Source organism: Cinclus cinclus, chromosome 1, assembly GCF_963662255.1.
Source record: "Cinclus cinclus chromosome 1, bCinCin1.1, whole genome shotgun sequence".
NCBI classification, from domain to species: Eukaryota; Metazoa; Chordata; class Aves; order Passeriformes; family Cinclidae; genus Cinclus; species Cinclus cinclus.
The window spans coordinates 44,913,480-45,057,337 of record NC_085046.1 but is presented as its reverse complement, the minus strand read 5'-3'; the positions used below and the strand labels follow the sequence as shown (position 1 = coordinate 45,057,337).

Below are 143,858 nucleotides of genomic sequence, written 5' to 3'. Positions count from 1 at the left end.
ACTTAGTGCCACATTGATTCCAATAATAAAAATACAAAAATGTAGTACATATAATAGTTATATAATAGTTATATATTATGTAAGTACACTGTTGCTCAATAGGTTTTCAGTAAGCAAGCATTTCTGTATGTCGAGAGGCATTTGGAAATTTGGGGCAGAATTGCCATACTAGGTTAAATGTAAGACTTGTTACTTATCCAGGGCTTAGTTCACCAGTGCTTTTGATGATTAATGCAACAGCAGAACTATTTGTACAGTGAATGTTAGTCAACATGAATAAAGGCTACTGAACCAGACCCTAAAAAAAAACCTAGTTAAAAGCTGTAGTTAGCTGAATAACATCAGATGTCATCATCATGACATCTGCTTGCTGAATAAAAGTATCTCCAGGGCTGACATTACATGATCCTAGGGGCCGAACAGAAGCCTAGTGAAATCAAATAGTTAATTGAAGCTTTGTAGGACTGGAGATTGAACGATTTATTTTGAAGATACAGATATATATATATATGTAAGGATAGGTAGGATGTTTTTGTTCCTCTTTGGTTTTTATACATGTAGCTTATAAATCCAAAACCAGGATTTGTCAGTCCAATGTGGGGCCTTGCCAGTTAGGAAGTTAGCTTCTTTCTGAAGCTCGTATGAAAATGTCAATTATTTTTCAAGGAATTTTACAGAAGAAATGTAATTTTTTTCCCCAGTCTATATCAGGGAGAGGCCTTGACTTTGCAAAAAAAAAATTTTGTAATGAGTCTGGGTCAACATGTAAATATCAAATTCCAAATGTATTCAGATTTCAAAGCATAAAAAAATCTTTTTAATCAGTCACTGATTTTTAAAAGCATATTTTTAAACAAAAAAATCAGTTTCCATTTTTCCCCTCAGAAGCTAAACATTTCAGTGAAGATCAGAAGGGCATTTGAATGTTTCACATTGTGATTTTGTAAGTGATTTTTTGTGTAAAAAAATTATCTTCCGTGATTTGGAACTGATAACAGCTTTTGACAGATAAATTACTGTATTTCTTGTCCCATTTTCATAATAGTTCTGGTTAACAAAGCTGTCAAAAGTAATTGTAAATACTACTACTAATAACAATATTTTAAAAGTAGTTTAGCTCATTTGTTGTGTTTCTGTTCTACTGTGCTGAGGAAGAAAGCAGTCTGGAATAAAATTTGGGATATTAAAGATGTTTATTGGAAATAACTGGATGGTGTTTAATTAGATCTGTGGATAGGCTTCAGTCTCACAATCACATCTCCAACTTTTTATAAAATTTGGGTTCATACCTGAGTGTAGCAGTTGAGCATTTATATGTCAATCAGAGTCCCTGGATCTGCATGTTGAGAAAACCAGGATCTAAAACATTATCTCTTATTTTCACTTTCATATTATCTCAGCAGGTTAACAATGTCAGAACAAAACAACAAAACTGGAAGATGCAAATGTCCTGTGAAATACTGTTTCTGCATGTTTGACTTGTTCTTAGCTGTCATAGAAAACATGGAATTAATGAGACATAAATAAGAGATCAGTGTCGTTCTGAGGATGTGAATTCACTGGAAGTATGAAGTAAAATGATATTTGTGCTCCTTGTAAGGTGAGACTTGTTAGAAATACCAGAATTATACCTGGTGTCATTCTGGGTGTTGCTAAGCAACATGAAGTGGTTTAAATGGAGATACAGAAGAAGATCGTGGAGGAATAATAAAAAAAAAAGAGACACAGAAAAAGCATAAAGGGGAGTAAATGTGCCAGCACATCCTGCAAAGTAGTTGCCATGTATGATCTGGGAAAAAGAAAGTGTTTAAAATCATAGAGAAAAAAGAAAACTGACACAAGGTGAATTAGGAACTTGATCATGTACTTCATATTCATTCTTCCCATATTCAAACTTTTCAGTTATTTGCTTGAACAACTGATAGCAGTTTTGGCCCCAAATGGCACAACTAGTGGCAAAAGAGAATAAAAGCTTGTAAAGAAGGCTTAAGAAAAATTAGAAAATGACACCACCATACAGTTAATAAAAGGAGAGCTCACTCTCTGTGTTGCTGGCCGCTAAACAATGAAATAGCAGGACACTTTCATGCATAAGTTTTCCACCCCAGGGAAGTGGTCATGGCACCAACCCTGCCAGAGTTCAAGAAGGGTTTGGGCAGTGCTCTCAGAGACATGATGTACTTTTGGGGTTGTCCTGTGCAGGGCCAGGAGCTAGACTTGATAGTCTTCCTGGGTCTCTTCTACCTCAGGATGTTCTGTGGTTCTGATTCTACTCTTATTTTGCTTCATATGTTCCTTGAGGCTGTAAGGAAAACATGCTAAAATACCATTTTTATGGAATGGGTATGGTCCTTCCATCAGATCTTGCACTGATCTGTGCCAAAGATATGCTTCTTATTGCCCAATGCAAGAATGTTCATCATAATTGTATTAAAGCTTTCCACCTGAACTGAAGCAGTGCTGGTGTGACTGCCTGTCCTAGGCTGGGTCAGGTCACTGCTGCAGACAAGACTACAAGCTGAAATACTGTGGATGGCATTCTGATTTATATTGCAAGTACTTTCTCATGCAAACATTTTAATGACTACCTACAGAATCTTCCCCTTTTTTGTGCCTATCTTCATTGTTTCCAAAGTTGCACTCCGTTTGTCTTCTATCATTGAAAACGAATCATTCTTAAAAATTATTCTTTTTCACTTGGTATGTCCCTCTTCCTTTCTCTCTTTCCATAGTATGCATTTGTCTTGACATTTTCTGCCTTTAGTTTTCCCACCTGTTCTTTCCCACAAATATATCTTTTGTTATCAAGCCCTAAAAAAGTACTTTGGGAAACTGTGCTGCCAATTTCTTCTGCTTTTCTACTCTGCTTCCCACCCATTCAGACTGTACCTCTCGTGCCTTTGGGCCATGACACTTCTAGGGCAAAGATGAACAGGAAATCTTGTGTTGAGGGCAAAACCCAAGTGCAAAGTTGTCTCTCCCACCAGTCCTGTCATCACAGGACTTCTTCAACACATCTGTCCCAGACACTGAGCAAGGGACCCAAGTTATTTTGTCTTCTGGTAAGTGAAAAGTAGACCCATTTGAAGAGTTCCTTCCTCCTTAATTTCTCAAAGTTCTGTGTCTGAATCACCCTTTATTCCTGCACCTGCCCAAAACCCATCTCATGCATCATGGAAGCCCTCACATGTTGGTTTTCCCGTGTATCCTTAATTGAAATGTTAGGATGCATCTCATCTGCCTTCTGCTCTAACCAAAGGTAGGTGTCTCACAGTCAGAGCAGAAACAATCTCACTTAGGAGTGGACCAGAACTGAAAGTTAAGCTTGGCTCAGGTATGCAGCCACAGGGCCAAAACCCACTACTTTTCAATTAAATCTTGGATTCTGCAGAGAGTGAACACTTTGCCCTGGATTATGGGCCATGGGAAGGTTGTATGAGCAACAGATCTGGCAGATTTTTCAAGTGTTGGTCTAGTGGCCTTTTGGCTTTACTAGTAAATGGCTGAGTGGCCAGGCTAACTCACCACAGCCCTCCTCTGATTAGATGAAAAATGTGAGCCCCAGCTCAGACAGGGGCTTGTGAGGTTCAGGCCTTATGAAAACTTGTCTGTGTCCCTTTAGGTGTGGACAAAATAGTATTTATACTTTTCATACTGGTAGTGAAAGGATTAATGAGGCAAATCCCATATGGCATTTTGAGCATGTGAAGCACAATAAAAATGCAAAACATGAACATGATTTTATTCCTTCTGTATTCATTCTTGCACTAAAGGCATGTATAGAGCCTTGTGTTGTTAAATTAAGGTATTCTGCACAGTTTTTGCCACAATTTAGCCAGGCAATCACTGTACTCTGAAAATGTTTTTTTTTTCCATTGATAGGTGTTGCTGTGAGCAGACATATTAAAACAAATCATTACTAAGTGATGAATGTTACTGGAAGAGATTCTAATTAATCCAAAAGAATATGAAAGAATCCCCCAAAACATAAGAAATATTTTTTTGGAGGTGAATATATTATAATTTCGTGTGGAGGTGGCTGGTGGAGATTTAATCGTAGGGCTATTTAGTTTCTTTTCTTGCACTTCGTGTTTCACTGCATTTTCTCTGGAGAATATGAGCTGTGCCTAATTATGCCAGAAAGGTAGTTGCTCCTGAATGGAAACTGGAAAGTACTTTCTTCAGGCAGTACTTTGTATGAATTCTTGAAATACTTTTCATTTCCTCCAGGACATGTAAAGCACTTAATGATGCAGGCACACATCATTTACTTAACACAGAGAGACCCACTTCTGAGCCATGATGCTTATATGCAGCATCTCATCCAGTCCCTAGAGATGAGCATTTCCCATGGCATCTAAATTCCTGCTATCTTTCTGTAGGATTGCTTAGGGGCTGAGAACATGAAGACTGATGTCTTATCCTTCTGTACTACACCCCAGCCACACATGGCCTTTCCTTCTTTCCTGGAAACACAGTTATGGTGGATATTACTGTGAATAAATTTACAGCAAGCCCATGCAAGCAGCGGTTTCTCACAAAAACTAAAATAGCAGTAGCTCTTCATGGAGAGGACCACCTCCATCAGACCTCTCATTCCTCTTGCTCAGCTGGTTGCATTCCATGCCTGTGGAGTGCTCCACAGCTCTGTGGCTGTGAAGCATCCTTATAGGCCCATGCAGGGCAGCTAAGGAAAAACATACCCACCATTTTGCAAATGAAATAAGGCTTGGCCTAGAAGTTATTTTGAGCAGAAAAGATCTTTAGCTGAGCTGTCCAGGAGCGTCTGTGCATTGCATGAGCCGTGTACAGAAGTCTTTATCCTATACTCAGAGTTCTGCAAGCTTTTTTGGCTTGCTTTATTATTATTTTCAGAGTTTGGCTTTTTTATTTTTTTCAGAAATGACTGGTGTTTTTTTGTTCATTTGTTTGTTTTTATTTTGTTTTACGTTTTTTTTAGAATTTGTAGATGCTACCTGGGTATACTTCTTTGCCCTGCATATAAAATGTAATTTCCTAAGCTTTGCTCTAGCTATCCTAATGTTAGAGTGGACTGCTTATGACAAAACCCATCCTCCAAAATGTCACTTACTTGTCTCCATTTCTGAAACGGAGACTCATCTCTGCTCCCAATGAGATCCCCATTGTAAAACTTAAAGGCATCAGCCCATGCTGGGTTAAGACAGAAGATAACTCTTATTTTCTTCCTACAGCTGGAATTTTTCATGCCTGTGACAATTCTGAGTTCCCTGAATGCAGCCAGTGAGATTGATAATGGTGATGCCCAATGCTAACTGAAGTGCCGTGGGTGGAATGGGTCAGAGAGATTTACTCTCCTCCCACACACGAAGTGCAGAAGGAAAACAACATTGGCTAATCTATTTTCCAACATGTGCAGAGCACAGTGAAGCAGAAATAAGAGACTTTGCCTGTGTAAAAAAACAAACGCCCTGAAGCACAAATGCTGAATGATCCAGTTATTAAAGAACAAAACAGGAGCCTTTTTCTGTGTATGTAACTCCTGTCAATTGCCATGAGAACAGCCCCCCTTAACTGCATAATCAGAAAGTCTTTTAACATAGTGACAGGAATAGGATCACTTTTCAAACATTTCCCAATTAATTTCTTCAAATTACCTGTGATTCATCTGATAACTGCACTGTCTTTAATATCTTTGTCTCAATCAACTGGTTTCTATTGTTATGTTTCTTTTGTTAAATATAAAATATAATGCCAAACCTACGAATATGAATAGTGTTAAGGACATTTCTGACCGAAAAACACTTAAAATCACAGTTAAATCCTTCTAACAATGATATTCAGAGAGCTCATAATCTGGAAAACACCAAAGAGTTAATAAATTTCTGTAATATATTTAGAAGACCAGAATCCTCAGTGTTGAGGGCTAGAGACTGACTGTAGCAATAGAAAGCATTCACAGCAAGTTCCCAAGCACGTGTTGTCTGCTATTGCTTGGCAATTAATCATTGTGCTTACTTGCTTCCTAATGTCTTTGAATCCTACAGTTACAGTAAAACCAGTTACTGGTGAAAATGCACCTGAAATATTTTCCAACTACTTCTCTGAGTTCCTCAGGTACAAGAATATTTCATCTACCTGTAAGACTGTCTTGAATAGTAGGGTTTATAAGGTACAAAACGTTCTTTTGCTTTGACCATCTTAATTTTCTTGCCTTTGTTTCCTACAGATGCTGTACTATCTAGTTTTATTCAGCATATTTATAGTTGTGGTTATTCAGGAAGCAGTGGAATATGTGGGCAATTCAGCAAAAACTTTCTTCAAGCAATACTAGGCTTGGTGTGAGCCCAGGAATAGAGTGTGCTGGATGTTTCCTTATGCTGCCTGTTGAAAAGAGTGGAGTGTGACTTCAGAGAAAAATGAAATCAATGTTTGCTGTGGTGATTTTAAGAAATTGATCTTTATTTGTCAGTTCAAAGCACTGAGCAGTCAATCTGGATAAAGCACAAGGCAAGGAGGATGTATCAGCTCCTCTGTTTTGAATTTGAGGGGTTTCCATACTACCATAGGTTTTTATGTTATTTCAGAAAACTGAAATGTAGAGGTTTGAGAAAGTATAGAATACATGAATATGTGCTGAAAAATTGATCTCATGAGAACATTACTGATGGAAAGTACCACACACAGCAGCCCATGCCTTTTGTTTTATTGACTCACCCCATGGGTTGCAGTTAACCACACTGAACTGACGCATCTGAATCTTCTCCTGGGTGAGAAGGAGGGTTAAACTTCTGAGAGGGGGCAGGCCAAGGGCTAGGGCTGCTGCAGGGTTATCTCTGTGCCACCTCTGAGGCAGTGGGCGCGTAGAGCAGATAGCTGGCATGGGTCTGAGGAGGTGCTTTCCTGGTGATAGCTGCTGTGGCTGTCAGTGTGAGTGATACTTCAGACAAAGCAGCACAATTGTCATGTGTTCAGGCTGGTCTAAAGAGGCACTTACAGCTGCTCTGACTAACTCTAGTTTCCATAAAATCATAGACTTGTTTAGGTTGGAAAAGACCCTTAGATCCTCAAGCCCAGCCATTAACCTTGCACATTCGCTAAACCATATCCGTAAGTGCCACATCTACATGCCTTTTAAATACCTCCAGGAACAGTGACTCAAACACTTCCCTAAGCTGCCTGTTCCAAAGCTTGACAACCCTTTCTGGGAAGAAATTTTAATTAACATTCAATCTAAACCTTACCTGGTTGAGGCCATTTCCTGTTGTCCTGTTGCTTGTTACTTGGGATGCAGACCTGTTTACAACCTCTTTTCAGGGTGCTCTAGAGGGTGATGGAGCCTCCGTTTTTCCAGGCTAAACAACCCCAGTTCCTGCAGCTGGCTTCCATAAGACTTGTGCTCCAGACCCTTCCCCAGCTTTGTTGCTTTTCTTTGGACCCACTCCAGCACCTCAATGTCTTTCTTATAGGGAGGGGCCCAAAACTAAACACGGGATTCAAGGTGTGGCCTCACCAGTGCTGAGTACAGGGGGGATAATCACTGTCTTAGTCCTGCCATGCTCAGTCGTGCTGTCATGTTATCGCTTTGTTGTAGGTACTCACGGGAGTCAGAATTTTTAAAAGGTGTTTCAAGTGAGCAAGATTTTCTGCAGTTGTTTGCACCTTAAGGTGCTGTGTAAGTGGAATCCAAATGTCATGGCTGAAAGACATTTGTGTTTACATTGCCTGTTTCAGTTCTCCAGGTTTCTTGCATTTTCAAGGTTTCACACTTCCTTCCCTAAGTTATTTTGCCCCATTGGTGATTTGGCTGCTAGACCTCACCGGACTTCGATGGTTTCCTGTTTTCCCTGACCCACATATCAGAATATTCCACATACAATGTTTTTGAGTAAAAGTATATTCTTGTAATGTATTTAATTGTATATCGGGAATTTTCTTTTCTATGAATGCCTTTTTGAGAACAATGGCAAAGTAAACCAACTACCACAGTTGTTCTCACAGAAGAATCCATTCTTGTCTCTAACTTTGTAAGGTGAGCATTGCTTGTGCCCAAAGGCTTGAGTGATTAGCAGTAACATGATTGGTATTTTAATTCAGGAGTACATCTGGTTATAGTCTCTGTTCACAGATATTTATGCCTCATGTCATAAATAACCAGTAATAGTCTCTAATAAGGTTACATTTATCTGTACATAATAGTGAGAATGGCATTTACAAAACAGGTTATGCCTTGTCTTAAAGGTCAAAGTTGTAATCAGATTACCTTCTGCATATTGAGAAATGGAAAAAAATTAACGTAGAAGATGGATAGCAAAAGCATGTGTTTGAATAATATTTGGAGGCTGTATTGATGAAAGCTGGGCCTCTGTGAGGAACTACCCAGTATATGAATGGTAATATGATTTACATGCAGTTGACCTGTGAGAAAATATAGACTGTGTATGACTTTACTACAGGCTTTCCAATCCTAGCATGAATACACCTTTGTGTAAACTTCAGCAAGCTTGTTTTGATGTGCTGCACACACAAGCCAATACCAAAGCTGTGTTCCAGCAGCAAACCCAGCCTGTGGCACCTTGATGCTTCCTCACAGGAGCCCCACTGAGTTTTCAGCTGTACGCTTCCAGCTTAGCACAGTGCAGCTTAAGAGGTGCAGTGCCATTGCTGCACTGCTCCGAAGAAGTTCTCTGACTACCCCACTTCTCCTCCTGTTCCAAAATGACAGTGGTATTCTGAGCCCAATTTGTGGGTCCCAGACAGTCGAGATGCAGTTGGTCACCAGCCCCTAGACTGTCCTTGGCAGGCTGTTGGGATGCCCTGACTTTGCTTAGCCCAGCTCTTGGCTGCTGTTATGCTCCACATTCTTGCTGTTGGTCATTGTTTTTGTCTCATGCTTTTTGGCTCTGCATGCTGCTTCTGCCTCTGAACATCTTAGCTCTGACCTGCTTCTCTGCTCTCAACCACTTCACCTGATCTAGCTTGATCCCTGACTGCATCCTTCACTACCTCCTCTGGCCATCCCATGCTTCTGACCTGACTCCTGGGATATGAGTTTTTCAAATAAGAGACTAGGAAAATGGAAGGACTGCAACTAAAATGAATGATTTCTCTAAAGTATATCAGAGAAAAATGGAACTGTATATATCTTGCTTTTTCGAGGAAGACAGAGACTCACAACAATACAGATATTCACAAGGCACATATTTGTTTGCTCTACAGGGATGGGTATTTGCTTTAACACAGGTGTGATTTATGATGTAATCACATTCTAATGATGCCATCAAATATGGGCCAGTGCAGTGAGCAAAAGTGACTCATTGGCAAGTTAAATAGCAGAAAAGGAATGAAAATGTGCACTCACTGCATTCACCACATTCACCAGTTGTCCCATTAATGCACAGTGGCATTGTGCAGAACCATGAGCACCTACCTCAGTGTATGCAGGCTCAACAGACTTAGCCAAATCAGTTTTATTACCTCAATATGTGTGTGCTTTAGCCTGCCTACCAAATCCCTGTGCTGGCTTCTCCCCACGAGGAGTGGAGCTATGTCCTGTCACACCCTGCTGTCTGCTTCTCTCTCCACACAGTCCAGCTGCCCATGGCAGCACCCACATGGCTGGGTGCCATCCACCCCACAGCTCCTGTGTACCTATGATTATCCTGTTTCCAAGACAGCAAGAATGGTTATGACAGTAACTGCGTCCAGAAAGTATCACCTCTTTGTCTTTAGAGACCTGCCTTTTAACTCTTTGTAGTGAATTAGGAAAGGATAGATGTTGTGTATTACAGTGCTATTTGCCTAGGAGGAAGGACGTTAAAAATTGCCATAAATCATTTGTTATGTAGTCCCTTAGCTCTTGAACAATTGCCACCAAACATTTATTTATTTAATGAAATGTCCTTTCTGCTCTGGTTGACTCTTTGTAACATAGGAAGAATTGAATCCTCTGTGTGATCAATAAACAACAAGGATTTATTCCCTTGTAACCAATCTGCTTCTAATGCTGCAACTCCAGTGGTTTCAGCATCATTTCTCCTGATTTGCATTAGAGAAGTTGAGGTCAGGACCTTTTTGTTCTTTAGCAAGTAAGAGCAAGCTCTTCCAAATGTAAAACAAAGTACTCCTGGCTGTCCCTAGCAATTGGTAAAATGTCATCATGGCTTGGCATCTTGGGTCTGGCCATGAAATCTAGAAGGGAGGAGGCAGGTGAGATTCCTGCAGCCAGCTATCCATTATCCTCCCACCACAGCAGCTGGCTGACCAGGAGATCTCCATCTACAGGCTGGAGAAGGATTGGTGGCAGTATGAAATTACTCCCGGGTGCAGGCAAACCAAGTGACTCCCCACGGCTGAGCTATAAATTAGTCTCTGCAGCCTGCCAGCATAACCTGCCTGCTGATAGCTTATAAATAAGTCAGCTGCAGAGCTGGGTTAATATTTACCTACATGTTTCAGACGGGTGGCATTCTGAAGATGAAAAGTGTTACAGAAATGTTAGAGTAAGTTATCATTAAGCCTCTGCACTGGCATATTTACTCACTTCTAATAGCTTACAGAGGTGCAGAAATACAATTAAACCAGAAGAAATCTATAGCTTCTTGCCTCCTGGTAGCACCTCATCTTCCCATGTATTGATTTAACGCCTGCACTGGTGGTGTAACATTTTTTTACTGTGTTTTACAAGTACCAGTGTGCTGACCTGATTTCTGTGTATTGCTTATGGCTGTTTCTTTGCTCCTTTGGGCAGTATTTATTAATTTGTTGTTACTGATAAAATATATGGAAGCTTACCAGAGAAAGGCAGGGTGGCTTACCTATAGCATAGATGCATATCTGGAACAGAACTCAATATATTGAAGGGAAGGTATTATTTTGAGAGTAATTTAATTTATTATCTTCTGACAACTTAAGATGTAATTCTTCTTTGATTATATAGAACCTGGTCATCAGACACTAATTCTCCACATCTCAAAAACTATGATACTGCACAGACATCTGTGCTGTGTCTTCAGCTTAGAGTGCAAGAGAAAATCTGTTCTTCACCAAGGTAACATTCACTCTTCCTTACTTCCCCTTGGTCCTTCTGAAAGGGTTCATGGAAAGAATGACTCAGGGTCAATTCCCAGCACATGACAAGACAAAACAGGGATATTAATATTCTTCATAAACATGTGGTCTTTCTAACATAGTCATTGGCACTCACAGTGATATACTGCAACTGCTAAGTATGATCCTGGTCACAGCACTAATTGGATCCAGGAGTTCAGCCTGTGCCAGGGTTTGCTCTTTGCCTTAGCAACGAGGATAAGAGGGGTTAGCAGACCCTGGCACCCCATCCCACATATGTAGTTCATTTGCAAACTTTAGTGTTTATGGCTGTGAAAGCAGGAGCCAGTTTGGAAGTGCTGGATGCAAGAAACAGGTTGCTTTGCTGTGGGTGAAAAGCACGAGGTGTTGTGAAAGCATGATTTTAGATGTCTATTTTAGGATGAGATGATCAGTGCTCTGTAAGTGACTCTTTCTTCCCATGCTTATGGCTGAAACCTAAATGGAGTATTTACGTGATAGGTCTGTACTTGCTTAGATGAATCCCACCCTTAAAGCCAAATCTTAATGTCACCTGGTGTAATATAATTATTCCTTGTCCTTCTCTACCACACTTCTTCCCCAACCAAACAATCCCTTTCTCTGTCACTCTTCAGTGCTCTTTTTGGCTAAAAAACCTACATACTTCCATTTCTAGACTTTCAAATTTGTGTCATTAGGGATCTCTTGTGCAGGCTAACCTTCCCAAGCCAGTCCATCCTGGGGAGTAATATGCTCTGTAGGCTTCCTAAGAGCTGTGCTTACCCTGCAGATGATCCTGCCACTCTACCTATTTCGTAGCCACTTCTGGTTTTGGAACACCTAAGCAAATCCCTTAACTTTGACTGGAATTATATCCTGTGAAGAGCAAATCGCCTCCTATAAGCTCTGAAAGGAATTCAGAAGCATGCTCCATGGAGATATATCTTTTGGAAATGACAGGATGTTCATCATCAGACACGTAAACATGCAGAATATTCTGTTTTCTCAACATCTAACTTCTGTTAGATGAACCCCATCTTGAAAGTCCAGATCACATCTGTTCTAAAACAATCTACAGCAAAACACTAGAAGAAAATAATTGATTTGGCAGGTCCATTTTCATGCCATACTCAGCTCTGGTATTTCCTGAAGGGTCTTCAACAAATAGTGTCTTAAATTTATACTGATTACTTAAAAGGGAAGGAGCTGGGAACAGTGGATATCCTATTTGTGTGAAGTCCCACAAACACCTAATTACTGGACTGGGGGTTTTCAGACACCTATTGTATGAAGACACTGAGAAGTCATTCCTTCCTCTGAAACTTCACTGGTAGAGACAGGAGCCTTGCTTGAACCTTGGCAACAGCACATGCAATACCACTGTTAAACTTGTTTCCATGGTAACAATTTCATGTCACTGAACATCATTAAAGACAATAAGAAATATGAACTATTCCATTTGCTTGTTAGAGTTCTATTGACCTCCCTTTCTGAATAGCAGTTCTCCTGGAAGAGAAGACTCAGGGCAAAACAACGGATGCTGGAGGTGTAGTTGCTTTGCTGTCACATTATTATCAAGAATTTATTTTGATTTTTCAGCTTGGGATTTGAGAAAAAAACGCTGTAAATATGAGTAGGCATGGAAACGTGGCACAGATATTTCTGTCTCTAATACAAAAATAAAGCAACTAAAGATGACTGCAGTTAAATGGCTTGTCCAGTGGAGAGTAAAAGAGAAGTATGAGGAGGCTGAGCCAGGAACTGCGTGCTGTGAAGATTTAACTCCCCCGTTTGGCCTCCTTGCCAGAACATGATGGTTCCACTTCATGTTAAAGCTGGATAAACCACTGTCAGGCTCCTTTGCCACCTGCCCCTCTGGCACAAATTTAAAAATGAAAACCCTGGCAAATCTCGACATATGTGAGCAGCTTAATTCTTCTTACAAAAAGCTCTAGCAATAAAATGGAGTGAGATGCACTTGTAGGAAAATTCAGCAGTTGTCTGTCATTTTCTCTGTGCACTGGGTGGATTTTCTTTTAGCTTACGTAATTGACATTTGTTTTCTTATCCAATGATTTTTTGTGTGCTACACTCTTCTCTCATGGGCAGCATTTGTTATTCCTTGTGCTAGGGCAGGATTGCAGCCCTGGCAATGTAAACAAACCATATCTTGACTCTGGCTCTAAAATCATACTGGCTTCTATGTAAGGCTTTTCCAGCAGCCTAAAGGTTTCCTGTGGCATATCACCTGCAGGGACTTGCACAGCACTGGGGAAAGACCCTTGAAAACTACTGCTGAGAAAAACAGTCCATGAGAAGGATTTGTGAATGCCTTCTCCTCTACATGACAGCTAGCTGTAGCAAGCTGGGAATGGTCTTTCAAAATGGGAGGACAATAGAACAACTGTATGTTTTTTGTATGAGAACCAAGCCCACAGATTCAAATATTTCACATTTTTATATTTGAAGATTTGATATTTGCAGATATGATGCTAGCAGCCCATATTACTCCAGTATGTTAGACTGGGGTGTGAACTATATCCGGAAGGTGCAGAGTGTAGATTTCAGAAGACAAATGGTTCACCAGCTGAGATGTGCATTCAGGATGCTGCCATCTTATGGCAAATAGCTAATTGTCTGCTATCACCAGCAGGATGCCTGAACAAAAATCAAAGGAATGATACGTGTTTCTTTTCTGCCTCATGGAAAGCTGTTTGAGAGGGGATGAAATAATGCACTGTGTAGCTACAGGATTATAATTCAATAAAGAACAATCCCTATTGGATGGACCCTAAAATCAAGCATGGTTTCCCCCAGCTAAACAAAGGGCTCAGAAACTTTCTGGTTAAATGAAAAAACTTATAAAACTTTCAGAGAAGCCTTCAGCAGCTTCTGCTGAAACCTGAGCAGCAGAAGGTGGAACACAGCTTCAAGGGAGCAAGAGGAAAGGTGACATACCTGTTTCTTAAAAACTCCAAAATTATTCATATTCAGGTACAGTCTCACACTTTTTGTTCTGGATACTGAAGACTGACTGTGCCATGATAATTCATCCCCCTTCCCAAAGCCTAGCATTTTGGGGCATACACCATAGAGGTGAGAGGACAAAGTTGGGCTTCCTGATCTCTGAGTTGAATGCTGTGTTTCCAAAATGCACTTTCTTAAATACACGTGAAAATATTTTACATTATACTTAGACAGCAACTCCCTAGCCTGGTGGTGACAGGCTAGATGGGTGAAAGTCAGGTGGGTTCCAACTCATAGAGTAGTAAGATGTGGATTTTCCTACAGCAGTGCCAAATGTAGTGAAGGATTTAAAGTGTTTTCTTCGGTTTCCTTTAGCTTTACAATGCTGCAGCGGAATGAAACACCAAAACATCAAAGTAAAATGATCTGACATTTTCAAAATATTTTTTTCTGCCTGAATTATTCAAAACATTGAACATGAAACTTCAATAAGCATAGAGACTCCTAAACTGTCTCTCACTGACAAAAACAATTATTTGTTACAAAAATCAAATTAGGTACCCACTAGGATTGAATGAGGCATGCAAAAGTTCCGTACATTAGTATTCTGATTTGTAATTTTTCAGGAAAAAAGCCCTAAAAATAATTTAGCATTGCAACTTAATTTTTTTAAAGTAACATACTCCCTACTGGAATGAAAGGAAATCCAGAGACTTTGAAATTAGGGAAACCTCAACCACAAACCCCAGCAGTGGAAAATAAGGGAAACCTCAACTGCAATGCTTCCAGCTTTTTTAGCTGAGCCCTGAATATTTTCCCAATCCCAGGGCAAGTAGTTCCCCAGGTTATAGAACTGTTTTGATGGGGCTGAGCAGAGCAGCTTTCAGCAGGGATCTCAGGATCCTGGATTTGAGATAGGCTCCTTTACAAGCTGCAGTGCTGCTTGCCCAGAAAATGGTTGCCTGAGCTGACAGAAACCCAGGATGAAATAACATGCACAAAACTTTGGATTTCAATTATCAAAATGTTCTTCATCTGACTTTTTTTTTTTCCAATGACCTTTTAAAATGAATTCAGCCTTCTTGGCACATTTATTATGAGTGAGAAAAACAGCCTTTACCTTTGAGCCTACACATGATATTTTCCTTCCTTTTTTTTGCTTTCTCTATTTCATTCTATCTTTTAAATCTTAGCAACCCTCCTATCTTTTTCCTCCTCTTGCAGCAAATCCCAAATCTGAGCAATAATATACCTCGTTTTGTTGGTACAGCTTGGGACCTTACCATTTACATGGGCATGAACTATGGTGTCATCTGACACTGGCACTCATTTCAGACGAAAAAGTGATGCAAAGGAGGAGGGGGTGGGCATTGCTATTTCAAAATATGTGCATTACATCAGATGACTTTTCTTTCTTTTTAAAAACTCAGTGGCCTTTCATAGTCCTAAAAAAATTGTTCAAACCTCCTTTCTACTTTAAGGAAATTAAAAGCTGCGACTAAGGCTTGTCTCTATTAACAGCTCAAATCATTCTTTAATGAAGAGAACAAGAATCTTGTCTCTTTGTTTTCACACAGACTTCAGTTCAGAGGAACTTGCTTGAGGATAGCATTTAATTGACCTCAGTGATGGAGCACTTGCGGGATGCCTCTTGCCTAGCAACAACCACCAGGTAGGAAAGCTTTAATAACTGCTGGGATTTAGACACCAGGGAATGCTGTTGCACAGCTGTGATGGTTTCTGAGCAGCCCAAAAGTGAGCCAGGCTGGCTCCCTGAAAACAACCTTAGACCAGGGAGGCTGGCTCATGGATTCTGAGACGAGCATCAGGAGGTTGCACCTGGATCTATAGGCGTGTCAAACCCTGCTCTGTCCTGCAAGCTGCAAGGGTTCACACAAGCACTCAGCACTCCCCCACTGCTGGGGCTCCCAGGCTCTCTGAGCCATGCAGGTCAGGTGTGGTGGCTTTCAGCTTTGCACATACAGCTTGGAGGTCAGGCTGGCTACTCCATGCAAATGGCTTGCAGAGAACTACATGGAAGCTTGAAATTTCAGATGGCAACCAGAACTGCACCTTTTTTTTAAATAAGCAACTGTTACCTGGCCAGGGTTCATTTTATGCAATAAAGTATGACAGACCAACCAATAAAGTGACAGACCAACCAAAGGAAAAAAAAAAAACCACAGAAAAAAAGGACATAGCACTCAAGTTTAACCAAATTATTTCAACAAATAACTTTTTTTCTGCAACTTCAGTTCCTAGAAAAAGAAAAAAATTCCAAAGCCAGCTAACAGACAGGGTCTTCCTTCTACTAAGCACATGTTTGAGTTCAAGTTCTTTGTCTTTTAAATATAAAATATATTAAATTTGGGGAATGAAGCTGGCAAAGAGAATTTAAGAGAACAATCAATATTTCCATTATCCTCATTCCAGGCGCAGTTTTTTTGGGGGGAGATATGTGAAGAATTGTGCTGAGAAATGTCTTTGTGTGTTTATAATGAAGCATTTCCTACATTTGTCTTACTGCCTTCAGAAGCGCCCTTCCGTTAATATTCATCAGTCTTTTTTACTCATTTTTTGGCTGCTTGAGGATTTAATATTATATGTGTTTGTATATATATTTGTGTGCTTGTGTTTGTATGTTTTTATGTATATATAGCTCATACACCATTCCAATGTACTTTGCAGTCTCATCCCCTTTCCACACTTTCTTCCCACAGATACATTGCTTTCTTTGGCGTAAATCCTCAAATCAGCCATGATACCTAACATCAGAACTAGAGACAAGAAAAAAGCCCTGATAGTTATTGTTGTACTCCTGGTCCTTCTCTCTTTTCTTCCTTCTCCTGTGCATCAGCATGCACAACCACACACGAGAGGTAAATACAGTCAAGCCTTGCCAGCTGCTGCTGTTGAGAGGAAGCACAGGGAGAATTACAGCCACAAGGGTTGAAATTATCTCTTTGGGATGGGCTAAATAGGGTAAAAGTGGATTGTTTGGACAAAGAGAAATAAAACCAGTGAGTTCCCCCCCAAGTGCTGAATTATCGTATTTGGACCGTATCATATCTGGTGGTCTGCACTCATTTGGTCAATGTCCTCTGGTGGAGCTATGCTTTGATGTTGGTAACAAAGAGAGAAGGCAGAGACAGTTGTTCACATCTTACCCTCCAGAGTGCAGAAGTTTCCCACCTTATGCTTTTCTTTCCTGTGCTTTTGCCCAAGAACGTATCTCTGTAGGCATTTGCATCCTGATGTGACTGAGCTCAGGGTACACTCTGAGAGTCAGCTCCAAGATGGAAGATGGAGAGCTGAAATCAGCATGGAGCTGAGAGTCAGGCACAGAAGCCCCATCCTACAATGGGCTGTAGCTTGTGCAGGTCCGACACTGGGTCTATTATTTCAGCCTGGCTCAGAGCACTACCAGGACAAGCTGAAAAAAACCCATGTCATCTCATCATCATGTCTTTTTAGTCCAAGCCTCTTATTGCAACATGATTTTCAGACATGTATGGGTAACATCTGGAGTAGCTGTCCATGAGATTTAAGAGGAAATTATATTATCTTGAAACTGTGCTCCTTTTGGCTTTATTCTGATGTAAAACTGAGGAGTAGATTTTGTTCTGTGCTGAATGAGAGAGTGTTTGCAGCAACATTATGGACAGCAGTTGAGTTAGTCTCCATTTATAACATCTGAGAGTTGAATCTGGCCTGCAGTTGAGCCAGCAAGTCTCATGGTATTTTATGTACACTGTTTTGAAAACCTATTTTTAAGGAAAACAAAGGCAGTTCCCTTAATTTGAAGCTCATAATGTTTGCAGTAATCAAGCTATACAGAACCAAATGCCCCAAAGTAAAAGTCCATTATGCAGCAAACAAGATATATTTTCCTAGTGCCTTGCTGCTCTGCAAGAAGGACCAGCCCTATTTTCTTCAGGAGAGAGCACAGAGGCTCCAGTGCATGTAGACCTCACCAAGCAGAGATGGCTGAAAGGAAAGTTGGAATTGATCTTGAGCAGATCCAAACCCTGCTCTCATGCAGGCTGCCTGGTTGAACTCGAGCATGGCTTTTCTTCTCTTCCCTTTCATCAGATGGGATTATTGCTCCACTCAGGCACTGCAGAGATGGGGGCCAGGCAAGAACCTGTATCAAGATGAAGACATTCTAATCTTGCAGCTCCTAACATCTGTGCTGGTAACAAAAACGGCCATTGGTGCAGGTGGCTTTATGATGAGGAAACTGCATTGAGACCTGAAACAAACAGAGACCACTGGCTTCTTTGTCTTAATGAAAGCCACTGAACAGAGAGTTATTTCCAACAGTTTTGATCTGTGAATAGGAATCCTGGTTCTCTGGGGTATTAGGGTTATCATTTCCCATTAGTGTTCATACTGCTCCCCAATAATACCTTCCCTTGTCTTTTGCTTGTCTCTTTTCTTCACCTTTCCCTTCAATTCCCTATTTCTATTTCACTGTTCCTGCTTTTATTTTGTTCCATCCATCAGTTCTCAGAAATTTTTCAAAGCCAGACTAACTGTTAAATCACAGCCTTTTTTCACATATTGTGACTCCTGATCTGTGCTTATATTTTGACCCAAAATGTACTTTTCCCATCCCACCTCTCAGTGGCTGAAATAAGCAAAATGCCTAAACACACTGAGGAGCACATTTCTATTTTGTAACGAAGGGAGATGAAGAAAAATCCATAGCGCTGAGACTACCAGGAGTACTGGGAACTGGTACCACTCATTTTGCCCAGTTTTGCAGGTACCAAACTGCTGTTTTCTAATCCAGCAACTTTAGACTGATGTGACAGTGTCTATATTCACACTGAAATCAACATCCACCTCCTGGCTGTATTGTAAATTAGATTAGGGTGTGAGTTTCCTTCTCATTTTACAATCAACATGAGCAAATGCTTTGTTTATCAAAGCAATCTGAGTGATGCATAATGGAAAGCATTAGATCTATCTGGAACAATTATAACCCTGGAATAGGTGCGTTACAGTAACGGGAAATCTATTCTGCTAAAAGCTTCCTTCAGGATCATTATCTAGAGACCTGCTAACCCTCCAATTCTTCCTGTAGCCCCAGTACCTTCTTCAAAAACAAAATAAAGACCACAGCTGCCTGCTTCTGAGTAGGAACAGCCCAGTTTGCTGGTGCTCAGATGAATGCAGCCCTCCATGTAGATGCAATGCTTCCCTCCCCAGATGATGAGAAAATGTAGACTGAGTGCTTTGAATTGAGCTTTCCCTATTAGTGCAAATCCTTCTTGTTTAAAGACCTTGTGGGAAAGAGTACCTCTGTGTCTGATAGCCTCCTTGATTTCTTTTTTACTAAACAAGACAGTTTTATATATAAAACAAAATGTATGCTTCCATTTCCAAAGAATGAGGGCTTGATGTATATGTATAAAACATCTTTACAAAGTAGGATATTTACAGTGATATTTTCATAAAAATAGTTTTAAAAAAATTGCTTGCTTTCTACTCAAGGTTATTTACTAATTTGATATATGGACAAGAATTCTCTCTGGTATTTTGTGTGACATTTTCCTGAGCTCAACAAATGATTCCCCTAAAATGACTTTAATAATTTCTATAATGTATTTTATTCATCCGACTAATCTTGATATTTATAAAATAATTCATGTCAACACACTTTATCCTCAAGCTTCTTCACACACTTGTTGCTGTGGCTGTTTTCATATACATGGTAATGCAGACCCACTCAGCCTAGGAGGGGACAGGGCTTGGTAGGAGCAGGGAAGGGACTGAGCCTTGGCCTTGTCTCCAGCTGGTTGGACACTCTCCCATGGGCTTAGCCCCTCTGGGTTATTATGGAGGCCACTTCTGGTCTATCTTGGCTACAAGTGGGCTGTTAAATTATTATCACAGAAACCTCCTTTAGTTTATCTATTTATAGCAGCATCAAGCCTCTCTCAACAGAGCTTTGGCACTCACAACTACAAATGCAAAAATAATGATGAGCCAAAATGCAAAAAAAATTGCACAAATAGCAGCAGGACACTCAGACTTGCAAAAGAGATGATGCCTTGAGAGGTCTGCTGATCTCCAATGATTAACCCCAGGGGGGACCTCAGTTAAATTGGATACCTTTGGAAAGGCAGTGCATGGTGAACAGCATTTGGAGAAGGTGAACAGAAGGGAAATGCTTTATCAAGCAGATATTTGAATGTGTTAACAATTGAAAGGAAAACAAAGGCAGGGCAGGTGAGTAATATCTTTGGAAAAGCAAAAATCTGTAGAGAATGAAAGATAGGAAGGAAGCCAAGAGAGAGCTCTGTGCCAGTGGGGAAGGAGAAACTGGAGCCCATGAGAGAGCTCAGCACCCTGCAGCCCTTGCTTCAAATCCTGACTTGAACATGAAGTGCCTGCATGCCCCTGAGCTGGGATGGATTTGAACAGTGGATTGCACTAACCATGACAACTCCCCGGCTGGAGCTGTAAGCATCACTCCTTACATGTCTGCCTGCACCTCCTGGTGCACTGCTCCTCTGGTAGAACCTATTCCAGTCTGTCCTCAAGTCTACTAATGCAAGACAGAGAAAATAAAACAATTTGGCCCATGGCCTGGCTTCTGACAGTAACAAAGCCTCCCACCACTGCAGTAATACCCAAGTCTCACTAAGACGGGTATATGGCTTTTCTGTGAGAATCATTTTACAGAGATACTCCTCTGGAAAAGAGGTTTTCAGTGTGCAGAGGGAGGATTTTCCCCAACCACAGTATTTGCAGATTTCACACCAAATTAGTTTTTCTGGTGGTGTAATTTTGGGGTTATATTATGTGATATCATATTTGTAGTATTGTTTTTGGATTGCTGTATTATATTTGGGTTTATAATATTTTTTCAGTAATATCAAGCATCTCACTGATTTAAAATCACACTTCAAATTCTCACACAAAACAAGGGCTGATGGCAATAATTATGCTTCAGCTTTTGGGAAATCCTAATCCTTAGGTTTCAAGATACTGCAGTGATATTCCCAGGAGCTTTGGACCACAATGAGAAGGGGTTTTATTGACGACTGATAGAACCTGAAAAAGCAACTGTTTCTTGAAGACAACAGAGATCCTGGGAAGTCAGGCATGATTCTCCCTCTGATAAAAGCTGCACGCTGCTGATAAAGAAATTATTTTTCTGAGCAAACTAACCATTTACTGAAAGGAGCCAGAATCCATCTGCCACTGAAGTCAAAGGAAAAGCTCACACTAAAGCAGGTCATTGCGACGCAGTACCAGGAAAGTAATTTTTATTTCTCATTACTGCTGTGAACTGGATAAAGAAGCTCTTAAATGCCTATGAGAAGTATAAAAGAATGCTGTTTATCTGCTGGGAATGCATTACAGAAATGAAGATGTCAGAACCTGGAGGGAATAATGCCTTTAATATAGCAGTCTAATGCAGAGACTTGAATGCACCAGTTGCACTTGAAGGACTGGAAAAAGATGTACAAATAATCAAGTCAAAAGTTAATAACCATTTGAATTTTAAATACATTTGGTGTAGATGTGCTGCCACAACTTTTGCGCTCATTTGATTGTGAATATGGGGGAAATAATTGTTTCCAAGTTCAAATAAACTCAGAAGTGAATTTTCAAAGTTCGTATGCCCAACTGTTCAAGTAAACAAGCATTGCATTCATGTTTATGAACATTTGTACTGGAAGTGACTGCAGATGTATTCAACCAGCAAATAAAAATGACATAATTTGATTTATTTGACCAGCCACAAGAAAACAATGTGCATATTAATGAATGTGAATAATTACTCAAAATTAACGTTCAATTTACAGAGCAGTAGGATCATTAAGCTGTAGCAAATAAACTTAACTAAGGAATAAATGCAGAAGAAATTTATGCTCCTCTGGCAGTTATTAAATAAATGGGAGCAAAAACTGCATTAATTGTAAAAATTATTCAGTTTTAATTATTTGTTCAACTGTGATAAATATTGATCATAACTATGTCTCAGGGAGGGAAGAATGATGACAAAGAAACTTTGCTAATTCTCCTTAACAATGGTAAAGTAAACAAAGTTGGAGAACAAACTGAAAAATCTGGGGGCATTTTTAAGTGCATTGGGGCCATCTTGTTGTTCATTGTTTTTTTGGGGTATTTTTCTGTCTACCCTTGTGCACAGCACTGATGACCCTTTTTAACAGACATGCCTTTTGAAAACTTGAGTGATTAAAACGTTGGTTGGAAGAAGAATAACACAAAATTGAGCCTTGATCCATGTAAAGGTTAGATGACAAATGGATAATACACTCTGGAGAAGGCACATGTACATGTGGCTGAAAGTGAAGATTGCAGCAGCCTGATGAGCTGGTTTGATTCTCAGTAATGTTAATAGCAAAAACATTGTGTGCTTTGGGGATCCACAAGAATGCAGCAAAAATATATTAAAATTCTTCCACTTCTCAGCATGTAACCTACAGCTTTTGAAAGGCATCAATACACAGTGGTGATTCCTGAGCTCTGAGACCTCTTTCCTGAAGCAGGTGTGGAATGCAGAGGGCAGCAGGGACAGTCCTCTTGGAAGTGCCAGCACATCATGCTCCAGGGTATCTTCCCACCAGGACAGGCAAAGCTTCTTGACTTGTATGCCAGTATGATTCTAAAGACAGAGCTGCAAATCTCCTCCTGGGGTTGTCTCTGGTATTTGCTTTGCAATCTGGTTAGATGAAATTTTCAGATTAGACAAACTTTTATCAAAAATCTTTAACCTGAGAGAGTGTCGTCTTGACTTATCTTGACTTACAACAGTGCTGCCCTGTCTTCCACCTTGTTCCCTGTCTCATCTCACCTCTGGGGCTTATTGCCTTCTTGCTCCCCTTCTCACATCTCTTTGGGAGCATGCTGCCTTGAGCTTCATGGATCAGCAAACTGGGACACCTGCAAGCTACAAGGCATCAGCAACAGAAGGCGAAGAGCTTTCAGACTGCCAGAAATTTTGGAAAATCCTAGCCAGACAAACCACTCCCATTTTATTTCTAGTTTGTGCTCCAAAGCATATGAACAGCAGAGTTTTTTGAAAAAAGAAATACTTTCCATATTTTTTTTACCAGCAATAAAATTATGAGTTTATTGAATCAGTTAAATCAATTTGGCTAGAATGTCCTCAAGGAGTTCAGGACAAATTAAATACCTTGAAAAATTTCAGCACCAGGAGTATGATAGACTTACAAACAATCAAAAACCATTTTAGAGAGAGAAGCATTAGACAATGTTAACCAGAAAGTGCCATTCCCAATCTACAATGGGTGAAAATTATATGTTCCATTAAATGCCACCTGTGATATGTACCTCCCACATTACAAAGCTGTCTTCTTGAATGATGATGATGATGGTTTTCCTTCAGTGCAGTTATATTTTCATATATTCACTGGGGTCTTTTATTAAAGAAACACTATTCCTTTGTGCAAGGAATGGTGTTGGACCTTTGCAGATCCAGCATTAGCTCATACTGCCTGTATAAGGTGTCTGCAAAGGAACATATGTCCCAGTGAACTGCTGGACACTAATAAGTTTCTTTTATGTGTAGCTGTTGTCTATTGAAAAATGAGAAACTGGCTTTCCATTTTACATAGTTTCCCTCTGAAATGTGCTAACCATCACTTTATCCAAGTTATTGCTCTGCTGAAATAACCCCAGGGCCATTCAGCCTCCACACAGTGAATGTGACACTCAGGAAAGCAATCAGTTTGAATCTCACCTACAGTCTCTGTTCACTTTCAAGATGCCTGGTGGCTTCGCCTGTATCCTGGGGGCAGTGTATAAGGAATCGCGGCGGGATGTGGAGGTTCCACTGGCGGCATGAAGGATGCTGTAAGCTGTGCCATCTTGTGTAGCTCCAAAAAAAGCCACCTGACAGCGCGAAGATACTCAAGAATATTTCAAGAGGCAATTAGCATCTGTGTACCAAGTGGTCCAGAGTGGCTAAGCTTTAGGAAGACTCCTTAGGATTTTCAGATGAGTTTGTTTCCCAGCTCTAAACCCAGGAAGCTTTTTTACATTTGCTGCATAATGCGGAGAAGGAGGAGACAACAAAGGTGAATCAGTTCCCTGTTTCTCCCTACGATCCTGCAACAAAGGCCTCTGTTTTGAATGTGTTACACAATCAAATGTGCAGAATTTGAAGTCAAGAAAGTTTAAGCACCTTAGCAGGGGATAGGTATAAATATTGTGCCAGGATCTGTCCCTGATCTCTTCCATGAATGTGAATACCCCCCGATGTAAAAAGCTGACAGAGGGCTTGATGTTCTAGCAGGGGACAGATTTGTGCAGATCTCTGTAGCAGTGACATTTGTGTCCAGCTGGCTCTACCTGTGTAGAACAGCAGGAATATATGACAGCACAAAGGAAGAGTCGAATGAAATCAAGCAAGGAAAATAATAGCATTTTAATCATACATGAAAGGCTTATGCTATGTCATGTTACGGAATGAAATGGAGATGTTCTGCACCTACTTTCCTCAAAGTGTTTCTCTGAGATGGAAGATGTGAATTTGTATTTTGCTAAATGTGGAGTGAGAGCCAACTGACTTTCACAATTAATTCGTGATAACATGCAGTGTCCTAGAGAATATGCTCCCTCTCTCCTCCTGTTTTTTATGCAGCTTTCCTAGGAGGAAGAGTTAGCAGGCTCAAATGAATCTGTAGGGGCTCATTTGAGAGGGCTTGGTGCCGTCTGCTGAGTTTGAATGCACAGGCAGGGATCAGGAAAGAAAACAGATGTTGAGCCTTTTAAGGCAGAAGGATCTTAACATTGCCTCCCGTCACTAACATGTCCTTCTTGTCCAATAAATTGGACTTTTGTAAAGTAATTTTTCACCAAGCCTGTGCTTCTTTTAAGGATGATTAATCTTTTTAGTGTAAAGTAGATGTTTTTTTAAGTCCAGCTCTGAAAACCTAGGTAGATCTTTTTGATGGAAACATTATTTGCTCTTGGAAAAATCAGCATATCTGCCAGGTAAATACACTCTGTGGTATTTTTATAATGACTACAGGCAATGTGTGGCAATTATTTTCTGAGAAATGCTGACTTTCTAGTATGTGCCTTTCACTTGAGTTTTGGTCTTTAATAGAGGAGTTTTGGGATCTATGAATGTATCACCTCTGTGGCAGAAGTACAACAGCATGCATTTTGAAATTAGTACCCAAAAGAGCAGTGGATAAGCTATAGACACAAAAATAGAGCTAGACCTCACCCAAAGCTTGTATGTTACCAGATTCTACAGAAAGTTTCTGCAGGCTTTGGTGACAACTGGATTTAACTGTAGACTTTGGTTAAAAATAAAACTTTAACACTTCACATTAGCCTGTTGGGCAGAATCTCACTTTTTTTTTTTTAATACATTCTGCATAACTGAAAATAACTTCAGCATATGCTCACTTCTTTCTCATTAAACATTTCCAGGAAAGTCTTAGCAGTTTAACATGTGGAATAAGAAGTTTAACTTCAGTTTCCTGGACAGCATGCAGCAATTGAACCTATAACAGTACCATTAAATCTCACTTAAATCGACAATTGTCTTTAATCCCTGACCCTCCTTTTTTTTCCATGTCCACCTGAGACAGCAAATATTTTGCAAGAATAGGATTGCGTATGAGTGACAACAGAAAATCTTGGGATGCAAGTCCCCTGCATAGGAGCTTTATAAATCTGTGATGGAAAGATTGTCAGTGCCAGGCACAATCAGCATCTTTGTGAATTGGATCATTTCAGCACAGTAACACAACCCCTTTAAAGGCAGCATATCATGCAATTGGCACCTGGTTCACTTCCATAACAAAGCCACAGATCTTTATGAAGCCATGAGAATGCTAAACCCTGTGCACAACCCAAGGAGGAAACTTCAATATCTCAAACTCTTTTCAGCTTTATCATGTTTTTATCAATATAGCTGATAGTTCAGGCACGTCACTAATAGTTCCCATATAAAGGACCCATTTCATACATGCCATGGGGAAGTGCTGGTTTCCTCTTGGAGTCCCTCATGCGACTCTGGCTGTCTCTACTAAACACACATATAGGCATATGTTCCATTTAGTAGTGGTATTCTATTCTAGAAGTTGTTTAGCACACATACTATTTATAACTTTTGTTATCAGAGCTTGAACGTCTGTACCAGAGGTGTCTGTACAAAGTGACAGAGATCCATACAGTCTACAACAAATAACCAGAGCTTACATGATGAGGAATGTTCCTGCTGTTAAGCTGGTTTGCTAGGGTTTCACTTAGTGACAGATAAAGATGATGGAATACAAATTCTCCCTGACAAAAATTGGATTTCCTCCCAGCAGCTCAGAAATGCCTGAGCCTCAAGACTCTCTCTGCTGACTCCTTTGCCTGTCTGTGTGATACCTGATGGGCACTTCCTTCCTATGCAAGCAAGTTACTTCTTTCAGTCCACAGTGTCTCATGTGGGAAGGGAATACTTTTCTGGGGTTTTTTTTTCTTTTTTTCTTTTTTTTTTTTCTATTGCTGAGCCACCCCTGACCATCATTTGGGAGCATATGGATGCAAACCAGACAAACAGGCAGTCTGGGTTGCTGGTATATTTCTTCCTTCCCCTGAATTTAGAATAAACACAAAACAGAAGTAGGAAAGGCAGCCGCTCATGAGCCCCTTCCTGAGTAAATTCCCTTTCAGCTGTGATCAAGAAGAAAACAGTAACTTTATACCAAGGATAAATGAAATCCCAGCAGGGTGGCAGCAATTCCTCTCCCGTTCTACCGTAACAGCACCACATTATTCACACCCAGTTTCACAGGAAAATTACAAACTATCTGTTTATTGAAGCGTGCTCGGGGATAAATCCAGCTTATCTTTACGTGAATGAGTGAGTCTTATTGCATGAGAAGTCTGGCCAGGGGCAGAGCTGGCTGGCAGCCTGTGCCCCACCGCCCCTGGCTCAGGGCGCAGGTTTCCGCATCCCTCCCTGCTGTGCCGCTCCATCCAGCCCCGCTTGTGACAACTCAGGCAAAAGATGACAGGATAAGACCTTGCGTGTGCAAGTTGCCATCTTTGCAGAAAGTCTGATTGTCTCATCGTTTTCACATCAAGGCTCTGACGAGGAAAAAGCCCCACGGTAACTAATCGACGGGAGAGTAACCAGTCAGTTCTGGGGCTGTTTGTTTTGTGGCGTAAAATCATTGAATAAGCAGTAACTAATGTTTCTACACACCCTGTGCAGACCTGCCAAGTCAATTCAGAGATATCAACATGAACACTTTAAATGTTTCGGCAAGAGAAAAGTTTCTAGAAGCTATTGAGGTGCTTTGTGCATGTATTTTCAGGTAAAAAGCCTCGGCTCAAAGCCCTGCATTCAAGCATTGCTGAATATCACTCTCATTCAAAAGCTAATCAGAATCAGCATTCAAGTGCTGTAAGCTCTATGTTTCCCACAATTCATCTAACCACCATGAATAACTTGGAAATAATTAAGCTTTTGACCAAAATTATGTACTGCATTTGTTGAATCTAAAATATTCCATGGATCATTATTACAGCTGGACACATTTTTAAAAATTAATGGTCAATAATTTATGTATTGTGACAGATCATGCAGAGTTGTATTGCTTATTTAGCATCATGTGTATCCTTGATAAATGCTGTAATAGAGTAGCTCCCTAACACACTTCAACTCAGGAAACTTCTTCTGATCCCATATGAATAGCAGTGCAAATAATTCTGTTTTATTGTGGAAAATTCCTTTTTATCCTGCAGAGATGGACTTAGTCCAGAGGGTTGAGTGGACTATACCCCATGTCAGTACAACACTGATCATGCTGATAACATAATTATCTGAGTACGTACCTATATATATCAGAAGGGTCCTGACTCTAATGCACCTTGGCCTTTATGCTGGTTGCTCTCCCTTGCTCCTCCTGAGTCACTTGCTTGCCCCAAGAAGTGACTCACCAGACCTGGTCAGGGATGCAGGGGCAGACTTAGCCTATGGAACCACTTCAGTAGAAGAACTGCTTTGGCAGGAGAATTGCTTTAAGAAGTTATCAAGGGAATGAAATGTGCTCATATGGCTCACATTTTCACAAATAGGTAAAAGACCATGTGGAGCTGTATGCCTGGCACGCAATAAAAATCCCATCTCCTTCCTTCCATATTTGTTGAGACAGTCATGAGACTTCAACTCCTTCTCCACACAGCTGGCATGCACAGCAAGAGAAGTTGCATCCCAAGAATGCTGTGACAGATGTTCTGTATTACTACAGCTGGATGTTCCTGCTAGGATTGAAGCAGAGGAAACAGTCTTTGGTTCTCTTGAACAGAGATGAGAAAACATAAGAGGCTCTCACATCTTTCCTTAATATTGGGAAAGCTAATGTTTCCTTAATATTAGATCTGTCTTAATTAGTCTGCTAGGATGATGCAACTACAGTACAAGGGGAATCAATCACTCTCATTAAGCATGGTAAGTAAAACTAACTAAAAAAAATAAATAGGCTGTTATATATTTCCATGCCTACCTCAGGAAGTAGCACATTCATTACATTCCAATAAGCTCCAGATAAAAATAAAAATACAACAAAAATTTGCTAGGGTTGAATTTTTTTTTCTTTTTTTTTTTTTTCCCCTGTGCTCTCGCAGGAGATGCTGTACTTTTCCACCATTTCCCTGCCATACTGAGCTGATCTTCCAGCCCAGGAAAGCAGATGTTGTGCATCATTGCTGTTATCAACTGTAGCAGAAGTGAGGAGCCAGCACACTGCAATTTCCTCAGTACTTCAGCCCCCGGTGATGCGTAGCTGCACTCACCCCGTTCAGTGTGTACAGGCACCAGCAGCCTGGGTTCTGCTCCCTCTAGCACATCCTCTTCTTCACCTCTGGCTCATGCATTTCCAAGCTCTGTGAAGCAAGGCTCACTCTCAGAGCTGGCATAGTGATAAGGCTCAAGCTCTCCACATTAAAGTCTTTAGCTGTAACCATGGTATAAGGTCATAAATCATCTGCTTGATCTGATCTTAAAAGAGGAGATTAAATACTTGGAAATTTGGCTGGAACACCCCAGCAGTACCCTAATTCTCACCAGCATGGGGTACTCACCTGGTCCTCTTTGGACATCTGGAGGAGTGTTGCACAGCTGGCTGAAAGCTGCTTTGGTTTACCCAGAGTAAGCAAATACTACCTCATACAGCAGCTGTGCTTCAAGCATGATGAACTGCATCCTGATTGCTGTCTTTAAGTCTGCATGGGCTCCTGTATCACCTGCCTCATGGACATCTGTACTGAATATACATCCCATCAGTTCAGTATTCACCAAGCTTATTCTGGTTTTAAGAGTCAGAGCGCAGTAGAAAGCACCATCCTAAAAATTACTCAAGTGAACATTCTCTCATTAGGACAAAGAGCACTTCTTTTTCTCTCTCAGTGTGAGGTGATTGAATATTTTCACAGCAGAATTTTCCCTGGGCTGACCATACGGATCTATGCCTGTGTGCCTTTATGATTATTACTTTATTGATTTCTTTCTAGGTGATAAAAAGTAGAGAGCAGAATCTCTTACTGATGACAATCGGTAGGGACAACACTGTCTCAGTCTTTGAGGTGTTTATTTAGCTGCTACACACACTGGATGGGGGGATAAGGAAGCTGAAGTGGGAGGTTTGCTCCTCAAAACTTGCTATGTGCAATTTATAGGGCATTTCCAGGCAAAGGATATGATTCCCATACTCAAAGAAAAGGTGTATTTCCCATAAATGAAGGATAGGAATGTTTTTGACTAACCACCACATACATTTTTCTTATTTTATCCCATTTTTTCCTCTTCCCTGGATTCCCTTTGTTAAATTCACATGTCCATGATGATTAATCCCAGCCTCTCCTCAGGAGTATGTCGACATTACTGTGGTCAGGTGGTCAGCAAAGCTCACCAGTGAAATGCAGCATATGGACCACATGAAATGGCTGCTACAACACTCTTCAAGACTTGCAGAAGATGAATACCATAAAAACCAACAAATAATGTTAATAAGGCTTAAACTGTATGATTTTCTACACCATTTTCAGCTGGACCTGGGCACTTTGCATTAAGCTAATGATAGGTGAAAGCCAAATTAGATGTTCTTGATGGAGCTTTCATTGTGTGTGAGTGTACACTGACTGTAGATGCAATTATATTTGAGCCTGTGGGAGCTTCAATCCATATACTTACACACCATGTCAAACTGATCCTGTAAGTCTGGCCCCCAAATCTGACCCAGCTCATTCTTGTTCTTTTCTGGGAAATGACTCTAGAGCAGGGAGGAAGAATGTAAAATGATACTTGCTGCTCTTACTCGCCTCCAGCCTGAGAGGGTAGGTTTGCTAACAAACACTTTCACATTTAAGCTCCATTAGGACTAAAAATCAAGATCCTTCCCTTTTCTCATAATCCTGTTTTGTCTTTCACTCTATTATCTCTCCCCTGCCCAGCTGATGGAATGGCTTTGGGCATCTAGCATTCAGCCAGGGCTAACCTGCTACAAACATGGAACAACTCTGTAACCAACTCTGCCAACCCCCAAGACTGCTATAGCATCCTGGCATGTCTAGACACTGTTAATGATCAGCAACAGTCACCAGGACTGCTGCCACTGTAAGGAAGCAGATTAACTGTGCAAGCCTTAATTAAGTCAATGGAAAATGCCTTCACTTTGTGTTGGTGATTTTTCCTCCATAAAATTATATATATATAGTCAATGTTTTTCGACTTAAAGTGGTTGTTTCTGCATGCCAAGTATTTTAGATATCTCAATCCAGCCATCTACACTGTTTATGCAACAGTAGATGTTCAAATCTACTGGGAGGCGACTCTCATATGTGGCCAGTCCATCATATGCAGCTCTCTTGACCCTATGGGGGAGGAGCACTTATTCTCTTATCGCACCAGGAAAGTCATACAGACTGGTCCCTCAGCACATCAACTCCAAATCAGAGGGAACTGAACTTAGGTGTCTCACAGAGGTGATGTTAGCCTGATCAGCAAATGTTCGTATAGCTTACAAAGGGATTAGATGATGATGTTCTTGTTTGGAGGACAACATAAGAGCAGCCAGACAGTGGGCAGTTCCTACATCAGAATTATGAACAACAGAGTAATGCTAAGATCTGTAATGGACATAAGCCTACATCCGTTTTAGGAAGCCTAACTTTTTAGGAAGTCTGAGCTTTTTCCATATTTAGATATTAGGGGAAAATAAAAAAAGAAAAGAGGAACTGTAAGGAACTGGGAACTGTAATATAAAGGTGAGATAAGAATTACTTTCAGTAGGAAAATACTGAACTTTATGAAGATGTGAAATCCATTAAGACAACATAAACTACATACTTTCCTTTTTCCAGCAGACAAAAATAAAAACTCTAGACCTCCCCTATTTCCTTAAATTAATGAAGTGGCATCAGATCTGATTTGAGCCCCTCAAAATCTTTCCACTCCTCCTCATGTGAATATAAAATTCCTATCCATTCTTTTCTCTGCAGTCATATAACCACTTAATTACTTTCTTATTGGCACTATCCTTCTCTAAAGGCTGATTTTTTTCTAGACATATTTTCTTTTAATTGCATATTATTAGTTAAGATGAGTAAAAAGCCATACTATGCAGAAGATCACTGAAAAATAGATTTATTTACAAAAGAGGTATAAAGATCTCCCAGGAGAGACAAGTATCCTAGCTGCCAGCTGAAATCAGCAAGAGCAGAATCATCTCCAAAGCCCAGTCTGAAATCTGTATCAGGCTGTGAATTTCTGATTTCATTAGGACTTTGCTCCTTCTTTGAACACAAAATTCCCGTGTACATTCCTATACATTCCTATAATAGCCAGGTGCTGCTGTGGACTAATATAAATATGCTAGGGTTTTGTAATGATATTGCCAAAGAAACAAAAGCTCCAAAGCAACTGCGTGGGATTACTAGGAGATGAGCTGTCTGAAGTTAGTAAGATATTTAGTCATTGGGCAAACATCTACTCCAGACCATATCATGATGGTTTCTGCTCAGAATTTTCCCTTGCAAAGTCCCCCAATATTTAACAAGCGGGTTACAAACAGCTGTTTGCTGCGAGGAATCTACTTCTATCAGAAACGTGGCACTTCCAAACATAGAATGGTTTGGATTGGAAGGGACCTTTACAGGTCATCAAGTCCAAACCCCTTGCAATGTGCAGTGACATCTTCAAATAGATCAGCTTACTTCGAGCCTTGTCCAACCTGTCTGTGAATGTTCCCAGGGAAGGGGCATCCACCACTTCTCTGGGCAACCTCTGCCACCCTTTCACCACAGCCATCACAAAACATTTCGTCCACGTATTTAGTTTGAATCTGCCCCAGCTTTAAGCCCCCTCTAAGCATCGAAGCTCGGAGATGATTTGGAAGGCAAGGGATCCGGTAACACCTCCGAAGGGGAGAGGGGAAATTGGTGACCGACAACTCAAACCCCTTTCGGAAAGTGTAAATGATATCGGGAATGGGCAGCGAAAAGCGTTTAGGGCAGGAATGACACCTCCCGGACAAGGACCCAAACCTCCGCCGCCCCGCCAAGCCGGCTCCACCCCGCCGCGCCGGGGCGGGGACGAGCCAGCCCCGCCGGCCGGGAGGAAGAGGAGGGATTTCACCTGCCCAGCCCAGCCCGCCCCTCCAGGTGCCAGGTGGAGCAGGAAGCGGCGGCGGCGGCGCCGGAGGGGACCCGCGCCCGCCTCGGCGCCGGGCCCATGCGGGGAGATGGCGGCGGGCCGGGCGCTGGCCGCGCTCCTGGCCGCGCTCCTGGTCGCCTCGGCGCAGCTATTCCCGCGGGAAGGTAGGGACAGGGATGGGCCGGCTTCCCCCACCCTCGGCTGGGTTACCCCTACCCCCGGCTCGGTTCCCCATCACCCCCTCCAGGGCTCAGCTGCCCATCCCTCCCCGCCGCCCCTCAGGGGCTGCCCGGCCCGCGGGACCCGCCCGGTGCGCGGCTGAGCCCGGCCTCGCTTTAGTTGGCGAGAGACTGGTGACTCTGCCTTTATCACCGTGTGCTGCTGCTGATTTAATAACTATTAGTTATTTAAAAGGGGCGGGGGTGGTGGGTTAAAATCGCATCCGTAATGTTGGTGCGATGGGACATTTCAATTTCAGAACTTCTAGTCAGAACGCTCCCTTTTCTTTCTCTTGGAAGATGCTAACAAGAAAAATTATTTGAGCTTTATATCCTCGCTTGCTGGAGTATTGATTATGCAAGTAACTTCACGAAGTCTTTTTCCCTGGACGCCAGAGGGGCAGCTGAATTCTCTGTAAAGATCAGAAGCTCCTTGGACTGCGTTCTGTGTGGGATCGTGCAGTTGATCAAGTTTTTCAGCAGAGAATGATATTATTTATGTAGAGGAATGGGTGGACTGTAGCTGCTGGGAAATGGGATGGCTTATATGCCCATCTGAATCAGATGGTTTAATGGTCACTACCAGTTCTGCATCTCTTGAAATTCCTGGATGCGTGCTGAAATCCCATGTATCTAACCTGTATGTGGTATGAACACAGGGACAGTGTGTGGTGTTTTCCTCAATTTACAAAGCTGCTTGATTGCAAAAAATGCCCATCCTCAAGTCTAAACAGTCTGTTTAACTACTGTCAGTAGCCCTTTTAAAGACTCTTGAAGTATGAGTCCTTTTGTATGAAATAACTGGTGAATTATTTGAATTGACTGTAAGTTACCTGAAGAGTCTGATGTGAAATTTGTGTCTTTTTAATATTTCTACTAATTTTAACTACACTGGTTCTGGTGAAGTGGTGTTCAGGTCCTTATTATCATAAACAATACATGCAAAATGTTTCCTTTGAAATTAGGCAGCCATGAGGTTTAAAATTTCAAGCTGTGTAGTCTTGTAAATAAAATACTTGCCTTTAATGTATTACCTCTGAGTTGAGTGAATAACAGCAATTTGTCTCTCTAAGCCTCTTCAAAAGAAAAAGAAAGAATATAATGCTGTTTAAGAATTGTGTTCTGTTTTCAGAGTAAACAAATATTTAAAACCTTAGATGGGTCAGCACTAGAAGCAGAGGAGGTAGACCATCCAAGGATCTTAGCTTAATCTAGATGAACATGGGAGAAAGAGCTCCCCAATCTCTTGCTTTTCCCTTTGGAAAATCCTGAAGTTGCTCTTTAAAGCAAAGTTAGTAACAGTGAAGTCACACAAAACACCACTGATAGACCCAGTGATTTGTTGCCACTGATGGTGGCCTTTCTTCCTACTTCCTTCAGTCCCTTCCTTTCCAACTGCAGGCTTCTGCCTGCTTGTCTGTCTCCTGCACAAGCACAACCACTCTTGTGTGCTAGGTCCTCTGTCATCCTCTCAAACTCTCTAATGTGGTGCCTTCCCCCTCCTTGAAAACCCCCAGTCCCCAAAAAAGAGGTGGGTCAGTCCAAGCTACCCTGGCAGCATGGGTTGGCAGACTGGAGATTGCCAGTGAGTGGGACATGAGGCAGAGGGGAATGGTGCCTTCCTTTGTTGGCATGTGGGTTCTTGCGTGTCCTTCCTTCCAGTGAGAGCTGCTGTTGTTATTGCACAAGCAAAACTGTTGGAACATTTCCCAGAGCAAAGGTTTGTCCCAAAAACCCAAGACAGCTCAGATTAAGGTTTTCCTCTGCACACCTGTGTTGTTTGTAATTTTTAAAGAGTTCCTGTTACACTGGTGCTGACATTGGTACTGGCTCTGCTGTTGCTGTGTTTTGGCTGCCTCCCTTTCCTTGGTTGTAGCTTCCTCTCTTCCAGCAAGGCTGGATTTAGCCTGGGTGTGCACATGGGGTGTGTATGAGGCACATGGCTCTTTGTGGGGAGTGGTGATGCTCTGATGGGACAGCTACAAATTTTGGTTTGTCTGTTTCTAAAGCTGTCTCTTGTCGTCCGTGGTGAAGTTTTTTCTCCTCTCACCCCCCTGCTCCACCCTTTCCCAGCAGGTAGAGTATTACAGCAGTATTCCTGTAGGAAGATTTATGTTGAGCATGGCTGGTCACAATGTCCTCAGAGGAGCTTGTGGGTTTTCTTGAGATACAACTTTAGTAAATTTCAGTAAATTATCAAATGAAAGATTGATTGTAACTTATAGCTGGAAAACTACAGAAAGAGCTATTTGGTGTGCTGGCAGTGCATGGATGTGGGAGTGTGAATGGAGTATTGCATCTCTAACCTTTGAAAATGTGTTTTCCAACTAAAAATTAGTTTCTTTGAGGTGCTAATAATGAAGTTCATCAGACTTCTCTGCTGTCTATGAAACATAAACGTTTCAGGTTTAAAGTGTTCTTATGCATGTGATAAAATCTGCATATGTATTCTGGGCTTTGTCTTTAAAATGTCATTGTTATAATAAGTGATTTTAGAGATAGTGCCATGTTGATTCTTTCTCTACCCTCCAGTTATCTTTTTCTTGGCAACTGACTGATTTGAGTCACATGTCAGTCTTAACATATAAAGCTGCTTAATTTAATAAAAACCCTCAAGCTGTTAGCAGGGTGATTCTGCTGCTCTGACAGATTATAAATATCTGCCCTGTTTGTTCTCCTCTGAAAGTAAGTGGAAACTGGATTATTTCTATTCTCAATCACCATTTATTCATTCGGTTGAAACATCTTTGAAGACTACAACCAACATACATGTGTTGAAAGTTGGGTTTTTTTTGTTTTGTTTTTTTTGCTTGCCTTATGTCATTATCAGTCTGGAGTGTTAACTTTTTACTCTCTAGAAACTGTTTATAGTAAATTATTTATAGTGTGTCTCAGTTTTGGTACTACTACCTTAAATTCTCCAGCAGAAAATACCTTCATTTTTTTTTCTTTTCACAATTCCAGAACTTTGTGTGTTTGAGATGTTTGTTTTTAAGAGGTGGGCCTTGTCTGTGTGTTTTTCATTTGTCTATAAGTCTGAAGGGATGTATAGGTGATGGGAAGGCTTGAATGAGTGTGTGAAGTAGTGGGAACATGAAAATATTTGAGGGTTGCTTCACTGAGCTGAATTTATTGTCCATAGCAGCACAAATAACCATCAATTTGAGTGCCCCCTCTCCCCCAACCCCGCAACTAGATAGAGATCCTTGGTAAAGTTGTCTCTGGAGCTGTGTGAATGAAGTTCCTCCAAGAGCTGTACTCTTGGTCCTGGGCTTACTCATACACAAAACTGGAAGCACCAACACATAGCAGCCACTTGGCTGGGCTCGGCTACAAAGTGGCCCAGGAGAGAAGGAACTGAACGTGACCCTGAGCCTCCCGAGCCTGGCTCCTTAGGCAGCTGGCATATTTTTTTGTGCCTGGGGTTGTCATCTGATGTGGTGGCTCATGAGCCAAAAATAATTAGGGGAAAGCATGTTGAAAAGGATTATTTCTTGGCACTAATTCAAGGCAAAGAACTAGTTAAGGGAGAAACAAGGTGAGAGAATTGGAGACTGATGAATCTCATGTCCAGAGTACCACCATGGAATTGTGACATGGAGAAAGTTATTTGTTAGCTAGATTGTCCTCTCATTTTTACTGCAATTCTGTGTGTTGTCCTGCTATACTGTAATAAAGGTCTCTAGACAGAAGTCAGGGCTTGCTTTATAAAATAAGGGAAGAACCTTTCCCCTACCCGATATCAGATATCATTTGGGTCAGTTGTGCTCAGTCTTGTTAGTTGCTTATATGAATTATCTTGTCTACAAATAATGTTGGAATAGAAAAAAAGGTAGGAGAAAAACTACTGAAAGATAATTTGACTTTTTGTAATATGTAATAGCAGCAGCAGTATTTTCAGAAATAAATGTTTCTGGGGTTCAGTTTATTAATGTAGCCCTTATCACCCAGCCTAATTGATATTTATACTGGCATATGTTAAATTAAAAGCTTTGTGATCCACAACTGCCACACCCGAAGTCTTAGGAAGAGGCTGAACAGCTTTGCACTTAGTGCATTCCAGAAATATTTCAAATTGGAAGTTGTGTGAGGAACCGTCCTGTGCTAAGAGCAAAGTCAAGATATTTTTAGCTTTACCTGTGTTGGCTAAAGCTGTGGGTGACAGGGGCATGGCGTGTTTGCAGATTAGTGTAGATGATGGCTGAACAGCTCCTTTCTTCACCAGTTTCTCTGTATTGACCCCATTCTCATTTGCTTTTTGTAATTGCTGATGGCAAAACATGACCTTCTTCAGGTCCTGGGCAGAAGAGCAGTGAATGTGTATGGAGTTGTACCCCTTCGTGTTGTGGCCGGGGTGGGATCAGTGAGTGGTGCTGGATTATACCTGTGGTGCTGGATTATTCCTGGGGCTGTGGGGGAAGCTGGGTGCTTTTCACCACTGCCATGAGTGGAATGTGCCTCTGGGCTGAGCTGACTCTTACAGCAGCAGAGTCTTGCTCTCTTCTGGGTGCTCCCTGGAGCTCTCTCTTTGGATGTTTTCTGGCCTTGGTGTCCTTGTAAGAGCTCCTAGAAAGACTCAGCTGCAGCAAAGCATGTATTAGAGAATATGGGGAAGATAGCCTTGGATGCCAGTTTTGATCTAAATGACCTCTTTTTTTTGACTACTCTTGTAAGCTTCTGTTAAAATATTTTTTAAAATCTGAACCATGAATAATTTCTGTAGTTTATAAACCTTTGCCCGACTGAGGGAAAAACCAAAGATATCACTTTAACAAAGCACTTCCAGCAGTTTCTGGGACAGCATCCAACTCACTGATGCTGCTCAGGTGTCTTTGTCAAATCTCAGCTCTGGAGAGGACAACACACCCCCTGCAGCAGGGGTTGGCTTGTTGGAACCAAGCCATTTACCAGTTCCTGAAGAGCAGCTGCTGACTTTTGGTGCTCTCTTAGTAGGATTCAGCCAATAGAGCTGGGTCACCATCCCTTGGTTTGTAAACTCAAATCTCCTGCAAATGTTACCGTACAGTTTCTCCTTGCTTCACATCTGCTTGTGCCACCAGGGTGTGAAGAAAAGGATGTGGGCTGGTCTGCACTTGTAAATTGTTGGCTGCTAGCTTTTACATCAGAGCAGCATCTTGAGTTTCTGTATTGGCTGGTGACAGAGGTGAGGGTTTGCTGCCTGCAGCTGAGCCAGCCTGGTGTGGATAGTACTGATGGGACCTCCTGGAAGACTTTCAGGAAGACCTTCAGCTGAAGAATTGTGCCATAGTTCCTAGCAGATATGCATTTCAAGTATGTTAGTAAGATCTAGTCTGCCTGTGAGTGCCTGGGCTGCCATTACTGTGGGAAAAGTTATTTGTTTTTTTTTTTTTTAATTGATCTTCTCTACAAGGGCTAAAGTCTCTCCTTTGCCTGTTCTATTGGACACCTTTTAACAGCTATCCACAAGGGTGCCATAGGGCAGCCTGCTTTGAGCTGTGCCTTTTGATTTCTTGGGGAGCAGAGTAAGTGCAGTTACTTGATGTTTGATCAAACCTTTATTTTGGGAGGTAGGATAATGCTGGCATTTTGGAGTTGGCCCTGGATTTTCTGAGTCCCTGGCTGCGAGACAGAGGAGAGAGCAAGCTTTGAGGAGTGGAAAGAGATGATCTGGAGTTCCTCAGAAGTGGGAGACTAAGAGATGACTGTAGGATGTTTGTCATGGGAGGGATCCCTGATTGCGAAATGTGCTTTTACACCTTTGTTAACCAGAGCCAAGACTGAAGAGCTGCTCAGACATGCTCTGATATGTTGTCCTCTTGCTGGCTTAAATCAAGGTAGGGATAAAAACTATGCAAGCAAGCACCCCTTTGATCAAGGGAGGCTCCTGCAGGGACCTGTGTGGTGTCACTGTTCCTCGAGCCAGTGTGACATTTTCTCCTCAGGCTGTGCAGACACATGTGTCTAATGTTTCATTGTATGCTGGCGGTCAGCTCATAGACAGGGTTTGCTGAGCTCTCCATCGCACATCTACAGAAGCAACAACACTTCATATCTGTAAAATGATAATTAGAAAAAGTCGGCTGAGGGTCAACAGTATCTCTTTTCCACTTGTGGTGAGAAAAGCTTCTTTTAAAAAATCCACTGTTAAAAATCCACGAGTTATATGAATGTCTTAATTATCTTACAAAAAGGTTCTAGAGAAAGCAGTTTAAGTACAGAAATGTATAGTTGTTGGTTTGTTGGTTTTTTTCAGTTATTTTAAGTCTGAAGGTACATTATTGCTGTTAGGCATTACAAATTAATGAATTAACAACTTTTGAGTGAGCAACCTTTTTGACCTGGGGTGCTGACAGAGTTCTGGTGAATTGTGCTGGAATGGCTTGTAATATCACTATGCCAGAAGTGTCTGCCCTTCCTCCCTGATGAGGAGGGAAATTTGTGACATCTCACCTGCTTTGCATCTCCAACCTGGCTATCAGTTCAAACAAGTGAAGATTAGGTCACTGTTCTGGGATGGCTGAGGAATGGGTATTGTCCCCCAGGTACCCTTTCCTGAGGTGTGGTTACCATGGCATACTAGCGATTGGCAGCATCTATCTCTAAGAGTTTACAAGCTTTGCAGATTTTATTGCTGTAATTTTCTGGGTGATTTCCTGAAAGTAATCCTTTCACCAGTATGGCCACATATACCAGACAAGTGTGGTGGTGGAAGACAGGTCCAAATACGAGGAGATAACAATGTAATGTAGAGAGTAGTTTACATTTAAATGAAGAAGGGTTGGCTGTAGTTTGTGATGGTGCTTGTGATCTCTCTTTTGCTGCTCACAGCACTGTTCAGGAGGTGAGAGGAGTCCAAACAGTGTGTAGGTCCCTGACTAACTTTGCTAAGGGCATGAAGATTTTGAAGGCAGTCGCCTGGATTACATTGCAGGTGAGACTGGAGGAGTGGATGATGCTTGGGCAATTGGGTGCTGCAATTGAACTGGAGAATTGGACTCAAATTGTCAAAGATGTTAGTAAGAGAGGTACAAAACAACGGAGTTGGCAAAACAAGGAGACGTTTATTCTTTCAAGTATTCCTTGATGTGTTTTTGGCCAATTTGAGTGAACTGTGCAGTGAATTGTGTTGGAGGTGATGCACCACCACACTGAGTTACTTTGTTATACCTCTTGCTTCCCACCCTCTTGCCATGACTCTTCCAGCAGATCCTGTGTGGTGGAATAACCTCAGCAGGCTCTGAGTGTGCCTGCAGGTCAGCATCCCTGCAAAGGCTTGGAAGAGGCAGTGAGCCTCCAGGAGAGCCTGCCAAGCTGTAGAGGCAGGCAGCATCCCTGTGCTATCCTTGTCCTGAGCTGGTGGCACAACACACTGCAGGGAACAAGCCTGTTCTCTGGAGAGGTGTGTTGGTTGAGTGGGTTCAGATCCCCCTGGGGCAGAACAGGGCTTTGGATACAGGTATTTCATAATCAGAGCAAGCTGCTGCTACTCCTCTTGCAGAGCAGCCTGGCTCCTCCAGCTCGTGAATGGTGGCTGAGTCAGCCCCATCCAACTGGGTTTCGGTAAAAATGGCTGTCATGGAACAAGCCTGTGATTTAACCAGAATGAGAAAACCAACAGTTTTTGTACATAATTCTGGGTTAAATTAACATCTGGGATTTTGTTGTAGATTTTATTTTCTTGGTCTGTTTGGGGCTTTTTTGATTCTTTTAATCCATCCACTCAAGTTGTGTGGAACAATCCATAGATCCTTATGGGTACATTGCTGCAATAAAATGCAGCTGTCAAGCCAAAACTAGTTGGACTATGTTCTAGCTCCTTCTTTGTGTAGCAAGGCACTTTACATAACCATAAAAATGGCTGTTCTGCCAAGTTCTTTATTTGTGTATACGTACACATGCTCTGTCTGAGTGCTACTGCCCTGACTATTCACCAGCTGTCTTCTATATTGCACTACCTCTTGTACAGGAAAAATGTCCTTTTGGTATTTATACATACATGTTAAAATTACTATGAGGTTGTCAGATGCGAACACAGTAAATAAATTTAGGCTCAACTCTCTGGAATGATTGAACTTGTTTTACATTATACAGTGTGCATCTAACCCCAGTGGAAGAGCTCTGAGCACTAGCATAAAAGTTGGGCAATATCATACTGTTAAGAAAAAGCTGTGTTTGTGCAGAGAGGGGCATTCCTCTGGTCATAGAGGAGTGCTGTGATGAGACAACTCTCATGAAGGCACATTCTGAAATGAAGATGAGCAGTAGAAAATTCCAGTTATGGAAGGGAGGGTATAGATTGAGATTAGGGCAGTTGATGAAATATCCAAGGGAGGCTGCAAAACTGTAATTGCTTAGAGGAAGAAAGAATAGGATGAAATCAGCTATGAACCAGTGCAGGACAAGAGGCTTTATCTCTGACATATTCTAGCTGAATGATTTCATTGTTGTATAGACAAAGATGAGATCCAGCTTGGCAATGCTTCCTCACTGGTTGGTTTGGATATCCTGTGTGTCATCCCTGCGTAGCAGCAATAAGGCATGGCAATTTCTCCTTTTCAAGAAAAGTGTCCAGTTACTGGTAATCCTAATAAAAAGGCATGCAGTGGGAGTCACAAAGACAGATTAGTGTGAGTCATGAGGAGACTCACTTGTGTTCATAAGAACTCCCAAATAAAGGTGCTCTTTAAGTTGTCTCTCTATCGTGCTGCTTATGTGTGGCTGTAGTTTGGGGTGTTTTAGCCATTTGTTCGTTTATTTTTAATGACTTTGGGATCACTGCTTGTACTTCCTGCATGATTCTTTTGTTTTATTTTCCTATTAGATTTGATAGTCTAATGCAGCTTAGCACATCCCTAGCAGCTGGCATTACAGCACGCTCTTATTTCTTGGCCAAAATGATTATCTGTGGGTTTTCATCTGTGCAAACTGTTTGTTTAAGCACTGAAAGTGTATGTTCTCATGTGGGCTTCTAGCAGACAGCTTTGCTGGCCTAATTTGATATAGATCTGCATCCTTCTTGCCTACTGCTGTGATGATATATTGATCATTGAAAACATTTCTGTGATTTTGGGCAGGTCCTATTTAGGAAGGCTGAGGAATGAGATAAATCTATGCTGGAAAACGATATTGAGCTGACAAATATTTGTTATTATTGCAGATAGGTCAAATTAAGAATAGTCATGAAGTCAGCAAGAGGTGAGGAAGAAAAGGAGGGAAGAAAAGCCCAGGCAGCAGAATTTGGGTCTTTTGAGGGCTGAGAAAGATGATACTTTGTTTTGACCCTTGTAGGAATGCTTTGCTTATTTCAAAATGTCGAAAATTTCTGTTCCTTGGTTTCAGCTCAGGGTGTGTATTAGTTTTGATCAAAAACTAGTCACATGCTTAAGGCTATGCTTGAATTCAATCCTCATGACTAAAAATTAGAGCCATGTCAGCATGTGATAGAGGAGTGCTGTCTGTTGGTGGTCCTGGGCTCTGTTCTGCCAGGTTGGCCCTATGGCTGTGCTGTCTAAGGGGTGGGGAAAGGAACAGTGATAACTATTTGAGTAGAGAGTTAGAAACAGACTTTTTAGTAATACTTATAAACTTACTAGATGAGTATGACAATTACCATGTGCAGGAAAGAAATTTATTTTGTCCATAGTTATTAATTATTTGGTTTATGCTATTAATACTTCATATCTGGATGACTTAAACTTTGAAAAATTATAACCAACATGGTCAAAGGTATTTTGTTTACTAAGTGTTGTAAATAAAAACAAGAGAACCCCAAAAGAATCCAGAGGTATGGGAAATAGAACTCTGAGCTAGGTTGGACATAGTTCTTTTACTTTCTCTTCTGGAGACTGCTTCTTCCTGAAGAATGAGGAAGAACAGCACTGACTGCTTGCTTGGCTTTATTCTCTTCCCCACCCCATGGACATTGCCCCTCCAATTGTCCCCTGTGTGCTTAGAAGGTCATTCTACAGGCAGTTACCAGGCTACACCATCGTCTCTTTTACTTCCTCAGGAAAATCCTTATTACAAATGTCTGCAAAAGCATTTCTAAGCAGAAACATAGATGTAAGGCATGTGAGCCATTGGAAGAGGCAGGAGAATTCAGCATAGGCTCTCAGGTCAGAGAACTGTCCTGTCACTTAAAAGCTCTAGGAAAGTTACTCCGTGACCAGGTATTCACTAATGGTACTCCATGGTTGGTAAACTTGTGGTTAAAAATATGTACTGCAATTTGGTAAGCCTGATGGTGTTTGAGATTTTCATTTAAATCTTTAGATCCTGGAGGTAAATAGGTAAGGCAGTTTCAAGGACTTGATAAGTCTTTTGACTCCCAAGATTGTGTAGAAAAGCTAAGGCTGCAAAAAGGCTCAAGACCAAAAAAATTTCAGATAAACATATGACGGGGTATGTCTTTGAGTACTCTATTCTATTCTGCTCTACTTCCCCAGCAGTGGGATTTTTGATGCCTGGCATTGCCAAAACTGGAGCTGCAGTTTCCAGTGGCAGGGATGGGCCATGCTGACTGCTTAGTCCCCAGGGCTTTTGCAAAGCGTGGCAGTGAAAGTCAGGCCCTGCAAAACCCTGAGATTCCTGTAAAAAAATGGGAGATTTTTAAACATCTCTTCAATAGAACAGATAGGTTTTGTGTGAAATTGAGTCACTAATGCAATAAGGTGCTTTCAGCAGCTGCAATGACTGAAGTTTTGAGCTGGGTGGATATGTTCGATGAGGGTCTCTGGTGTGCTTGTGTGCCATTAGAGGGCTCTGCTGATCAAGGGTTCCCATGGTGTGTTCAGCCCTGAGCCTCTTCATGACTGGGCTCTGACCAGCAGCCTGATCACCCCTGCACCAGCAGCTGGTGTGGACCAAACTGGTGCTTGAGGGATGGTGAGCAGTTGGACAGAGCATGGGGCATCCTGCAGATGTGTGTGAGCCAGCTGTTCTCCTACACTTTCCTGACATGCTGCCTGGTAATTGGAATGGCTTCAGGGGCTCCCTCAAGAGAGCTGCTCTGCTGGGTTTGCCAGCACGTAAATATTTTTTTTTTCATTGAGGATAATGAGCATGAGGATTCCCAACCTGGTGTATCAGCAGAGCTTTGTCATGCAGCCCTGTGTGATGTCCCGCTCAAGGCAGAGATGTTTTTGAACTGAACTTGGGGTACCTTTCTTTCTAGATCTCTTAATATTTTTTATATGCAAGAGTTTTTTCCCATATACACCAAAAGCACAAGTGCTGTAGACACTGTATCTTCCATATACTGAAATAAGGAATGGAGAACAATGAAAACAAGCAGCATAATGTCCAGTCAGTACTCTCTCGTGTTTTGTATTTTAGGAGACAGTCAGGTTTGAGTAATTTTTTGGATAAACTGCTACCCAGAAAATAGAAGATTATTCAATAAGCAGTTTATTCAGAGGCTCCAGTATTTCCTGTGAGAGCTGCTCCTGCATCTGGTAGTACTTGAGGATAAGTTGAAATCTGTAAAGTATTTCCTGAAAGCTGTGAATCAATGATGGTCGTGTCAGAGATGGAGAGGAAGTGTCCAAGCACACACAGCCTGTTTCAGACCACAGATGCCTTCTGTGCTGGTGAAGGGCACTTCACAGACATCCTGTACCTTCAGGGAATGAGCTGTGAAGGGTGGGGAGGTATAGTGGGAAAGGGCCATGACTGCACCTAAAAATATCTGTTGCAATGTGCTTTTGATATTGCTGGAATACCTCATCTGGCCTGCAGTAATTGTTGAGGCATACCCAGAAATTCATTTATTACCATTGTCTGTGATTGAAGTGGAAGCTAATTTTTTTGTTTGGCTGCTGGATAAACTTCCTGAATTGAGTCGTGACTTGATGAGTGCCTTCAGAAATGAAACAGGCTGTGTGATAATAAACAGAAAACAAAAAAAAACAGAAGAACAAAAATTTGAAAGGAATAGCTGAGCTACTTTTTAAATGTGAAATAAATTACACTGGTGAGGGTAAATTGGAGCAGAACTGATTCTGCACAAATTCCCTGTATACATCTCCTGGGCACATGCAGTAAGCATATTTTTATGTTGTCTGTGCTGAAGAGAGGAGGCATTTTCTATTGGTACAACAGCAGAGGCTCCTGAGAATGGGGAACCTAATATTCCTTCAGACACTCTGACATCTGTGGGGCTGTGTGGAAAGTCTGGTGTTACTTATATGTGCTAGTAACGAAACAACTCTGTTCTATATGTTTTTTCTTTCTTAGTTTCCTTTACAATCTCTCTTCATAAAGCGGACAACACCACAGTTATGATTAAACTGAAACCTGGTCTTTCACCAAGCTGTCGAATCCGCATGAAAAATGTCATCAGATCTGAACTCAAGATAAAGCCTGGGGAGAATGTGACTTTTACCTTCACCTGTAGTACTCCAGAGAAATATTTCATCATGGAAATTCAGAAAAATATTGGTAAGATACAGATTTTTAGTTTTTCCCCAGTAGTAATTTTCCTCTGGTAAAACCACTTGGTTTTTCCCCTGCTGCTGTATTAAGGTATCTGCCATAATCTTAGGTGAGAAGAAATCTTTGAGCACTGATAAAGAACCTTGAATGACTGATACTACTATGCACACTGAAGAAGTCTGTATTGCAACTGGCAGAATTAATGTTGACTTGGCTGTGCTGGAAGCAGCTAGAAGGCAGTTTGCTGCATCATTTCCTCGCTTTTCCTTTACCTACTTTTTTCCTTGCCTTTCCTTTACCTACAGTTTCTAAACCCTTCAAAGAATCTTTTTATTCCTGTCAAGAGCCTCTGAACACTTACAATAATATATTAAGTATTTGATGAACAGCCTGGCTGTGCCTATAAGGACAACAGAAACATTGAAGACCTGCACATGTTTCTTTATCTTTAATGAATGTTAGTGAAGTCAAGAAGTTGTAAATTCAGAAGTGTAACTAAAGCCTCTTCTGCTTTGAATGTTATCCCTGGTGTATGTACTCTTTAATGGATGAACACATGCTACTTCTCAACTAGATCCTGAACTTCATTGGGTATTCAGTCTTTAGTAACATCTTCATTATTTTTGGGGTGATGTTCAAGGATAATTCTCTTCATGTTTTGGAGTTTTATTCATAGGATTCATGCGAATAGTAACGCTCACTGTATCTCATGTATTTGCAAGACACACTTGTGATATTTCTTTTTTTAAGCTGAAGCCTAGATATGGATTAAAATATACTTATCTAGAGTGTCAATCAGTTGTTTGGATTTTTCAGCTAAAAGTTTTCTGGATTCCCCCCAGAATCCTGCAGTGCCAGTTGTTGTTTTTCTGGGCACCAAGGGAACAAAATACAGTTCATTGCAAGCAGTAAAAAATTCAAAGAATGATTTGCCAGGAGCTCTCTGAGCGACATGGGATAAAATAGGTTCTCTACATCTGCAGCTCTCTTGACACTGCATTTCTCCCTTTTGCCCATTCAGACTCTGCCCTATTCACTAAATACCTTCTAAATTCTTCAGCAAACAAGGCGGAATACTAAGGACAATGAATCCCTCCTATTAGTCAGCTTGACTAAAGCAGGTTTATCCTGTCTATTCTATGGGCTGGGAGTCTTGTTTGAAGACAACCTGTGACTATGTTACAGGAGTGCCTTTTAGTGCACCTAGAGGAAAAGACGAGTGCAACCTAAAAATTGTGATAATAGCAAGGAAAGGGAGGTATCAAACTCTCCATTTAATGCAATGCTTTCCAGAGTGTATAACAGCTTTTCTCTCTCTGCCTTCAGACTGTGTGTCAGGCCTATGTCCCTTTGGAGATGTTCATCTTTACCCACTGGGGCTACCTCGCCTTAACAGGACTTATATCTGGGATGTGAAGGCAAGTACAAAAGCTGGACTTGAACTAAAATTTTCTACCTCGTGGCTAAGACAGATTGAACCAGGAGAGACATGCCCAGACTCCGTTAGCTACAATATCAGCAGCTGTATTGATAAGGCCGTGGTCAACATTGGCACCTTCTGCAGAAATGGCTCTGTGTCTCGCATCAAGCTGCTGGGGGGAGTTATCGTGTCCCTGCACCTTCCGTGGCACTTGCCTCTCACCACTTCAGGCTTCAACATAGCCAACAGGGCTTCCATAAAACGTGAGTACGGACTAGTGCACCTGCCTCCTGCAAATTGCAGCAGAATCTATTTCAACCTTTCTTCACAGCTAACTTTCCAGTTTTGGTGCTGCTATCCTTAACTTCCTACTACTTCATCTTTTCTGGAAACTATTGTTGTATGATTTTTAGTTTGGTTAGATGGTGCTCTTCTGAGCTCAAAGTATCCTAGTTTCATTGATTATTAATTATGGAAACTGTTCTGTTGCTGGTTTCGGTGTGCATTAATAATTTTAAATATCTTTAAACTTCCTAAAACTTAAACATACCTGCTTTCTTGTTTATGTGCATTCAGCTAGGTGAGACTAGGTAGTATAATTAGAATGGGGCAGATTTTTTTACTGGTTGCATTGCACAGTTTATTTTTGAAAAAAGTTCTTTTAACTTCTGGAGCCTCAAACCAGTGCCTCTCTTCAGAAGAGGAGTGTGGGAAAAGGTCAAGCAGTGCTGGAAGGCACATGAGGCTGCACAAATACATTTATCTGTTTCAATCTGCACAGTAACTTAAACTGTTGTGTAATAATCTTCCTAAAATACCTGGAATATTATGCAGCAATCAGTGGGTTACTTTGTGATCTCATGACAAATCTTGCTCTCTACTTGAATTCTAGTATTATTGCTATCAGTTGTAGAAGAAACCTGGTCCAGGTTCAAGCTTCTAGAACATGAGTGCTTTGTAATTCCTGGCACTCCACGCAGTAGCACATCATCACCGGAGTCCTACAGTGGGACCATAATCTCTGTGTACCCAGCTTTACAATGCCAAGAGTCATACAAGGATAAAATGTCTTACCTAGTCTGCACAGTTAACATTTTATTATGCCCATTTGAGGCTCTTTCCTGGTGTGCTTTTGTTATATTTAGGAGGTTTTTGTAAAGAGAGCTATAAAAGCTTGCATCTTTTGTTTCCCAAAACCCAGTGAAGCAGAAGCAGTTATTCAGGTTGTGTGTTTGCTCTTGCAAAGCCAAATGTAGAAGTAGGAATTAGGATCTTGCCTATGCAAATGATAAAGGCTTGTCTTTCAAGCGTGTGCTTGAAAGGTTAACCTGCTAGACTGAAAATGTAGTATTAGTATACATTCCTTATCTTTTCTGTAATTGAAGACATAAGAATCATCTCAAGTATATGTTTTAGTCTGAGCATTTTGTAATAACCTAACCTGTAGTTGCAGTGGGTGATCTCACTGGTAAAATAAAAAGACTGCCTCAAGGGTGCTACATATACCAGTGTGTCTTCAGTAACTGAAACTTGTTTGATATGTTGTGATTCCCTCCCTGTTTTAGGCTTATGCATCATTGAATCCATCTTGAAGGGGGAGTCTTCAGTCACCCTGATGTCCCCTAACTACCCACTGGGCTTTCCGGAAGATGAGCTCATGACATGGCAGTTTGTGATTCCTTCCAACATGAGAGCAAGCGTGTTCTTCCACAACTACAGCCTCTCCAACTGCGAAAGGAAGGAGGAGAGGGTGGAGTACTATATCCCCAGCTCCCCCAGCAACCCGGAGGTGTTCAAGCTGAGTGACAGCCAGCCTGCCAATATTGCTGGCAGTTTCAATATGTCCCTGCAGGGCTGTGATCAGGATGCCCAGAATCCAGGCATTCTTCGCCTGCTCTTCCAAGTTGTCATTCAGCACCCGCAGATTGATGAGAGTAAGTACCTGCCTGCCCCTTTTGTTGCTTTTGCTTACAGATATCTGGACTGAGCACCACAAGGGAGAGAAATACTCTTTTTCGTTATTTTCCTTGAACTTTGGTTCTTCTCTGATTTTAAGGAGGTTGCCAAGCAACGCTGAGGCCTGTTTTATTGCCCAGGATACCACTGGCCACCAGTACAGCAAGGCGTGCAGCGATGTTGGAATTTGCAATTTGCAGTGGAGTATTTAGTGCTGCTTTGTTTTTTACACTGTAACTGATAAATGTAAACTCCTTTCCCTTTCCAGCACCTGAATCATGTAATTGAAAAATGCCTTTAACAGTTTTGCTTTCAGTCAAGAGACTCAACATTGTAAAGATCGTTCTTAAAGTGTGAACCCAGTTTTTTGTTCCCTACATGAGCAGTTGCACTTAACAAGGTGAAACCCGCTGTCACGGTAGGTAGCAAGATCTGTGGCATTAGCTGGTGAATTGAGAGATGTAAAATTGTCTCTGTATTGCTAATGGCATCAATATGCATCTTCCTTTCTTCATTCTAGTTTTATTTTGCTTCCTAGAGGAGGTTGAACATCAACAAGTGTGAAGAAGTCACATTAAATACAAAAGCTGTCAGTAAGATATTCCACTAATAATATCCCTTACATATTTCGATGTTATTTACATTTCTTTCTCTGTACTGGGAAAATATTTTTTTTTGTTTTGTTTTCTAGCCCCAAATTCAGGTTGGTTTAGCACAATGACTTATAATACTAGAGCATTTCTCTAAAAACGGAAATAAAAGGCCTGTCTAGGTGATGAGCCATAGAGTTGGTGATGTAGCCTCTGACTTTGTAGCTCTGACCTCAGTTCAAGGTGGAGGCTAATAATCAAGGTGCACTCACTGCAGAAGAGCAAGTGGAGGGAAGTCCACAGTTGACTGCCACTATGTCAGGAGCTATTTAGGGGCTTTCTAAGTAATTTTAGAGAGAATAAGGTTTGAATGGCTTGTGCCCTGAAGTCACATAACCAGAAAGGATCTGTAGCATCTCACAGTTACAGTTGTTTGTTCTTTGTCTGTCTAGCCTGGTTCCATTTATGAACAGCAAATCCTCACAGAATTGTTAACAAAATTGTGTTTGCTTACATTTATTGTGTGTTGCATCTTGGAAGCCAGACATAATGAAAACTTTATGTTCAGCTATTCATCTTTATCACCCTTCTTCTTTGGAAAGCAAAAAGAAATTTAATATATTTATGGCCAGTAGACAAGACGATAATCATATAAAAAATTAAACCAGGTTATCATTCAGTGAATGAAATGCAAGTAATAAACCACTTGGATTTAAGAAACAACAGTGGTTTCTAGGGATTTAATAGGATTTCATTATTGATTTTGTAGTTATGTAAGTTCCATCAAAGATTCAAATTCAGCCCTCAGGTTGCTATCTGCAACATTGCTCTTATTAAAAATGCATTGATATCTGCATATTCTCAAAGCTTCCCAAACATTTGAGTATTCCACAGCTGTCTGTAGTGCTTGTCATTAAATAAGAAGAAAATACAGCTCTTTCCAGTCACAGTAACTTCTTGATCTCTTTCAGTGTTTAGCTGCTGCAGGAAAAAACATTCTGAAAAATTATAATCTTGCACTAGGAGTCCTAGGTCATATACTTGGTTGTGCCAATGACTTGGATAATTCCACTTGACCACTTGCCGTTTTGTCTACCTGATTTCCCACACAGGAGAAAGCTATTTTATTCATATTTTGCATATGACTTTGAGATCCATAGCTAAACCTAAAACCAGAAAATTAAGATTAGTAATGGAGTATGGTGTGTGTATGTGTGTATATACTATTTTTCCCCACTGTCCTTTGTGGAATCATTGAATGGTTTGGCTTGCAAAGAACCTTAAAGATCATCCCGTTCCAAACTGCCCTGCCATGGGCAGGGACACTTCCACTAGGCCAGCTTGTTTTCTTTGACATTAGAAAGAGATAGGTGCCTTATGAACAGCTCCAGGATGTTGCGTGGATCCAAAATCTATCTTTCCTCATGATAGTCAATCTTTATGAACTACACTTGCATTTTTTTCTCTTTCCTTCTATTTTCTCCTTCCAGATGTTCCAAGTATTTGCTGTGACAGCTGCTCATATAATGGGATGAGAAGAGATGGAGGAAGTTCTGCTTCACAGTGTGATTCTTGCTTGTAATTGCTGTGGGGTGATTATTGTTGCAGATGTCACCCATTTGGTCGACCTGAGCAAGGAGAAGAACATGACTATGACAATACACTTGGAAAGGTGGCCCAGCCACATCCCCCTCATGTCTGAACCCATATGCCTGATCTGCAAGGATCCTCGCACCTGCGACCGTGTCTTGACTTTAACCTCTGGTGCTGTCTACAGGATCTCCTTTCTGTGCAAGGACTTGTCCCGGCTGAGGATCACAGCTGAAAAAGGCATAGGTATGACAAAAGTGGCTTAATGCTGCTTCTTAAGGAATGCTTTTCCCCAGGGGTCAGCCAAACCTGCTCCCTTGCTTTGGCTTTAAATGGATTGAGGTTGGAAACCAGATGTTGGCCAGCTGGGAGATGGGTGCAATGAATCTGGTGGTGACCTTGTTCAGTACATCATTCTACCTTTAAGAATAGAAACCGCGTAGCTGCTTCTAGAAGGGAAGAGGTAGAAGTCACCTAAGTCACTGCAAATTATAGAAACAGAGCCAGAGAGCCATAAATCTGCCCATGAAAATGCAGGACCAAGGTTGCCATGAGGAGTGTCTCTTGTTCAGCATACTTGTCCCCCTGATGTAGGATTTTCCCAAGTGTTTCAACTACAAGTAGAAAAGAGATTTAAAGTATCTGTACCTTGACTAGTCTGCAGCAGTGTCCCAGTCAACATGTATATCTTGAGTGAGGGCCTTTGAATATGTTTCTATCTGTTTCTTTGATGTCCTGCCCCTTTTAAGGAAAGCTCTTTAAATACAGACAATACGTGTTTGGATAAAGGTTATAAGAGAGGATACTTTCTAAGGTAAATGCTTATCTGGGTCTGTAATGACAGTACTCTGCATGTGCCCAGGTATTTCATGTGCAAGAAGTACCCAACCCTCAGGATTTTGTTTTTGTTTTTGTAGGCTGTATGGATATTCGTTGGTGTCGGGGGAAGATCTATTCCCTTTCAGTGCCCAAGGCTATTACCCGATTGCCAATTCAACTGCATAAGTTTACTTGGAAGCTCTTGGCTACTGATCTGATCAATGTAGAAATTACGTCTCCGTCCTTGAAACTTCAGCAACACATCCCAGAGCAGAGGTGTAACACGAGCTACAGTTACAGCATTGTTAGTGCCACCCCAGAGACAGGGATGAATGTTGGTGTATTCTGTCCTGGTGGATCTATTGAAAAGATTCAGATGAGGAATAATATCACCATATCCTTAAACACATTTGGTAAAAGATTCATCAGTGAGTCTATCCCTCAGGATCTGAAAATGTCTTTTGTGCCGCATATTAAAGGTAAGGTAGTAGATTCTGTGCAACTTTGTTGTACAGTGATAGATCTCTCAGTAGGCTTATTAAAGCACATATGAATAAACAGAAATTAAGAGTTCAGTCCTGTAGCAATGGCTCTAGGACTAGACTCTAGAATCAGTCTTTATCTGAACCAGTGATGTGGTTTATTTTGGGAAGAGACAAGGAGCTTTGTATTCCAGGTAGTGTATAGTTGATTGTAGCAAATTCTGCAGGTACATCTGTGTTTATTGTGATAACACTGATGTGGGAAAGGACAATAATTGTCAAAACTAAGTTTTCTTTTCTTCTTTCCCTTTGCTACAGATGAGTGCACATTCACTGTGAGTCCAAATCCGAAAGCTGAAGTTTACTTGCAGGCTCCCAACTCACCTTACGGTTTACCTCCTTATGTTTCCATATCCTGGTTCATCGTTGTGCCCAGCAAGCAAACTGCCCGCCTCAGCTTCTCCAGGGACCGTATGGATATTGCCTGTGAGACAGGCCGTGCCTACATCAACATAAAGGAAGAGATTCTGGGAGCAGAGGAGATCGTGTGCCGTGAGGACGAGCTCCTGCCCCAGCCCCGAAATATGCACCACAACTTCTGGGTGAACGTCTCCAACTGTAAACCTGTGGATAAGACACAGCTGACCTTGCAGTTCAGGGTGACTTTTGTTGACAAGCAGATAGGTGAGTCCTCTAAAGTCGTGGTGGTTTTTTTTCTGCTTGTTTCCATGTTTTCCCTTGAGGTGACAGCAATGGGTGATGGTCCTTCTTGGACCATCAAGGAGTGTCTGTTTGTAGGCAGTTTCATAAATTCCTGCCTTTGGAAAAGTCTGTCCCTCAAAAACTTCTGAATTCAAGAATTTCAGCTCGGTATTTCTAGGAGATGGGAAGGAAGGAGGGATTTTAATGTGGTCCAGTTTTTTGGGGGTCAGGAGGTGTGTTTCTGGGTTTTCTTTCATTGACACAAGAAATGGAAAGGATCAAGGTAGTAAGACTAGATTTAATTTTTAAAAAAATAATTTAGCTTTTTAAATTGGAGATAACAGACAGAGTGTATATGTATATAAGAACAAGTGATGTTTTTCCCTTCCAGGGTCACAGACATAGTGAACAACTTGGGATTTGATTATGCAAACTTATTCGTTCAAGTAGTCCTCACTTCATATTAGCAGTTCAGTTAGTTGCAGTGTTTACACTGAGCAAGAAATCCTCCCTAGGACAGGTCTGACCATTTCATGGAGATTGGGCCCTGATTGCTAGCAGCAAATTGTGTTCTTACTCTCTTTCATCTCTCTGAAACATAAACAGTTTAAAAAAAAAGATGAGGGAGCATTTTCAGGGTAGGCTTTGCTTATGTAAATTTGCTTCACATTTGCACTTTCTATTTTTTGTTTTTTAATCTATACTTCTTTTGAAACTGGCAGCATTTTTCTTTTCTCATGCTTAGACTTCCCTAATCAATTTTATGACTCCTGGAAAACCCCAGGTCAACACAACCTCTGTATTTCAGAAGAAAGGATGGTTTTGAGAGGAAACTGTGGAAGTGCCACTATTTCTTCTTTTGAGTCCTTCTCTGTTTCTTTCTGTGCTTTCATCTCTTCCTTGCCTTTACAGCCAGAGACGTGTGAAGTGCTGCAGGTAAGTTTAGCAGTGCATGAACTGTATCAAAAGCTCTTGGAGGTGGGTGGGTTGGTTGGGGTTTTTGGTTATGCTTCACCGCAAACAGCAGGAGTTTGTTGTTTGTTGCTTGGCCTCCAATCTCTTGGAAATGGCTTGTGTTGCCCTGTCGCAAGCATGGCTTAGCAACTCTTGCTCTGTCAGCAGCTGCTATGCTTAGAAGCTCTTAAAGGGGTTCAAACCCAGACAGATTTTAGGAGGAAGTTGGGTGTTCCTTCTTTTGCTCAGTGTCCTTGTTCCTTGTCTGTTTGCAGACCTTGGAATCATACTTGGTGTGGTGGCTGGGGCTGGAGTTCTCACAGCAATTGGACTGACTGTGTTCTGTATTAAGAAGAAGTAAGTTCATAATTCAGCATGTGTAACTTAGCAAGAAGGCATTTTGGGAGAGCTGCTGGGCTCTCTATTCCATGTGTTGATATCCTTCGAACCAGGGTCTAAAGCATGGGGAAGGCAATGATGCTGGAAGTAGTGTGACCCTGGGAAATGCTTCTTTAGTCTTAACTGACTAACTTCAAGAGCAGAGCGGCATTCCTGGAGTTGCATTACTTCAACCTGCAGGGCACTGCTTACCTTGGCCTTGAGTGCAGGCTCTTGGATGTACTGTAAGTCAGGTGTCGGTTGGACATCCTCAGCAGTCCCCGCAACATGAAATCCCAACGAATGTGGCTGTTGCATGCATAACTCCACTCAAGTCTTTGTTCAAAGAAGCTGTGAACTCACACAGATATACCAAGAGCTTTTGTTCATCTGCATGGCCTCCAGCAACTTCTAGAGTTTGCACATGAAGTGGGAGCAATTTTTTGTGAGATGAGCCCTTGGGGAGAGAAGTGGGTTGTGCAAAGCCTACATGCATGGCATTGCTCATATGAGCAGAGTTTGAAGTCGCTGATAACCTGGGCTTTCTGATACATGTATGCTCAGTGCTGTCAAGGTGGTTAGGTCATGAAGCTGTAGAGCTGGAATGAATTTATGCAATATGGTGACTAGTGCAGTTAGGAGCACATTTTCCTGCTGCACAGAAAAGACTTTACTAATACAGGCTTAAAAGTGTTCAGCCTTTGTTCTTTCCAATTTAAGGACAGTCACTTAGGAAAGCGTAATTAACAAAAATTCATTTGACTCTCATTTTGACTCACTATCTTGTCTTCAGTAAAACAGCCTTGTTTTTGTGAGAATCTGATGATCTCTGGGTCTTGTTAATGCCAGTGGATGTTGTGGGATTTGGTACAGTGCACAGCCAGGACCCCAGTATTTGGGAGACCATTGGAGTTAATCTTGCAAACTTCAGGGTCAGTATAGCAGCAGTCGGTAACCGAATAATGTGAAATGTTTTCTGCTCTGTTAAAAAAGAATGTCTAGTCTCAAGAGTTATTTCTCCCAAATTTGTAAAAAAAGCTTTAATCCAGGTAGGCTGCCTGACATTGTGTGGTTGGGATGAGTGAACAGAAGCTGTTGTTATTGAGTTCCAACACACCAAACATGTTGTTCTTGACCTGTTAACAATTTCACCTCTGTAACAGGAAGAAGAAAACCCAGAATGCCTTGGTGGGAGTGTACAATGCTAATGTGAATACCCAGATGCCTGGGAAAAAAGGCTTATTTGAAAAAGGGAGGCAAAACAGTGAGTCTCATGTCTACGCTGTTATTGATGATGCTGTGGTCTATGGACACTTGCTGAAGGAGTCCAATGGCTCAGTCACTCCAGAAGTCGATGTGTACCGGCCTTTTGATGGACCCATTGGTAACTTGCCACCTTCTCCACCTCCATTCTCCTTCAGAAAAGACATTAAACACTCCTCTAACACTGAAGAGGAACCTCTTCCCCTGACGGACACAGACCAAGACACTTACACATTTGCTCATCAGAAATCAGGGCAGTCAGAGGACAATGGAGATGCAAATAAAAAGGATAAGGGAGATACAAGTGTTCCCTTGCTGGAAAATAAGGAACAGGTTGGATTAGTGGAGTAATTTCATGACAGGTATAGCGGTTTCCTGTGGAAACACAGGTGTAAGGACAGTGGCCTGGGAGAAAAACATACTGAAGAGGAGCATTATTTTAAAATATGTTTTTATCTTGTTTTGTTTCATGTGTGTGTTTTCAGTTGCTTTTTGTTCTTTTTTTTAACTTTAGCTGTTGATAGCTTTCAGTTTTGAAGCAAACTCAATACCAGTCAGGACCCTCCAGGACTGGTTGTGAAACAGGTGCCAAAGGTGTGTTTCTGCTTTTTACTATAGGGGCATCAGGAAAGTTAATTCCTAACCACCAGCTTAAAACTGGCCACTGATAACGGGGAGAGTGTTCTGTTCAGTATTTCTTCCTCTCACAAGCCATTATTTGACTGAGTGTTGATTGGTGACTCCTAGAAGATGCAGACAGCATCACTGTCTCAAGGCAGCTCCAGGTTGTACATGTCCAGGCGATCTGCTAATATCTGACCAAAGGTGGGGACGCTGTCCTTGCCATCACTTGCAGCTTGAAAATCCATCAGATTTAGCATGCCAGTGGCTATGTGAGTGTAGTGGAAAGACCATGTGTGCTGTCTGAAGAGCTCCGTGCCTGTAAATCAGTGTGATCACTTGAGCTTGTGTACTTCTCCTTTAGAAGATAAGTTATCGGTTTTCTCTGATTTTTGACTGATGTTATACTTGGCTTGCACCATATGAGCTTACACCAAAGACTATTTTATTTGCTCTTTGACAAAAACAGTTTCAAAAGTCTAAACCAATTTGTGGTTTGTTCAGGTGCCTGTAACATTCACATTTTACTAATACCTTGCACTTTTGCTTCAAGTGAGAGTAAGGATTCAATAAAGAAATAATGATGTGGTCATTCAGCTGTTTACCAGCGCTTTTCACTTCACCTGTTACTAAGGTTTAAAATACAGGGTAAAGAAAATTGTTTACAGTAGCTGGTGTCTCTGAAATCCAAAGAATGAATCCATAAGAAAAGCCTAGATTTTTTAATTGTTTTGGTGTATCAGTCTGAATTTAGCAATCATGTTGTAGGGACAGTTCTTGACTTCTGGCAGAACTTGGACTTCAGTTGTCTACCTGCCCCTGAAAGGTATCTCTGGAAATCAGGTCTCATTTTAAGTGCTGTAGTTTGCATGCCCCCTCAGTTTCTGTGCCTTTGACAACACAAGGGCAGATTCCTTTGGGAATTAAGTTGCCTTTTATATACAAACATCTGCCTTGTCCAGGTGTGCAGTTTACCAAGGGTGTTTATAATTTTGAGTGCAGCACTATGCTCAATGACTGGAAAATTTCTCTCCAAGTACCTTACTGTGACTGTTTCTGGCCTAGTGATACGCAGAGGTGACAGGAAACTTTTAGACAAGTGTTACATGCGGTGATGCTGAACATATAATAATATTTAAAACTAAAATGCCTTTATTAGAAACCTTACTGTTTACATTAAGTAAAAATGTGGATTTCTTCCTGTGTTAACTATGCTGGCATTGCTCATTGACTATTTGATTGAGTGTGCATTTAACAGTGTGTTAATACTGCTTGGAACACTACACAATTCAGTATAAAGTCATACCTGACACAGTTTTCTGTAGCACATATCAAAACACATGCCAGCTAAAAGTGCCTTTAATTGTTTCAGGTATCTTCCTGCTCATTTTTATCACTTTCAATACAGAAATGTGTATTCCTAGATCTCTGGCTACTCACTGGGATCACATATTTCAAAGTGTACTGGATCATTTTGATGCCATTTGAAAACTTAAAAAGATTTCTGCAATACTGGTATCCGTTTTTCTCAGGTAACTGAAATGCCAAAAATATTCTTTATCTGAGTAGTCCAGTTGTGCATTTGTCTGGTCAATGTTCCTCACTTATGTTTTATTGAATATTCTGTTAAAGAAATTCAAGGTTTTCTCATCCCCCTAGCTCAACTTCTGCAGTTCCTTAGATGAAATTTTTAGTTCCTTGTAACCAATATGAAGAAAACATAATGGCGGTTTGGCTTTTATTCACAACCTCTTGATCCTTGAGAATATGATTCTTGTTGACTGATACATTTATGTGTTCTATTCTAACTCAGCTTTTCATGTGGCAATATAAACCCTAGTTTACAGATGTCCTCAGTCTAAGGTTGACTTTCACTGTGCTTATTTGGTGTGTTTAAAGGAAGAGTTCAGGCACAGATTTCAGTTTGCTTTAGAGAAATTTAGAGAAAGTTGTGACTTAATTTTTTTTATTAAATAAATAAATAATTCTACTGCCAACTGGAGTAACAAATATATCTCATTTTTGTGTATGTGTGTGAGAACTCAGGCTGAAGTATTTTTATGTCTGCCTGTTGGTAGCTGTGCCAGGACCCTGGACCATGTATCGGGGTTTCTAGGGAACCTTGTTTCTTGAGATAATAAACTGCTCTCTGTGCACATCCTTATTCTTGCATAGCCAGTGATAATGCTCTTAGTGGCTAAACACTGAAGGCATGTGTTCAGATCATTGAGGAGAAGGGTTGTAAAATATTTGTAGATTTCATATAAAAATAAATAATTCATCAGCTTCTTAGTAGGGCTGAGATGTTTGTGATTTATTCATGCTCAACTGACACCTACAACTGAATTCAAAATTAATTTCTTTTCAGGGATAATAGCACATTTTATGAACAGTCCTTCAGACCAGCAGTGGCCCTTATGGAAATGAGTGAAGCCTATTTTGTTCTAAATATTAAAAAAATCATGTTACTCTGAAGAAACTATGCTAGGATACCTGTGAGTGTGACAGAGAAAACATTTAAGTCTGTGAATGTTTTGCGGGGAGGAAGGAGAAAGCAAAACACCTAATATCACTCATCCATGTGCACATCTTCACCAGCCAGCATCTAGCTGCTGATATACACAAAGGTGGGAGCAAATCTGCCTCCCCAAAAATTTGAAGCTGGAAACAAAAACAAAAAACCCCCCAAAACCAACCAACCAAAAAAAGAAAAAAAAAAAAAAACACAAAAAACCCCCCACACGAGCAAAAAAAAATGGAGGATATATTTCCTGAGTACAAACAGCTTTCTAAACCAAATTAGTGATCTTTAAAACTGAGGAGTTGTGGTGCAGAAGACTGATCTAGCCTGGAGGAAGGAACAGTTCTTTTACAAGGACTTTGGAACAAAGTGCCAGAAGTTTCTTCAGCATAAATGAAGCATGACAATTGTTTTCAATTAGCAACACTTAACACATAAAAGGTAGCTTTGGTGATTTGGGCTGTATCCATTTCTTGTCCTAAAGAATTGTTATACTGCCTCACAAAAACCAGGCTTTAGGCTTATTGCAAGTTGAATCAACTACTCAAGGAACCGCTTTGTTCCTTGTTCCAGTTGTGAGTACATTTTGTATAGAGATATGTGCATTTATCATGGTATAACTGCTGCAGTCACAGCTGTAGAACGACTGCCATCATGCATCCTGTCAAACATACTTCAACAGAGAAGCACTCACTCAGCACAAAGCACTTCTTTTGGATATGAGGCTGGAAAAAAATGACCTTACTTTCTGAAAAGTGCTTTCTCAGAAGAAAGTGAAAGAAAATGTTTTGGCAGTGTCCTGTCATCTTTGCAAAAGAACTATTTTATTTTTTTCTAACTGGAGATTATATGATTTGAGAAAGTATTATTTAGAACCAACTAAATGTTTCATATAAAGTATGTGCTCCCCTTTTTATTTGTTTATTAATTTTAAAATAAAATTTTGAAATTATTTTTTCATTTCAAATTGCATGCATTTAATACTTAGTTTCCTTTAATATTTAATTTATTAAATCAATTTTGTTTATTTAAAATTTTATTTTTATTTCAGTTCTTGGTTGCTCTTGTTGTTTTGCCATTTCTTTTGGAGGCTGCATCCTTTGCTGGGTTGGTTTGGGTAAATATGGAGGGAGTTGAGGGGGCACTTCCCTTTCACCTCCTTAAATTAAATGGTGGCAAGCTTGGGTGTTCCTCTTCCTCAGTAACCCTGGGAATGATTTTGCCTGAAGGTGATATAACCTTTGCCACTTGCCATGATAGGAAAAATGTCTCGTATTGGTCTTTACCTTAAGCGCTAAAAATGGCAGAGCCCATAAGGACACCTCCCTTCATATATGAGATTAATTATGGGAAAGCAGCTGCCTGTTATGCATGTAAATCTAGTTTTCTGCATAAAAGAACCTGTCCTTAAATGAGATTCACCACTTGGTCTCAGGAGTATGAACTGCAGATTCTTAAGCCAAATGGTTTTAGCATCTGCTTCAATTCATCATCACAAATGCTTTTTATTTAAAAGCTGGTGTGTGGTTTTGTAAAATAAAGGAGAAGCAAACTTGTGGTGTGTTTTTCCTCCCAGAATGCTACCTTTATTTAATGGTTTCTGGAAAAAGTAACCCAGGAACAAATGCACAGAAGTGTTTTGTAATACAGGGTTAACTACAAAGTTAACAAAAAAAAACCAAAACAAACAAACAAAAAAAAACCCTACTGCTTTACTTTAAACTGCTTAGCAGTTTAAGCTGGTAAGTAGAGTTTTGTTCATACTAAATTCTGCATGTGAACTGTGGGCCATGACAGCCTGAATCTTTCAGCTTTGACAACCTGGACATCCACTGGCAGCTCTTCCTGAGACAGAAATAATCAGAATTAGGCTACCTGGAAAAATGTCCTTGCTCCTGATATCCTCAGAAATTAGGGCTTTAAATAAAAATGCAGTGATAAATGTTTTTGCTTAAGAATTATCATTTTAGTAAGATACTTGCTCAACAGCTTGAATCTTTTTAATTTCACATTTGCATAGTAAATTAAAACTGTTCTACTTTCTGCCAAATCAAACCTGTTATAGATACTTGTTAATTCCTATCACGGCTGAATTCTTTACCCATTCAAAAGCTTATAAACAGTTAATAGGTTTTCCCATAGTTTCCTTAAGTCAATGAGAATTTATTTAACAGGAGGCAAACCCTAAAATGTAACCAAAGGCCTAATAAAATATTCTAGTATGATTGTTTGGTGAACATTTTATAGGTTAATCTTTCAGAGCAATAAAATAAAAAAGCAGCAAGTGATTAGATTTTCCTTTCTAATTTCTCTTCTCTGGGTTATTGAAGAACAACTTTCTAAATATCTTAAACCAGCCCAGCAAGGCAAATGGGTTCATATTAGTGGCTATCATCTTTTTTGCTCTGCCTTCAGTCACAATTGGGATTGAAACACAAGAGACAGTTTTTCATGTTCAGACTCAGCTGTTTATTAATTCTTATCTATAGTACAGTGAGTGCTACAGCACTTCTAGTTAACAAGCTAAAAGTGAGAAAATGGAGCTGTAACTCGCTTGTTACAAGGTCTTTTAAAGCCTAATTGTCCAATCAAAAACTAACAGCTACATTATTTTTACATTTGACCCAATGACCAAACACCCATGACCTGTAGTGTGGCACTTTCTATCCAACCAAAAAATAATGCCTAAAACCAAGAAGAAGGAACAAGAAAGAGGAAAAAACCTCCACCCCAGAACCTCCATCCTGTCCCATACCCATTAGTATATTCTAAATCTCCAAATTCCAAACCCTTCCCCATGTGATATTACACACTTGTACTCAAACTACACACCAGCGATTCCAGCTCCATCACTCAAATTTGGAAGTCTTCTCCAAGGCCTCAGGTTGAAAGCAGTGTTCCCCTGCAGTTCACTGCCAGAAACCACAGAAAGTTCAAAACTCCCAGGCTTCAGGGTTCAAACAGGTTCAAGCATGTGTCTAATATCTCAGAAGACAGTATTTTTCCTTACTAGTAAAAAATCTTAGGAAAAAAAGGCAATTGACGATATACCTATGTATTCTGACATTTTTATACATTTGGCTGGTCAGTTCTGCCAGTCAATCTCTCTTGTGTTCTCCTTAGGTTTTTATGGTCACCCATCTGGGTTAAAAGACAAGACACAACTTCAGGAGTTGAAGAATCTGTAAGAGTGCTTCACAGTACAGCTAGTGGGGAATCTGTGCCCTGGTTATAGCTCGGAAAGTAGCATTTTTGGACTTAAGACAGCTCAGGCTCCAGATGATGAATCACACATCAACAAATCTGTTCCAAACACCACTGAAAGATGGATTTTTGTATCACCCTCCTTTCTTTTCCTACTGCTGTATTTTCATGTCTTGTCTGCCTTTCTACCCATACTCCCAATCAACAAAATTAAAGACAGAGGTCTCCAGAAACTGATTTTTTTGGTGAATGTTCTCTCAGTGTTGGAGTGAAATACTTATGAACCTATATCTACAATATGTTTCTTACTCTAGCCTCACCTGAACCTGCCTGGAATACAGTAAAACTGCTGTGTGAAATTTGCTACAGCAAGGCCCACAGGTTTCGCCACAGAGCAGCCACAAAGCTGCTTCAGTGCTGAATGAAGTGTCAGTACTTGAAGTAGTTGACATCTCAAGTAGCTGGAGGAGTACTTGGGAAAGCCTTAATATATGTAGGAAAAACTCAAATTAGTCTGGAAAGTACTGCTTCTCTTTACATTAATGATCTGTTGTATAAGTAACACCTAATTATACACCAAATTAGGTGGAAGGGTGCAGAACAATAACCCAGGTCCATGAATGGTGCAATGAATATTTTTTTCTACCAGTGACCTTTTTCCAAGATGCTTTGCAAAGCCTGTACTTGCTTCACTAACACTGACTGTAGTAAAAACATCTCCACCAATTCAGACTGTCCTTTAGGTGATGCAATAGTAATGACTTGGTGCCTTTCTGTCACTGAGGAGCAAAACAAAGGAGAGACATTCCCCTTCCTGTCACCTTGAAGGAGAAAAAGATGATGTGAAAAATGCATCCCTTCACTCTTGAAGGCTCAGATAGCAATTTTAATTTTAATCATTAAGCTGAAACTCAGTGCTTGTTCTGAGGTTAGAGATTTTTCCTTTATGTTTTCTTTTGGGGTGATTCCATCTCATTCTGGTACATCTTATTTTCCTGATTTTAAGGTCCAGAGCTTTACAGCCATAGTGTCTCTTGCTTTTTTAATACACAAATTTAATGCAACTTCAAGTCCCTGTCTCTGGAACTATCAACTTTAATTCCCAAGGAGTGTGAGTTCAGGGCATTGGGAAAGGGCAAGGAGAACAGGAAAGGAGTGGTATTATTGGTCCTGCAGGGAATGTGGGATGATGATGCCCACAAGGCAGTATCTCACTACTGAGCTCTGCCTCACCTGATGCAGCCAGTTCCTGAGACTCAAGACCAAGATTTTCTAGGCACATCCAGGGTCATCCCAGCTCCTTCACTAGCACATGAATCAAAGGCTGAATATTTGCTTTTCTCATTGCAGTGTGGTCTTCAGGGCTATCTGCTCTCCTTTTTTAATGGACATTAATCACCTGATCTAAGTCATGAGGTGGTTTTATATCTGGCTGTGAACACTACCCACGTCTGTAGTTTCAGCAGGCTTAAAAATAGGCTACTCATATATGCTGGCAAGCAATTCCTACGAATGTTTAAAAGAAGGCAAAGTTAATGATGATTTCTAGCTGTTTTCAAACTCTTCATATTTTATCTGTAAGATGTGTTTTTCCTCAGTACTATGTTTTCAGGAGTGTTTACCTTTCTCCAGTGATACACTACAGCTACTTGCTGTGTTTGTATTCTTTTTTAGGTGCATATATTTTAATTTAGGAACAAATCCCACTAATTGTTGGGTTTTTTTCAAAGCAAGTTTAGTTCCCAGGATGGGTATAAAACTTGTCAGTCACTCGCTGTAGGTACACAGTACGCCACCCACACAGCTCCTTCCAAGTCCTCAGTCTTTAATGGAATCAATTGTTTAACCCTGTTTCTAATCAGTGCAATTCCTGGAGCATTTCCTAAAATTTGACTGGTTTAAGATTACTTTGGGGTTTGGCTTTCTGCTCTGATGTATTATAGAATAAAGTGTGAGAGCCTACCTGAATAAATGTGTGTTACAGCACCTCTGTGTTGGTGCTCAGGCAGGTGGAACCTGTGCCGTTGCCCATCTCCTGGGGTTTGGATCCCCCATGTCAGCATAGCTTGATACTCAGGGGCATTGGATCAAAACCTTCCCAGTGACAGAGCAATGTACACATTGCACATGAATCCAGATGAAATTCAAGCTGCCCTTGGACTGCCCTGCTCTAAGAGTAAAGCAAATCTTTCATTGTGGTGGATCTGATTCACATCTTCATCTATGCATCCAGAATTGTGTGTTTGGAGTGAACATTTAACATATATATAAAAAAATTAATTTGCTTTTTGGTGATTTGGTGGAGTTTATTTCCAGTTTCCTTCTGGTTGAATAACAAATGAAGTTTCAGCTCTTGTCTGCTGATCACACTTGGCAGAGCAGCAAGACCTACTTAGTATCTAGAGCTCTGGCAGCACTACAGTGTAGAAATCACATCCCACGAGGGATTATTTTATTGGCTTTCTTGCTAACCTTTTTCTGTAGGAAGGCTTTTACATGACAGCTCATCCATCAGGTGTCTGAGGTCAGCTGTCTGCTCCTGAAATGCCTGTTTCCCTCCTGTGACTGTAGAAGAGGAATAAGTTACGTCAGTAGGATCCCTTGCTCAGTGGCTTTGTTTGCACATAAGTTGATAGGGACCTCTGGAAATCACCAGATTACACCTCCTGGTCAGGTCCCATTGGACACGGCCACAGGTACAGTCAGATTTTGAGTATCTCCAAGAGTCTCCACAGACACCTCTCTGCAACTTGTGCCGGATTCTCTTCTCTTTAAGCAGAATTTGTTGTATTTCAGTTTGTGCCCATGGCTTTGTCTTCACTTACCCTCCCCCATCAGACATTTAAGATGAGATGCCCGGAGCTTTCTGTTCTCCAGGCTGGGCAGTCTAAGCTCTTGTTATCTCCTCACACAGTATCTCCCCAAATCCCTCCTACTTCCCTGCACCCATTTCACCAGGTCCATGTCCCTCCTGTACTGGAGAGCCCAAAACTAGACTGGCACTCCAGATGTGGCCTCAGTGGTCCTGAGAAACATAGAAACAGGGTAAATTACTGAATGTCAGAGACCTCACTCTTGGGATCCTTATTAATGGGCATGATAGAAATAGAAGTTACTGACACTGCAGTGGGAAACCAAGCTGTCTGTGGGACATTTCTGCAAAGCAGTAGGGGTTGTAGGTTTTATTTTCCCTCCTGCATTTTCCTTTACGAGCTGCAGTGCTTCTCAAACCTACACACAGCTTCTTGAGACATGTTCTCCACTGCCAGGCTGGCAAGCAGCTCAGGTGTCTTGTTCTCTGCCTCAGGCTCAGGGCTAGATTTCTAAAAGGGCTGAAGTGAGAGCAGCCATGTTCTGAGATCAGCAGCTGGCCTCACCTCTTGGCAGCACAGCATCCTGGGTTTCTCTTTCCTTCCCGGAGGGATGCTGCAGGCACAGGGGTGCCTTGTGGCTGCTGCCAGCTTCGATGGCCCTAGGCTCCAGCACAGCAGGACAGTGGAGTCACAGGGAAGTGATGCAGACATTTACCTGTCTGCACAACACAGGACAGAGAGGCTGATGGGTGTGAGGCTAAAATGGTTGTGATTTGTTTTCAGCTGTATTTGGAACAGTCCCCAGCTGTTACCTTTGGACTCCCTCTGGGTGCTCCTACATATAAAAGCAATAAACCATCTCTTTTTTGTTTTGTTTTGTACACCATAGTCTGATATCCCCTCTATCATCTATCTCTAAGGAGTTTATTTTTACGCTCTCCATTAGTTTAATGACACCCCACCCCCACCCCCCGCAGGTGTTTGCTCCCAGGGGTGTTTTGGCTTAGCCTCGTTTGCTGAGTCTCACAGATCTTTGCTTCTGCCCTGTCTATGGGGGCTTCTAGGACGGAGAAATGTAACTTTAATTTAGCTTTTTATTTTATTTGTAAAAGGAGAGACTGACAGTGGGGTTCATTGCTTAAACAGGAGTAGGAGCAAACAGTAAAGCCGACAGGAATCACAAGACTCAGTGGTTTAGGGGCAGAGGAGGTCCTTGCCTTTTGAGGTTCATTCTACCAATGGTCTCATTCCACAGCCACAGAGGTGGGAAGTGCATTCCCTCCGTGTCAGGCAGGAGCAGAGGTGTTGAGGGACTGTTCCTTGCAAAGGATGACAGGGAGAGGGTGCACCTGATGTGATCTGAGGAACGCCCAGGCTGGGTGGACATGCTCAAGGAGCAGAGACGTGGGGCTGGGTTTCTTGTCAGGACTACCAACTACCAAGTCCCACAGAAGTGTTCAAGGCCCAAAACAAGCTTTTGGCTGACAAATCCCAAATTCTTACCCACCTTTGCCTACCCAGCCCTTTCACTGACTGAAGCCAAAAGCAACCTAGCTGCTGAGGTGTGTGAATACTGCACTGTTCTGGCCCTTGTGCTGAGAGAGACTTCAGTAAAGTATTACCTATTTGATGATTAACCATTTCACTCTGAACCATTTGGTCCTTTCCTGGGCCTTCAGGCAAAGATCTGGACTAGATCCTGAACTTCCAGACCAGGGTGAACTGGGGTTGTGGCCATCAGTGAGGTGGGTTAGTGCAGCTTTGTTGAATTCAGTTTTGGATGGCATAGTGCTGAGGGAACTCCTTGTGCTGACTCACCCAGGAAATTTATTCTTTTGTTTATATAAATATATGTACATGTCATGCTTCATCTTTCTTCTGCTGTGTCACAGAGCCACAAGAAGCTGAGCAATGCCACCAGTGGCACAAGGTCTTACACAACATCCTCTATTTTTAATAACATGAGATTCATTAGGGATTGCAGGCATCACAAGACATTGGTTCAGACATGATCACTTCCACATTTCTTTTTCCTTGGGGAAGAGCTGAGGTTTCTTTCCATAGTCTGCATACCTTTGATTGAGACCACACTTCGCAGACAGCAGATATTCCACTCTGGCTTCAGTGCCAAAGGATTTAATGAAAGATCATAAAAGTGATGCTTGTTCTGGCCCCCAGCAGATGGACCACATGTGCTCAGGACAATTTCCCTATGGAGGCAGCCAGTGGCTGTCCCCGTTCAATCCCTCCATCCTGGCATTCCCTGTGACCACAAAACACAGGGTTGGACACAAAAAACAACATTGCTGTGGGAAGCAAGGATGAGGAATCTTCTAGAAGTTCCTTCTCTTTGGTTTTTCAAATAAAATTTGTAGTTCATAATGAAGTAAGAAGATTGTAAGAACAATAGTTAATTTATAAATATAGCACTGAATCTACAAGGTGAGTTTCATCATCATGGATCCAGCAAGTACAGCAGAGGCAAAGCCACCCTTCCCTGTGCTCCTCCCAGCTTCAGAAGAGCAAAACATCTATGAGGAATGGTGCTGGTAGGAATTTAGCTTTGTGAAAACAGAGACCAAGAGATACGAGCAAGAAATCTGCTGAGAGTAACTTGTTATTTTTTAGATTTGACAGATTGACTCCTTCATGTCCTCTCTGGGAATATCCTTTGGCATCCATCTCCATGGTTGTTTTTCTGATTCACACTCCATACAAAGATGGTCCAGCTCCAGCAGCCACAACTTCCCCCAGAGCTCAGTGTTGCCATGGTCCATGACTTTTACACCGTTCATCTTTCCATAAAAGAAAGATGATGCTTATTTCTCTGACCACACATTTGTGTTTTAAGACCTAGTGGTTTATGACCAGTTGGGATTAAAGCCTGTAATGCTTCCAGCATTGCTGCTTTGCCTTCATGTGTATCTCAAAACATGGAGGGAACATTTGCCAAATGAACTAGAGGACTTATATTGAGACAAGCTGGCTTGTAGTGTGTAACCATGACCTACAGCAAAGAATCTTGGAAAACTTCAGGAACAGGGTCTAAAATAAAGCTCATTGAAGGACTTCAAAAGAGACCTAATTTCACATGCAGTCCTGCAGCAGTTGAAACTTCACAGACTGGTGTGAGGCACTGTCTTCTACATGGATGGTCTTCTCTCCTACATGGGATGCTGTAGAGGAGGAGGAGGAGGGAGAAGTCATCACATCCTCAGTGAGTGAAGGGGAGAGACTCTTGGTGCTGGTGCAGCTCTGCTCATTGCAGAGGAAGTGGGAGGCAGCCTGGGAAGGACTGGCTCCGTGCTGGGACCTGAGGTGTCACCTCCTCCTCCAGCACCACTACTGCTGCCAAACAGGGCTGAGGGAGGGACCTTCCTTCTGGGTTAGCTTGTATTTCAGAATGAAATTTCCCATCAGCAGGGGAGGAAAGGAAGGAAATCTTATTTTCCTATGAAAGGATTCCCTGCCTGTAGCCTGTGTATGGCATGTGACTGGGATGATAACGGAGCAGGAGGGGGACAATCCTATAAAGTGTATTACAGGGTGGGAGGCTCTTATCTCCAGCCTTCAGACATACCCCTGGAGCTGTTCTGAGGAGAAAGACAAGGAAAAGAAAACACTCCAATCTCATTGACACAACTTCATTCCTTCAGCAAGCTATAGAGATATTTTTATTTTAAAGTAATTTGAACAGCGGAGAGTTTGGCAATAGTGACAACCTCAGAAGTGTGCACTCTGCATTTGTGTGCGTGTGTTTCCAGCCTGGCTCAGACTGCAGATGTCTTGGAAGACCTACCACCATGCTGCTTTTAAACAAAGCAGCAAATTGGATTATCTGTCCCACGGGCAGGATCCTGTCTTGGCATCTGCAACCTGGAAGTACAATGTGTGAACCAAACTGCAAAGAACCACTGATACTTTTTGGCCAACAGCCAGCAAAGCTCTGTTGAGCCACCAGGTCTTTGGTGGCCTGGACTTCTTTCTTACCATTGCTGTTCATTCATTTTTTTTTTCAACTTTAAATATTTTCTAAGTAAAAAAACACTGAGGTCAGACCTTGAGCTGGCCGTAACTATATTGGCACAAACAGTGCTCAGCAGATTTACATTTGCTGAGAACCAGAAAAGACTGGAATAGTTCATCTGGATTCCAGTCACATAAACAGGTCACGTCATTCCTAAAGCTGCCGGAGTGAGTTGTCCTGGGGGTTGTTTCCAATACATAGCTATTTTTATAAAGCAACATATTCCCTAAGAGTATTACATTTATGTTATTAATGTAATACACACATCTTCTATTTCTAGTAATATTGTTGACTAACTATGCTCCAAGTCTTTGCTGCTTTCCCCTTGATACTGCAGCATAAATAAAACTTCTGATGGGATTTTTTTTCAAAGGATCTGGCACTGGGTCTTGCTTTCCCACTGAAGTGAGTGAAACTGGCTTCTGGCTGGTGAGAAAAGGATCAAACATGCCTATAACTTGCTAATTCAGTCATACATGTAATTTGACTATTTGGACAACCCCTTGAGCAGCTGGTACCCTGCCAAATAAGCCAAATTGCATCTCTCAGTACGAAGCAGGGGTAGCTCCCTCTGCTCATTGAGATAGGACCTTGATCCTCACAAGGCTGAATTGGGACACTGTGAGGAATACGGAATTCTCACGAATTCTTGCCAGGGCTTATGGGGAAGCAAAACAAGAGAAGAAAGCAGAAACTGCCTATGCTGGTATCCCAAGAAAGCTCAGTAAAATGGGAAAGGACACTGCAGAGTGACAGCCCTGGGCAGCCAATGCAGCTGTATGCCAGGCTGGACTGCTGCCCTGGTTCTATGCTGGAACAACTGAGCTGTCCTAATAAACAAAATATATAAAAAAATATATATCTATAAATCATGCCTTAGGAAAAGCAGTGCAGCTGTGAACAGGGCTGGATGCGGCCAAAGGAAATGCTCTAGAGCTCTAAAACCCAACAGCAAGCCATGGTGACTCTCTTTGCAAAAGGTGACTCTACTGGTCACGTGTGTGTGGGTGTGTGGATGTACATGGAGGTGTACACACAACTACAGCTTCATCATCCTGCTGCCCAGGGTGGAGATCCGGGCTGGCTGGGCATGGGGGAGGCCCTGCTGCTACACGATCATGAACTGGCAGATGTAGGGCAGCTGCTCTCGGCACCTCTTGTCAAACCACTTGCCATTGGCGGTCCCCGACAAAGCTGCACAGTTTTCCAGCTTGCCACCGTCGGGCTGGGTGGTGATTTCAGTCTCCCAGTTCTTGTAGCGGATGGGGCTGCCCGTCATGTCGACCCACTTGCCCTCTGCGGCCATGTCATTGAGGCCCAGCCAGATCTCAGCCTCTGAGCTGATGCTCTTGCGCATGTAGTCATAGAGGGCATCATTCTCCTCCCCATTCTGGGGTGTGCTGAGTGTGCCACCCTGAGAGATGCAGTTTTCGCTGGCCTCGTGGTACGTCTTGGTCTCCAAAAATGCCAGAAAGCATTTCAGGTGAATTTTGGTGCCTTTCAGGCAAACTGAGAGGATACCACATGAACAGAATAAAAGACAGAAAGAGAATTTGGTTTAAAAATTGTGCCCAGGAAGAGGCAGCAGCAGCAAACCCAGCAGCCAAACTACAAACTTAATTTCTTAGGTTGCACAGTGACCCTTGGCAGCATGGAATTCAAGGGCCCCTCTCTCTCCCATGCAGAGTGGTACACAGTCATAGGGACATGCCCTCCTTCTCCGCAAATCATTGGGTGAATTGGATTTTCAGGGTGCCCCTGACACCCTTCTGGGCTCTACTGCTGCTGCAGCAGAGACACAACATGCTTCTCCTGCCCCTTCCCCTGGCCTTGTTCTTCCCCAGTCAATGCTACTTATTCTCTGATGACTTTGTTGTAAACATGGTTTGTCATGGGCACTGCTGAGTCTTGGAGTGTTTTGGGGAAAAGCTTGCATGCCAATTTAATTATCTTAATTATGCAAGATGGAAAAAAAGTCTTTTTAAATAAGCTTTGATCAGAAGTGCTGTGTTTGCATAGCTTGAGGTCTTCAGAGGAAATTTCTACTTGCCTATGATTTTGGTGTTGAGGATATAAATTTATTTTGCTTTTCTTTAAGCTCTAAACCTTAAGAGCACAACTTACTGTAGCCAAACAATACCTAATCAGAGCCACAAATTAATATCCAAACCAATTACTTCTCAATGAATGTAAGCTTGGAACTAAATCCTTGATTTTGCTTCTGTTCTTTTTCTTTTAGGGAGAAAATTCTCCTTAATTCACATTTTCATCTCATTTCTGCTTCATGTTTTGCAAATCCTACTCCTGATGTCAGTGGAGTTTGCACAGAATAATTATGGAGCATGTCTGGAAGATGGACATTTTGGGATTGTCCTCTATGTATGTTTAATGAAGCAGGACTGACCTGCAGTGCAGTATCCTGGGCAATACCATAGTGTGTATAAGAGACCAGGTCGCCATTTCCACTGAGGTTTAGACAAAAGAGTAAGCTGCATTTGATTAAAGCACAGACTAATCCAAATCTTATTCTTTCACCTCACAGAGGAAAATGAACATCCATCTCAGCATTGAAGGAATATCCAAATGGGAAACACATAAAGAGGGGACCCCCACACTGCACAACTCCTGTCATGAATTGTCCAAGGTGGTTTTCCAGCCTAGAGGTATTGCAGAGACCCACACTCTGCTTTGATCCCCCAACCTCTCTCCCCATTGTGGGCTTGTTGCTGTGGGGTGCTTGGGCATCTCTCATCAAGACATATGGAACAATTGCAGCTACTTTATGAGCAGCTCCTCTCTCAAAGCAAAAGTCATGTGTCCTTCAGCATGCCTTTTACCTGTCTGGAGTGCTTGCTTTTCCTTCAGTAGAGCAACCTCCTGAGAGATGTTGTCAATCATGGCCTTCAGGTCTTCAATCATTTTGAGGCTCACACCATCTGTTGGAGAAATCCAAAAAAGAGCACAAATATTGGTGACATCCTGGCAGAGGCAACCAAATCTGTTCCTATCATCAAAACTCCATGTTTCTTTGCCCTCAGAGAAAGATAAACAAAAACAATCCACAAAGTCAGCACCTGTGTCCCCTTGCACATCCATCAGAGTGAGTGTTTGCTTGCCAGTCTGGCTCTGCTATCAACAACAACCTTGTTTTCCTGGTTCAGGTTTTGCGGCTGTGCACCCCATGCATCTTCCAGCTGCAGGGGTCACCCTTCGGGTTGCCATGGTAGTGCTGGAGTGGAGGCCACATGCATGAGCATTGCAAGGTGCAGGCTTGTCTCTGGCACCCCTGTGTAGAGCAGTCATCTGGGTGATGCTGCATTGGGGTAGAGCTCCCAAAATGCAGGATGACACCATCTGATGCTGCCCTACCTGAACAGAAGTCCTGACACACACAGAGGTGTTTTGTGGGCAACTTGAAGCTAATGATGAACAAAATTTATTTTTTTCTGATTCCTCAAAAACATGCCCTCTCTATCTCTATTCACAGCACACCCTCCTGGTTTCCTTTAAACACCCTAACACATGATGTCCTCTGTATGCACTCCTGGCTGCACCCACCCGGCTGCTGTATTTGGTGGGTTGGTAGGAAAGCATTTTGCTCACCAGGCTGATGCTCAGCAGGAAGGGGCTGGAAGGGCTGCAGATCCTACCTCCACTAGATCTGCCTCTGCACCACCAGCCACCAGCCTCTGCCCTCCAACCACACCATCCTTTGGACCATCACAGCTGCCTCTGCCTCATCTCTACCTTCACCATCCCCACTGTAGTTATCCAAACAGTGTCCAGAGCTGTTCTCGTGCTGTGAGAAGACACCTCTTTGGCTGGAGAGCTGGTTCTTAAAGACTGCATCTTGCTAGGTGTGTTGCTTCTGCAACAGCTCCAACCAGTTATTTATCTGTGCTTGGATTTCTCCGAGACAGGAGTAAAGCGACCATTTACACCTTAAAGGTGGTGGGAGATTGGACGTTGAGGCACTTGTATGCATCTAGTAGCTCTCATGTTGAAAGCATCTAGTAATTCTCCTGGGGTGAAAGGAAAGGGGACAGTTTGCCCATGAATGCAGTAGGAGGGGCTTCCTTGAGGGCCAAGGAGCTGAGGCACCAAGGCAGGCAAGTAGGGAAGCAGCTTGGATGTGGACCAAAACCACCAACCCAAGATTACATGGTGCCATGAATATAAAAAGCCAGACACATCAGGAGGAGGGCATTAAGCTGCTTTACTCATAGCTCAATTAACTTTAATTAATTCACTTAAAACTGAGGCACTAGATATTATTTTGCTGCCTTTGATGAAAACACTTTGTGGGAAATGGCTAATTAGTCATGGGTTTGTTTTCCATGCAAGCCTGTCTTGCAGCAGAACAAATGTGTTCTAAGGTTTAAGTAACATCCAAAGGCCATGGCAGGATACTGCCAATGAGTCTTTCTGGGGCAGCTCCTTATGGTGTTCCAGCTGGGTTTGATGGTCCCTGTCCCTTTTCAGTACCTCATATACAAATCCTGAGCCACAAGATGTTCCTACAGCAGTGCATTCGCTGGCAGAGTGGAGAACCAGGACTGGTTGACTTACCCTTCAGCTATAAAGTGAGGACCATGGCTACATCAATAGACATTGCATTGTCTATTTTATTGCCATCGGTTTTTTTCTCAGTGCTGTCATTCCCTCAAGGCTCACCTCCTGAAGCCTGGGATCAAGCCTGTTTACAGTCTGGGTTTTCTGTGATGGAAGTATCATATGGGATGCTGATGATCCCGTGGGAGCTGGAGTGGGTCCTTGTGCAGGACGGTGAGCAGCCAGATTGAGTGTGGGCAGAGGCAAGATCAAAAGGAGACTCACAGAACTGTGGGTCACAATAGTCTGTTGGTTTGAAAGCCTGGCCAGGAATGTACTTAAAGCTGTAAATGGGAACTCTCACCCATTCTAACTATATGCTGAATAATAAACAAATCCCTCTGTACTTAATTTTAATGTTTTAACTATTCCTGTATAAAATTTGGAGATATAGATATATACATACATACATGTGTGTGTGTGTGTGTGTGTGTGTGTATGTGTTTCTTAGCTTTGCCTGGATATGCAAACAGCCTTCTGTCCCCCAGAGGAATAAGCTTTGCTCTGGTTCACAATGTCTGTCATCAAAGCTCTCTGGCCACAACTCTTTATTCTGACACCAGCCATTTCCTCGAATGTACCAAGTGGAACAGTCAGGTCCCATATCACAATCTGTCCCTGGATCAAAGGAGGAGACTGAATGCACCTGCACTGTATTTATAGCAGTGTAACTGTTCACAGGTATTTTCAGGGAGGAGCACCCATACAAGAATACACCAAAATTTTGGGCAATAGGTGATATTAGGCAAGAAGCCCAAATGAGTCCCTATCGACTGAATTTTAAACATCCAGACTCTGACTTTTGTCTCCAGTTACCTTAGAAATAGATGTGAGAGCTATGCAAAGATGCTCCCTTCCCTTATCCCATCACCCCATCACAGCTGTGACCAAGGGGAGACCTCCCCGGCCTGGTGCCTGCATGCCCAAGCTGTGGGGTATAAATGCTGCCCAGGCAGGGATGCCAGTGCCTGCCTCCCCTGGGCATTCTTTCGGATGAGACCTCCAGAGCTGCCAGACAAGGCAATTCCAAGTCATTGGGGCTCAGGGAGAGTTTGCTGAGCTGCTGTATTCGGAATAATAACTGGGGAGTAATCTGAGGGTGGGAAAACACAACAGCAAGCAAAGTGAATGTGCCATCTCAGCATTTTCTAAATACTGTGGTTTGGCTTTTTCATGTTGAAATAGCATAATTTCTCATTCTGAAGCAGATCCAAACATAAGCAATAATTACCAAAAAAGAAAAAAAATTAAAAAACCCCCCAGAGTAAAAAGCTTGACTTAAATCAGTGCTTTCTTTCCCAACATTTGTGGTTTGGTTGAATAGATTAAAAAAAAAAAATAAATCCAGCAAAACACCCCAACCCTCCAGTGGCTTTGCCCTGCCTGACCCCCCCAGGGAAAGTTCAAGGGTGGAACCAGGATGGTGGTACTGGATGCCTGGATGAGGATGATATGGGGCCATCCTACCATTGCTCAGAGCAGAAATGGCTGAGCCCTGGCCCCTGTGGTAGCTGGGCAAGCAGGCTTGGATGTAGAGAGGAGCTGAAGGCAAAGAGGTGCTTCACAGAGGATTTTTAGCGCTTTTCTTCCTCTTTTCCTACCCTCTGGCATTGGTAAAAATATGAAAAATATTTACCAAGAAATACAGGATGTTTCCAGTAAAGGAAGGACAGCTGATCCCGTACAGAGCTGGATGGGACTCATCAAAACATTTCAAGTTGCTGGGTTTTCTCCTTTTCTCCACAGAAAATATGACCTAACCTTTGAAAAGAAATTCTGACAAGAACCTGCCACCAGCTGGTTCAGATTTTCAGGACACCCCATGAAAATTCAAAAGTTTTAAAATCAGAGCCAAATTTTCCTGCAAAAAAGGTGATTCTTCTCCCACTTTCTTGTCACTAATTGATTACAAACAGCAGTTGCAAAGACAGCTAGAGAAAAGTCATATTTCTCTAAGAAACGTCTTTCTCCTGGCACCTCCAGTGAGTGCAATGCACATATGTGCCCTGTATGAGCCCAAGCGGGTATTTTTTGCTCTAGAAAACAGTCACAGACTGTTTTCTCTGTTATTCCATGTCCTGCAGAATAAGATGTGGAATAAGCAGCAGTGTGTGAATTCACAGAAAGATCTAATGGGAGAAAAGGCAAAAATTTCTCAAGGATGGAAATCTGACAAAAATAGCCACTGTGTGAGTGTACACAGCAGGCAGGCCAAGTGAATTCCAAGGATGCTTCTTCCTTGCTCTCCACTTCATTCCAAGCAGGAAAGCGCCTGCCAGAAGTGGTCCAAGCCCACGCGGCTGCAGTCGGATGCATCAGGCAGGCAGGTATGCTCACATGCTGTTTCCTCACCTCACCTGCCTTCTCCTATACTTACTGTGCATTGAGTCAGAGGGACAGAGGATAGGACAGGAGGAAAACAGGAGAAGAAAAGGAGAAACAAACCCACTAGGGAATAGAAAACCCAGGCACCTTTGTGTGTGCACTGCTGTCTGGAAAGCCTGAGTAGTCAGAGCTGGTGTCTGGTGTGAAATACACCTGAGGACAGTGGTTTTAAATGAAGAAGCATGTTGATGTTTAATGGCTTCGATATTTTCTGCCTGCTCTTATCTCCAAAATTGTCTGTCCTCTGCCACTTAACTTGCTTCTGAAAAATTAATGAGAAGGGGTGAGGGTCTTATAGAAATGGAGAGCTTATTAAAGGAAAAGCTCGGGATGAACCTTAGAGGGAACATGGAAAATACATTCCCTTTGAAATTCAGACCAAGCTATCCCAAGAAACTTATCCAAGGTAGGAACCCACCAAAACCGTTTCAATACCCTCACTATTTTACAGAAGATCTGCACTATCGTTCCCACGGAGTGCGGGAGAAGGAAGACACTTTATTAGTTTTTTTAGATGTTTTTTATGGAGTTTCAGTAAAGCACTGTTAAACGCCCAAACGAGGGGGCTGATTGCAATCCCCCCAAGCCCTGCAAGTCTCCCTTGCAGGGAAGCTGCCGCTGTCCCTTACCTTTCTTGGAAGCCGCCGGTTTTTGCCGGGCTTTGCCGTTCTGCTGGCCGGAGACTTGGGAGAGGGAGAGGAGGCAGAGGAGCAGGCAGGCTCCCCGGAGCGCCATGCCGCTGCCGCCTGGTCCGAGCAGTGGCTCTGCCTTCACACAGCCGCCTGGACAGCGGCTGGAGCCAAGAATGGCTGTCCCAGAAAGCCTCTCGCTGAGCCCGGGCCAGCGGCAGCCTCCCGGCCCCGGGGGCGCTCAGGCGGCTCCGGCCAAGGCTGAAACCCTCCCAGAAGGGTTGTTGCAGGTCTTAGCACGATGGTTGTTTTTGTTTAAAAAAAACCCCAGAAAATAAAAACCCCAAAACCAAAACAAAACAAAAGAGAGAGAGAGAGAAAAAAAAAAAGAAGGGAGAATGAATGTACCGACAGTCTTCTAAGCGAAACATAAGGAAGGGCTGGGAGTATAGCTGGAACGATTTCCTGCGGCTTTTAGCACAATGCCACGAGTTTGATCTCGTGTATCAGCGATGGCAGCAGCAACGTGAGGTGTGAAATAGCGCTTGGGGGGCTGAGGGAGCAGCAAGGGGCCACCTGTCCCCCTTCCCTCAGCTGGGATGCCCGTAAGGAATGTGCGGGCACCAACAGAGGCAGAGTGAGCGGGTGGAGGGCTGAGCACCCCGGTTCCTTCCTCAGAGTATAGGGTGGCTCTTACCCGTCTAAAAAGCAGCTCCACTGTGGCTTTTGGCAGGGCTGTCCAGCTATCATTGTTTTTCCATGGGATCTCCAATGGGACTCGGAATCAGGGGCACATGTTCCACATAAAGCCATTCTCCCTAAGACCCCTTTGCAGGTGCCCAGCCTGACTTCTCAGACCAGTTGGGCTGTGTTGAGCAGCTCTGCAGACTAATCCAAGACCACTGCCTGTTTTTCTGGGTGATGTGGCTGTTCAGCAGCTGCAGCACAAGCAGGTAAGTCCTCCCTGCAGGAGGAACAGCAGCAGTTTGAACAAGTGGAGGGAATTCACATGGAGGCAGGAGAGGAGGGATGGGCATTTTTGGAGAACAAAGTGCTCCAGACATCTGCATTTAACCTTAAATTTTTTCTGATAATTTAATGCAAGATGCCACCCAACACAATGTGAACCTCTGGAGTTGTATGAGCATAAAAGGTTTGAGATAAACAGGGATGTGACTGGAAAAAGAGCTGCCATTGAGTCAGTTTGGCAACCACAGTGTTACCCTGCCTCACACTTCTGCTGAATAAGGAAAATCCTGCACTGATGTCTTGCCTGAACAGAGAGCTGTCTTGCAGTCCCAGCTTTTGAAGCAAAGGAGGAACAGTTTAATTTTTGCTTCCCTTTATCACGTACACCAACCCTCATTCAAATTTAAACTGGAAAATATGTATTTTAGGGATTTACTGTTCTCCTGCCTGGACTATCACAAAATGGGGTGGATGGAGCCCAAGAGATGCCAGAGACCTACATACACATATATGTTTACTTTCCTTGACACTTGAAAGTACTTTTGGTAGGTAACTCAGTACCTCCCAGTTTTCCTTGGCTCTAGATATGTTTGCCTGCCTTTGCTTTGATTAATGTGCTTCCAAGCTGGAGAAAAAAACAGAATGTTCCCTTTACTGCTGCCCAATGAAACAGATTGCTGTGGTGTGGAGTTTGACAGCAAACCCTACCCTCAGATTTCCAATCTGGGACCAACTGCAGTGTTGCCCAGCTGAAACAAGAAGGTCAGGCTGGCTTTCCATTAGTTCTTGAAGAACGGGTCTGCATCAAGAGGACCCCGCCCTGCACCATCCAGCAGATCCTGTGCTAGATACCACCATAATTTTTCTTGAAAAATGAGAAAAATTAAAACAAATAGACTCAAAACTCTTGTCTCCAGCTGTAACACCTATTTATAGGGGGCTTTGCCCAATACTGTCCAATGTAGACTGAAAATAAAAATCCTTGACATTACAAAAGCTCATAAACCCCTTTCCATCCAGTTGATGGGAGCAAACTGAAATGTTGCTTCATTGGATCCAGCATGAGGATGCTTCAGGGAACAGCCATCTCTTGGCCAAGCTCCTGCTGCAGCCAGAGGTTCCAGTTAAATAATGGGGCTCTCAATGATCCTTTGCTTTTGAGATACTGATGATTCACACTTCTTATGTAACAGAGGTATGGGAAGTGAGTAGAGGTAATCCTTTTTATCAGATGAACTAATAGAACTGGAAGTCACTGGAAAATAATAAAATTATGCCAAGAAACGAAGTCAGTGATTTTTAACATCTGTGCAATTACGGATTTTACTTCCCAGTAAAGGCACTTCACTCCCTGATTTCAAGCCCGCTCTCTTGGTTAGAGAGAGCAGCTCCTGTTAATTCCAAGGTAACTGGTTTGAGATTAAAAAAAGAGGGCAGAAGAATCTATGCTTATGGAACCAATTCGAGGACCACAGGGAAGCAGACAGAAAAGTTTATGTGGCTTTGGGAAACCCAGTAAGTAGGCTGGGATGCTGAATTTGGAAGGCTTTCAGTTAGCAAAACAGTAGTTGGCATAAGTCCATGAAAGGAAGCTGGATGCTTCTGGCAGCAATGCAGACCTGTGATTTCATGCCCAGCTAGGCAAGGAAATGGGCAGCAAGATCAGAGGCTATTTTGCTTTGGCTCCTAGGAAAAGAACAGGTATGGCCAAGCCAAGAAATGAGGCAGTTTCGCTGCACAATGGCTGGAAAGTGCGAGGGTGGACTGGGTAACAGTATTCACACGGTTATTATCAAGATCAGCAATTACCAGACCTTAGCATTTCAGGGCTAAGTCACCAGTTCAAAGGCAGGCCACCTCAATGCTGAATGATGCCAGCTCTTTGCCTGAAGCTCCTCCTCCCCTGGGAAGGCTCCTGCCTCTCCTACCAGCATAGACAGCAGGAGAGCAAAGGGGAGACCCAAAGCATCTTTTACGTGTGAGGCCCTGCAGCTCAGAGGCATGATCCATGGCTGGGGCAGCAAACTGGGATCCACATCTCTACTCCCTTGAGATCAGCTCAGACCATTAGAGACTGCTGTTAAAAATGCCAGGGTTGTGAGTTCAATCCTGTTGTGAGTTGTGAGCACAGGCCATTCACTTCCAGAGCTGGACTTGATGATCCCTGTGGGTCCCTTCCAAGTTGGAATATTCTGTGATTCGGTGACATCCACTCTTCAGGGATAGGATCAGTGTGTCAGTGGCACCACAGTAACCTCAAAGAGGAACAGGAGAGAAACAGCAGTGGACACTAACAAACACTCTGTGAGGAAGTGGGGCTAGCACAAGAAAATCTCTAATACTCATTAGCTGCTGCCTAAACTTGTGCTGGCATAGTTCCCGATTTCCACCAGCATAAACATTGGAACAGGTTAAAATGGAGAGAGCCAAATCTTTGGATCATTGTTCTGGAGACCAATCAAGAAGAAATGCAGGAACAGTTCAGGAAAGGGCGGTTTTCATAAGGACAATTATGGGGAAAAACAGGGATTTTGCCAAAATGTTATCCCCAGCATCAACTTTAGGAAACTGGCTCTGAGCCTAAGGAGGGAACCTTGCCATCATATTCCATGTCAAACATGGCTCACATCCCTACCCCATGTACACCAAGGGCTACAGGACAGAAGGATCCATTCTACAGTAGATCCTTAGGCTTTAAACCAGATGCAAATGTGGAGCACTGGAGTTCAAGTAGCACCAGCTGTTTAAAAACCTTCTGTTTGCAAAGGAGCTGCACCAAGGACTCACACTCCCTTTTGTTTGGAGACTGCAGCTCCTGTAGGTTAGAGGTAATGTCTGTCTTCACTGCTTTGTGTTTGCCCATCATCCAGATCCCAAAGTCCAAACAGCCAAAGGAAAACTGTAGTGAAGTGTCTGAATTTAACACCAAAACTCTGGAGGAATTCCTAACTGTCTAGGTCCACTGCCTGTCACAGGATCAGTTCAAGTGATTTTCAAGTCACCACTGAACTGGATGGTCAGTATTTTTGGACTGGCAAGTAGGCAGCTCTGTCAGCTTAGGCTCTTATTTCATATAGTTCTCACCTTTGAGCACTGGTTTCCTTTCTTATTGCTGTGGATGCTGAATTATGGATGATAAGAGAATTTCAACTTCAGCTTTGTGAATGCCTTCATTTTTTTAATTTAAAGTTTGCATGATCACATGATCAGACAGCAGAAAGCAAGCGATCCATGGCCTTGAAAAGCCTCATTAGGTTAAAGCAGGTCTTTTGCTGGAGGAAGGAAGGAAGGGAGGAAGGAAGGGAGGAAGGAAGGGAGGAAGGAAGGGAGGAAGGAAGGGAGGAAGGAAGGAAGGAAGGAAGGAGGGAAGGAAACTTAAATCATGACTTTTCAACCCATAGGTTTCCAGCTGTGGAAACAGCCAAACTTACCATTTGCGAAAACACAGAAAAGGGGAAGTGAGAGAGCTCCTCTGGAAGGATGGGTCTATAGGCTGGTGGTTCCTAGTACTTCTAATACCTGGGCACACTGGCTTGGCTGTGGTCCCTGCCACAGACAGCTGGGTGGTGGAAATCAGAAAGGGCCTGAGAATTCTTCTTAGCCCTCTGAAGGTACAAGCTAAGGGGCTGCAGCAACTATGATGATCTCTGTCTAAATAAAGGAAAACAAATCTCATCAACAAATGGTGTGACATGAAAACTCAGCCATGCCTGTGCTGCTCATCTTACCCAAATCTTGAGATCAGGATAGTAACAGAGAGGTTCACAGAGCTTGAGAGATAACCACAGCTTTATTAAAAAGTGTTCCAGTCAATAAAATGGAGGTTTAAACCATCACCAGGGAGTCATTAGCAGCATGCTTGAGATTGTAAGGATGTTTTGCAGCAACAGCAAAAGCATCTGTTCCTGGATAGCTAGAAATGCAACTCTAAGAAAATAACTAGAAATGCAGATCCAAGGAAAACCCAAGGCATTGCAGTTTCTCTGTGGGGAGATCTGTACCCAAGTGCCCTGCTGTGGCTGAGCACTATCACTGAGTCTGGGACTCTGACAAAGGAAAACAAGACTCTGTGAGGCACAGCTAACAGGAGCAGCCACATTTTGCCCTAGAAGGAAAAGCTGCCTTGTATGGGCAGGGAGTGCAATTGGGCAGGAGTGCACTAGGAGACAAGAGGTTGGGGAGCAGTGAGAAATCACACAGAGGCTGATGGCTCAACAGATTCAGTACTAGTTGCAGAACTGCTCTTGCATTTTTCTCCAGAATCTTAAAGGAATGGAGAGAACAAGGCTCTGGGGTAAGGACTGGCGTGCTTGTCTCACCAGTCTTGATTTTGCTTCTTCCATTCTCTGGGTGCCAGTGGCCACTCACCACAGGCAAAATAAACCAGTGCTACAGCAGGGCTGGAGAATATCCCACTGCTGAGGAGGGCAGTAGCATTTGCTGCAGTTCAAAAGAAAAGCTGGATAAAGTCCTAGCACAAGTGGGTAAACCTCAGGTAATTGCTGTTTACAAAGCAAATGCAGAAACACCCTATTGTCTATGCCAAATCAAGGTGCCAAATCCCTTGAAGACTTGCACACTCCAGTCTCACAGAAGCATGAGCAAGCCCTGGCTCACACCGATTTGTCTTTACAGCAGGCTGTGCTGAAGGAAGGCTTCATTTAAAGCCTGACTAGAGGTGGCACAGCCATGCTCCTCCCCACTGCCTCCATAGGGCAGAATGAGCTTCCTTCCCTCTTCTCCTCAGACTACACAATTACAGTGTTGAACTGTAGTTGCAAAATGTATGTTGATGGGATTCCTGGGCTTGGTAAATCAGTCAGGTCCACTAACCTATAGCCTCTTCTGCTTTGAGGGGAATGCTGTCCCTATGAAACGGGTAAATTGCAGGTGTGTGCTTTTTAGACAACATGAGTAGAAGCCCAGCAGGAGCTGCTAGACTCCTCATCTCCAGTACACAGCTTTCAGCCTCTCAACACCCCCAGCAGAAGCAATTAATTTCTGAGACAAACAGAGAGCTATCCCACTCCACAGATGTTTCCTCTTAGTTCTACTGGACTCAAGTCAATGAAAACGTGGCAGTATCTGCACAGCAACACATGGAACTTTCCATCAGCCCAGATGGGAACAGGGGCATTCTCAGTTGAAGTCTCTATTAGAATTCTGCTATTTTTGTTTGGAATAGAAGGAAGGGGTTAAAGGGAGCTAAGAAAATAGAAATTAGCCCTAAGTATGCCTGAGAACCACAGTCTCACAGATTTCTTGGCAGATACCGTATCAACTGGGAGAGCTGTAGGACCTTTTACCCCCGTCAGAGCTTTGTTTATCCATCTGGGATATGAGCTGGTAGCAAGAAACCTCCAGGGGCAGCTGAGACCAACTAGTAGCTCTGTAATACTTTTGGCTGAGCTCATTATTTATATCTCAGGGGTTGAAGCAGACCCTATCTGAACTGCGGTCACTCTCCACACCACTGCTTTTCCATGCCAACAGATGGAAAGCAGTGACACAGAAGGAACAGGACTCCTTGAGAGTCACAATTCAATCTGTGCCTGCATACCCAGGTACAGAAGACCAGGGGGAGGAAACACACATGTAGGGGAGGCACTACAGACACTGGCACCATGTTAATTTACAGTACTGCTCTGAGGAAGTGCTTGGAATCAAGTCTCTCTCGAGCACACAGCCAGGATCTCAGAGGGCTAAATATTTGCTATCCTGATTAAGAAATGGGGAGGGAGTGCACACGTACTCCCCTCTACAGAGGCGTCAGTTCACACACTTGAAACACAGTGATGTTTCTTTTCCCACCACCACCTACAGCTCTCATAAAAATGTATTTAAAATTCAAAGGATCTGGAGAGAGGACAAGAAGCATCTTAAGTGATGTAATGTGCAAAATGCTTGGACATCCTTCAGCTGGAAAGCTGTGTAGAATTACACTATTCATGTTACAGAATTCACCCCAAGTGTAACTCAGAGCAGTTTTTTGGTCTCCAACCACAACTCTGCAATAAAACATTCAGAGAATGGCTGAGGTTCAAGACTTGCAATCTCATTTACAGTAACCATCTTCTGAAACACTGAACAATATATGATCAAAAAAAAACCTGCCTGTGATAAGTCTAAGGTATTTTAAAGTTTTTTTTCATCCTTCAGTTTTCTTTCTTTCTATGTTTTTACAAGCAGCTTTGCATGGCAAGGAGTGGATCACAGGTACTGTAAAGCTGATGTCAGATTAGTATTTGCCTCACACAGAATAACTCTGCTGAAGTGATAAAAAATACGTACACTCATTGTCACTTCTTGGCTCTACTACTGTGCAGCACCATTGCAACTTACCTAAACCATTACTTAAGGTACTGAAAAATTTCCAACCCTTCAAAACACAAACCTTGGGCAAATTTTGGGGGGACAACATTTTTTTAAACAACCTGTCTGCTTGTTATACTGCTTGTTATAGCAGTGGTTACACATACCTGAAATACACAGTACTGTTGCAGTCATCTTGAATAACTATGTGTATGAGCTGCAACAAAAGGACTCAAGAGATTTGGGAACCTTAAGCACTCCATATATTTTAATATGATCATGACTGTTAGTTTGAGCTGTAATATGTTCTATCCTGTATCTACAGCTTTCCTTCAGCAAAACCCTTCCTTTCTCCCCACCAAACATGTTACAGTCAAGTGAATATTCTTAATCTGGCATTATAAAATTGAAATAGAAAATTCAGAAAATGTTGCTTGAGTAAGAGCTAAACAATTCCTGGATTATTGTAGTAATTTCTGACATAAAGTTTGTTCAAAACATTCCTTAAAACTTGTAGATGAAATATCAGCTTCTTAAAAATCAACTTCTTCCTTTGACTTTTTCCATATGTTGACTCTTCCTATCATGCCAAATAAACACCTCTTACTCTTTGCTTGGCCATCCAATTGATGTAGGGAGGGAATCCACTGCTTTCAACATCTGGTGATGCAACTTGTATCCATGTCTTATTTGTAATCCTCTGCTTTTTCCTGTGAAGGATCATTATTGATGGCCACTATGCTTTTCCAGCTGAAATAGCAAACTTTTAACTATCAACTTAGTTTCCCATCTACCTTGGTCATGTCCCCACTCCTTAACCACAATGAGATGTTTTGACTGGCTTACTACTGCATCTGTTGGCAAAAGGGATAGGTAGAGCTCTAGGAAGCAAGGAAGTCATAGCATATCCTGAGCTGAAAGGCACTCACTGGGATCATCAAAGTCCAACTCCTGTACAGGATACACCAAGAGTCACACCATGTGCCTGAGAGCATTGTCAAAACACTTCTTGATCTCTGGCATGCTTGGTGCTGTGAACACTTCCTGGGAGAATATGTTCCAATGCCCAACCACCCTCTGGGTGAGGAACCTCTTCCTGATATCCAACCTAAACCTTCCCTGACACAGCTTCAGGCTGTTCCCTTGAGTCCTGTCACTGGTCATCAAAGAGAATAGTTCAGTGCCTGCACCCTTGCTTCCCATTGTGAGGCAGCTGTAGACAAATCTTGGTTTCAACTATGAATTGGGAACTTGGAACCAGGTTGTATATACAGTAAAATCTAACCACATTTTATTCAACGAATAGTAAGGTAATTTGAAGGAAGATTTCCACCCACCGCTGCTCTCATTTGTGCTGCATTGGGAAGACAATCCCATATGCATTCTAGAACACAGCAGCTGGTTTACAGAAGTGAAACATATGCACACAGAATGAAGTGGAAAGTATACCACTGGTATACTATATACATACTCTGGAAAACAGACTTGAGCACTTCCGAGGCAACAGCACCAATTGCTGCTGGTGCGCTTCCTAGGTGCCAGCATCTACCCATTTGGAAAGCGTCTCAAATTTGCTAATTTGCCTTTAACTGTAGCTTTCTTTATGCTTAGTAGCATTTTGAAAGCCTCTTAGCCAGGAGGATGACTCTACTGGAACAAAAAATATAACCTTTTCTTTATATACAAATGGACAAGATTGCACAATCAATTAAAAACAGTTTTGAACATTTAATAAAAACTCATCCTAGAAATCCAACTTTTGGTCGTGAAGTCCCCAAACTCTCTTCTTCATCCAAAATCTTCTGAAGGGCTATGTGAAGTGACTTGCCTACTCTTTGTCCTGTCTGAAAAGCAAAGAAAGCAAAACAAACCTGAGCCATATGCTTATTTACAGGAAGACAACTCTTACAGTACACTTCCTTTTGACAAATACTTTCCCTTTGATGATTCATATACACCAGCTGGTAACATAAAATACGCTTTTAATTTAGAAAAAATAATGATGGTGGAAGTTTCATTTTAACTTGATTAAGTTTTGGAAAAATGTGCACACAAAGGCAGTGCTCTTATTCATCACAGAAGCATTTCACAATCATTAATGCCAAACCTGCGCATTGCTGGATCACTCAGAAATACAAATTAAATTCACATCAGGCACAAGCACATTCAAATTAGTCAGCACACAGACCATGAAGCAATATTCTAGCAGCCAGAGGACAAGAGACACCTGACCAGCAAAGCAGCCTACTAACAGAAAGTTCAGTAGTCTCTTCTGAATGTGCTCAGAATCAGCAGAGTGAATTTAGACCAGCTGAACACCCTGTCCTGTGGCCAGAGAAGCCCAAAATGCACACTGGCTGCACCACCAAATCACTCTGTGAGCAGATCCTTCATATAATGTGTAATTCTGACCTGTCCAAGTACCTTAGAGGTGTTAACAGAACGTTTTCTTTACAGAAATAAACTCCAGCAGTGAAAACAACAGGATTAGCTCCAGTCCTGACCTCTACTTGTCCACACACCCAAATATACTGTGCAAGCTACAGGGCAGGGGAACATTGGGCAGTGGTGAAATAAAGACCTTAAGGCAGTGGTGCCCATTGGAGCTTTCCCAGGGTCTCTCTAAATGACCTGAAATACTGACTGCAAACAGAAATAAAGAGTCCAGCCATCCCTAAAGAGCAAAAGGCAGATTATATTAAAATGAGTTTATTGGTTCCTGATCTACGCAGCGAAGCTTAGGCTTGCCATATAGCTGACACAAAACTCTGTTTCACCTCCTGGTGACAATTACTGAAAGCATGGACATACTTGAAAATAAGCTACATTTTTAACTGAAGAGCCAGGTGCCAGAATACGGCCAATGATACCAAAGGAAATTTGGGAAAGCTTTGATGCAGCAGGGTAGCTGTCAATCCTAGACACTGTGAGTGGTGCTACACAAATGAGCAGGGCAAAGAAAAAAACTGTTACAGCTCTGCACTGGGACAAAGATCACTGCAGCAGTCCAGAGTCAAGAGGGCTGATAAACTTTCTTCTCCTCAAATGTAGGACAACATCACTCACCCCACGTCAAAGTGAGCGGGATCTGTGCAGAACTTTGGTATTGACCCAACACTGTTGCCATCTTATTCCTGCTTGCCTTTTTAGTGGATCAGATAATAAACTCAGTAAAAAAGAACCCGTAATGCTGGTAGCTTCCCAAAACTTTTCCATGAAATGCCCTTCCTAAGAGATATGTCCTAGAATGCATGTTGGCTACCAGTGAGGAAAAACTGAACATCCTCTAACTTGCATCCAAATCATTCAGGAATAGAGGTGTCAGACATAGGTTACTCAGATCCTCCACTGGGAATTCCCAGGCCTTTATGTTTTTCTTGATATCCCAATCAGGATGTTGAGTTTAAGGCAGGACCAAACAGATAATCTCTGACCTTACAGAAAACATCTTGGGTTTTTTTGTGATCAGCTTTATCTCTCACTCCTGCAGAGGAATTAGAGATAACATCTCTCTACCCAGGTAAGGGGGACAAAAGGCATGTTTGAACACAAATAAAAAGCCCACTGGTACCACTGAGATAAGCACTCTGAATTGAAATCATGACGCAGTCAAGTGCCATATACTCAGTAATTCCCACTTGAGACCAACTGTTGTCAAACTTGGCTCCAATTTCTGCATTCCTCAGATGGAGCCATGCAGAAATCAGCCCTGTGTCTCCAGGTAACAGCTAGCTTGAAATATCTAATTTTCATTCTGACTTTCAAGCTCAAAACCCATTTCTGTCTCATGCGCAAGTGGAAACTCAGGCATGAGAATTTATGCTGGAGAACAGATCTAAGAGCCTGAAGAAGGGTTTAAAATGGATCTTATATGAATGTGGACAATATTCAGATACTAGTATATTTATTTAATAGGGACAGAATGTAAATTCAATAAAGAAGCAACGTAAAACAACAGTAAAATGAGAATAGTAATTTTATCATATAACAAATGAGTTGGACTAGAACACCCACGCACCACTGATTTCAAATACCATCCCTACTCTTATAGGGACTTTACTATGTTGGAAGTTTTGCTCTTTAAGTCTTTAAAAGAAACAATAAAAGAGGGAACACATTCTTTAAATATACTCTCAGTTTCTCAGCTTAAGCTTTACTGTCTTACAGCTGTGAAGTACTTGCCTGAAACAAATGTGAGTACCATACATTTCAGGCAACCAGAAGTTTTAGACAATGTCCACTCACATCAGAATCTGTTCCAAAGAAACTACCTGTGACCTTAACAAAGTTCCTTCCTGCATTAAATCAAAGCACCAAAGTCTCTGCTCCAAAAGCCCTTACTGAAGCTTTCTGTACGCCCGAGCTCCAGTTCATCCAGTATCATCCAAGACAGTCAACAGCTCAACACTCCTTACCTCCATCATTTCAAAAATACTCTCAGGATCCAGGCTACCTTTCCCCACCTTCTTCATAGAAGTGATGGCACCTTTATTCGTCACTGAAATAAGCAGGCTTGCCAAAGAACAGGCTTCTTCCTGAAGGGTAGCATCCACCACATGCCTATATCCAATCTGCAAGTAAGTAACAAAACAATGCATTAGTTTGCCTTCTCAAAGCTCCCCCATTGAGAAATCAAACTGTGAGTGGTAGCTTTGTTACTTACCTACAGCTTCCCATGCTAAAATCATGTGGCCCTTGGAAACAGTCAGAGACTGACTTCATAGCACAGGATTTAAACAGCCTCTGACCCCAAATTATGGGTACATAAACAACAGAGGTGAGATAAGCACTATTTAATACTGTTTTCCTTTCTACCATTCTTTTTTATCTGTATGAAACTCCATATTCCAATATGGAGTTCCCTGCAACTCTAAGTACAGACTTTGCTCCCCTCTACCTGAAAATTAAAATCCCAAGACTCAGGTGAGCCCTCATTTCAGCAATGGCCCCTCTACTGTTTACTCAATTTCCTTAAAAGAAATGCCAAGCAAACTTTCAGGTACCTAAGTCAATCACTAACACCTGCAATGGAAAATGCAGCACCCATAAAATCAACAGTGTTAGCTGTGTGCTACGCATGGAAGACAAAAGTCCTGAAAGGGATGGTACTGCACCTATAAAAACTGAGTTCTGTCCTCAGCAACAAATACCCAGTATGTAACTCCAGGCAGATCACACAACCTCCACTCCTGAACACAGTGACCTCAGTTTTAACATACTGATATATCTGCTGCTCTGGATGTTAAGCAACGAGCAGATGAAAAATAAGAAACAACTCCTCTGCATGTAAGATGCCTTTTAAGAATACATCAAATAGAAACCTACAAGTCAGAGGTGCAAAAAAACCCCTAATTCAGTAGAAGTTCTTAATTAGGAGGCCAAAGACAAACACATACATAGTGGACACTGACCATTCCTCTAACTCCAATTTTATCTGTAGGGAAAAAAGAAATGTCAGATGAAATTAACAGAAACTGGAGTCTCCAGGCAGGAAGGCAGGAATTTGTCAGGCTTACTTTGCTTAGTGTGACAATACAAGGCACCTCATCTACATTAAGTCGAATACAGTCATAAGGATCATCTGACAGCTCAATCTCTTTGGTGCCTTCTTCATCCTCCAGAACACGCACTTTGGGTACTCTGTGGAAACAAAAGGTGCAGAGTCATTGCTAGAACACATAACAAATACAACTGTTCGAGTCACAACTCCAGGAAATTCCTGTTCTTCTAAATGAGGCAAAATGTTTAGAAGAACAGTACAGAATATGATCAAAGAATTAACAACTCACTATCCCAGACGTCAAAAAAACATTGAAAATGGAAAGATACTTAGGGAAAGATCACCATATTTACATCATTTAAACAGTTAAAATTTGAGCTTTTACACTATTATATGGGGAGAAATTAATTTGAAACTTGCACATATCAGTCCTGAACAATTCTTTGTATGTACAGGAATGTCATGGATGTACAGAAGAGAAATTACCAAGACTGAATCCTTTTGTTCTGTGGTTCTCAACCTTGCAGACAACAGTAAAGTTGTCAGCATTACATCAGTTGCATTGCTTGGCAAAGATGTGTCATCAGTAGCAAATACAAGTAGTAAAGCTGTTCAGGAAAGAGTAACACCTACTAAGTAGAGCTGGGGTAAAGAGAAAAGATGGCATTAGTAAAATCCTTTCTCTAGCAAGATGAGAAAATTGGCAAGACACTCTACTGTTCTCAGGACAGATATACAAGGGATATGTAACATATCAGGACAAAGCAGCTCTGAAAACCCAGGCAGAAATCCAAGAAATGCTTTCTTCTCAGTTGTGAATGATGTGCTGTCTCATAAATGAGCTAGACAGTCTCCTTATCAGTTGTACATACATTGTATTTGTGATAGCCATCTAATGGAAGTTTTATGGGATGATTTAAGGCAGTTTCCTTAGCATAATGAATAAAGTAATGTAAAACAATTTAGTAGAAGATGGTATCTCAAGCTGCCAAGAATGTCAGCGTCTTATAAACCCTCATTTATCCAGGTGTCTGCTAGGGGAGTACTGACTGAGAGACCTGGCATTACTGGCCAGTAAAACACACAGAGCTCACGTACACTACTCTCTCTTTCACACATTTGCACTTGAAAACAAAATATTTCAAGATGTCCCAAGACAGCTAACTTCAGTAACCATAATCTGGTTTTATGTTAGCGCTTTTACAGTAGCATTTTGTTTTATAACTAGATTTTATAACTAACTTACATGCTTCTATGTCCTCTGTAACAAATCTCTTATTTTAAAAGAGGAGGAGACAGGGACTGATTTAATGAACATTTTCCCCCACCAACACAAAGTGATTTTGATTGATCCTTGGAAGAGTATTTTAGTTATTTGTGGCTAAAAGTCGTAGTGGCAAATACCTCAAAACAGCTAACTCTGCTCCAGTGACAACAAGATCCCTACAAGCATACTGGCCTGAGCCAACCCAAAACTAAGACTTTGAGTAAGCAGAACAATTGTGATGTGCACTTTCTCTGGAAATTAAACTCCAAATGTTTTCCAACTCATTAGAAATGCATCAAAGCCTATTTTCAAGTTTAAAATATTCCACTGGAAGTTGATGAAATAAAGTCACAAGGTGACTAACCCTCAAGCTACACAGGACAATAGACAACACTGGCCAACAGCCTAGTCAAGCGAGAGGTGTACGTGCCAGAGCAGTGTTTAAAAAACAAGGCAAGACTTTAAGAAAATCTGTGAGATTAAGCCACTTTTAACTCCAGCCTAAAATAGCTTTGAAACCAGAGTAGTTTTGGTCTGCAAGAAAAAGTTGCCAGAATTGATATCTGAAAAATGCCTTCAAGGAGCATTTTTGGCCAAGTAGAGATGAGAGAGGTGCAAATTAGAAATACTGCAAAGGCAAAAAGACACAAGCATCACAGTTGCATAAAAAGGGGTATATGGACACAAAAACTATGCAAAGTGAATGTAGCACAAAGCTTTTCCAGAACACTGTAGATTTCCTCTCCCAGCTTGTGCAGATTTATCTGAAGAAATAGCTGTACAAGTTTAATTTGCAACTTTTATTTTTCTATTTTGATTCCTGCAACTAATCAGGGCAGAGATCTGTACAGCAAGACTTACAAACAAACAGTGCTCTTTTCTGTGTATGCAGACCCAGATTTCATAAATGCAAAACCAGTCCCACCCTTCAAGTAGGCATCAGTTCTGCTTCTACCATGCTGTGCAGCAAAAACCTCAGTATCTGCAAGACTGTTGTGCTGTAAACTTAGTTGTTTTTGTAACTTGCCTATTTTCTGCAGCCTCGGTTGCAAGTAGGCACATTCCACAGGACCAAGTTTTGCATCCAGACACAGTAGCTAACTGCACATTTTGCAAAATCTACTTCCATCATTAACAAATCCATCCTTACACATCTGGGAGACATGGTATCTGCTATCTTGTGCACATGATCTTGACTGTAGTTTTTAGAACTCGATGAACAATGCAAAACTCTGGGGAGTAAATATTCCCCCTAAACCAGTTCTATTGTCATTATTTCATGCCTGAAGGGGAGAGAACAAGTCAGGTCAGGCATTCAAAGGATTTAAATCCCGTAAAGCTTGTGCAAAATTCCTTAAGTCATGATGTTTGATTTACTTAGCTCTAAAGCATGATGTGTCCACAGATATTACAAACATACTTAGATCAAGATTTAAAATTGAAGCTGAAGTTTTCAAATGCCTATCTGAATATCTAAAATTTTGTAGCTTCAAAGAAATAAGAGCAGCTTGAGCTCCTTGCTCTTTGTTCCAATGCTCTAGTCAAGGCTGGCAAAGATCTGGAAACACTTAGAACAAAAATCTGGTTGTAAACAAAGTAGGAAAAGAAAGTAAGAGTCAAAGAGGGGACACAAGTTGAACACAGTTCAAAACACTAAATCTGAAGCAATCTTCAAACTGATGTTCTTGTTTGGAGAATATTTTATGGAGAACAGGCAGCACTCCTAAACAACCTTGTGTCAATCCTAAGAAAATCCAGCAGCTACAAAGGGAAAGGGAGAGGAATAGTGAATGAGGACAACAGGTTTTCAGTTTGAATTTCACCTCTTGACTTTTTGAGCTTGTATGAGATGCACTGTACTAGTATTCCCTGGTCAAATCAATAAGATAGGGTTTTCAAAGTTAAAAACTCAATAGGCTGTGTCATACCGTACCACATTATGAAATGATACTCAACTTCAACGAGACTTGCAATGCTTGCCAGGAGTTTAAAGATTATATAAAAGACACAGTTGCCAGAAGAATAAAAATAAGTAAGAAACATTAAAATAATTACACCCTCCATCATGTTGTCCATGTTCCCAGAGCAACATTTTCTTCTATTCACTTATTTAATTCATTACTTTTTATGATTGTCTCTCTTTATTGTGGTTAAAGTAAGAAAAAAGACCTTGTTATATTATAAATATATGAGCTGTGGATCTGCAAAGCAACTCACACAGTAGTAACTGTTTTAACTATATGAATTCTGCATCCTGGCAACTCACACACAGGAATATAGGCATTTCTTCCTTTTGCTGTAGTGCCAACTCATTTGTGAATCATTACATTTCTAAAAGTATTTGTTAATGTTATAAAAACAATCCACTGTTAAAAGGTACTGCTGAGAACTTGATTAACATGAGAAATTTCTCAGCAACACATACTACTTCTAGCTTCAGATGGATAAGTCTCCCCTTATCTCTTTTAAAGTGTTTATAGCCAGGTATATTGCCTGTCTTCCGAAGCATATTTTCCTCTTCTTTTTTGCACGTACTTTTCTACATCTAGTACTGTGCCTAGATTCCCTGGTAAATAAGACAGAACAATACTAGTGACTTTAGCAGATCTCCAATTTAATGCTGAAGAACAATTTGAGATCCACTTTTAAAACATTTATGCTTGTAGGAGTCTAGGTTTTGCACCTCTACCAGCTATTTTTGCCATGTAAGTTTTTTAGTAAACCTATTCACTAGGTTGTTTTTCTCAAGGGTGCCACAAAACTCTATTCCCTTTCACCTACAGATAAAGAAGATAAAAACAACAGAAAAAATAGTAATGAGTCTTTTTAAAACAAAGACTTGCATAATTCATTCTACTAGATTTTATTTTCCTATTCTTTAGATTAACATGCATGGGGCAAAGTTTTTTTTAAAAACAACATTTTCCCCTCCCCACAATCTCTCACTACCACTTTTTTCCTCTTGGTTTTAAAAAGAACTCTAGGCTGACAGTTAATGAGAACAAAATCAGTACTGGAATAAAAGTGGAAAACCAGGGCTGATTACAAATCAGTAGTCACACTGACAGAGGGCTTCTTATTCAGAAGCATCACATATCAGTGAATACTTCTTGTTTCAAACCCACAAGGCATGAGCACCAAGGCCTCCAACTACTTCCAACAAAACTACATGGTCAACACTACTTTTTGTGTTCTGGCTACAATAAAAGTTATATTGTGAACATGATTGTGAATAACATGCAATATGACACTTCATCACCTGAAACTGAATTAAAATAACATTAGTTCATGGTACTTGCATGCAAATGACTGCCTTGTACCTGAATGCAAGCTGTCCTGGGTACTTCTTATTTAAATAATTAAGCATTAAAAATGCTTTGCTCACAGAGAGTACTTCTCTTCCACTTCCCATGCCACTTCCACCCATGAAATAAGATCTGTGCTTTACCTTGTGTTAAAGAGAGCTGCCTTCACTGCAATAGAGATTGCATCAAAGATGTTCCCACCACATTCCAGTAACTGGGGAGGAAAAGAAGAATCTCTTTAAATCAGGCTAGTGCCTTTAAATGAAGCCTTTATTTTATTTAAACCAACTTGAAAAAGAAGGAAATTAATTACCAGAACAGGTTTTCAAAAAACAGAGCTGCCTTTAAAGCCTATCTATGAAAAGAAACAGATAGGAAATTAAGATTTCAGCTAACTGTATTATACATGCAAAATAGAAGAGTTAATGCACTTCATAATAAAATTAATGATAAAATTTAATAATAGAAGCTGAAATGAAACCACCACCGTTCTTAATCTTGTGCTAAGGTTCTGAGCTAGACTATGACCAGAGTAACCTTTATAAACTCATCACATTAATTCTTTGGTGTTAAATTAAGCCACTCAATTTTCTATATTTCATTTCAAAGAGAAGCTTTTTTTAAAATATCAGATGGACAAAACCAATTGGGAGAACTGCTTTCACAGAAGAAACACACACTGTCACTGAGAACATGGTACAGAAAACTAGTTTTATAAGGTGTAGTTATGTAGGCACATCATGATTTATTCTCTTTATGGGAAAGAGTCATCATCAGGTTTGTCTCATAGCTGAAAGTGATCTAAGGAGAGCCTGATGTCAAAGTCTCTTTCAAATGAATGTTATCAACAGCTGAAGTGTGTGGTGGGAGCCTAGCTCAGCTTCTTCCCATGAAGATCATGAAAACAGTCAAAGGGAAAAGCAGCACTGCATACAAGGTAAAAAGGGAGGGCTCCTAAAACCACTCATACCTTCTGCAGGCTGCCAGACAAGTCAGAGATGTGTCCATACCCTACTGTCACATCTCAGACAAGCTGAGCTCTCAGCTGCCAGTACTATTTCCTGAGAACACACACACACAGAGCAGGCATTTGGAACTACTTCAGCAAGAACATATGGATGCTTCTCCGTGACATGAATCTACGCTGTATGATGAGAGCAAAACACGTTTTGCATTGGTTGTTCTTCAAATTTTTTTAAAAATGAGATAAACTCCTGCACAGGGAGCAAATCATAAATGAGATATTCTGTAAAAACAGTTACTTTTTATGAAGACAGACTGAAGAGTGTAAAAAGAATAACAAAAAGTTGGGATAGAAAGCTAAATACCAAGGTGATCAGATTATTTCTTTGCAAGCAGCTGCTGGATACAGAGAGATTAACTTGCCCCTTTCAGTCATTATTGGATTTTACTTGGTAACATAATAAACCCCACAATATCTTTGTTATTAAAACACAATAATGGGATGTGTCTGCACTGTTGCTACGCTTGTATTCAGGCTGCTGCTCTAAAGCCTTATCTATACTACAGTGGCCCCTGGAGAAAAGGAACACTGCCCACACAGAGCATGGTGCAACAAGTCCTCCACAAAGAAATTAACACTTTTCTAAGCTGAAGCACCTTGTACTGACATCCTCCTATTTATTTAGTTATTTTAGGACTAAGAAAGCCCTCACACTGTGAGTTATGGGAAGCAGAGGGGTCTTATCTGCTTTTAATTTACTGATATGCAACAGAAAAGTTATGGGAAATAAAAGATAACACATTGTTATAACCCATCTCTTATTCAGAGAAGCTTTTCCTCCAAAAGTAGAGATTCCTAACTTCTTTTTAATCAGACTGGGGGTGGAGGTAAAAATAGAGAACATGAAGAAACCCTCGAAAGTGCTCAGTAGTGAACTGCAAAAATTTCAAGAGAACCTAATGCACCCTGTCCTCCTGACACACAATATACTGTGACTGGATAGGGGATGATAAGAGATTGAACACTTTGATTCTCCTTGCTTAGCCCATCAGGCTGCTGGGGCAAATAATGGGGAGAAGGTTATCTCTCTCTCTTTCTCTCTGTCTCTGTCTCTCTCTCTCTCTCTCTCTCTCTCTATATATATATATATATATATGTATGTATATATCAAAACCCACCCGAAAAAGCCTAAAAGCTTATTTCTGACATCAATAGCTTGCTTAGGAAAGGAAAGAAATAGAGGGAAACAGAGAGAGTACTCCACGATGATAAGCTACTACTTGGAAGTGGAATGCCTTCCATTATTAAGAAAGAATGCATATACTCTGAAAGGTCAAGGTAGATATTCTTGTCCTTTAACACATGTATCTCAATTTGTCCGTATGTCTCCATCTTTGTGATGTGAATGGTTGAAGTTATTTTTTTCCCAGTCTGACTGTACAGAATTATTGCCCATCCCAAGTACACTGACCAGTAGACAATATTTGAGAGATGTTTTTAATTGACAAATCCATGACTGAAAACCACACTACTTTTTGAGGGTGCATGTGTCAAATTTTGTTTACACACAGAAGCTGAATATAGATGTTTCAATCAAAGTGCACATGGCTAAATTCTGTAGCAATGGAGTATTTCTAGGCTCACCACATTCATTCCAGATCTTTGTCTTTCAGAATGAGAGATGTCCAGACAAGTACCTTCACACCTGGCTAAAAGGTATCAGTATTTTTAGCCCTATAACAGACTTAAGGTTCATTTTCCCTCCAACTATCTATGCAATACAAACACCAATGTAAACAATTTCCAGGAATTCTGAAGAAAAGTATCACCCAAAGGACTCTCTCTGAGTGTTGTTTTTATACTCAGAATCTGTCTCCCTCAAATGACAAATAATATGAGTTGTTCCTTACCTTAGCCCAAGTGTCATCCCTACACCACACACCCTACAAAAATCAGAATTCTATAGGAATGATTCAGCAACAGCAGCCTCAGGAATATCTGTAGGTGTCAAGCACCTACATTAGGTATACACTACCACATCTAATATATATGTCTACTGTTTAGAAAAGGAAATATTACAAATACATAAAAAATGTGAAAAATAGAGGCCTAAGGTAGAAATAAAAGGTAGAGGTAGAACACAGTACAAGAGAAATGTTAACAGTATCTTGTTCTAACTGTATCAACAGGTCTTCAACAGCTCACACACAAAATCCCTGCAGCATATAACATTAAAAAGACTCATGAAGTTTGGAGTCATAATTATGAACCTGCAACAGATTCTTTATCGGCACTGTAAAAAGAGCTAAATGTAAAATTCCTCACATAACATCGGCCCTGATGTTCATAATTTTGATACAACTAGTAGCATGAAAACATGAAGTCTGTTTTTCTCTGTAACTGGACAGTTAATAAATTCTGTCCAGGAAGAATCAGATAATGACCAGCTATATCTCAAACAAAAGCTATACAGAACAATGTGTGTGTGTGTGTGTGTATATATATATATATATATATGTAGACAGAAGCAGACAGCTTTATGAAAGTCTCTGTTTATGCACTGCCTATGCAATGTTAAGCAGCATGTTGCTTAAATAAGCACAGCATTTAATATTCTGTACCTCTGCCTGTAATTACCTAGTAACTAAAGGCCTCAGTGTGATTTTTCAGACCTAACACTTCATTCTCCATTAAACCATGCCAAGCTGCAATGAGCCAGTGACTCGGGCTGTTAAAGCACTCAGCAGAGGTACATATTCCATCATTTTGTAGCTGGACTGTTGTGCCGTATCTACTATAATTAGGTTAATGCTGCTGCTTTTCAAATACCTAGAACTAATTTTCACGTTTATTTAGGTTTTAGTCTAAGTGTTCCTGTTCTGTTCAACAAAACCCTGAATTTAATTTTCTGGCCATAAAGCTTAACATTTTGTACATTATTTCACAGACCCTAATGAATTGCTGTAAGATCCCTTAACATACTTTCACTTCCAAATCTGACAAACAGAAACTCAACTTTGGACCAATAGAATTGGAAATAATGTTTAGAAGAGTTTGATTTGCAGACTTGTATTGAGATTCCCATGACAGAGTGTTTTAAATGCAGCATATTTTGGAAATTGAGCTGCCACATGCATCAGATTTGTACACATAAAATTCAGTTTCCATTATTGTCACGGGAACAAATATTCAGTTTATCTTCTACATTTAATAGACATATACAACTTTCATCAAAAAGCACCTAAGCTAAATCTAGCTTTTGCCAAAAAAATTCTATTTTACTTTAGTGAATTAGTAGTGATAGGAGCACAAAGAACCAGACAGATGGACTGTTCTGTTAGGGATAACATACACACACGATAACTTACATTCATTTGAACAATGTATTTGCTGTTACATCTAGCTTGGAAGAGAAGTTTACCCTTCTTTAGGGGCAATTTCCTTATCAGTATAAGATCTGATTTTTCTTTGAGACAGATCTGGAGTATTCAATGTTTTATTAGTTCTGCAGTGGCACAACAGCATCAAGAACAGTAGAAAAAGATCAAGCTGAAATTAGTGATTAACTACTGTAAGTAGATTCACAAGAAAACTGCCATCCATGCTGTGATACATTATATCACATTATGAGAGGTTTTTTTTAAAATAAGAAAATACATTATGCTAGGTCAGTCTCTGACTTTGAAACATTTTGCAGAATCTTAAGTTTTCATTTCTGTACTTACCAATACATCCACATACAGAACCCAGCAGTGCTCTTTGGGATTAATACAAAGGGATTTCAAGTCTACACTGTTCTCGCAGCTGAATACTCTGTACAGCGTATTTGCTATGTCTGTGCCAAGTTCTTCTCCTCCCCGGCCTTCCAATTCAGGAGAATTTGAAGAACTAGATAAAGAAAGAAAATAATACTTTCACTTCTGAAACAGAAAATACCCAAACAATATTTCTTAAATATAAAGCATTAGAAGTATCTAAGGATTTATTTGTGCAAGAATATGCATCCTATCTGAAAAGGAATTATTTCCATTTTGCATAAGAAAAGGTTTCGATGCAGATAATATACTGACATTTTGTTACAAATACTAATACCCACTAAATCCCAATACTACCTTCAGTTCCTCAGTTATAATTAAAGTAAAATTTGGTGAATTCTCTCAGAGAATATTTCTTAAGCACTGTCACCCTCTATCACCTCAGCTCTTTAAAGAAGAAAAGTGGGGCATCTGTACTGAGTTCACAACAGCCACCAAGACAGCCTAGTAACAGCTGAATATTAAATTATTAAGAGAGTGGCTGAGAAAGATATGATGATATGACAAGTAGAATCTAATAATAATTTTTTATAAGTAACATGTCTGCCTGACCTTAATTGGTGATTTCTTTACTGAATATATTGTCTGCTATCAAACTCCTTAAAGAAAGCATGTCATTACTCTCTGCAGTTTATGGAGAACAGCAATTAAACAGCATCTGTTCCTGAAGGGATCTGAGAAAGTGTGTGGTCTTTACTTCCCCAATTCCAACAAAACAAAGTATTTATGAGCAGTCATGCAAGAAAGTCCTTCAGTGCTGGGGCCTGGTACACAGCTAAGAAACTTCCAACAATAAAAGAAAACAGGCCTAAAAAATCCACCAACACCCAAAAAAATAAAAGCCAAACCAAACTAACCAAACAAAAACCACCCCAAACCTAACAAAAATGCCTTGCCTCCAAGAAACAATAAAATAGAACAGAAATGTCCAGAGATGCATATACAGCAAAAAAATGAGCAAAGATTCCAAACTCTGGTTTATAGAGAAGGCAAGAATATTCTTAAGCAGTGGACCTGTAGCAGCATTGCAAATCTTGTTTTAAAATAAACCAGTCAGTCCTCCACCAAATTAATTTCTCATTAGGGAATATATCAAAGGAAATGATTACACAGAAGTAGTTTTAGTCTGTTCAAAATCTGTAATGGCCACACCCTGTATTCTCCTGGTGGGGTACCTCACAGGGCAATATTCTTATGTATGCTCTGTGCCTATATGATGATACAAAACCTTAGTACACCAGGAATACAAATATACAGCAGAAAACTAAGCCTTGGGATATAATCCCCTCACCTTTAAAAAAACCCCAAAAACAAACAAATAAAGATTCACATTATCAAGGTCTGACTTAAACCATCAAATTAACTGTGCCAACAATACTGCAGAATCTATAAGCATACATATAATTATCTACTATTATCCTTACCTCACAGTAATTCTCCCAACTTGCTATTTTGCAGAGTTGTTGAAAACTCAGAATGCCAGGAAGAACTACTGGATTTTATAGAAGTTATTTGCTGCTACCAGAAAACAAACAGCACTATATGTGCTTAAAAATACAAAGAAACATTACTGGCAATTTAGCACTGATCAGCGCTTCCAAATTATATTTGCCACACAAATAAGCATTCCAAGTGTGACACACAATATTACTCAGGGTTATTAGACACCAATTTTATGAGACAGGAACTTATCTACGTAAAACTCAGTGCTGAGTCAGGTCTTCAGGTTGTATTAAACACGCACTTATTTGTGGAAGCAGCTTTTATGCAAGTTAACAAGATCATCCCGTTTAAGCCATTCTGTTTAAGCCATAGTTATGCAAGCATTATGATCCCTAAGGCAAGCTGCAAGAATGAAGCAAATTTCAATCTATGCCTCATTATTACTTCTAAACACAAAGTTTTATCAAATGTTGTATTTTTCTATTACAAGTGGACACTTTCTTTGGCTGAGTAGAAAGAACCTAGGACTCAACTGGAATATCACTGTACATTTCACTGCATCTTAATTCCATTTTACTTATTTATACATTTCCTTGCAATCAAAGTGAAATAAAGAAGTAATGTTAATTGGATATTGTTATAACTATTTGGTAAATACTGCCACCTAATGCCTACAGACTATTGAACTAACTTGTACTGGGCAAAATTTGGATAGGGGGCATCTTAACACACCAGAAAATGACCAAAAACTTGGCTTATGGAGCACACAAAGAACTTAGTATTCGTGCAGAATTTCTATGCCCAAGCAGCATGTAACTTTCAAGACTAACAAAAGCAATTTAGTGTCACATTGCCTAACAATCTAAGATTCCTCCTAAAGCATAATGATGCTTTTACCACAGATCTCTACTGAATTTCAAAACTCTTCCTGTTGCCAGTCAAAATCTTTCTGTTGCAACAGTTACGCATTTCCCACTTATTGCTCAGGCCATTAATATACTGTAATCTACAGATGGTCAGCTCTGGACAAATATATTCCTTGCTTCCCTAATTCCACAAACAAATTCTGATGCATTCAAGGACTTCAGATGTCTGCTTTTCTTGTTATTTCTATTTCTTACAGTTTAGAAGTGATAAATCAGATCAGCCACAAAACTCAAATGTGAGAGAAGCAGACATAGCACTCTTTCAACAACAAGGGCCGGGATGAATGACATCTCCAGTGATGACAGGCAGTAAAAATACCATGCAGGACACAGAGTTCTTTTACAATAATTAATTTCTAGGATTACAAATCAGTGCCCCAAAAATCATCCCTTCCAGAGACTCACATTAAAATCTGTCTCAAAATGGAACTAAGTGTGCTCCTCAGATTTCAGGTAAAGGACTCAGAGCAGAATAAAGAGAAGTTTGGAGCAGAGAACTATACACATGATCCAGTAAATGATTACTTTCATCAGTAAAAGAAACCGTGAAAATTTTGGGAAATAATCATTTTAAGATAGCAATCACTGCAGCCTGAGTTTTTATTATTAGCTTCAACAATATAAAAGCCAAACAGAACACACAGGAACTTCACCAGAAGATTCAGGGTATCAAATTATGCTCAGTTACTACCACCCAGTGGCAGTCTGGAAAAGCATCAGGGTACTGACAGCAGCTCATTCCCCTTGACACAGAACAAGCTGCCTCCACTTTTTGTCTTTTCCGTCTTTCTGGAAGCTGAAGAACACCTTTCCTTGTGACACAAGCATGTGACAAGTGACTACACACCTCTAAAGTTCAGGCCCTTGAATCCTGTTGTCACAGAAATTAAAGATTACCTATTTCCTAAACTGACTAGATCCAACTCCCATGATATTGAGGCACATCTCCCTCCCATCTCATGAAGCAGAGATTAACAGAAAATGCAACCTAACATTAATCTAATGAGTTGAAGTTTTTCTAGTATCTATTTACATACACAGGAAGTGTCACAGAATTGCCACATGTCCACAGATGACTTTTCTTAGGAGGGAAATGTCCCTGCTGTCTGTGGACTTTCTTCATATAGAGATAACCAGGGGAAAAAAAAACCCCAAACAATAAACATATACCATTTAAGACACCTCATAGATGAGTTCTAATAGCAGGACCACATTCAAGTTGATCTTCCCATCTGATAATTTTAGAACAGCAACTGTAAACAAACTATCAATTCACAGGTGAGTGCTTTCCCCTTAAGCATAAGTTTCCACAGTTAACTAGAGCATACTGATGCACAGAGGCAGTCTTAGATAAGGCTGCATAATGTGACATACCAATGTTAAGGCAGATATAGACAATTATATCAGAAAGATTACCAGATATACACCTAGTAGGTCTCATACCTTAGCTTTAACAATGCTATATATTGGTTTAGTGTCAGAGTAGCAACATTTTTTTTTGTTTTAAATAGAAATGAAAACGGATGTCACATGCAAAGCAGCCAACTTGCCAATGCCAAGGCTTTTATGAGATATCGCCAAAACACTTTACATCATAAAGAACAGTTTTGGGTAAGTCTGCAAGACATGGATACTGTAGTCTCAGGCTGCAGACAGTCTAGACTAACAGTGAGATGCCACTGTGCTCAGAGCAACCTGAAAACAAGAGTTCTCAGTTTTCTTCTAGCTTCTTCCATAATTCAAACACTTGAAGAGTGTAAGGATAAACAACAGTCCATTTGTAGCAAAATGCAAGAAATATTAAAATTAAAAACAAACACCCTTTTAGTTAATGAAAGATGGATGTACTAAAAAATATGGAACTAAAATTTCTAATTAGTTTTTGCATCTGAAGTTTACACTGAGGATTTTTCAAACTTTTTCTACTGCTTTCACAGATAAAGCAAGCAAACCTTCAACTACAATTAAAGCACAGTCTGTATTGGTCAATTCTTCTCTTCCAACTTACTTTTTTGAAAAGACATTTTCTCTACTTTAACATGGTAAAAAGAACAGCTGATATTTTAGTCCTAAAGTCCAGTTACAACCATGTGTACTTGAACCATTACCCTTTTCCAGCTGCAGTGATGCTATGTAATTTGGGATTGTTTTATTTACACTGTTCTCATTATTTAATTTCTGCTGATTTGCTTCTTTTGGTTTGCAGGACCAGCAAAAATTTTCTTAACATTCACTGCTACTGAAACGGTAAAATAACTTGTTTCTATTACTCAAACACCTTGAGGAGGTTAGTGGAATGAAGGCACAAACTTCTGAAGAATGGCAAGACCTGATTAGTCATTTATTCCAAATAATAGATCTATTTCATTCTTTTCCAGTATACTAACCAGTCAACAAAAAATTCCAGGTAACCTTCGTCTGGTTTCTCCAACTTTGGTGTCCCCATTTCAGCTTTTATGCCTACCAAGATGTCAGTTTCTCCCTATTAAAACAAAAACACATCACACAACTGGAATTATAATTACAGAACAATTTATTTCATTTAAATGCCTATGGTAAGCTGACATTTCTATCTTTCAGTTATCAGATCATTCTATCAGAGTGAAATGAAAATAACTTTTTTTAAAGAACATAAGGCTTTAGAAGGACAATACTACATGTAAGAAGATTCTTTAAATAATTACCATATATATTACCTTTCTCTAGGTTAAAAAGACACTCGTAATATCCAAGACTACTTCTGTCATTTTGGTTGTGTAAACAGCTCTTTCTGCAGAACCTTCATAATGCATGGTACATTTATTTTCTTCACAGTCAACACATTAGAAGTAGTTTTGCTTCATTTTAAAGGAATAGAAATTTTTGCCCCCCCCCCCCCCCATAACTAGGCACAACAGCAACTTTAGTTTTCAAGATTAAATGTTAGATTATTAGATTATTATTCAGAATGAAGGCTGTCCAGGCACTTTACAGTAAATCCAGCTCAAGCCAGCCAGAACTAATTACATATCCTGTCATTATTTCCATATCCCATAGTTTCAGTTACTGCTATACACATACATGTTATTACACATACAAACCTATCTATAAATTGCATCAGATTGACAAGTCACATGAACAAGCAATTTCATCAGCAAGGTACTCAATCCCTAAGAAATTTACCTACCAGCTTTACTCTTGCAGATCCACTTGTGTTTGATACAACATCTGTTTCTACTTCTGCACATCTGTAGTCTTCACAGCCCCGACCATCTACACGAAGGTCTTCCTAAGCATCACAATCAATATATTGCACTTAAGGGAATCATTAATGAAACATAAAAACAAAACAAACAAAAAACCCTCACTAAAACCCAAAAACTCCGTGACTCTAAACTTCCCTTCTCTTATACCAAATGCAGCAGTAAAGAGGATATAAAAGCAACAGCTAGTATTTTCACCATGGAACACAAAAGAACCAACTATACTTTTTCATTTGTATCTCATTTACGTAGAGCTTGCAATGAGCAATCTGCAGGCAGACATGAACTGCACCAAGTCCCTCTAGTTCCCAAAAGAAAGCTTCAGATTTCAAAACTGTAAAGGTCATAGCTTTCAATGGTACTTTACCTAACACAACCCAGCTCCTTCCTGGGATAGGCATGCTCTGTACTTTTGTATCAGTAATTAGGACCCCAGCAGGTAAAAATAATACACCAGCCTTCCAAGTGCTTTCATCCATTTGTATTCCACAAACAGGTGGAATCCTCTGATCCCATACAGCTTGCTCCCATAAAAGCAGGTTGTTTTTCAGTAAATTTCAGTAAGGATACAGTTATTTTATCTTTGTCTCCTCAGACACCTTTCACTCTTCCTCTTTTATCCACTTATGTTCCTTCGCTAAGTTACAAGCTAAAACTCTATCCAATGGCAATAACTTGAGGAAGAGCCAGGGAAGAGGAGTAAATGGGGACAGAAGAAGGATATTAAGCTCTTAGAGAGCGTCCAGAGGAAGGCAATGAAGATGGTGAAGGCCCTGGAAGGGAAGTCGTTAGAGGAGATGCTGAGGTCACTCGGTCTGTCCAGTCTGGAAGAAACTGAAGGGAGACCTCACTGCAGCTGCAGTTACAACTTCCTCATGAGAAGAAGAGGAGGGGCAGACACTGATCTCTTCTCTGAGGTGACCCATGACAAGACCCGAGGGAATGGCCCGGAGATGTGTTAGGGGAGGTTTAGGTTGGATATCAGGAAAAGGTTTTTGACCCAGAGGGTGGCTGGGCACTGGAAAAGGCTCCCCAGGGAAGTGGTGCCACAACACCAAGCTTGAAGAGTTCAAGAAGCATTTGGACAGTGCTCTCATCACAGTGGGATTCTTGGGGTGCCCTGTGCAGGGCTAGGAGTTGGACTTTGATGACCCTTGTACGTTCCTTCAAACTCAGCATATTGTGTGATTCTGTGAAAACAAATCCACGTCCCGCTCTCAGCCTGCTTCCCGTTCCGATGGTCGGTGTACTCTGATGATTACTACTCCAGAGGTCCGCGCCGAGACGCGACGGTGGAGGGTTCCCTCCTTTCTTCCCTCCTCCCTCATCTCCCTCCTCCCCAGCCTAACTCGTTCCCTGCCGCCCAGTGCTCGCTCCCGGTACCTGGACGCCGTGCACGATGTAAAACTTCTCAGCCTCGCTTAGCACCACGGACGCCATTCCCGCCGCCTCCTGCCCGCACCTGCGCACTGCCCCGCTTCCTGCCTGCCTTCCTGCCGGCCTGCCGCCGGGAAGCTGCCGGTTGTCCAGAGCTTGTGGCACCGGCACCTCACAGCGGGGGCTCCCCTTGCCTGATGGCATAGCGGGATGCAGCCGGAAAGCCACAGAAGCCTTTCACGTGGAGTAGGCGCGGCGCTCGGGACGCGGTACCCACTGGGCGCCCCGCAGCCCGGAAAACGTCCCATCCAAGAAAGCTGACCCTCGCGGTAGAGCCAGAGCTCCCGCAGGAGGCTGTGGAAATATCCCGGTGCTCAGAAATAGATCGCGTAGTCATAGTCCTCTGCTTTTCCTCATTTTCCTTGCGGAGTTTTTAACCTCAGGTCCAAGCGAGGAGTGGTGCGCGGGGAAGTCTGGTGCGGGAGCAGGGAAGAAACCAAATGCTTTCCTTAGGAGGTTCTGTTGGTCCTGTGCCACATGTCGCTGGGAAAGCGGCGTGGGAAATGTCATTAAAAACTCGCACTATATATTAAAACAATAATTAAGGGTTGGGGGGTTTTTTAACAGCCTCAATTGAAAGTTGCATAGCAGTCATTAATGTAAGTTTGCACGCCTTTTTGCACAGCTCCTGTGTATAATTTTCAGAGTATTTTAAAAGATGCTATCTTGACTTCACGCTGATGCTTGCTTGGCTAAAAATGATTCATGGCTCACAAGGATTGCACAGCACACTTTCAGAGTTTATCCAGCTTTCCACAACTTCTTGTTCAATCAAATGTGCCAAACATTCCTGTCTGCCTACTTGAGCATGTGGCATGATGCAGTGGGAGCAAACTTCAAGAACTATTGATGATTTTGGAAGTTTTAACTTGGTCTGGTCCCATTGGCAGGCTGCTTATCAATTAACAGGTGGGGGCAGAGCTGATGCATTTCTGGGTCTCTTCCCATGGCTTACCTGCATCTAAAAGGAGCCACGTTTCTGTACACTAGGATTGTTGTATGGGGATTGCTTACTGCTTCTTGGTGGGGAGAGCCAGCAATGGAACCTGGCAGAACAGGGAGCTTGGTAGCTTGTCCTGCTTGCTCACCCTTGGGAGGTGAGCAGGGCCAGGTCTTCTTGCTGGCCCAGGGGAAGGCCAGACAAAGGCAGTGCCCATGCTTGAAAGAGCTGTGGTTTGTGTGTTCTAAAATGGCATCTGCCAGTGCTTCTGTCTAGCACAGACTGACCCTTCATTTGACTTGCAGTGCAATACTTGTATCCTTGCATTCCACAGTGTGAGCCAAACAAGAAGAAGAAATCAGGAACTCCCTGAAAATATGTGTGAATTCTTGATCTGAAACAGTATTAATACAGATGCACCCTGTGATTTCCACTGTGACCACAGGGAGATGACAGTCTGGCTCTCATGGCTTAGCCCACAGCTGCTAACAGTTACAATTGCCCGGAGAGTGATTTGTTCGGTTTTTTCCCCCACTTCTGCCATCCCAGCTTGGAGTCTACCTAATGTTAGTTGAGTACTTGCATAGTCCAGAGGCTCAGCTAGCAAATCTTGTTGACGTGCAAACACCAGTTTTTCAAAAGGGGGAGGAGCCCAGGTTTGGCTCGCTTTTCCCCAAGGAGGGTAGAAGGCAATTTCTTGCCCTAAAGAGCACTTCTGAGAACATTCAAATTCTAGCACAAGACAGTAGTGAAGCTTATCACACAAAAAAGGATGCCAGTTGTTTCTTGGGCTTGTTGAGGTTTTTATGTTGGGGGTTTAACAAAGGCAAAGCAATATCTTTAACTTCATTAAAATAAATAATGGTGATAATGGTGGTAAATAAATGATGTGTGTTGGCCCATGTCATGGTTTGACACTGGCTAAACAGCATGCATCCATGAAAGCTGTTCTCTGACCTTCTCTTGCTTTCAGCTGGGCAGAGAAGAGGAAAAAAAATTAACGAAGGGCTCATGAGTTGAGGATGAGGACTGGGAGAAAACACTCTAAGGGCAAAATGGGTTTGAATTCAAAGGTATAAAGTAAATTTATTAATGAAGGATAATGAGAAGTAAAACAAGCCTTTAAAACACCATTCCCTCCCCCCTCCCCCACAACTGCCCCTCCCTCTTTCCCACTGACAGGGAGACAGGGCGTGGTGGTTTGGGTTAGATTGTCACTTGAGAATTTTTTTCTGTTTGTTCAGGGAGAGGAGTATTTCCTCTGCTATGCTGGGGGATCCTTCCCATGGGAAAACGGTCTTTTCGAAACTATTGCAGTGTGGGTTACTCATCCAAGGAGTGCAGTACTCTAAAGATGGGCTGCTCTAGTTTGGAAGCAAGGGCCCTCTCCATTTGGGTCTCCCACTGGATTACAGCTTTCTCCAGGATCCACCCCCTCCACTGTGAGTACTTCTCTCATGGGCTGCAAGTGGATCTCTGCATCCCCTGTGGACCTTATGGGCTGCTTCACCATAAGCCTCACCACAGCCTGCTGTGGTATCTTGGCTCCAGAACCTGGAGTACCTCCTCCCCTTCTTTTTCCACTGATCTGGGTGCCACCATGTTTATCTCCCTCACATGTCCTCACTTCATCCTCTTTGATTAAAAGAAAAACTGCTGCTTGTAGGTACTATTGCAAGCAATTTTCACCAATTCAAAGATTCTTGCAGGATCCTACAGCACTGAGAGGTTGATCTTGTCTAGGTTCCACATCGGAGAGTCTCTGGTCAGTTTTTGTCACTGGCCAGGCGGCCTCACAGCCACCGAGTGAGCAGTGGTGGCCACTGCGGCACTGGTGCTATTTAACATCTCTCCTCATGTGGGGCACCAGGTAGGAGAAGCTGCCACCACTGCCCCTGGCCTTCTGCTTGCAGTACAGTTGGCTAGGTATGGCAAGGAAGGCAAGGCTTGCCGTGGTGCATTGCTGTGAGCTGTGACAGGATAGCCCTGGTGGCAGCGCCTGCCACCCCTGGAGAAAGTTGCCTGTGTGCTGTTTTGATTTTGGTCTTAAATATTTCATCACAGACGTGTTACCAACCTCTCTAATTGGCCAGCAGCATGTTCATCTTTGGAGCCATCAGAGATTTGCTCTGTCAGACATGGTGGAAGCTTCTAGCAGTTTCTCTCAGAAGCCACTTCTGGCCTCCCCCCACCACCAAAAAACCAGACTGTGCCAAATCAACACAGCCCAAATAAAGCCAGCCTGAGGCAACCCCCTGAAATGTGAAGATTTGCCCAGCATGATTAATAACTGGGCAAGGCTGCAAAAATTGGAAGCAGTGGCTTGACGTGAAGAGTGTCAAGCAAACTCAGCCCTTGCTCTGGCTCTGAATGTGACACCTGCAGTGGAGCACTCTGTCACAGAACGGGTATGGTTGGAATGGACCACAGTGGGTCGTCTGGTCCACCCTCCCTGCTCAGGCAGGGCTATCCTAGAGCACATGGCACAGGATTCTGTCCAGACAGTTCTTGACTGTCTCCAGTGAGCCAGACTCTACAACCTCTCTGGACAACCCCTTCCAGTGCATGGTCACCCACACAATAAAGTTCTTCCTCATGTACAGTTTCTGCCCACTGCCTGGCATCCTAGTGCTTGGCACCACTGAGAAAAGCCCAGCTCCAACTCTTTGGCACACCCACACCCTCCACCTTATAGACATTTATACACATTAATGATGTCCCCTGCCAGTACTCTCTTCTGGAGACTGAACAGGCCCAACTCCCTCAGCCTTTCCTCCTAAGAATGATACTGCAGTCCCCAAGGCTCCTCCTTTGGTGCCAACAGATTTTGGATACCTGCAAACTAAAACCTGAACCTGCTTAGGGCTCAGAGGTGCCCGCTGAGGCAGAACCATCTGTTCCCATGTCAAAACAAAAAAGCGTGGGGCTTTTCCTCACAAAACCCGCATTTCCCCCCAGGCAGCCGCACGCCCGGGCCGTTAACGCGCAGCCGGCACAGGCGGTTCGCAACCGCACGGGGCCCAGCGCCGGTTCCCCTACATGGGCCGCGGAGCCCTTGGCGGGGCGGGGAAGGGCAGGGTCGGGGACGCGCTGCCTCCCGCCGCCGCCGTTCACTTCCTGGTTCCTCCCGGCGGCCGCTCCACCTCCGCGCAAGGGGCGGGCGGGCGGCCGGCGGAAGGGGGGGGGTGCGGTGCCGTGCCGTGCCGTGCCGTGCCGCTGCCGGCGCGGGGGCGGCGGGGCGCGCCGGACCCGCGGCGGCGGCCACTGGGGTAGGTGGGTGCGACTGACAGCGCGGGGCGGGCAGGTGTGTGCGCTGGCGGAGACGGGTGGGAGCGGGAATTGGGAGCAAGCAGAGAGCTGGGAACCGGGAGCGGGCCGCTGGTGGATGCCGTCCCGCCGCCGCCTGCGCCGCTCCACCAGCCACCCCCCGGCCCCGCCGCTGTCTCTGGTGTCCCCGGCCCGCGCGGCCCCTCGGCCGTGCGGGAACCCGGCGATGGCGCGGCCCCCGAAGGGCCGCGCGGTGTTCCGCATCCCTCGGCGGGGCCCCCGGGCCGGGGCCGGGCGGTGGGTCGTGTCCCGCAGCGGCGTCCCCAGGAATTGTGGACATCAGTCAGGAAACGGGAAGAGGACTCCCGCTCTCCCCTCGCCGCCTTCCAGCGCTGGGCTTTACATACTGGGAGGCTGAACACGTTAAATGATACCGGGCTAAATACGTGGTTTAGGTCTGCTCCGTGGCCTTTCGGAGCTGAGTTGAGTCCTCTTGGCAGGAAATTTAAAGTCGGAGCCTTCAGCGATTTCGTCGGGGTCCTGTTACCTGTCAGTGGATTGCAGTGGTCCTGTAAGTTGCTAATGCGTTGCAGCGATGGGATGTGCCCGCCAGCGAGCAGCTGGACAGAGAGTGGAGCTGACCCTGTCGCTTCCGAGGTGGCCCTGGTCACCAGCCGTGTGGCTGCGGCTGTCCGATGGCACCGTCGGCCAGGTGCGCCCTCGGCATCGGGAGCAATCCGTGGCGAGACCACGGCGCTGTACTGTGGTGGGTTTAGTTGAAATGGAAGGTGAATTTTACGTGGCAGTAGGAAGCAAATCGGAATGGTTTAGAACGGCAGCTTCTGAGTGTTATTGGAGTAGTTCTGTAAGGTCAGTTTTTAAGAAGCTAGAGTTCACGATTGATCATTAGAAAACAGTCTTCAAGGAAACAATCAAGAAAACAGGCGTTGGGAGGAGACGGCATCAGTCTGGTACCTGATGGGCTGTCCACTCCCTGTGTACCATTGAGGGATGCAGGATGGACAGTAAAGTTCGTTTAGATCTCTTTCCTTTGATCCTAATTCAGAAAATATAAACTGTGTTTTTGAGCATATGAGAGAGCGACAGTGTGTCAGACTCCTGGCACAGCAAAGATGTGTGTGGAATGTCAGATCTGTAGGAGAGGAGCTCAAATTTGGATGGTTGTTCTGATATGGTGGAATCACAGAGAAGGGAGAGACTGGTGAGTTATGATGAGTGACTGCATTGGGTGTCTCATGGTGTACGTAGCAAGGCATTAGTGATGACCATGGGTTTTTTTTTTTTTTGCTTATTGAAAGCAACAAGTAAGTCTTTTGTGTAGTGTTACAGGCATTTCAGTGATAAGAGTCATCATAAGGTTAGCCACAGCATTCTTACATCTTTTATGTGCAAGGTAAAGATCTACTCCTTCAAAGGCTATGACTATGATAGTGTAGCTCTTGGTGTTGCCTCACTGATGCAATAGTGTTTGTCACAGCAGAGGGACCTGCTCTGGTAGTAAGTTGTGTCTGACTGAATGTTCATTGAGATTTAGAAGTTGTCACCTAGAAACTCTTTGTTTATAGGTTTATGAAAGGGCAAATATCAGGTCTAAAAGCCAAAATATTTGTTGCGATATTTAGGACCTATAGCAATAACATCTGTTGGGTATTCTCATGTATGTTTCTGCTTTCTTTTAATTTTCAAGTGATGTAGTTACAGACAAAGGTGTCTATTTCAGTTTGAAATTGCTTGTTTGGTTGTGGACAAAATCATACGAATGTAATTTAATCTAAATAATGGAAGAAGGTTGCAAGAAGATGAATGCTTAATTCCTCAGCAGATGTAGGTCTGCTGTGCCCAAGAAGTTATGTGTTTTTTTCTGGGCAGTTTCCTTTGCTTCAGCTGACAGTCTTCAGCAGTATTCTGGGCAAATAGTAGCTCAGCTTTGGTGAATCTCTTTTTCTTACCTAATATGAATTTATTTTTCTCAATGGGTGGATTGCCATGCACCTCCATGAGAACGGGAGCCAGCATTGTTTCACAGTCCATGCAGTTTAAACCTATGTGTTGTATTATTTCAGGAAGACTTGCTCATGGATCCAGTTTTTCTGTGCAGACATTTCCCATACATCTGTAACAGGGCATCTCTCCCCGCTAGAGGAGATTAAATGGGCACCCATAGTGGTGTAACTCTGAAAATGACTGGCTGTAGCTCAGCCAGTCTCTGTAGATGTTAGTTGGCTGAGCTTATGCTTTTCTCTGATCCCTCTGCAGTATAGACATGACCTTTTTCTTAGGGCAGTATTTGGGAATACAGCTTTTCTGCCTTCCTTACAGAAGACAGCAGATAATGTAAAATATGACATAACAGAATAGCTTGTTGTCAGTTTTTATTTCCCCCATGCTGTGCTTATCTGGTTGAAGCAGACTAAATGTGACTGATTGTACCTGGAACATCATATTTAACCTGTGCATGTAACTGATCTAAAGCTTTGGGTTGTGTTCAAGAAAATGAGAAGTTAAAGCTTTCCTAATTTAAGTTGTGTGTTTCCTGGGTTGTGCAGGTGATAAGGAAAGAAGATAGCCCTTGCCTGGAGCTGCAGTGCAGCAAGTCTGCCAATAACACTTCACACATTGTCCTTTTGAGAGGGAGTCCGAAAGAGTGAGCCAGCTTGTCTGTAGGGTGTGGGTGCCAAAGACCTCCTAATATGGCAGCAGTTCCCTACTACTGAGGTGCAAGGTGTTAGAAGCAAGGTGCAGCTAGGTGCTGGCTCACTGCATAGGAGCACTGGCGTGTTAATGCCTGTTGCCTGCTTCTTGCTGTGCCCCCAGCTTGAGGGCTGCTTGGGACTGTTTCTGGAGACTGGAGTGAGAGATTTGTCTAGGCTTATCACCCCATATCTCTTTGCACCACCCGGTTACACGGTGGCCATACAGAACCTGTGGTTTACAGGAGAAGAGGTAGGAATGCAAGGGGGGAGGGGGTGGCGGAAAGAAAGAGAGCATAGGCATGGGAAAGTAAGGAAATGAGAGGGAAGGTTACAGCAGCAGTGCTTAGCTAGAAACATGTTGGGAAACACTATTCCAGGAGCAAGTAAAACAGCAAGTAAAAGAAGGACACAGAAGACTCACTGTTAAGATCCTTTGACAATATAGGAATGTTGAATGAGAGGAAATGCAAAGCCCTTGTTAATGTGTCTGTTCCTGAGCTGGTGGTGGATGGTGTGTTTGTCGTGTTCAGTTGTGAGTTTTGCAAGAATGCAGAATTGATGGGGCGACCCATCTTAAATGTGGTGCAGCATGCAGAAGTTAAAACAAGTGGGCTGAAGCTGAAACAGTGTGAGTGAGTAAAGTACTGTGCTATTGGAAAAAAAAAAAAAGGTAAAAAAAGACACATACAGACTTAGTGGGAAGGCAATAGTATCATACCATAGATACAGAGAGGGTTGTAGCAGGTGATAACGGTAGTAATGTGATACGCGTCTTTGTTCTTTGCAGTGGTCACTTGAATACTGATGTCCAATATAGCACAGAATAGATAAGGAAGATATTATTTATGGAAGCTAGTCTTGTCTTGAACTCTCTTGTGTTTCAGAAGACAGGAAAATTAAGGTTTACACACAGAAACTGTATTTTTTTATGGCAGCTAGGATCCCTTCTGCTTCCCAGTGCTAAAGTTAACAAAACAAGGAATGGTTAGTTTGTCAACTCATATGTTCTTTTCTATGTTTCAAAAGCTATAACCTACAGCAGCTTTGAACCTGCAGGTTTTTCCAGTTCTCTGAAGTAGCAGCATGGTTCTTCTTCTAGTTCTGAATTTAACTTTGCAGGATAGAGGTGATAATTTTTTGGTCTCTGTATTGTTAATGTGCTTTTTTAATGTATGCCCTGTGCACTCTCTGTAGTTTGCTTAGGGATCTGCTTAAGTGTATTATGTAGATTTAAAATCTAAATGCCTTACAGCCTTCATACCTACATCTTTACTTACCCCTATGTGGTAAGGCAGAGTGATAAACTATAGGCAGGGGAATAAAATCAGGGAATGAGTGTCTTCTTTGTGCTTGTAAAGGGGGGGGGGGGCTGTAGCAAAAGCAGGTGAGAAACAAATCCTGTGATAGACCATCTTGAATGAAAATGTATGTCCGATAGTTACAGTGCTCTTTCTGCCTTGACGGATAGTGGTCAGAATATTGTTTTAGACTAGAGGGTTTCTGCCAGCTTCTTATTATGATTAAAATTGCAGCTCTTTTCCTGCTCTGCAAAACATATTCCTTATGCTGTGAAAGTTGTGTAGTTTTTTAAATTGCAGCTAAAAATAGTACCAGTTTTGTAGATAAACCTTCCCCTTTAATTTTTGTCTTCCTTAAAAAAGAAAACAAAAAAACTTGATAATGGACAAATTGAGAATTTACATTCCCCTAATCCAGTGGCTTGCTATTTAAAGTCCTGAGTCAGCATGTAAATTGCAAAGCTGTCTAGAAGACCAGGACAGCTTCTCCTGTTTTGTCTCTCATAAGGCTGTGCATTCAGGATAACTGCAATGCTGTGGGAAAGCATGACATCCCCATCTGTTTTCTGTTTCCTGGTGCAGTCTTTCCTGAAAGATTGCTCTTTCCTTCCAATGCTTAACTTTAGATAGGTGGCAGTGCATCAAAGATGTTATGTTCAGGATTAATATTTCTCTTTTGACATAGGTTAAGTAGCTTGTGTGTATTTGGTCTGTTGGGAAACTGTGAGATTGGAGTGACAGAATTTCTCTGTTCTCCTTGCAGCTCTGATAGTTAAAAACTCACCAGTTATTTTATAATGTTTCATTATTTAATGACGGTTTTATAAAGTACCTTCTGTCTCTGATGAAAGACTTATTAAGATCACTACCTTTGTGATCAGACCAAGTCAGATCCAAGTCTGACCTCAGTCTTGGTGCCCCTGTGATTTGTGCTCTGTTTCTACATGTTGCCCCAATTTTGTCACTCATCCATAGTGGTCCAGTGTTCTTGTACCTTGGACAGTAACTACATTGTCTTTGCTCTTCTTTGCTCAGGCTAGCAGCTGACAGGCCTTTTGGTGGGGGTGCAGTCACCAGATAACTGAGACTCTTAGGTCAGTCTTTATTGCATTATAATTTATTTATACAATACATGCCCATTAGTTAAACAGAAATGATACAGACATTCACCAGGAAGCTGTTACCATCTGCCCTGAGAGACTGCATATGACAAGCATCAAGCTAGGGAAACCCCTGTATTTGTAATTCAGAAAACATGGCCTTATTTTCCTTTCAGTTCTACTAATGGAATTCCTTTGGCATTGTTGAAGTTGCTTCTTGTCTACACTGATGTAAATTAGAGGAGGACTGAAGGGTTTGTGCCTTATGTGGCTGCATCTCTTTTGAGGCTGTCACTCTCAGCCCAATCCAAGCCCTCAGGATGGAGTTTTTAGATAAGACAGACATCTTTGAGGTAATTTTCTCCTCCCCTTTCTCTCCTTAGGGAGAAGTTCCCTCTGTGTATTTGAACTCCTATTCAAATGTGTTCTTCAGGAAGGCAAGACTTCAATTAAATCTTCCCATCTAATAAGATACTTCTAATAAAAATAATGAAAGTATGATTTTAGTATGAGCCATTTTTACAAAGTTCTTGTTCATATGTGACCTCTTTGAAGTAAGAAATAAAAATAGAAAATAACATGAAAATAGTTGATGTTATAAACAGTTTCGTAAACAATTACTGTAAAGCATTGTAATGCAGCCACTTACTCCATGTATAGGAAAAATGCTATAAATTGGTTCCCATCTGGTTTTAGGTGCTCTATATTACCCTTTTCAAGGGAGGTGATCCAAGCCTGTGCATTTACCCTCAGGAAACACAAATTTATTTTAAGCTTTGTAATTTTTTTAAAGATTTCTATATGCCATTTTTCTTTTTATGGGAACTGAAAGTGTTGAAATTGCCTGACTTCAGGAACCAGAGGATTCAGGAGAATCTTGAGATGTTTGTGAGCCTTTTGCTAAAAGCAGATGCATAGCTGGTAATGTAGTATTTAGGCTGTAACTATACTCCTTAATGTAGCTTGAATTTCCAGGAGAAAAATTAAAAAGTATCTGTGGTAGGCACAGTCCTGTTCTCTGCTCTTGGGGTGGCTGGAGGAGGGTTGGCAGCGCCGACTTTGCCCTGTGATAATTTGATCTGAGTCATGGGGTGTCCTGTAGGCACAGAGCTAACTTCCGTGCCTGCTTCTTCCCCGTTGCCTTTGCCATTGTAACCCAAGATTAGGCTTTTACCCGTTTGGGTTTTCAGCCCAAATCGGGATGGAGTTTGTTTTGTTTGTTGTTTGTTTTTTTTAAACCATGTGTGGAGTCCTGGAAGTATTTCAGTGGAAGTACAGCTCTCTGTAGCAAATTTGAGCCTGCTAATAATAGGTTTGCTTTTTTTAGCTGCCTTTCACAGATCTGTTAGCAATGTCCCATTGACCCTCCAGGGTTTTGTAAACCTGAGGTTGGAAACTGCCATGCTGACTGATATCTGGATGAATCTGCAGTAGGCTGCCAAAAATTCTCAGCATAGCTGGCCTGTTTTGTTGCACTCCTGCAAATCAGATAAAGCTTTTTAGGCCTTACAGGAGCCATTAGGAAAATACATATAAATACTGATATTTTCTTATCTCTGCTTTTGCAAGCTTTCCCAGGCTTGTTAGGTTTTGGCTGCATGGAAAGGTGGCAGGAGAAGCATAGGTAGAAACACTTTTAGTTAGGAAACTCACCTTCTCTTACATCTCTTGCAAAGGAAGATTAAATATGCAGTGTTTTAATATATGCAGTTTTATGTAAAGAAAAATGAAATAAACTTGAAAATTAATTCTCATGCAGTTTCATTTTATCTGTCTGGAGCTGGTTGATTTTGTATAAAAGGACATCTAGATTGGATCTAGATTGCCTACTTTTGTTGTGAATCTAGTATGCTTCCTTTTGATGATAAAAATTTAACTTTAGTGTTGTTTGTCAGCTCTCAGGGTACTTTGTGTGTCATAAAAGCTGTTCAGAAGTATTTCTTTAAAGGAAATAACAACCAAACTGAAAAACCTAAAAAAGTCCATGGTCTGCCCTGATCTGTCTTCTTTTTATTCTTTTTCCCCCAGTGTTGTTTTCATGTAATTTTCAGAACTTGAAATTCACTTTGTTCATGTGACAGAATGAAAATGTAACCTCTTCCCAAAGGTCAGTGTTAATGGAGTTGTAATAGAGGAAATGGTTGCAATGTACATAGTAATGCTGTAGCTCTGCAAGTCATACCCTTGTGCTTGACTTCACTAACATGAATAATTACATGAAAATCAGCGGGTTCACGATGATGGTGGTTTTAAGCTTGCTCTAAGTTTAAATCAAAACCTCAGGTAGCTTTCAGGTACTTATTGGGTGAAGGCCCACATAATTTGTTTGTACATTCTTAGCACATTCTTTGGTCATCACAGGCCGTTAAAAAGCAAATTTTTTTACATGGCTTCTGGCAGGTAGAATGATAGTTTATATAGGGTGTAATAGCATATTTAAAGTGTTCATTGTAGCAGGAAGTGGATTTTTATTTGCTTTGTTTACATTTCTAACGTATGCATTACATGTTTTTGGATTGTTCCTGTATTGCCAAATGCCTTCCAGTTAAGGAAAGGTCTTTTCTTTGTCACATCGTTAAGCTGAATTGATGAGTTTGTTATCATTGTATCTCACACGTACCTACTGGCCTCTCTTGTAAGATTAAGTCCTTAAGCCCTTTGCCTACATTGTTTACATATTGTTTGCTCCAGAGCAGGAGGAGCTGACATATTCCATCTGTATTATAAATTATTTTCATATGCAGCACGATTGAAGGGCAAACCAGTTAGGGCAAGTTACTGCTTCCACCCTGATACAACCTTTTTTTTTTTTTTTTTTTTTTTGTGGTTGTGTTATTTATCTGAAAACACCAAACTGGACAACATAAACCAAAACAGATGTCTGTGTATGTAAGAACTAGGAATTTAAAAACCCCCACTAGCCAGGTCATGTAGGAGAGAAGATGAGACTCTTAAGGCCCTATAGCTTGACTCTTAAGATAATGAACACTATAACACCTATGTATTTCTCAAACAATGTGTGGTGTTTATGTACTGATTTATTTTGTTGCCTAATGAGGCCTCGAAAGCAAGCATTAAATGGCAGAGTACATTAAATAACAAAATTGTCCTCCAGCTGTAATCAAGGGCCTGTACTCTATCCTCTTAACTCACTGCAGGAATGAGTGTCCAGACTTTCAGACTGAGGGAGCCTCAGGGCTCCTTCCCGTTTCTCCTCAGACAGAGCAATAGATTTTTCTTATTTTTTCCCCAGTTTAGCTCAATAATATTTCTGGAAGAGAGCTGTAGAACTTTTGTTGAAGTGAAACCACTTCCTGCACTTGCAAGAGAGATTAATTTTTATTTCACTCCTGAAGTGTGCTGTTCAGGACTAAACCCACAGCTTAATCACTTGTGTATTTGTTCAGCTTTCAGTCAGTCTTTGCTAATACTGACCTTAAGGTGACTTGTCAAACTGATTCCTTTGTTAAATACGAATTTGCTTTTCCTGTGGCTGTTTGATTCCTTTGCTTTGGGATACAAAACCTTAGGGGGGAAAAATGGCTCAGAGTCTAGGCAAATGAGAGTTTTTTTCAGGACTGGCCCAGCTTCTTGCTGCACCTCATGTGTCAAGTCTGAACTTTCAAATGAAAATTCAACACCTAAATTACAGTTTTCTTTCTTACTTTTTAGTGTAATGTGATGTTCTTGTCAACTAAACACTGTTGTCAGATGTGAGTCTTTAATTATGTCAGTTTTATTTTGAGCTGCCAAGCATGGTTAGCAATTTTAATAAGATTATTAAACAACGCAGTGAAGGTTAACCTGTTTCTTTGAGAGAGTGGAGGAATTAAATGTTAGAAATACTTGTTAAGTCTGTGTAAATGTATGAATACACAATTATCTTTACAGAAATTGTGAAAAACAGGAGAAAAGGTATGCATGTACTAGTAGGTATAGATTTATCTGAAGTTAGGCTGCCAGATTGTTTGGGTAATCACTTTTTATGAAAATTGCATAGCTTGTCTTCCTAAATATCAGGAATTAGGAGGCTAAATTACAGCTGTGGCTATAATACAGAGCAATTACAATGTGTTGTGTGAATTTTGTGAATGAGGAGTGAGTTTTTTGTTGTGGGCTTTTTTCTTGCCAAAGTAAACGTCATCCTCACAAGGACATTTTCATCTTGATATTTCTGTTCTGTGTGATGTGTGTATAAATACAAGACTGATATGCTTTAATGTTAATCTATGTGACTTTCTTCAGATTCATAAACCATCTTAAACTTGCTTGGCAGCATATTAAATGCTCAAAGTGGGAAGATAAGAAAATACCTAATTCTCCTAGTTTATTTATATGAGTTGTGTTAGAAAGCAAATATTGTAAATGGTCTAGTTCATCTGCTTCTGTGCACCTAGGAAGTTTGTGCTCCTGGCTTTTGCCTCTCACTGTGGCCACAGCAGTTCCAGTGCCTCTCTTTGTGTCACTCGCACTCAGGCACAACCAAAGCTCATCACTTTTGTGCTTGGATGTAGTTAATCATCCTGCTCATTAATAAACTTTGGCCATGAAAGAATAATTGTCCTTTTATGAATTTGGTCTTAAAATAAAAACTGGAAAGTAAAATATCCTCTCCTTCCCTGCTGGCATAGGGACATCTCCATTTAGGTTAGGTGTTAGGTGGAGTAGAGCTTTCTTCTTGTACTTGGCAGAACTTAGCCATAAAATTTGGAGGAAAGTTTGAAATCCTAGGGATTCCTGCAATTCTCTTACTATGTTTTCTGTAAAATATATAAAATTTTAAACAACTATAGACAAAAATAGCTTTAGTGTGCTCAAATAATTTTTTGGCTGAAAACATATTTTTGGTGACTGTTTTCTCTGAAGTTTTATGGCAATAATGAACATTCTTTTTTTGCAAAGCCATGAGAATAAGTCTTACATTTTGAAATAGCAGGAGGCTGATGCCTTCCATTCAGGGATATGCAATTCAGTGTATTTGGTAATAGAATTGCTGCAGCCATTTTTGTACAAGGTGGGTCGTTAGAGGGTGTAGTGTTATGAAGCATTTAGAGCACTGAGCAAATACTCAGTAGAAGTGTCTTTAGAAGAGGTTGTGTAAAGAGCTGCTTTCAAAGTGTAGCATTCCAGGTGTGCTCTGACATTGAGTGGTGGATGGATTGAGTGTAAATGGATTGATCCCTTGCCAAAGACCTAGGAGCACCTTCTCTGTTTTCTGAAATGCCTACATTTGGTGGGAGTTACATTGAAACTACACAAGCATAGCACATACCTGGAGCATTACTGTTCCTGGTTCTAAGATGGCTCTTACCATCTGGGCAGACAAGGTGTCCGCAGAGCTGGAAAGGAGAGGACTCTCCAGCAATATCAGTGCAATGTCTATGTTGGTGCTCTTGCTACAGTAGAGTGGATTTGGCTGGAAATCATAAAGGAGAGGCAAAACAACTTCCATTGAGGGATGGAGCAAAAATGGAGGGAGAGACATGGCAAAGCAGAAGACTTCCAAGGGATGTAAGGCCAGAGGAGGAGATAACAGTGGGAGACTGTTGTTGTTGGGAAACTATGTCCTCCAGCAAAGACTAGAAGTTCCTGTCGAGATCTTTTCTGGGTTACTTCTTAATCAGTTCCTGCAAATCTAAATGTACAGCTGTTTGTTTTTGCACTTTTACCCCAAAGCTGGGAGTTAGTGGGTAAGGAGAGAGGAAACCTCTTCCACTTGCTAAGTTTCACAGTATGTGTAGGAAAGACCCTTCCCCAAATCCAAAGCAGCAAAAAGGGACCCTGTCAGCTGTGCCAGGACTTTCTCTTCTCCCCTCCCATAGCAGTGCCGAGTTCTTCCTTTGGCTCCTGTTGTGGCAACTCCTGTTGGCTCCTACCTGATGACTTTTTTTTCATTAAAAAGCTTGTTGCCTTTCTACTTAGGGAGGTATAGGTGACACACAGGTAGACCTAGTGTGTAATTAAGCACTTCTTAAAAGCACTTAGAGTCTTCTGAATAAGGAGTGTTCCGATAAGCACAGGAGTGTGGTTTCCCAATCCATTATTTTGTGTTTGATGTATTTACCTTTTTTGCTTTTTCATTTCACTTGCTGCAATTTTCCTGTGTGTGTGATGACCATCTGGATATCTGCAGAACAGTGAGCACGGTTTCTGACTCTCTTTCAGGTGCAAGTATGGACATAATAGCCTATGATGATCACTCCAGTCCACCGCTTCAGAGATATTGAAAGGACACCTGAATACCTCCAGCCGGAAAAGTGTGTTCCACCTCCTAGCCGCGCTTCCCTGGGAACAATGTGGTTTATTCGAGATGGCTGTGGTATTGCATGTGCTGTCGTTACCTGGATGCTGGTGTTCTATGCCGACTTTGTAGTCCTTCTTGTCATGCTAGTTCCATCGAGAGATTATGTTTATAGTGTCATCAATGGCACACTGTTCAACACCTTGGCTTTCCTCGCTTTGGCTTCACATTTTCGTGCTATGCTGACAGATCCAGTAAGTATACACCTCTCTCTGTGTGTCTCGGAAAGAAACAGACCGTCTTTTTCTTGTCTGCTAGATGTTGGGTAACTCAGTTGCTGAGTGAGTGGCAAATTTAAGTAACTTTTTTGTGTCAGCTTGCTGAGTGAGGCTGCTGATGTGGTATGCTAATGTCTCATCCCACTCAAGTTGGATGCAAAGTCAAGGACCCAACATTAGATTCCTGGTGTGTGAGCACCTCCTCTTTCTGCACTGGGAAGAAGAGTGTTTCTCCCTGGTGCTGTTTTCTCTCCAGTGGCAGATCTCATGTTTGTGGCTTGTTGTGTCTTGGCAAACAGGAAAGCTGGAAAAGCTGGTCTTGGTTGTCTGCCTTGGCAAGTATTGCTTCAGCAGAATGGAGCAGAACATGTGTTGTTTTGAAAGGCTGTGTTACCATCTCTCATTCTACTGGTTTTGTTGAGTGTATTGGACAATGTTGAAACAAATATGGTCTGAACATGCTAAGAGCTGACAGTTCTTAGGCAAGTTGGGAAGCATCAGATTTATGAGATCCCCGTGTATATATCCGTAGGACCTGGTTTTGAGAGATCAAATCTCCTGCTTTCTCATCTTTCAGTTTGTGACAAGATAAATTTTAGCACCATGATGCTAATTCTGAATGGCCTGTGGTGGTTCATTTTGCTTAATAACCTCTGGACAGTAGCCTCAGTTCAAAACCCCATCTCCACTAGTCAGTGGAAGGAAAGACAAGCTTAGACTTCTCCTGTCTCCTTCCTCACAAATGTTCCTGTTGCTGTTGGGAGTGGTGGTGTGCCTCTGATATTCTGTCCCTTCCAAATGTTATTTCCCCCTTGAAACCCTTGTTAGGTGCTGTTAAGACTTCAGTATAATCTTTGTTTCTTAGATTCTAGCCCTTCCAGAAGCCACAGCACTGCAGAAATGGCTTGATTTGGAGTAATCTCACAGTTTGTGGTAAAGACTGTTGAATTGCATGCTACTGCTGCTGGGCAGAAGTGAAAGCCGTAGTTTAGCCTCTGAAACTTCTGATCACCAAATACAGGGTTGCGACAGTTTGTTAAATAGTTTGTATCCTAAGGGTGGTTGTTAATTATCGAATGTTGTGTGATTTCTATGCTTAGGGACCTTCAGGTCACTGGAATTATTTTGCAGAGTTAGCAGCAGTTCTTGTGAAACAAAAGCTGTATTTTGAAATGGGCCTAGGCAGGCAGTGTTGGAGAATCAGATACAATCTCTGTTGAGAGTAATCGGGAAAATATACATTAATTCCTAGTGTGATGTGGGATTTATGTATGTGGATGGAGAGACAGTGGGATATTGTTCCATTTTTTTAATGAGGAATTCAGCTAAATAAAATACAGGAGGGAAGATACAGAGAAGGGATGCACTAACATCTGGCAGACAGTGAATCTGGGATTAAAGAAGTTTCCAGGACATGGGGAACCAGGAGCATATGTAGGATCAGAATGAAACAGAAAGCATTGCTCAGACAAACAAGCAGAATTCTTATTTATAAATAAATTGACAACTCAGTTCTTTGCAATTGATTGTGTGTATCCTGCATTTCAGGAACTGCTTCCAATGGGTCTTTACTAAAAACATTCCTAAAATTTTGAGCTTTGCTGCATAGTGATGAAAGAGAACATGAGTAGTGGCATTTTGTGGAAATTGGTTTTGGTAATTTTTAAATTAGTCAAGGCTGTTGGGAGTTTGTGGGAACCACCCCCCCAGAAGACTGCTTAAAAAAGCCTTATACTACTGCTTTAAGGAGCAGTTCTCTCACTCATGTATCATTCCTGTTTATTGGTGTTAGGAGGTTGTATAGATGTATTAAAAGGAGTCTGTTTAATCAGAAATCTATTGAAATATTGCATTTCTGTTTTTATTTAAATTTAAAAACCCTTAAATTCACAGAAGTAAATTGTACCAATGTACCAGCAGTGATTTCCTATACCATGTTTCATGGCTTTTTTTTTTTTTTGAGCAGAGGGAATTTCTTTGGTTTGTTTTTTGGTTGTTGTTTGTTTGGTTTTTGGGGCTTTTTTAAGGAAATTTTTGTCCCTATAAAGACTGGAAACTCATGAACTTGGGCTCCTGTAGTAGCGATATGTTACCTATTTAAAGATATATTTTGAAGTGGAAATTGCACAGCTAAGAATGTTTTACCTGGTCTTATTCAGGTGTGACAATTTTAGTGTTCACTATTTGAATGTTAAACCTTAATTAAGAAATACACAATGGAAGCATAACTATAAATACATGAGTTGTTTACCAGTAACTCTTAGCATACACAATGATACTTCAGAAGAAGCTGCTTCTACTGGCATAAAGCATCTGCACTTTTTCAGTTTGTGATAGGAAACACTGACATGATAAATTTGTTGATGTGAAAAGAAGGATTAGGATTCTTAATATTTTAAGGTCACTGTAGGACTACAAAAAATTAATTGCTTAAGTGGAGGTTTACTGATGTTTTAAAATAAACAAAAAGAGCCCCACCAAGATGATGTGTGGGTTCGTGGTTCCATATTTTAAGACCACATTTAAGTTTATTTTCTGAATATTCTTGCTCTTCTTGAAACTCTATTGATCTTAGGCAAGTTTTTATTTATTTTTCTTTTCCTTCCCCTCCCATAGTTTTAAGTCAGTCTGCTGTTCTTAGCAGCTGTAATGTCCACAAGCTAATCTCCTGGTTTGTTTTTTTTTTTTTTTCTGCAGGGTGCTGTACCCAAAGGTAATGCCACAAAAGAGTTCATCGAGAGTTTACAGCTAAAGCCAGGACAGGTGGTTTACAAGTGCCCAAAGTGTTGTAGCATCAAACCAGACAGAGCACATCACTGCAGGTAAAGTCTTTCCTGAGGATGGCTGTTTCATCAAGACCTCAAGAATTATTCACCAGTGTGCCTTGTTATTGGAGTCTAAGACTGGAGTGGGTCAGTTATGGGATTGGCATACAAATTCTGTTGCCAATAGTACCAGACACATTTAAGCTACTCAGAAGAAATCTCATCTATTTTCTGAAAAATTTTTATATACACGAGGCTGGGGCTACTTCATGCAAAGTGAGAAACACTTAAAATTTTTGAGCACTGCCTTGGTTCCAGACTTGTAATTGACATTCCATAAATTTTCATGTAAACATGACTTGAAAAGAGACATTCTATACCAAAATGCATGGAAATCCATAAAACATTTCCCAAAGGGTCAGTGTGTTTCCCATTTATGATTTTATTCACAAACCCATTTGTCAACTGTGTATTCTATTTGGAAGTGATAGTTAAGCTAAAACTGAAATGCAGGTAACTGTATATATTTTTTAAGAGTTCAGACTTCCACATTTTCATTGAGTACTGTGACTCTGTTTTGTACTGTGTGATAGATCAGTATGCCTACTGATCTGTCATGTCCTTTCTTTTTCTGGTAGGATAGACTTCCCAGAAGAGAGTAACTGGTAGTGAGGTTTTAGTGCTAAAGGCAGTGAGCAAAAAAAATAACTACTTCCTAAAATTCTCTTCTGCTTTTAAAAGAAGTGAACCTGCTTTCAAGTAAGTAGTTAATAAGTTTGCACTGGTGTCACTTCCTTACCTACTCAAAAACCAATACATACAGAGAGAGCTCATGCCTGGGCTAGTGCTGATTCATGCAATGGTCTTGTGGGGAGGGAAATACATGGTAATGAGCTGAGCAAACTTGTCCTGCTGTTTTCTTTTTTTTTCATATTTGTTTTCAGAGCTTCAGTTTGCAAATGTTTTTCTTTTTTTGTTGTTTTTTGGGTTTTTTAATTTTAATGAAAATCGGGAGTCGGTTGTTCAGCAGGAGCAGTGTGATCATGCCTATTACTTATTAATGCTACTGTAAAATCCCCTCTGACATCTTTTCAATTATGAATGAAACTTCACATCTAAAATGCTGTCTTCGTGGTGACTTGCAGTGTAGCTAATGAAAAAGACTGGCTAAACAAAAAAGCTTGTCAGCACGGTCCTTTTTTCTGTCCTTTTAGATAAGTTTTCAGACATTAAGATCTGGGAACATGATCACTGAGCATTGCTGTTGAGAATCTTCAGTCTAACATTTTTTTTTTGTGGCCTAGGGATATTGATTAGACTCTAACGCACCAAGGTTGAGCATATGCATCAGCAGGAGATACTGCTAGCTGCATGCCAGAGGGACCAGGGTGTTTCTGATGAATGTTCTACTTAGTCCCCTGTGCCCAGTAAACCAGTCCTGCCATCATTTGGAAGCTGAGTGGTTGAATGTGGAAAAGTGTCTGAGTGTGGGCAATCCCTGCTCCCTGTAGTGTTTAGTTGTGGTTTCTGTGTTTCCTTTTCCACCAGCTAGCTTCCTGTTCTACCTGTCTTCCAACTGTTTTTGGTATGTGTACGTGGAATAAAACTCCCCTCCCAGCTTCCTCTCCTGTGGCTTGGCTGCTTCAAGTTGTCCCTCTGGGGATATTAGGAGCATTTGGAGGGTTGCTTGGGTACTCACCTCTCCTGGAGCCCAAGGGAAGTGTGCCCACACCTGCACACAGGGAGGCATCCTCCTCCTTCACCACCTTCCTCACCTTGCCTCTTCCATTATTTTAACCACAATGAGAGATACTTGTCTTAAAAAGTACATTACCTGGCGGATAAAATGCTTTTACTGTGCCTGCTGATTTTAGATCCTATATAGCTCCAGATAATTTTAAGCTGCTTGTTCTGGCAAAATGAAGCTTTTCTTGATTCTGACTGCAAGTGGGGCTATCAGGTAGTAGGACATCTACATTTCCCTGAGGACAAGGAGCTCCTGATCTGGCCCCATGCTGGGAGGCTGGGGCCTGCCTCCTATACTTTCATTTAGGATCAGGCCTGTAGCAATTCATTTGTTTTTCAGGCACAGTACATATCCTTGGGGATTATCCCCTCCCACCAATTAAAGTAAGTGAAAGGCTGTTCTGACAGAGAGATTTTCTATTTATTCATACCTGCTGATAAGAACATGTTTATGTTTTTGTTTAAGTTTCCCTTAAGTGTTTGGGTGTTGAAGTTTATTATTTATATTAAGGTCAAAATGCTTTTTGCTATAAGAAGAAAAATAAAATTAGCAGAATGCTTAGTCCTTTCTGTTTCATTGCTGCCAGAATTGTTCCGGAATGGCCGTTTCCTTTCTGGGTCTATTGTTTGTTTGCTTTGGGGTTTTGTGTTTTTTCATATTTGATTTCTGTGCTTGTCTGTACAGCAATATGGTCTCAGAAGACTGACTGCCTTTCATCGCCTATCATACGAGAAGGCATCAGAGAAAAAGACTTTCTTTATTATGTTAGTTGAAGCAGTCACTGACTAAACAAGAGAATGATGTTCGGACAAAGTAATAATGTTTTAATTATTTGACTTCCAGCCACAACTTGCATGCTGGCAAGAATTTGAATTTTGATTCTATTAGTCTGGTTTTGTGAAGTGCTTTAACATATCATTTCACCTCAAATGTATATTGTGGTACTGTCTTCCTGACTGACTGCCACAGCTATTTTCTGCTAGTACGTGGCTTACCTTGATGTCAATAATCTTTTCTAATGCCTTATTTAATTTTCTTTTTTTGCAAGTTCCTGCTGCCAGCAAATGTTGGCAAATAAACCTTAGTCTGTTGTTAGCAACTCTGAAAAGTATCTTTATTCATTATTACCTTTTATATCTTTGTTATTTCTGTTTGGTTTTAATCTGTCAAAATATTTACAGGCCAAATAGATTAAAACTAAACAAAATCACAGATTTTTTCCATATGCCCAAATGTATTATTCAAACCATATTTTGGAAAGAACAACTGATGTGTGGCATTAGTTTTTGCAATGGTGGTTTGGTATTGTATGGTTCATTTTGAACAGGCTTAGTCAAGTAAGCAAACCACAAATATAAATATGGTGACAAGTAAATTATTTTATGTTCATATTTCACCTCTGATTCTTTTTCCTGAATTTCTTTGTCCCCCAAAACCCCTGTAAAATCCTGTGCTCCTGGAATGAAAAGTGCTGTTAATAAAGATGTTAACCAATGTTAAACCTAAAGATGATAAACCTATGTTCTTTCAGTGTTTGCAAGAGGTGCATTCGGAAAATGGACCATCACTGCCCGTGGGTCAATAACTGTGTAGGAGAGAATAACCAGAAGTACTTTGTACTGTTTACAGTAAGTGTTTTGCAGGTGATACTTGAGGTTGTCCAGTGGGAAGTACTGAAATGCAGTGCATAGTCTGTGAAGCAGTTCTCAGGGCTGGTGCTCTCGTCCTTCATGTTTTGGAAGAACTTTATGGGGACCTGCTGCAGGCTTCTCTTTCACTAATTACACCCCATGCCCCCATCCATCCACAGCAATGGGAAAATGGGAAAAGGCATCTCAGGAAGCATTTGTCAGCGGTTTTTGAGATTTGTATTGATGGTTGTTTGGCACCTATTTTGTAATGCCTGTTGTGTATTTTGGTGCTGAGCTCTTTGAGGAAGGGGCCATCCTTTTATATCAAACAGTGGCAGGTAGGGTCCCAGGCCACATGTAGGGTTCCTAAACATAGTTGTGCAAGTATCTGTGTGGAATCATGTAATAAGAGCTGTTACCGCATCTCAGAGAAGGAGTGGGAAGTCTGCATCCCCTTGGAAAAGAATTATCCACCTTTAATTGAAAGTGGTTTATTTTTGTACTTGAAAACCAAGAAGGTGCTTGACGTTTTGTACTATATCTGTAGCACCATGAGTAAGAAAACAGGAGTACAAACTTGAACAGTGGATATTTCTGGAAAGTTTGAAATGTGTTTCATTGAAGTGAACTGCAAATATCCCGTGGGAGTAGTGTGAACATTACATGGCTGAGTTTCAGTGATGCTCTGTTTTATTAATAAATCTTCTGAGACATCTGTAGGTTTGAGGAAGCATGTTCTCATGTTACCAAGCAGAAAGGAGATTTTCAGTTAAATGACAGTCTTAGTGTTCTATGGTGTGGTTTGCAAGGATGTGGATTACAGAACAAAATTAATCCCATTTCTTTCCTACAAGCAAGTGGTTTTGTTTTTTTTACCTTGAGAAGTGAGCTAGGTGTTCTAGTCCTCTCAAAAGGATTTCAGTTTCTATTAAATCTTGATACCCACTTTCAGGCAGACTGTATTTAAGACTTAATTTGGTTGAGAGAAACAAAATAGGGGTTGCTGGTTTTGCTCTTGGGTATTCTTTTCGACGCATGCGGAAGTGAAAGAACAGCAGCATCCTCAACTTGCAAGCAAAATCAGAATGCTCCCCTATTGCCTTTTACTGCTTCGAGAGGTGTTTCTTGTTACAAAGTCTCTCTCACTTCTGCTGTCTACCTATCTTCATCAGAGTTTGTAGGTTCAGAAGAGTAACTTTTTTAGCCCTGTCTTAGTAAATTGTAATCTGTGTGTAACATTGCACTTAGCTTTTGTTCTAACTTCTTGTTACATACAGTTTTTATTACAAAGCTAAGACCTCGTTTAAACCAAAAATGATTAAGTATGAAGTATTAAAGCCTGAAAGAAACTTCCTGTGCCAGTGTCTGCCTCAGGAGAAAATGCTTCTTAAAAAAAAAAAGAATTCTTAACCTCATACTGGAAAACAGATAAAGCACATTTTCTGGTTAAAACAAATTAACTGTTGTTTCTCTGGGAAACTGTAGTGCTGTCAAGAGCAAGGATGTAAGCTTTGACAGCAGGACACCTTGATCAGTGTTAGTGTTCTCTGAAAGTCATGTAGTGCTCAGCTGAGGTAAGGACAGTAAGCTGTGTGGAAGGCCACTCTGGGATGCAGGAGGCTGGGTTTTGGATCAAGCTGGCATTGAATTCAGCAGTCTGCCTTGTGATCACTCAGAGCTGTTCATAAGGAGAGAATGAGTCTGTGTAGTTGTGATATTTGCCAGCTTCACAGTGCTTTTTCAGGGCAGATGGTAGAGCTTGATGGTTTTTGGAGTTGTTTTTTGGTTTGGTTTTGTTTTGAAATCTTAGCACTATGCTTTTAAATAAGTGTTGGGAAGATTTAGCACTTTGGTCTTTGAAGTCACTTGGTACCTGTATTACATCCTTTATTTTTCAGATGTATATAGCACTGATTTCCCTGCATGCTCTAATCATGGTGGGATTTCACTTCCTGTACTGCTTTGAAGAAGACTGGACAAGTGAGTATAAACAAAATACCTTTTTAAAAGAACAGAATATTCTCTGAATAAGAACTTAAAATACAGTTGGCTTGTTTTAGAAGAATGCAATCAAGGTTCTGCTATGCCTTTTTTTTTTTTTTTTTTTGTCTTTTTAATGATCAGTCCTGGAACTTCCTAGTTCTTTTTGGTCTGCTGGAATCTCTGTCCTGAAAAGTCTTGTTTTAACTTACATCTGATAGTGCCTAGGAAAAAGCTGATATGTAAAGACACCTAAGGAGTATGTGTACAATAACCTACTGTTGACATGAACACAACACTGATTTCCTGAATGCCAACAAAAGATAAAAAGAATGTTTATGCTTTTTTTAAAAGGGTAATGTGAATCATTCTTGCAAGACTGCCAGGAAAACATGCTAGCTCAGATCCAAAAATCCACCCTCACAAGAACAAACAATTCCTTTCCTCAGAAAAAAACCCCAACAAACCAAAAACAGAGCCCAAGCAGATCAAAAAAGTGAAACCAAAAACCTCAGCATTCACTCAGAAGTAGTCAGTGAGTACATTTGCACAAAGTCAGTTATGTTCCTAAAACCACAAATGGTTGTAGGAAATCCTCAGTATAATGCTGAGTTGAACAGCAAGGTGTCAAATAATGTGAGTGCACATGTGTGTTCTGCTTGCGAGTTTTTTTGGAAAAAGGAGGAGGGTTTTTTCCTTGGAATTTCAGTAGTGTTATTCAATATAATGACTGGTTTTAGTTCACAGTACTGCAGAGGATGCACGTACGAATTGAATTTGACAAGGTTGTTCTGCACTTCAAAATTTTGTAGAAAAGCTCTCAGCTGTCACTGAGAACGTCTGATTTTGGCTGCAGTGGCCAGGGCCATAAAGGAAAGATACATCACAAAGGAGTTTCCCTTATCTCCTTTCTCAGAGCCTGTTCCTGTGGGGAAAGCACTTTCCTGTCCCAGGTTTAGGTGGCAAAACAGAGCTGTTAGGAGAGATGGATATGTTTTTCCAGCTGCTTTTTGTTTGTGCAGATTGTGTTAGTCCCTGATTATGGTGTATCTATTTAAGCCTAAGATCTCATTAAAAAAATACAGGCATTTGGTGAGAGTCTTAGATTTTGGAAAAATCTGGAGACATTCTGGCATTTACAGTACTCAACTGTAACTTTGCAGCACTTGGTTTAGTCTGACTTTCTTTAAGTTACGGCTTAGAACAGTTACGAAAGGAAGCACACCCTGGTTTTATATTGATGCTACATATGCTAGTGTCCTGAGTGCCAGCTTGAGATTTGGAATGGACTTATCACTGTGAAAAATCTATTAAGTCTAAGATTGAAGAGAAAACCTCCAGGTGAAATGGAGGAGAATGGCATCCTAGTCGATGTGCCAGGGAAACACCGAAGTGGAAAAGAAAGTTGCAATCTTGAAGTGTTGCAGGGGTTTTGGTGGGGTTTTTTTGCTTTTTTTGAAATCTGAGGGAGTGACCATTTTATGGTTGAATGTCAGAGCTTCCCTATGTATCTTTCTGGGATTGTTTTTTATATAATTTATTTGATAGTTTGGGTATGGGAAACTCATGGCGTAGCAGGGGTCTTGCAGCTGGTACATGGGTATGTCTAGCCTTCCAACTCCATTGTTTTGTCTTCACAGAATGTAGTTCCTTCTCTCCACCAACTACAGTGATTCTACTCATCCTCTTGTGTTTTGAAGCTCTCCTATTTCTCATCTTCACCTCAGTTATGTTTGGGACCCAAGTCCACTCCATCTGCACTGATGAAACGGTGGGTGTCTCACACTCTCTCCTTTACCCTGTCTCACAATTTGTAGAAACAGTGATGGACTACAGGGTTTTACCTTATGGCACAGAGAGTCCCATGTACCCTTTGAGGAGAGATCCAGTGTAATAAAGAACAGTGCTGGATGGTGCTCTCTGAGGGTTCCTGTGGGAAGTAGGGTACCCTGTGTATTGGCTGGGGTGCTGTGTTTACAGTATCTCCTATAAAGTAGGCGTAGGTAGCTGGGCTTAGTCTGTAGAGACTATTTGTCCCTGTGGATTGGAGAACCATTTTCCTTTAATGAAGTGCTTTTACACTGGTGTTGTCTGAAATTCAGCTGTGTGTCCTCCTGGTTGTCACTATTCACAGGTTTACGTGCTGGAAAGCCAAGATGAGTGGTTGGGGGAGGAATACACAAACACACAGACTTCTTTTAGCCTAGAAGATTTTCCAGCTTTAGCTACCTGTTCAACAGTTCAAAAACTGCTAGAGGGAAAAAGAAAAGGGAGTAGAGTAGGCTCATGGAAGCCCACTGGATATAGTCTGCTGCAAATTCACCAAGCCATCCCTAATTTGAAGATGACATAGTAGAGATTATGTAGTAATATTACAGTCCTAAATCCGTGTATTTGGCCACTTCTGTAAATATGTAGCTGGTGACTCTTGGGGGTGTTCCCACACTTGTGAATACTTCCACTCTTCACCAAGCATGCTCAGGTAATTGAATTAACCAGAGTGGCTGGAGAGAAGTGATAGTCTTAAGAGTTCTTACTCTTAACTCTTCTTTCCTCCCCTGCCTCCTTTAGGTTTCTTTCCCCTTGTTTGCCCATGGCCAGTTGAAGCTAGAGTAGGTGTTTCTGCTACTGTCAGAGAGCTGTGACTGGCATTGTATGCCATAGGGGCCCATTGTTCTGAGCCTTTTTTTGCAGTGCTTTCTTTAATGCTCAGCTTCTGCAAGAGGCTGATGTTCCACCTGTCTGTGTTGAAAGGAAGACTTCACTGTGCTTTTTGATGGGGAGATCCCCTGAAAGAAGTACAGTGTGGTACAAATCTGCTGAGTTTGTATTCTTCAGAAAGTGTGTAAATTAGCAATGCTGCTTGTGAAATCATAATTTGAATTTCTCTATCTTTGGAACCTGTCAAGAATTTTTAGAAACTGCTTCCTACAGCTGGAAACCCAAATAAGTCCCCAGATTTTCCCTTCCAGTCTAATTCTGGGGACTTGTAGACGTTAAAGGAACAATGCCACATTCTAAAATAAAGGAATGAAATATGGTCTCCCCCTGTTGGGTTGTGGGATTTTATTTTAGGGTGTTTTTTTAATATGTACCAGTAAGGATTCTCCTCTGTCTTGTTGGTTTGGTAGCACTGAGCTAGGTGTATGCAAGCAATCTCTTTTGAGCAGAGGAGTATTTCCAGGTGAAGTGCTTCTGGGTGTGCTCTCTTGCAGTATTCTAATTCACATTTTAGAAACTGGGCTGTGTGTTGCCCTTTTTTTGCTTTTCTATTCCAGTCACTGGAAGACTTCATTCCTCAAGTATGTTGTCCTGCTAAGATGGTTCCTTTCTGCCTGAAGGGACCCAGATCCCTGATATTTTGCTGTTGTCTCTGGAGGTGACATTTACCAGGGATCAGCACAACTCCTGCAGCTGGCCCATATTGTGTTCATCAGAGCTCCCAGCATCAGTAATTTGAGGCACATGGATGTATTATAGTGCATTACTGTGTAGCATGGGAGATGCATATAGGTCAGGAGAAACCTTACCTTGCAAAAGATGCAGAGTCAAGGAACTGGGTGATCTTCCAGCTGCTGCTGCCCATGGGAGAGTGATACTCTCCAGTGGCTGCTCTTACTCATTGTGGTTCTGTGGCAGCCAGTCATAAATGGGTTTCCTGAAAGACCAAATTCACTTCCAGGGCTTCAACATGGATTTTTATTTTCTTTTTAATGTTTAACTAGTGAATGGTTCAGCTGATTGCTTGATGGCTTATTTTAATTCTGCCTCTAACCTTTACTAAACAAAGCCAATGATTTCTTCAAATTGGTGTCTTATTTAACCCTCTCTCCCTGCTGTCAGGCCATGCATGTTTTAGCAGTGATTCTAATGACACATGAAGAGGCACCAGGTAGACTCAGCTACACTGTACACTGAGCCATGGGCACTTTCCTGAACTTGCTTGGTGAATCTGGGAGCATCATTACAGAGATTACCTTTGGGTTTGTGGAGTTTTTCGGGTTTTTTTTGGGTCTGCAAGCTTGTAATGGTTTCTTCTAAAACTTCCATCTGGTTGGCACATAATGCATTCAGCCATTAAAGCACATACTTTTTGTTTGGTTTTCAGTGGTGGGGTTTTTTAGTTGACATCAGAGGCAATTGGATGGCAGGTCTTAAAATGGTTCTGAAGAATGTAGGTCTGAAGAAAATGAAAGCAATTTTATTTCCAAGGAAAAAACTCTAGCTTCAGTTTTTTTGATATAAAACAGTGAAAAGAAAAGGAAAGGCAGTACAGATGCATTTGTATTTTCTTACTCTGTCCTTTGGATAAGCGGTAACTGAGAGCAGACCTTTCCCCAAATCCAGAACTACAAAACCTGAGTATTTGACTGAAAATGTGATATTTCTGTTTTCAGGGAATAGAACAGTTGAAAAAGGAAGAGAGAAGATGGGCTAAAAAAACAAAATGGATGAACATGAAAGCAGTATTTGGCCATCCGTTCTCTATAGCATGGCTTAGCCCATTTGCAACACCAGACCAAGGAAAAGCAGACCCGTACCAATATGTGGTCTGAGGAATTCCTGACCAGCATTTCCACTAAAATAGAAACATATTACATACAGCACTACTGTTACAAATTTTCCATGAATGTTTAAAACAAAAAGCAAATGAACTTTTTTTATGTCTATTAAATGGCTGATAATTGCAGAGGGAAAAAAAGCCCTGTATGCCACCATTTTAGATAATTCTGTATCTCTGGCTGAAACTGCTACTGCTTTTATTTTTTTTTCCTTTTCTTTTTCCTTTCTTTTTTATCACATTAACTTCACTGGCATTTGTTTCTCTCTGCTTTCTGTATGGCTTAACTAATGTGAAGGGGATCTTCTCTTCTCTGTTATGACCCACTTCTTCTGAGTAAATTCTCATGCTGTCTCCTGACTGTAATGAGCTCTGTGGATGACTTGTGAGTGCCAACAGCCCTACGCAGACACCTTTGGACTTCCTGAAGGAGCACATTGCTCTTTCATAAGTGAACTTGAACAGGGAAGCAGATACTTCACGTACCAAAAGGTGCAAGACCAGAAGGCAACACAGCAAGTGAGCCAGTTGACTTGTTGATCACAAACATTTAAAGTACTTAAACGTTGCCAATACCAATTCCCACTCCACCATCCTTTTTCCTTCCAGCCACAGAACTGATTCCATCTTTCTGGCATTATTTTATCTGTTCCCTCCCTTGTGTGCAGGAAATTGTTGCCCCTGTAGGATGACTGTGGCAGATTTAGAAGAGTCTTTGGATTATTACATGCCTTACAATTCCAGGAAAGAAAGCAAGCTAATTTTCAAGTGTTTAGAATCATGTTTTTTGGTGTGTGTTTGTCTTGGTAAATGACTTGTTAGAGCAATGCCTGCTAAACAGTGTTAACGTGAAAAACTGACATGAATGCCCAGATTACTATAAAGACTAATATTGATGGGATGTGTAAGTGTTCCAAGGTGAATGATTCTATATTGTTAGCATTGCCTTGGTTTAGAGCTTTGTAAATCTTTTCTCCTATTTATGCACACGTGTATGTGTGTAAGCACACACACATACATGTGTAAGGGTTTGAAATTGGGAAATATTTATGGTAAGGAGCATGCATGCTGTTATGAACTGTGTGGTGATGAAAAGTGGGAGGGACAGAAGGCATTCCTAAAACAGGTGGAGCTAAAACATTCATAATTCCAGCTGTTAATTACAACATCTTGTGTTCAGGCAGGAATTTTATTATATTTTTGATTCACAGCTCCCATGGGCTCATTAAATGAATTGCAAACAAAGGAAATACACAAATCAGCTGCATCTGTGACTTCCAAGGAATCTTTTATTTCCTTGGTTTAAAATATTTTTTTGAAAACTGACCTGTTTAGACTGCTTCAAAGCCACGGGGGAAGGGAGGGAAATCAGGGAAGGAGAAAATTAACGGATGTTTCGTTTTGGACGTAATGTGAATGCTGCATCTTTTCAATCTGTCAATGCTTCCATATGGAAAACCAATGCAATAAAACTTTTCCAAAAACTTGTTTGCTGTTCTTCCTTTCTTTTCTCCAAATCTTGGGAAAAATCTGTAATGGTTTTCTGAACTTTTGCTTCTGTATGCAAGCAGGCAGAAGCATGTAAAAGTTAATTAAGTGTTCAACTTGTAAGTTGAAAAGTGAGTTAATTGGTAATATACACATCTGTTAATCAGTGGTTTAATTCACTAGCTTGGAGAGGCTGTAACTCTGGTTTGGCTATGTGATGGTGTTTCTCAGAGAATGTTCCCAGCTTAATAGTTAAGCTGGATCTTGCGCCATAGTCAGTTCAGCCAGTGAGACACATACAGGTGATAATTAGAACTGGCAGAGAATCTGGCCCTAAAGCTGCCTTGATGCAAAATCAGATATATTGAGGGGAGAGGCTTTAGTCATCTAGGCAATTAACTAATGAATGCATCTCTCTGTAGTTCACTGCTTCAAAAATTGTTTTGATTCTACAAATTCTACATTCCAGTTGGGGTTTATTTTAATTACCCTTTTTAACTATGTGTTCTGGAAGAATATTAATTACATTGTTCTGGCCTTTTGACTCCTGTGGACAAATCTGTAACTACTAAGTTTTTCTTGTTTCAAACCAAATGCAAATTGTTAAACAGCATTATATAATATTGATATTTTCAGTCAAACTGTGTGTTCTGTTTTTTAAGCAAGGCGCCATCACAGAAATGCCACTGGTACCTGTCGTGTGTGTGGTCATAACCAGGGCCTTCAGATTTCCTTGCACTGTAAGACTTTGTTTGATGCAATTTGAATGGTACTAAAAGTAAGTCAGTATTAAGATGGGAAAGGCAGACTTACTGGTTTGCTGATGGGAAGTATTTTCTTGATCAGGACTACCTGATTGCAGGTGCTTGTTCTGTTTTAATGTGGCCAAGAGAAATTGAAGGACAAACTCAATCAGAGCATTTCTGTTTTAGAAAACTAAGTGGTGCTTCATGCAGAAATGTGTGCAAGGAACTGCTGTAAGAGAAGTTCTGCCTTAATCATGATTTCCAATGGCAATGCTTCCTGTGTCTTCTCCTTAAATCATCAATTTGTCTCAATGCTTGTCTTTTTGGTTTGCTCTTTCATATCTTAAAAGTGCATTGAAAGAAATGAATACATTTCTTCTAACATTCAAGAGCTGTCCTGCAGATTGCTTCTCAGTCAGACCATGCAGTCCACCATCCTCCTCTGGCTCTGGGCAGGAACAGATACTGAGGGCAGTAGTGGAAGAAACAGGGTATTATCCTACAGCACCACAGTGGTCACCTTGTCTAACTCTCCCCATGTTTGCAATGTTGTGCCTCTTACTTAAAGAGGAATGTCCAGTATTTTGTATTTCTCAGTGTACATCTTTTCAGTATTGGTTCAAAATTATGTAATTTGAAGTACGGAAAGATTATGTTTTCTAAGCAGCTTTTATTAAGTTTTTTTTTTCTTCTTATTAAGTGCATGATGGGAAAGAGAAACAAGTGTTGGTTTAATTCAATACACAAAATTCTCACTTTCCTAAACAATAGTGAGAGGTTTATGTAAGTATATTTATTTTTAAAAAGTTTCATTAAACAGTAATATTTTCAACAGCTGTGCATTCCTTCTGTCACCCTTAGATTCTTTTTAAGGCATAACCTCATGCCCTACTGACGATGTGGCCGTGGCCAAAATTAGATCAAAATACAATTATAAAACTTCTGTTTATTTTGAATAGATGCTGTGAAGGGATTAGTGAGGTCAGGTTGGGAGAGAGAAAAGTACACCTCTGGCTGTTCTGATGAACTGCTCCCTAATTAGCATTAGCACAACCTCGGCCTGACCTTGCTTATTGCCTTGGTTAGCAGATGCTGATAGGAGCAGGTGAGCAATGGTTTTTGGGGGAGGGAATGAGGGGTTGCTGCCCAGAAGTGCTCCATATTTGTATTCCCAGTCTAGATGGCAGCGGGGATTGAAATGTATTATACAAATAACTGAGGCCAGAGTTGAAGCTTTTGCTCTCTGGAAAGGGTTTAAATAACCTGATGTTTGTCTCTTCCGCTCTGTGCTACTTTTTTTCATTCTCTCTAGATGCTTACACAGTAAGTGCTCCAGCTGTGCTCCAACCAGTTTGCTGCTAATACACAGCAAACCTCTGCAGTTTGCTAAGGAAGAGTGCACAACCAAAGATGATCTCCTGCTTTAAGCTGACAAAACCTCTGCCTCCTGGTTGCACAGGCACTGGGTGCTGGAAATGCAGTATACTGGAGGAAAAGCTCATGGTAGTGCTAGAACAATTTGCCGAGCATCTGCTGTGCACAAACTCTGCTCCTCTCCAGCTTGCCCAGTGGGAGGTAAGGTTGGGCCCTGGCTGTTGCACACCAAGTGTGGGCCAGAGGCTGCAAGAGATTTTCCCTGGAGCACTTGAAATAGTACATTTGCAAGCTTGGGAGCAGGGTGAGGTGCCACAAGCATGTGCTTAGCATTCAAAATCCTTCAGGGTTTGAATTTTTCCCAAATTGCAACCCTCAGGAATTCTGATTTGGTATTGCATCATTCCTTTCTGCACATTTACTGCTGGGTTTCTCTTAAGTCAGCAGGAGAAACAGGGTGTGAATGAAGAAATTAAGTTCACAAAAGCTTTGCACTGGTGCTTTAGTTTATGGTGTGTTTTCTCCTGGGTGCACTTATGTTGACTCAATGTTATTGTGAACTGAGCTGCTACTGTTGGTGTTATTTGTGAGGCTGACAGTGAGTGCAGCTGTGGTGCTGCTGAGCTGCTGCATGTGTTCCTTTCTGCTCACTGCAAAGCTTTGAATGTTTTGTGTGTTGTCAAGAAAAATCTGTAGAATTAGAACATGACAAGTGTACTGTTCATCTAGCTCTTCTAAAACTGTTTGTTCTTACAGTTTCAACCCAATTTGCACTTTTTCCCCCTCTCCTTGAGTTTCTAAAAACTTGGATCCAGTATTCTTGCTTCTCTAAGAACAGATGTTCTGTGTGGTCACTTGTATATCGTCACAAGTGGATCATACACAGCTGCAGATCTGACTCCTCTGTTATATGATACAGAAGATGGGCATAAAAAATTGTGCCCTATTTCACACAGTGGTAGCCTTAAAAATCATTGATAAAATACCAGCAAGAAAATATTGCTGCCCAAACTGATGATCTGTTCTTTGAGTTTAATCAAAATGTTTGCTTTGCTAAAAGTGACATTCTTGGAGGGAGAATGAATCAGCATATTGACTGACCAAGGCTCTGGTCCCATTCTGAAGCCTCCACTTTATCCTGTACAGATTTTCTCACCTCCCAGCAGGTTATCTGGCTTGCATTGTGATTTGTCTTTGACAATTTGGTAAATGGAAGTTGGAAGTTGTGTTCTTAGATATTTGCTCTTAACTGACACAGTGTGAACTTATAGTGACTAGCCTAGATGTGGCAGTGGTAAATTCCTGATTGCTGGAAAAAGGTGCAGTATTTTGGCTGTGTCTGAACTATTGCAAAAAATGCTCAAACAAGGTGAAACTCTTTAAGTTTTAACTGTACTTTGTCACTCCTTGGAAGGATTCAAAACACTATGTGAGAAGAGGTCTGTGTTTCCCAAAAGGCTGGCTTTTCAAAAGCCATCTCTATACCTTTAAAAACAATAGCAGCTGATGGCAAAATGCATCAGCAAGATTCACACTGTCCATTAATTTGATCTTGTGTGAGGGTTTTGCTGTTAAATGTGGAGATGAAACTCTCAGTAATGCAGAGTGTCTGTCTTCATTGTTAAACTGGAATAACAACAACCCGGCTATAGGTAGGCAATTCTGCATGTGCTACAGTGCTTGGTGCCCAAATACCTGCTACAAGTGTGAGATTACCATAAACTCTTCTCTTCTTGCAGGGTATTGAGCGACTTAAAAACCAGAAGCCAACCTGGGAGAAGATCGGCGGCTGGGAAGGAATGAAGCTGGCTTTTGGAGGTGCCTTCTCCCTGGGTTGGTTCAACCCTTTTTCAAACCTGAACTGCAAGAGCCCAGTGCTGGCTGAAGCGGCGGCAGCAGCCCCTGTATCTGAAATTATGACCCAAGAAGAAATTGAGCAGTTTCTGGCTCAAGATGTTGCTATCCAAATGTTGCGTGAATAAGCAAAGCATCCTTCTCCTCCAAGAGCAGCTTTCAGATTTTTTTTTTTTTAATAATTACTTTTGTTGGAGATTTAAGGGTTGTTTTTTAACATACTTTCTGGTGCATTAAAAAAATCAGTAGTGGTCTGGGACAGACACTATAGCACTATCAGAAGGCAAATCTTCAGAGAGAGGTTCATAAGTGATGGGGTTCATAAACTTCTTTTCAGACCTGTGTCAGCTGCTTCATTGATCTTCATTTTCTTACATGGCCTTTAAGGACAGTTTATAATTGTCAGATAGATTGGCTCCAGTTCCCAGAAATGTGCCGTTCTAGGGAGTTTGGTTAATCTTTTGTTCTTATAGCCCTTTGAAAGACTAAATGTGTGATGGCAAAATTAGCCAGCTCTGAAGGTTGCTTCTGGGTTATGAACATTGCTGGTGCACTGATCTTAGCGGAGGTGGGATACAGGGCTATGGATGCAGCGGATGGATGAGCTCACCTTGGGTGCAATTCCTTTGGGCTCTGAAATATCTCCAGGGGTTAATTTTTACCCTCTGTGCTTGTGGGACCACCCAGGACTGGTGGTGCTTGTTAGAGGTGGTGGTAGGCTTGTGATGATGCCAGGCTGGTGGGAGTATTCACCCATGGCCAGTGCAGCAAATATTGGCTGGAATGTTGAGCTGCTGGTGCTGGTGGGGGAAGCTTTTCCCCGGGGCTGTGGTTCATTCCGTGGTTCATGTAAGATGTGTGGAGTGGGAGCTGCCTGGCTGAGCTCTGCAGTCAGGAAGCAGGGAAGTGGTCTATGCCAGGTACCAGGACTATTTTTGCAGCGAAGAGAGGGCGATGTGGACACTCTGTGATGGAGGTACTACCTCTCTCCATTTGACTGGTTTAATTTAGATATTTCTTTTCTTGGTAGCTAGAGTTGGTAGAGAATGAATAGTGCCTCCTAATCTTAGTGGGATTTAACACTGTCCTACTAGAATGTGCCATTACGCCAGGTTTCCTTACACTAATTTTGCAGCCAGCCCCTGGGGAATGCTGGTGAACCTGTAGAAGGAACACCCATCACTTGAAGAGGGCATCACTGCAGAAGGCAGTAGTTGCAGCAAAGTCCTGCAGAGGTGTTGTTGCCAGCTGCTGCATTAAGATGCAATGCAAACACTTGGCATCGTCCAGATGTCAGGCTACTTTTAATTTTGACTGTTCTTCATTTGTGGTTTTTTTCCTTCTTCTATCATATTCCTTAGATTAATTGTCATTAAATTGGCAGGAGACTAGAAATATGCTACTGGTTTCCCCTTGCATAACATGCTTGCTTTTATCTCCCCCTCCCCTGTAACCTGACCCAAAGATAACTGCTTCCTCTCAAAAGGAAGAGAAAGAAGTTTTTGGGATGAAAGCACAGTATTGTGAAAAGTATAGATATATGAAGTTTTTATTATTTATAGGAGTAATATCGAATGGAATTTGTGCAAGTTTTGTTTTGTTTATTTTTAATGCCTCAGAAAGCATTTTTGAGTGGATTGATTGTGTGACATTCAGGGCTACTGTGGAGGGATGAGATTCTCTCCTAGACTTGTCCTCTCCCACAGCAGTCCCTTTTTCTGGCCAAGGTACTGGGAACAAATAGAATGCCTTGACTGTAAGGAGCACAGCTTCACCAAAATTCAGGGGGTATTTCTGAATACTTGTCACATCCCCTGTTCTCTCTGGATGTTTCTTCTCTTTTTTAGTGAAAAATAGATCTAGAAAACATCATTAGGAATTGCGTATTTATAACCTTTTGGATAAAGGGAAACACCACACATTTGAGAGGAAATGAGGTATCTCGTGTCATTTAGACATGGGGTCTTGAATGTCTTTGCCCTGCCCAGCAGGATGTTGAGAGAACAAGCTCTCCTTCTGCGCTAGCCTGTGTTCCTCTCTGTCAGTGTCCCACAGGAAAGGGACATCAGGGACATACACAGTTCTGTAAGGGATTTCTCTAGGGAGAAATGGTGATGTTGAAAGAGGAAGAGCCCTTTTTAGCTCATGTTTTCTAATTTTGGCTTGCACTCTGCCTCTGCATACAGTTAACACCCCTGCCTCTGCTGCTGTGTCTGCAGTAGGAATGGTGCTACAGGTAGGAACTAGTCCATGGCTAAGAATCCCCTTGTGGCGGGTAGATAGGGATGTCAGCTTGGGAACGACCCTCGTGTGCTATGTTCCAGGGATGCTTCTCAGGACAGGGACCCTACTCTGGGACATGACTTTGGGTAGGCATGGATAGGGGCAGCCTAATTTCTCCTCCACTCTCAAACCTGGTTCACTTCATCATGAGACAGTTGTCATTTGCTTCTGTTTCCCACCTCTCCTGTTGTTCCTCAGGTGCTGGCATTTGTGGGTTTGTTTTTTTTTTTCAGGAGGGGAAACAGAAAAGTGGTGTGAAGAGGAGGGTAGGAGCCAGAACAGCCGTCTCCTCTCCTCCAGTTACTGTCTGAATGAGATGGGGATGTGTCCCTGAGCCTTACACAGAGCATGGACAGCCAGCTCCAGCTGTGGTGCCCCCAGGATGTGGCAGGGTGACTTCCTTTGCCCAGCAAATCGATCTGGTATTTCTTGGCTGTCAGTCTCCTTTGTCCCCTTCCAAAGTCCCAGTACCCCTTGGTGTATCTCCTTTCTGTCTCAATGTAGTGTGGCAACTGTCAGAAATCACAAGTCTTCACAAGTTGGAAAAATCTGTTTTATCTACAGCTTTTGTATAAACCTCCTTCTTTAATGATTGACTGGTAGCTTGAGACTAAACATGATTTTCATGGAAGTGAAACTAATCTCACTTTACCTTCTTTTCCCTCAACACACTTCTTGCCCTTTGTTAGAGCATGCCTTCATGTTCAGACCATGCTGCTATGGTCCTGGCTGGCTTACCAGATACCAGGAAAGGCATCCTGGAGACCCTGCTTGTAGTGCCCTAAATTTATGGGGCTAGGGAGGATGCTCCCCCTGCACTGTTCAGTGGGACATGGTCCTCTGAGGATCCCATCACTGCTCTGACATGAGGTGTTAATATGTGATGGACAGAGTCGTGGGATATGTGGAAAGTGTTGTTATACTTCTCATCTGGTGTCTTCTACAGCAGTTTTTTTAATGCAAATTGGGAATTTATGTCACTTGAAAAAATACATTTTTTTTTCTGTTTGGAACTCCTTTTGTGCCTTTGGTTGCTTCTGTACTTTCTAAAGAACTAATACTTCCTCTGCCAAGCACTTCCCTACTCTGCGGACGTCATGTACATGGACCCTGCACCCGCTCTGCCCGTGGAGAGGAGCTCCCACTCCCTGCTGTGGCACCACAGGAGGTGGCCTTTCAGGGACCCTGTGCTGCTGTGGAGCGACATAACACTGTGGGCAGAGGGGCAGCAGGGGTCAGGGCAGCTTTGACTCCCTTCTGTGGCCTGGCAGCCACCTGTGTGTTCATCTGGGATTTCCCCAAATCTTTGAAACACAAGAGAGTGGTTAAAACTTTTTGCTTTTTTATGTCCTTTCTCTTTTCCCCCGTTCCCTTTTTATGGGCTGGCACATAACCAGATGTAGTCACCATTTATTTTTTCCACTCTACTGCCTTAATGCTTGAACATCTGACTTTTAAATAAACAGATAAACTATCCCCTATACTACTGTGTGACCTGATTTCCTCTTTACTTGTGGAATGCTGGCAAACCCAGTGCCACTCTGCTGCTGGCCACGCTGTGGCACAAAAAAATCTCTTGCTAAATAAAGGTGGGCTCAGGAGTTGCTGGGATGTGTAGTGCAGTAGTGGGCTCCAGCTGTGCACAGCTGTTGTCTTCTCCAATGTGACCACGGCTGGAAGAGCTCCTGATGTGCACTGGCATCGAGGTTCTTCCTGTAATCCATCAGCATTCAGGGTGGAAGGGGAAGAATAGAGGTTGTACATTTCTAGGGAAGTACTAGTAACAAATGCTGCTGGAGAAGGCACCTCTTCCAAAAATGCCTGAAAACCCCTCAAAAAAGTGGGATAGGAAGATCTGTGAGAAATGGTGCTTGTGGAGACTGTGCTGGGTTTGCTCTTTCTGAACTCTAAAGACAAGGAAAGACAGATGCTGGTAGATTCCCCAGATGGTGAGCTGGGAGGAAGAGGGAAGTGACCAGTAGGGATTTTCTTGAAATGTTCCTCGAGCTGCACAGCGGCCCATGGTGCAATAAGGTCCCTGTGTGTCCTTCCATGTAGGACCACAGCACTGCTGCCTCTCCCAGGCTCACACCCATCTCTGGCTGAAGCTGGTACCAACACGAGCTCCAAT

At 41.6% G+C, this 143,858-nt stretch overlaps 4 protein-coding genes across 5 annotated transcripts; 2 read left to right on the top strand and 2 right to left on the bottom strand.

The window, feature by feature from the left end:
* Nucleotides 1–32,414: 32,414 nt before the first annotated feature.
* On the top strand, nucleotides 32,415–55,820 carry CDCP1 (CUB domain containing protein 1). Its single transcript, XM_062505371.1, has 9 exons — nucleotides 32,415–32,847; nucleotides 45,079–45,321; nucleotides 46,642–46,998; nucleotides 48,301–48,669; nucleotides 50,890–51,117; nucleotides 51,789–52,169; nucleotides 52,491–52,856; nucleotides 54,104–54,185; nucleotides 55,370–55,820. The coding sequence occupies exons 1-9, from the start codon at nucleotides 32,415–32,417 to the stop codon at nucleotides 55,818–55,820; spliced, it is 2,910 nt and encodes a 969-aa protein (XP_062361355.1).
* Nucleotides 55,821–69,763: 13,943 nt separating this feature from the next.
* CLEC3B (C-type lectin domain family 3 member B) lies at nucleotides 69,764–76,773 on the bottom strand. The gene is made up of 3 exons (XM_062497067.1): nucleotides 76,281–76,773; nucleotides 71,493–71,591; nucleotides 69,764–70,164 (listed from the first exon to the last, which is right to left on the bottom strand). The coding sequence occupies exons 1-3, from the start codon at nucleotides 76,384–76,386 to the stop codon at nucleotides 69,764–69,766; spliced, it is 606 nt and encodes a 201-aa protein (XP_062353051.1). The 5' UTR covers nucleotides 76,387–76,773.
* An 8,496-nt stretch (nucleotides 76,774–85,269) lies between these two features.
* On the bottom strand, nucleotides 85,270–105,478 carry EXOSC7 (exosome component 7). The gene is made up of 8 exons (XM_062497053.1): nucleotides 105,407–105,478; nucleotides 103,948–104,049; nucleotides 103,169–103,263; nucleotides 98,323–98,485; nucleotides 93,777–93,847; nucleotides 89,078–89,201; nucleotides 87,977–88,132; nucleotides 85,270–85,405 (listed from the first exon to the last, which is right to left on the bottom strand). The coding sequence occupies exons 1-8, from the start codon at nucleotides 105,461–105,463 to the stop codon at nucleotides 85,301–85,303; spliced, it is 873 nt and encodes a 290-aa protein (XP_062353037.1). The 5' UTR covers nucleotides 105,464–105,478; the 3' UTR covers nucleotides 85,270–85,300.
* Nucleotides 105,479–109,577: 4,099 nt separating this feature from the next.
* On the top strand, nucleotides 109,578–140,649 carry ZDHHC3 (zinc finger DHHC-type palmitoyltransferase 3). 2 transcript variants are annotated; one of them, XM_062509585.1, is made up of 7 exons: nucleotides 109,578–109,669; nucleotides 120,945–121,274; nucleotides 123,996–124,120; nucleotides 127,342–127,438; nucleotides 129,340–129,421; nucleotides 131,062–131,192; nucleotides 139,330–140,649. In XM_062509585.1, the coding sequence occupies exons 2-7, from the start codon at nucleotides 120,969–120,971 to the stop codon at nucleotides 139,570–139,572; spliced, it is 984 nt and encodes a 327-aa protein (XP_062365569.1). In that variant the 5' UTR covers nucleotides 109,578–109,669; nucleotides 120,945–120,968; the 3' UTR covers nucleotides 139,573–140,649. The 2 variants fall into 2 exon arrangements, with proteins under 2 accessions (XP_062365569.1, XP_062365576.1); XM_062509592.1 differs by lacking the exon at nucleotides 139,330–140,649 and adding an exon at nucleotides 133,819–135,376.
* Nucleotides 140,650–143,858: the final 3,209 nt, after the last annotated feature.

Excerpts from the sequence above, each read along its gene's own strand:
- CDCP1 (XM_062505371.1), top strand. The coding sequence starts at position 32,415 with ATGATTTGGAAGGCAAGGGATCCGGTAACACCTCCGAAGGGGAGAGGG. Across the intron at positions 46,999-48,300 it reads CAACAGGGCTTCCATAAAAC|GCTTATGCATCATTGAATCC; the intron begins GTGAGTACGGAC and ends TCCCTGTTTTAG. Across the intron at positions 51,118-51,788 it reads CACAGCTGAAAAAGGCATAG|GCTGTATGGATATTCGTTGG; the intron begins GTATGACAAAAG and ends TTGTTTTTGTAG.
- CLEC3B (XM_062497067.1), bottom strand. The coding sequence starts at position 76,386 with ATGGCGCTCCGGGGAGCCTGCCTGCTCCTCTGCCTCCTCTCCCTCTCC. Across the intron at positions 71,592-76,280 it reads ACCGGCGGCTTCCAAGAAAG|ATGGTGTGAGCCTCAAAATG; the intron begins GTAAGGGACAGC and ends TTTCTCCAACAG. Across the intron at positions 70,165-71,492 it reads AAAGCAAGCACTCCAGACAG|TTTGCCTGAAAGGCACCAAA; the intron begins GTAAAAGGCATG and ends GTATCCTCTCAG.
- EXOSC7 (XM_062497053.1), bottom strand. The coding sequence starts at position 105,463 with ATGGCGTCCGTGGTGCTAAGCGAGGCTGAGAAGTTTTACATCGTGCAC. Across the intron at positions 104,050-105,406 it reads ACATCGTGCACGGCGTCCAG|GAAGACCTTCGTGTAGATGG; the intron begins GTACCGGGAGCG and ends TGTGATGCTTAG. Across the intron at positions 89,202-93,776 it reads GCAGCTCTCTTTAACACAAG|AGTACCCAAAGTGCGTGTTC; the intron begins GTAAAGCACAGA and ends TTGTTTCCACAG.
- ZDHHC3 (XM_062509585.1), top strand. The coding sequence starts at position 120,969 with ATGATGATCACTCCAGTCCACCGCTTCAGAGATATTGAAAGGACACCT. Across the intron at positions 121,275-123,995 it reads GTGCTATGCTGACAGATCCA|GGTGCTGTACCCAAAGGTAA; the intron begins GTAAGTATACAC and ends TTTTTTCTGCAG. Across the intron at positions 131,193-139,329 it reads CCATCTGCACTGATGAAACG|GGTATTGAGCGACTTAAAAA; the intron begins GTGGGTGTCTCA and ends CTCTTCTTGCAG.